Source organism: Neofelis nebulosa, chromosome 1, assembly GCF_028018385.1.
Source record: "Neofelis nebulosa isolate mNeoNeb1 chromosome 1, mNeoNeb1.pri, whole genome shotgun sequence".
Lineage (NCBI taxonomy): Eukaryota > Metazoa > Chordata > Mammalia > Carnivora > Felidae > Neofelis > Neofelis nebulosa.
In genome coordinates this window covers 102,548,020-102,692,198 of record NC_080782.1, presented here as the reverse complement: position 1 = coordinate 102,692,198, position 144,179 = coordinate 102,548,020, and the positions used below count along the sequence as shown (strand labels likewise).

The window sequence follows — 144,179 nt, the reverse complement described above, 5'->3', positions numbered from 1 at the left end:
GGGACAATCATGTGAATCCTCAAACGTTGCCCCAAATCAAGGTTATCCATCTTAACTCTTGGGTAGGACACCAGTGGTCCAGCCCATCTAGTGCTGCTTCTTGCTGATCTACACCCACATCATAGACTTCCCTTGGCCTTCAGGTGAAAGAAGGTCCAGGCCTGCGTGACCTTCCTGGTGGTTCCCAGTCTTGAATGGACACTGCTTGGATAAAAATACACATAACTTCACCAAGGCATCATTTCTAGGCAAAGGACAGTACAAGTTCACATTTAGGAATGTTTTCATTATCTTGCAAATATACTACATTTACATTATTAAACAGAACATTTAGTAAGTTACTCTGAAGGTTTTGCATTTGGGGTTATTACACTACTTTCTGGGCTTCCCTAAGAAAAAATGGATAGGTATTTGCCTTACAAATACATTACTAAAAGGATTCATTCAACTGGTCCATTCTCAAACAAAGGGAAGTCTCACCCCAAAGACAAATGTTTACCTGTCAGATGTCTCATTTCCTCAGAGTTCTGCTCTCAACCCGATTATCTGTTAGGTATACTTTGCTTTATATAAGTGTATTCCATCGTTCAGAATGGAAATAGCCCAGAGCACTTTACAAGCAATAAAGAAATGTCTTATTAAAAGGCATTTTAGTGTTCTATGACTATTGAACATAATAATACCTCTTGGCCAGACACTCTTTTAGGGATATTAGACCTATAAGGTAAAGTCCCTATCTAGAAACCAAGGAGAACGACTTTAAATAGTCAAGAATCCTTTGGCATTTGAACATGTACACAAAAAGATTTTTATTAATATTACTCAAGCAATCATTTAAAAGTTAGTGACTCTAGGGGCGCCTGGGTGGCTCAGTTGGTTAAGTGTCTGACTTCAGCTCAGGTCATGATCTTGTGGTTCGTGGGTTCGAGCCCTGCATCAGGCTCTGCACTGATGGCTCAGAGCCTGGAGCCTGCTTGGGATTCTGTGTCTCCCTCTCTCTTTCTGCCCCTCTCCGACTTGTATTCTGTCTCTCTCTCTCTCAAAAATAAATAAATATTAAAACATAACTTAAAAAATAATAATAAAAGTTAGTGACTCTTACATTCCTAGAATCATAGCACCCAGGGCACAATTCAAACTGTCTTCCATCGTCTGTTCCCTGACATCTCCCCTCTGCTTTACACAGGCAAGTTTAGACAAGCTTAGCCTTTCCCACCAATCTGTCCAGTTTCTGTCTTTCCTTTCTGCAGAAGGGAATTTTAAAAATATTTTTGTTACTATTAAGTGTTACTATTTAACAGAAATTTTAAAAAGAGTGTTTTGCCAGGTATTTCAATGGATTGTTGGAAAAATCAGCTTAAGGAATAGGGTAATGCATAGAACAATTTTTCAGAAACTGTAGACCATGTATAAATAATTATCATTATTGCTGTGTTAAGTTAGGAGGAGGGTAGATAAGTCTTAATTGTACAGATGGCATTTAATACATGGCCTAGAGAGATGAAAGGAAGAGGAGCTAACTCATACCTAGACCAACTTTGTAATCACTTAGTCTTTCTTAATCCTCACAACCAATCTCTGAATTAAATATTTCTATTTTACTATAAAGGAAACTGAGAATAAGAGGGGTTAAGTGATTTGCCACACAACTAGTAAAAGCCTGAGTGGGACTTAAACTCAAAAGGGAAGTCTCACAAAGTGTTAACAGAAAAGTAGCAAGAATGGAATTGTCCAACCTGAGTCTCACTATTGCCAGGTCCAACCTTACCTGATTTCCCTCGTAAGTGAGGAATGTGATGGCCTTCCTTCTCCAGCCTTTCTTGCTTAGCCTCAGCCCCTAAGATCACCCAACCAGTCAACAGTGAGAGGAGGACCAGCACATGGAATTGGCGTGTGGAGTGTCTGGTGGACTTGTTCTCAAACCCGAGCATCCACAAACCCTATATTGCTATAGTTGTCTCCTGCTTCCACCATATTGTCCAGGTTGTAGAACTGAGGTTCTTCCAGACTTTCCTACCTTCCCATTTCCCTGCTGAGGTTAGAATCTCGTCCTGAGTTTCAGTACCCTAACTTCTCACAGGTTGAGAACTTTTCCTTTGGATTCCAAGGCAAGTAGATGGGCCATCTTGAACCCATGCATGGCCCCTTACCAGATTTTTAATACTGCCACCAACCAGAAACTCCTGTTATGCTGCCTTATCCATTACAGCATTTCTCTGGGCAAGGATTCCTGGTTATATCAGTTCTGAATTGTTTGCTTTGGCTTTTTCGATGTTGCATGTTGGCCAACAGCTAACTCCTTGGGGTCCAGGCCAACCCTGCCCTTCCTTTACTCTCTCCCCTGGCTCAAGAAGACTCAATGTGCCTCATGGCTAAGCCATCTGAGTTAGGGAAGGATGAGGCATTGCCTCACCATGAAGTCCCTATAAGGCTTTGCCATAAATGAAAAGTGCCCAAGCTGAAAACAGGTGACCTGCTGAAAACACCCAAGAGTGTCACAATTTGTCCAGACATAGCTTGACTGGAGAGTCACAGATTAAGAACAGACATCTGAAAACAAGTAGGAATGAGGAGTTTGTTCCACTTACAAGCTCTGTGACCTTTAGCCCGTGTCATTAGTGTCACTGTGCCTTGTTTTCTTTATAACATAAGGGCAAGGATACCTGAGTCAGTAGGCTTTTATAAGGATTAATTGAGAAGGGTCCCTGAGTGGCTCTGTCAGTTAAGTGTCTGACTTCGGCTCAGGTCATGATCTTGCAGTCTGTGGGTTTGAGCCCCACATCGGGCTCTGCACTGCTGGTGTTGAGTCTCCTTGCGATTCTCTCTCTCTCTCTCTCTCTCTCTCTCCCCCTCCCCCACTTGTGTGTGTGTGCACTCTCTCTCTCTCTCTTAATAAATAAATAAACTTAAAAAAAAGAATTAATTGAGAAAATGTTTGTCAAGGCAGGAATAGAACCTGGTATACAGTAGACACTCAATAAAGGCCATATGCAGTCGACTCTAAAATGCACATTCATTTTCACATTTTAACAGTCTGAAACTGGAATGAACCTTATATTGTGTCACAGTTTAATCAACAGGGGCTTTTGTCTTCTTTTTTAATGGTACATAAAATAACAGTACGTCTTGCAGTCAATGACATCTTAAGTTCTATGAAATGCAGTACAGATGGTTCCCAACTTACAATGGTTCAGCTTACAATTTTTTGACTTCATAATGGTGTGAAAGCAATACGCATTCAGTAGAAACTGTACTTTGAATTCTGAGTTTTGATCTGTCCCCTGGCTGGCAACAGGCAGGGAAACTCTCCCGTGATGCTAGGTGGCCGCAGCTCTGTCAGCCCGAGAGCACAGTGACAGCCACTCTGTTTCTCACTTTCAGTGCAGTATTCAGTGAATTACATGAGATACTCAATACTTGATTATAAAATAGGCCTTGTGTTAGATGATTTGCCTAACTGTAGGCTAACGTAAGTGCTCTGCCTGTTAGTAAGGCAGGCCAAGCTAAGCTATGATGTTCCGTAGGTTAGATGTAGTAAGCGCATTTTCAACTTACCTTGGGTTTATCAGGATGGAACCCCATCACACGCTAAGGAAGATCTGCAATATCTCTCTTACCACAGTATCCACAACCACATTTTACTCCTTCCCAGACCTGACAAGTCACATAGCAAAAATAAAAGCAGTGCTATGATGGATGGTGCCTTATAACCATTGAGAGCAATTTTTTCCCCATTTCACCTGGCAATTCCACTGTGAAAAGAGCAACTGAAATTTTTGTGAAATAACAGGATCTTTAAAGAGGGCTCTTCATTTTTGCATTTTTCACAGACAGGCTTTGGTTTTCCAAAAGTTTTAATTGCTACCTCTGGATAATGTAACTCTATGAGACGAAATATGCTCTCCTTGTTTAAAAATGTCACACTTAGACTGTCCTGGTCGGTTCTGTCAAATCATCAAACATTTCTAAACAGATCGAATTGTTTTTGTCCAAGTTCTGGTTTTAAAACTGATTCGGCCATGAGCAAATGAGCCCCGCAAATGCACCCACTCTCTCACTGGTTACCGATCCCTTTCTTCTTGGGAAGCCCTTTCTCCTTGCCTCCCCTTCTGCTGAATTCATACTCAGAGCCAACTAATGAAATAAGAAACCACAGAACTTTAGAGTTGAACTGAAGCATTCGCAGCTATCCCCAACTCAAAGCCAACTGTTCTTCTACTGGGTTTCCTAAACACTTCAGCCTTATTTCCACACCACTACTTATCTGCCACAATTATATTTTTAGGAAGTCTGTGTCTCTTTTCATTTCTCCTCATTGGCTTTGAAAGTCTTCAAGGGCAGGGGCGCCTGGGTGGCTTAGTCAGCTAAGCATCCAACTTCGGCTCAGGTCATTATCTCACGGTTCGTGGGTTCAAGCCCCAGAAGCAGAGCCTGTTTTGAGTTCTGTGCTTCCCTCTTTCTCTTCCCCTCCCCCACTTACACTCTGTCTCTCTTTCTCTCTCAAAAATAAATAAACATTAAAAAAATTTTTTTCTCCACATCCTCACCAGCATCTGTAGTCTCCTGATTTGTTCATTTTAGCCACTCTGACTGGCTTGAGGTGGTATCTCAGTGTGGTTTTGATTTGTATTTCCCTGATGAAGAGTGATGTTGAGCATCTTTTCATGTGTCTGTTGGCCATCTGGATGTCTTCTTTAGAAAAGTGTCGATTCATGTCTTCTGCCCACTTCTTTGCTGGATTATTTGTTTTTCGGGTGTGGAGTTTGGTGAGTTCTTTATAGATTTTAGATACTAGCCCTTTATCTGATATGTCATTTTCAAACATCTTTTCCCATTCCATCGGTTGCCTTTTAGTTTTGTTGATTGTTTCCTTTGCAGGGCAGAAGCTTTTTATCTTCATGAGGTCCCAATGGTTCATTTTTGCTTTTAATTTTCTTGCCTTTGGGGATGTGTCGAGTAAGAAATTGCTGCAGCTGAAGTCAAAGAGGTTTTTTCCTGTTTTCTCCTCTAGGGTTTTGATGGTTTCCTATCTCACATTCAGGTCCTTTATCCATTTTGAGTTTATTTTTGTGAATGGTGTAAGAAAATGGTCTAGTTTCATTCTTCTACATGTTGCTGTCCAGTTCTCCCAGCACCATTGTTAAAGAGACTGTCTTTTTTCCATTGGATACTCTTTCCTGCCTTATCAAAGATTAGTTGGCCATACATTTGTGGGCCCAATTCTGGGGTCTCTATTCTATTCTATTGGTCTATGTGTCTGTTTTTATGCCAGTACCATACTGTCTTGATGATTACAGCCTTGTACTAGAGGCTAAAGTCTGGATTGTGATGCCTTCCGCTTTGGTTTTCTTCTTCAATATTACTCTGGCTATTCGGGGTGTTGTTTGGTTCCATACAAATTTTAGGATTGCTTTTCTAGCTTCGAGAACAATGCTGGTGCAATTTTGATTGCGATTGCATTGAATGTGTAGATTGCTTTGGGTAGTATTAACATTTTAACAATATTCTTCCAATCCACGAGCATGGAATGTTTTTCCATTTCTTTGTATCTTCTTCAATTTCCTTCATAAGCTTTCTATAGTTTTTAGCACACAGATCTTTTACATCTTTGGTTAGATTTATTCCTAGGTATTCTATGGTTGTTGGTGCAATTGTAAATGGGATCAATTGCTTTATTTCTCTTTCTGTTGTTTCATTATTGGTGTATAAAAATGCAACCTATTTCTGTACATTAATTTTGTACCCTGTGACTTTGCTGAATTCTTGTATCAGTTCTAGCAGACTTTTGGTGGAGTCTGCCGGGTTTTCCATGTAGAGTATCATGTCATCTGCAAAACCCCTCTTGCACTGCTGGTGGGAATGCAAACTGGTGCAGCTGCTCTGGAAAACAGTGTGGTGGTTCCTCAATAAATTAAAAACAGATCTACCCTATGACCCAGCAGTAGCACTGCTAGGAATTTACCCAAGGGATACAGGAGTGCTGATGCATAGGGACACATGTACCCCAATGTTTACAGCAGCACTTTCAACAATAGCCAAATTATGGAAAGAGCCTAAATGTCCATCAACTGACAAATGGATAAAGAAGATGTGGTTTATATATACAATGAAATACTACTTGGCAATGAGAAAGAATGAAATCTGGCCATTTGCAGCAATGTGGATGGAACTGGAGGGTATTATGCTAAGTGAAACAAGTCAGGCAGAGAAAGATACCATATGTTTTCACCCATATGTGGATCTTGAGAAACTTAACAGAAGACCATGGGGGAGGGTAAGGGGGAAGAAAAAGTTACAGAGAGGGAGGGAGGCAAACCATAAGAGACTCTTAAGGACTGAGAACAAACTGAGGGTTGATGGGGGTCAGGGGAGAGGGGAAAGTGGGTGATGGGCATGGAGGAGGGCACTTGTAGGGATGAGCACTGGGTGTTGTATGGAAACCAATTAGACAATAAATTATATTTTTTAATTTTAAAAATTAAAAATTTTGGCATACTCTTAAAAAAGTTTTTTAAGTTAAAAAAAAAGAAAGTCTTGAAGGGCAGGGCATATCGATTGCATGTCTGTATCCCCACAGTAACTTATAAAGTATCTTAAATATATTAGTTGATCTATTTTGGCTGAAATGTATTGAATTGAAATGGACTATGTACAAGTGCTTTTCACCAAATACAATGGACTTTTGTCAGTATCCTTATAATATGAATAATATCAGGGAGCTCACATGATCACAAACGACTGTGTATCCTGATTAAGGAACTGGCCCTTCCTTGAAACTTGGTTGGTCTTACCTGCAAGACTATTCCCAGAAAACCCGAGACCCTCCATAAATATTGAATGAAGGAACATCTACTCTGCCTTGCTTCTCACTGTCATCCTATTTTTCCAAATATTCTTCCAGGTAGTTAAAGCATTTTCCTTTGTCTACTCAAGCGAGAGCAGACTTTCTTTAATCTCCACATCATAACCACTGTTGCTATGACTGTCTGAGCCCAACACCTGTCTGCAGTCCTCCTTTTTCCTTCTCACCCCCAGGTTCTACAGCTTCAGGTTGTCACAGCTACTTAAAAATTTTCCTAATGACCTTGACCAAGCTATACATAGGTAGATGACAGATGATGATAGATGATAGATAAATGATAGGTAGATAGATAAATAGATAGATAGATAGATAAGATACATATCTTTTAAAACACTATAACTAGGAAAAACTGGAATAATAAACCCCAAACTAACATTTTTTAAAAATGATCTATGGGAGGGGCACCAGGGTGGCTCAGTTAAACATCCAACTCTGGATTTCGGCTCAGGTCATGATCTCACAGGTTCATGAGATCAAGCCCCATGTCAGGTTCTTCACTGACAGTGCTGAGCCTGCTTGGGATTTTCTCTCTCCCTCTCTCTGCCCTTCTCCCACTCACACTCGCATGCACTCTCCCTCTGCCTCTCTCTCAAAATAAATAAATAAACATTTTTTTAAAAAATTATCTATGGGAGAGGGAGAAAATAGAGACAGAAGCAAAAGTTACACTAATCCAAATATATTTTATTTTGTATATTAGAATTTGAGGCCCTGTATTTTCTGTAATTATAAAACAGTATTAAATTTAAAAACTCCTAAAAACAAAGACAAAATTTAAAACTTAATCAAAAATTATTTCAAGTGAGGGGCACCTGGGTGGCTCAGTGGGTTAAACATCCAAGTTCGGCTCAGGTCATGACCTCATGGTTTGTGGGTTCGAGTCCCACATGGGGCTCTGTGCTGACAGCTGAGAGCCTGGAGCCTGCTTCAGATTCTGTGTCTCCCTTGGTCTCTACCCCTCCCCCACTCACACTATCTCTCTTAAAAAATGAATCAACATTTAAAAAAATTTTTTTTAATTATTTCAAGTGATTTTACAACAAATAGTTTGATTGTGCAACCCTAGTAGGATAAAGCCTAGAGACGAAAAAGACCTATACAAACAATTGTAAAATTGTTTACAGTAAACATATTTTTGGTATAGTGGTGATACCGTTATTGTGTTAAGTATGTTTTGTGGGACAGAACGGATGGGTAATGATGTTGGTATCACTGGGAACCAATCAATTGTGGCATGGGAGAAAGGAGATAGAGGTGATGTGAGATTGACAGTGTTAAATAAAAACTCTGTAATCCTGAGTTTGCATTGTAAGTATCAGCATGAAGTCACCATGTATGTTATCTTAAAAAAAGTTTTTTCCTAGTTCTGTCCACTGAAAAAGACGAGAAACCTGATTGTAGTTCAGGAATACCATTTTCACTTAAAAGCACAGAGCTTCAGGGCGCCTGGGTGGCGCAGTCGGTTAAGCGTCCGACTTCAGCCAGGTCACAATCTCACGGTCCGTGAGTTCGAGCCCCACGTCAGGCTCTGGGCCGACGGCTCAGAGCCTGGAGCCTGTTTCCGATTCTGGGTCTCCCTCTCTCTCTGCCCCTCCCCCGTTCATGCTCTGTCTCTGTCTGTCCCAAAAATAAATAAAAAACGTTGAAAAAAAAAATTAAAAAAAAAAAAAAGCACAGAGCTTCTTGTAGAAATGGCTGATTCCTGGTGTAGGGCAGAAAATGTGCCAAATGAAGCTGGACTATCACATCGTACCACAAGCAAGGAAGTCATAAGAGAGTAATAGGGTCCTGTCAAAAGGACTCAGAGCCAACCCGAAGATGCTCCCACTGGCCAAAGATGGGACATTTCAGCATCATCGGCAAGGATGGAAACACATCAAATAAGTTTGAATCCAGAAATTCAAAATGATGCTTTACTCACTGGTCACTTTGGAAGGATGCTGGCTAAACAATTTATTATTTTGAAAACTGCAAAATACAGGGAAAGAATCAAGCACAAATTTTCTATTTTACACATATCGTATCTCAGACTACGAGAATCATCTTTTATATAGAGAAATAAGTAAAGAATGATATAATGTAAATGTAACCATTTTATAACCCCTCATGAAATAATGGGCCTGAAAAAATGTTATTAATGACTGTTAACATCATGCAAAAAAGAGACATTACTGTGCCCATTTGGAAGTACCCAAAACCACTTACGAAGCAGCCACATACCAAATAATCAAACCTAAATGTCTCAAACCTCTATACTCAAATACCAGATTACAAGAATACAAGGAACAGCAGAACATGTTAAACAACACCTAGGGAAGCAACTACCAAAATCCAGACCACAGATATTTCTACAAGACAAAAAGATCCAACTTCTTCAATAGATCAGTTGCAAAGGACAAAAGGGGAAGTGGGGCGATTCTATATTAAGAGGCTTACGAGGCTTACCAGCCAGTGAGTAGTACATGGACCTTGTTTGGATCGAGATTCGAATAAATTCTGAAAAAAATTTGAGGTAGAGAAATTGAAATAACTATTTTATAATGTTAAGAATTGTGGCTAGATTTTTAGGTGAAAGAAGGGTACCCAAACTTTTAACCATACGTATTGAAATATTTGCAGATAAAATGATATAATGTCTGGGATTTGTTTCAAAAGAATCTAGGACTGAGGAACGTGGGTGGAGGTACAGATAAAAGTCGGTAGTGAAATTATTGAAGCTGAGTAATAGTTACATAAGGAGAGGTTCATTATACTATTCTCTCCACTTTTGTATAGATTGGAAATTTTCCGTAAGAAAGCATGCTTCTAACCTACCCCTGGAAAAAGTGCTACAACTTATTTCACACCTAAGGTGCATGAATCGTGTAGAGGCTTCAAGAAGTACTCGAGATGGCATGCCTGCATATCAGTAAACGCCTGTTTCTTCAAGGAGGTCAGATATTTCTAGATAAAGGACACCACAGCCTGAAGGAAGTACACATTTAGGTCAACATAAACTCATTCAGCTCGACTTTTTATTCAAAAATGCACCTTTGGATACATGTGGCTCCAAACACACCAGTTCTCGTGCATGATCACTTCCAGAAGATTATCGGTCATCTCGAACACCAATTATGTCATTGCAACATCTTGGAAACAATCATGGGTCTCCTGGCACTACTAAGGTTTTTCATCAGCGTCTGTAGCCTCAAATGTGAGGCTGCAAACATTTCTTAGGTAATCTCATAAAGAAGATAAATATCTCTGGACCCTCTTCTCTAGTATTTTGCTCATCTTTTCAAGGCCTTAGGCACACAAAATTATTTTCTTCACCCAACCGAGTCGGCTTGGCCGGCACACGGTACCGAACTGGCAGCAGTGATGGTCGCTGCACAGAAGCAGTGGCAACAGCAGCAACGGCTGCAGCCGCCGGAGGCAGGAGGGGCTCTCGAGGCCGGTACCGTGGGGACCCAGGGTGGGAGGCTGGCTTGCCCATCAGTCCCGGGAGCCTGGCTGTGGCGTCTGTACAAATATTAACTCTGGCCAGACGACAACCGACCGGACAGGAACTGCTGGAATGCGGGCGGTAAACTTAGTCAGTAAATTATTACAAAATAAAAGTTTCCACATCGACACTGCAAGAAAACATGTCACGCGTTCGTAATCCTTTGAAGACTTTAGGATCTCAGGTTTTAAAACTGCTTCAACGTTGCAAAGCACATATCCACAGACTTAGAATCGGAAAATAAATTTAAAGACAGAAATTTAAAGAAAGAGAAAATAAATTTAAAAACATTTGCCAGTAAACCGTGCTCCATTCATCTTACCAATTACTAATGTGTAATAATAATTTTACATTATTTTTTCCTTGTGGCTGAAAATTCATTGATAGAATGCATAAACCAGGGTTTTGAATTCTATACAAATCATGAAGGTACGTTTGATTTCTTGTATAACCTCCATAAGTTACAGGAAATGTCGGAGGAAACATTAAAATACCATTGCATAAATTTACATTTAAAATTAAATTTTAACTTACACAAAACTGATTTGTATGAAGAATTAAATATTTTTAGAAAAGTTGTTCCGTGAGAATTATCAGCTCTACATGTACTAAAATTTTTATTTCAAAATAATTTATCAGACATGTATCCCGAATGTTGTCACAGCCTGTGAAATACTCTTAACAGCTTTGATAACAATTGCATCAGCAGAAAGATCCTTGTCAAAATTTAAAATTATCAAAAATTATTTGCAATCTTTCATGTTTCAGGAGCAACTAATGTCTTTTTCAATTGCATCAACTAAAAATAAAATTGCTAAAAGTATATATTTTAATGATCTAGTACATAAATTTGAAGAAAAGCAAGCCAAAGAATAGTGATTAATCAAGATATCACATTAATAGTCTTATTCACTTACTATATTATACAGAATTATGACACCAAAAATATTTTTCACACTTTGTACGTTGTATTGTTACTCATAAATCACTATTACCTCTGTTGTATTTTATAAGTAAAATAGTTTAAAAGGAAAAGCTTTATTTCTAATACTCTTAATGGCACTGTTTTCCTGCTTTTTCAGCAAGGACCCTGCATTTTCATTTTGACTGGGCTGCTCAAGTTATGTAGCTTGCCCTGTGCATAAAAAATGGTGATTTTATATGTTTCATTTGGTTGGTGGGGGGCAGCTATATTTATAAATGTAAACATGGCCTTTAAGGCAGTTTCTAAGCACTATTACGTGGGAGAAGGGAAAGGTTATAACTGTTACAAAATGTTCAACCAATTCTTGCTGAGCGCAGTATTACAGAAGGTGGGCAGGGTGGGGAGACCTTAAATATCAACAATTCCATCATATCTAGCAAAACTGAGGCACCAAACTGTGATTGTTTTGAAGTCACAAGTGATTTAGAAGCAGAGTTGGAGGGGACCCTCGGTGGCTCAGTCGGTTGAGTGTCTGATTCTTGGTTTCAGCTCAGGTCCTGATCTCATGGTTCGTGGGTTTGAGCCTCACTCTCAGCACGGAGCCTGCTTGGGATTCTCTCTCTCAGCCCTTCCCCTGCCCTGCTTGTGTGCACGCTCTCTCTCTCTCTCTCAAAATAAATAAACTTTAAAAAGCAGACTTGGAACTAAATCTCAAATCTCTCAAGTCTACATGGTACCGTTTGTACCACCAGTTCTTTCTGATTGTATCATTAAGGCTTCAGGAAATCAGAAAGCACTCTAGGTATTTCAAATAGAATAATATGAGTGGTGACCACCAAGAAGTATGGCGTGTTCAAAGGGGCCAGAACAACAAAAGGAAATACAGTTGTTTCCAGAGCCACCACCAGCAGAAAGGAGAGAGGTACTCTGCCTTCTCCCTTCCTCTCTCCCTGCCGTTCATCTTTCCCTACACATTCCCATTAGTGGAACTGAACTGGAAGCCTGCAGACAGAAGAGCCTGGAAAACTCAGTCTGTAGGAGTCAGCCTCCCGTGATTGAGCAGTGAAGGGCAAGGGTGAGAAGCGGATTTGAAAGCCAACAAGCAAATGACTGACACTCTGAATAAGCCAGGGGGAGTAACTTCTTCAGGTCTGAATGCCACCTGAAAATCTGAAAAGTGTTGGTAGCCAAATGTCCCTGGCAGGTCTCAACGCTGACGATAATGTACATAAAGCCCTTAGCACAGTGCATGGTACATGGTGAGTGGGGGTTAAACTTGTCATTGTTGTTGTCATCATCATCATTGCTGTCACTATTAGGACTATTAAATGGGAAGAAGCTTAAAAAATGATAAAAAGAATCAGGAAAGTTTGTCAAACAGTGATGAGACCACCATTCAATGTCTGAAATAAAAAGTTGCAAAGCTTGATTTATTGATTACTATAGCAAGGGGAGCTGTGCTAGTCAGGCACAGTCTTTCCAAGCAGAGCAAACTATGACCTTATAAAAGGTCTTCTTTGTGTGGGGAAAGTATGGAGTGCCAGGAATTGACAGACTTTCAGAGGTGTAAGTGGATTGACATCATCTGTAGCCCATGGTTACTCAGGTGAGACTGTGGTTGATTAGTCGGCCCTCAGAGAGGCGTTTATTGGAGCGAATCTGCCCCTGATTGGCTAACTTACACGAGGGGCTTACTGAGGCAGTAATCTTGATCAATTGAAAGGGTTTAAAATTGGTTCTCATGGCTATTTGTTGCCTTTGCTACAGCAAAAATCAGGCTTTTTCTAAGTTCATGGGAACTTCTTTATTTCCATTTTTTTCTTTTGGTCCTTATCCAATCAAAGCTGCAGGAAGGGGGAGCACCCGGGTGGCTCAGTGAGTTAAGTGTCAGACTTCGGCTCAGGTGATGATATCATGGTTTGTGGGTTTGAGCAGCGCGCTGGGGTCTGGTGCTGACAGCTCAGAGCCTGGAGCCTGCCTCGGATTCTGTGTCTCCCTTGCTTTCTGTCCCTCTGCTGCTCATGCTCTGTCTCTCAAAAATGAGTAAGAGTTAAAAAAAAAAAAATCTTTTTTTTTTTTAAAGCTGCAGGAGAGACCTTCAAGGGTTGTACAGATCTTTACCACTGTTGATTTTCCTTGAAGGGAGGTTTCATCGAGTTTACAAGTCTATTGGCCTGATTCTTTCTGGGCTTGTTTTTTGTGTGCTTATGTCTGTTTTGTTTTGTTTCTATCTTTAAATCATTGTTGACTCATCCATCAGGTAAGTGGCTGCACAAAAGCACTTAAGACTGGGAAGCATGCATTGAACAACAGTAAGATAAGTAAGTATAATGCAAGGAAGTAGAAAATATTTTAGAACCCTGACCCCAAACCTCCCAGACCTGGTAATGAAACAAGTCTCAAAGGTTCTGTGAGTCTCTTTTTATAGCTAAGTCGCCTTTTCTTTTAGCTTACATATAGATTATCCCAATTCACTTGTAATGTGTAGGTATAATACATAGTGTTAGCAATGGTTCAGAATCCTCCGATTGGCAAAAATAAAAATAAATAAATAAATAAATAAATCCAAGGCCATTTTATCTATAACTACTTGGCTTAAGGAATTATAACTGATCTGTTGTACACCAGCGTTTAAGCTGCATTGTTTACAGTGTCAACCAAAGCAATGGTACAGATTTTTGATGAATGCCTCTCCTAGTTTAACTACTATGGGTAGGATCGTTATCCAGAAGGGTTCTCTTTCCCATAAAAGGTGTATAATTTTGTGCTCTCTGAAAGGAGATCTAGTCCATTTAGGATGTTAGGGAATTTTATTATCTGTTGTCTGTAAAAAATTATCTCAACCCGGGTAGGTTGAAAACAAGAATACTGAGTATCTCACATGGGTTCTGAGGGACAAGAATCTGGGAGCAGCTTAGCCAGGTGGCTCTGGTTCAGTATTTCTCTTGAGGTTGCAGTCATGATGTCAGCCAAGGCTGCAGGTCTCTGAAGTCTTGAATGGGGGGGGGGGGGGTAGCATCTGCTCCCCAGAGGGCTCATTCACACAGTTGTTGACTGGACGCTTCAGTCTCTCACTGGCTGTTGGCAGGATGTCCGAGTTCCTTGCCACGTGGACCTCTCCATAGGGTTGCACACAACATAGCAGCTAACTTCCCCTAGAGTGAACGATATGAGGGTAAGGCAGAAAGCACAGTGTCTTTTTTAACCTAAACTTGGAAATGACATACCCTATTACTACATTCTATTGGCCACACAGATCTATGCTGATAAAATGTGGAGAGATGCTGTGCCAAAGGGCATGAATACCAAAAGGCAAGAATCATTAGAATCTATCTTGGAGACTACTCATAATTCAACAGAATAATTCACCTTGGTCCCAGATTGGCATTGAAAAGCCTGATTCCTTTACAGGAAAAGAGCAAAAAGCTGTACATGAGACACTTCAGTTTTGATGGAGCTGCAAATATATGGTCTCTAACTATTGTGTGATAAACCATTATTATTTGCATTTTGTAATTTCCCTGGTGCAAGGACATTTTCTTTCAGTTATGTATTATATGCAAAGAGTATCATTACTGGTAAAGTTTTTGCCAGGTCTTATTTTCACGGATCCCATAACAGATCATTCCTAGTGTTCCTTTTAAGAATTTCAGGATCCAGGGGCACCTGGCTGGCTCAGTCAGTTAAGATTCGGACTTCAGCTCAGGTCATGATCTCACAGACCATGAGTTCAAGCTCTGCATCAGGCTCTGTGCTGACAGCTCAGAGCCTGGAGCCTGCTTTGGATTCTGTGTCCCCGCCTGTCTCTGCCCCTTCCCCATTCATGCTCTGTCTCGCTCTCTCAAAAATAAATGTTAAAAGAATTTCAGGATCCAGGTTTTGTGTATCCATCATGGAATTCTTGAACTTTCCCAAAGCACAATAGTGTGCTATTTTGCTAAAATATTTCAGTAGTATTTTTAAAGATCTATGGCATGCTGTACTAGCTTCTAGAGTACTTCTTTTACTGTGAGTCTCGACTTTTATCACAGCAGTTATTTCAGATATCAAGAAGCCATCTCGTAATTAATGTATTTATTATTTGTTTTTTTAAAAAAAGTACCTAAGATCTTAAAATCTCTTGTTTATAGCAACTTTTTTCATTTTTTAAAATTTATTTTATTTTTAAATGTTTTATTTTATTTCTGAGAGAAAGAGAGAGAGCATGAGCAGGGGAGGGGCAGAGAGAGGGAGACACAGAATCCGAAGCAGGCTCCAGGCTCTGAGCTGTCAGCACAGAGCCTGACATGGGGCTCGAACTCACAGACAGCAATATCATGACCTAAGCCAAAGTCGGATGCTTAACCGACTGAGCCACCCAGTTGCACCAAAAAGAATACCAGCTATTAATTTATATACTAATTACTTTATTTTAGTCATTTGACATGCCTTAGAAAAGACCACACTTTAGTCATTTGCACAATTTGAACAATTGGTAAGGAATGGGATTTTATAAGACAGCATGATCTACTTATTCTTTGTGGTAACAAATGCATAACCTAGACTTTATCATCTTAACCATTTTTAAATATATAGTTCAGTGGTGTTAAGTACATCCACATTGTTGTGAAACAGATCTTTAGAACTTTCTCGTGTTGCAAATCTGAAACTCTGTCCCATTGAACAATTCCCCACACCCCTCTCCCCACAGCCTCTAGTAAACACCATGCTACTTTCTGTATAAATTTGAATCATACGTGAAATCATACAGTATTTGTCTTTTTGTGACTGGCCTATGTCATTTAGTGTAGATCTGCAAAGCTCATCCATGTTGTAGCGTGTGGTAGCATGCTGAATAATATTCCATTGTATGTACTTCTTTTTTAAGGCCGAATAATATTCCATTGTATGTACACACTGCATTTTGTTTATTCGTTCATCCCTCAGCGGACCCCTGGGTTGCTTCTACTTTTTGGCTATTGTGAATACTGCTGCTATGGAAATGAAGATACAACTATCTCTGTGAGATCCTGCCTGCAATTCTTTTGGATATATACCCAGGAGTGAAACTACGGGATCATATGGTAATTCTATTTTTAATTTTTTGGGAAATCTTTATATTATTTTCCTTAGCACTTGTACCATTTTACAGTCCACCAACAATACGCAAGTTTCAATTTCTCCACCTTCTCACCAACACTTGTCATTACATATTTATATAAATTATATATATTTGGTATCATATATATTATCATAATGGATGTAAGGTAATATCATGTTGTGGTTTTGATTTGCATTTCTCTGTGCTGATTGTAAAATTATTTCATGTGCTTGTTGGCCATTTGTGTATCATCTTTGGAGAAATGTCTGAGTCCTTTCCAATTTTTTTAAGTTTATTAATGTATTTTGAGAGAAGGGGGGAGGGGCAGAGGGAGAGGGAGAGAGAGAGTCCCAAGCAGACCCCACGCTCAGTGTGGAGCCCGACCCAGGGATCATTCCCACAACTGTGAGATCATGACCTGAGCTGAAATTAAGAGTCAAACACTTAACCAACTGCCCATCTTTTCACAAGGTTATTTGATTTTTTGTTGTTGAATTGGAGTTCTTTGCATATTCTGGATATTAGCTCCTTATCAGATATACAACTTGCAAAACTTTTCTACCTTTTTACTCTGTGCTCTTTGATTCATAGAAGTTTCTAGGTTTTTTGTTACTCATTTGTCTATTTTTTCTTTCGTTGCCTGTGCTTTTTTTTTTTTTTTGCATCATATCTGAGAAACTATTGCCAAATCCAATGTCATAAGGTTTCTTCCCTGTGTTTTCTTCTAAGAGTTTTATGGTTTTAGCTCTTACAGTAAAATCATCAACTCATTTTGTGTTAATCTCTGTATGTGGCATTAGGCTTCATTCTTTTGCAATATGGGTAGTCAGTTTTCCCAACACCATTTGCTGAAGAGGCTGTACTTCCCCTATTAAGTAGTGTTAGCAACGTAGCTGAGTATCGTTTGACCATATACCTGAAAGTTTGTTTCTGAGGTGTCCGTTCTAGTCCATTGGTCTGTTTGCTGGCTTTCTTTTTTAGACCCATCAACAAACAATAGTGTCAGCATTTACTATTAGAGCAACGAAGAATACTAAGTCAGCAGTTAGTAGTGGAGGGTTCAAATATTCTATTCTAAGCATGAAATTAATTATCCTCTATTGGATAAAGGTAATAGAGGTGCTGAAATAAGAGTATTCCACTGGTGGCTGATAATAAGAGAAGAAGCATTCACATCTTATAATTAGTGAATTGACTAGCATAAAAATGCTGAGTGTTTTTCATTAGTGATAAGGACTTACTATATATAGTATGAGATATCCAGGTTATCACGGTACAAGATCTGAAGATGTTTTAAGTATTTAGTTAAGGCCCATAATTGTTCTGAGGCAACTAAGCTAAGCTATGGCTACTGAATTAAGGGATCAGCTTTCATAGGCAATAGGTCTTCACCGTGTGCCACGTGGGTGAGTTAAGACCTTTAGATCATGGCCTAACTTTCTCATGTTTGTACAAAAAAATGACGAGTTTATATAATCCGGGAAGACTTTTAAGGACTCTGTTCTAATTACTCTGCCTGTGTTCATGGAATCTTTTGTCCCTTGGCATTCTGGACCATAGTTATTTCTTCAGTGATTTCTTGAATCATACATAATATAGATCTATTATTAGCCACGTAAGCTATAATTTTATTGGATGTGAGAAAATTTCCGAGATTTGAAAAACGTTATCTTTTCGAGTACATTTTACGTAGGCAGTTCCACTTACAAAGTGAATCCCTAGCCATGAAATTTGCAGGAATTGTTTCACAGGGAGGAAAGGAATGTCCCGATAATGATTTCAAAGTGTCCGCTACACGTTGGGACCTGGGAAATGACTTTGGATTTTTAGAAATTTCCATTATTTTAGTGCTTCCATGAAATCGAGGCAAAAAAAGTCTTGTTTTTCCGGAAACCTTCCTCGATGTACCATATACCTTCAAATTTGCCTTTTGTTATCTTCTTCTACCATCTGGCACGACCGGTCATTTTTACTGTAAGATGAAATTTCGCTCTTTCTTCTTACTGAAAGTCTTTCTCAGTTTTTAAACACCTTTAAAATTTTGCTCTGAGGGATCTGATGTTCTATAGTAAAGAGATTAATAGTAGAGTTAGTGACTCCCATAGCAACAAGGAAGCCACATTTGCTCCCCCGAAAGTTGAGAAGGAGAAAAGGGGGGTGTCGGAGCTTAATGTCACACTCATAGCAGCATTAAGGGACACGCGCGGATAATTGTTCTCCTGTTTCTTAGCCAGCATGGAACATCAATTCTTTCAATTATCATTCTATTTAAATATCCACAGGTATCCTTATCCATAGGCTCCCAATTTTTAGAGGACAGAATTTTTTAGTTACTTTTTTTAACTAGAGAGACAAACAGTCTTTTGAGTTTCAGCTTCTGTACCTCCAAAGGCTCTGGAAATATCCAGCCACACACTGAATATATTCTAACTTGACAATTTTACATTTCAATTTCTTTTTTATCATCAAATTTTCTTTTTCAGATTTGATCCCATTTACAAGAGAAGACACATCTCCACTTTAGCTGTGGTTTTACTCCAGCTTCTAGAATATTTACTAAAGTCTATTTTTCATCCTTGTTTTATTTACAATTTGAACCTTTTCACAATCTTTCTCTTAAAATAATTGTCTCTGAAATTGTCTTATCTTGCCTTAAGTCAAGTTTTTAAGACGTTACGTAACTGAGTGCTTTAAATCTTTTCTTTCCTTTCTTTCTGCTTAAATCCTTAAATTTAAATCCTTAAATTTAAATCCCCTTAAGGATTTTTCCTATCTGAGAGGCTAAGTGTTAGCTGAACAGATCTGCAGTACAGGAAATTAAGTATACAACAAAATATTAAAATCTGTAACAAAATTCTGCCTGTATTGTGAAGGTTTAGGAAAATCCTTAAGTATGTCCCCTAACTTGGCTCTAGACAAGAATTCAAATTCAACCTTCTGGTCTAGAAATTTTACAATATCATTGTTCCCCAAATAAAACCCTGAAAAAAGAATCGCTCATTTAGAAGTTCAAGTAAAGCTGAGTAAAAAACAAAATGCAAAGTGAACAGTTTTCAAAAGATTAAAAAAGTCTTTGAGAGAAACTGTCTTGAGTTAGAATTTTTGGAGGGCCCTTGCATATCAGTTAAAGAAACTGACTACTGATTATTTGGTATTTTGTCTCCTATTATTTTTAGTGTTTCTCTTAAAGATAGTAATGTAGAGATTTGGACACTTCCTCAGAAAAGTACAAGCGTTAGAATTGCAACACTTCTTTTTTTTTTTTAATTAAAAAAATTTTTTTTAATCTTTCTTTATTTTTGAGAGAGAGACAGAATGCAAGCAGGGGTGGAACAGAGAGAGAGGGAGACGCAGAATCCGAAGCAGGCTCCAGGCTCCGAACTGTCAACACAGAGCCCGACATGAGCCTCAAAGTCACGAACTGTGAGATCATGACCTGAGCTGAAGTTGGCCCCTTAACAGACGGAGCCACCCAGGTGCCCCAGAGTTGTAGCACTTCTTTTTTTTTTTTTTTTTTTTAATTTTTTTTTTCAACGTTTTTTATTTATTTTTTTTGGGACAGAGAGAGACAGAGCATGAACGGGGGAGGGGCAGAGAGAGAGGGAGGCACAGAAGCGGAAACAGGCTCCAGGCTCTGAGCCATCAGCCCAGAGCCTGACGCGGGGCTCGAACTCACGGACCGCGAGATCGTGACCTGGCTGAAGTCGGACGCTTAACCGACTGCGCCACCCAGGCGCCCCTGGAGTTGTAGCACTTCTTAAAGGGGATAGAATGCGTTAGCGCTTTGGGGCTTTTGAAGGGCTCTGGGTTCCCCAAGCAGGCAGAAACTAGAAAGGGACTATCCGCTCAATAACCTGACAATCCCTGAGGCTTGAGTATGGACAAAACAAAGTGAGCTTCTTTCACAAATTAATGAGAAAGCGGGCACCCTCATGAAGGTTTGGTGGAGGACCCTACACAATGGTTGACAAACCTTTTTGCGCAAATGGATTTCTGATCTATCAGACCTCCAGTCATCAGCCTTCAACACTGGCCTGCCTTGAGCCAGAAACTTTTCAGGCTTATGTTTCAATCTGTTGCCTTATACATTCAAAAGAAAGAAATCAAGCCAGGACAAAACAAAAACACATGAAAGAATAATCTGTACATATAGACGAGCAGCAGCAAAAACAAGGTAAGCAGCGGAATACACAGGTTAATGGCAAAAACATTCCTCAAATGGCATACCTCCAAAACAAAGGCCTAAGGATCTTGTACAAAGAGGTAGGTCTAATCAGTCACCGAATAGTTTACCTATAAACCAAATGGTGTGATTGCTCAGCACAAAGATCTAGGCCAACACAAAGAGCTATTTGGTTACAAATCCTAGACTAACAAAAAACGTTTAGGAATATGAACTCAATAAAACTAGCCAGAGATCATATTGTTATTGAGACTGACTCACTTGAAAACACATCTGAAGAGTAAGGAGAATTTTGGCACAAGATGCCAGTGAGTGCACCTGGAATGCTGGAATCCAGGCTTCCCCAGAATGCCACCAAATGAGGGTCTTTAAAACAATCTTGGTGAAACCTCCAAAAATGTCCAATGAGACCATCACTCAATACATGAAATGAAAAGGCTAAACTATTTGCTTCTTATGGTAAGAGATGCCAGTTAGTCTATTCAAGCGGAACAGATTGCCGGTCTTAGGTAAGAGGGTCAGGAATGGGTAGACTCTCAGAGGTGTAAGTGAGTTGCCATCATCTGTAGAAACATGCCTATTCCGGGGAGGCTTTTGTTGGTTGGGTACCCCTCAGAGGTGTGCTGTTGGAGTGAGTCTGTCCTTGACTGGCTGAGTTTCAGGAGTGAGAGACTGACAGAGTGGTTGGCTTATGAAAGTGTGTTTACCAAAGTGACTTGTTTGATGCAACAGGTTTAAAAGCAGTGTGATGGAGACTTGTTACATGACTTCAGGATCATCAGCCTTTCCTACATTTGTAAGAACTTTCTTAGTCTCAAGTTAAAAAATGAGATAAAAGAAGGAAGAGAAAGTAAGAGAAATACTGGAATCTACTCGTGATATCAAAAATGGTCCAGTTTACCACTGTTGAACAGGTGCCAGACTTGGAGTTAGACAGCGAAGTCTTTGGTATGAGCAATACTGCTGTGTTTGGGTACTTTATGTGGTTGAGCTAGTAGAAGGGAAAAAAGGGGGTGCTTCTGGAAAAAGAGTTGCGATTTAAATTGGTACATATTTACATAATTTCAAAATTCGATTCCCTACTGTCATCAATGCTTATTGTACATAATATTCCTTTTTGTGAAATGTATTTGTAAAAAAAATACACAAATTTTTAGAAAAGAGGAAGAAAAGACAGCATCACTATGATTAACATCTTGATCTTTGGTTTCAGACAGATCTGGGTTTAAGTCCTGGCTCTTCCATTTATGAATTGGGTAACCTGGGGCAAGTTACTCAACTTCCGCAAGCTTCTGTGTTCTCATCTGTAAAATGGCGATAATAAATAACACCGACTTTGCGTGGCTATTGAGAGGATTAAAAGCAGTAAATTATGTAGAGAGCTTCGCATAGTTCCTGGCACAGAGTAGACATCTAACAAATGGGATCTATTATTTTTGTAATTAATAGGAAAAAATATGAAGAACCGCACTAAAATAATTTATGTGTTTTTCTTCTCTTGTTTCAATTTTGTTACTGTGTAAATAAAAATTACTTTTACTACTTTGAAATTTTTTTCCTAACATTTATAACACAAAACCCTACTTAGATCTTCATAGCCCTTTAAGGTAAGAAATATGTTGATAACTATGTTAATATATTAATAGTAAGAGAGTGCTTTACTTGGGTAAGGTAACAAGGGTGCGAATAGGAGGTCAAAGAAATGTATGAATTCATTAAATGTAGCTTAAGTATCCAGGGAAGATGGTAATTTATACTCCTGAAGGACTTTCACTCCAGCCACACTTAGTCCCTCTAATGACATAATATGTGGAGGCATGGGCTTCTGCAGCAGAAAATAGCAGAGTGGCCAATTAGGACTTGGCCTCCTGATCCTTATGAATGGCTCTAAGATATAGGGACAGTGAGAAGGTTTGCAAAAGGACAAGTAATACTTTTGTGAAGTTGGTGGCTCATTCCATTGCCCCCTGGGAGAACAAAACTTCTGCACAGCTCTGGTTGAATAATTATCGATTGAATGAATATACTGTAATGTGTTTAATCATTTTCCTTGTGGAATAGGTAATTTTCCCCCAACTTTTTTATATTATACATGATAATGCTACAAGCATCTTTGTGTATAGAACTTTTTTCTTCCATTGAAGCATCATGTTGCCCTGATGATGAGTCCAAACCCTGGAGCTTCAAATCTCAACTCTGCCATTAGCCAGCCATGTGATCCTAAGCAAATTTTTTTTAACCTGGGGCATCCTTCAGTTTCCTCATCTCTAAAATGACGAATAATCAAAGTATGTACTTTATATGGTTACTGTGAAGACTAAATGAGTTAATACATATGAAACACTTAGAAACGTCCCTGGCACAAAATAACATTCTAGGTGGTAATAACTACCAATGGTGACATTTTGTCTTGGGATGAATCTGAAGTTGTAAAGGCATTTATATTTTTATGCTCTTAATATTTCATGCTAAGTCACTTTTTAAGAATTCCTGTTATTCCATCGATTTAGGCCGACATAACTTCTTTTTATTTTTCTACAGCCTTTTCATAGGTTTATGATTTTCCTTATACTTTTAAGTTCATTAAATGTGAGATAGTACCTTATTGTTGTTGTTTTTTAATTTAAAAAAAAATTTCTTGGTGTTTATTTTTGAGAGACAGAGAGAGACAGAGCACAAGTAGGAAAGGAGCAGAGAGAGAGGGAGACAGAATCCGAAGCAGGCTCCGGGCTCTGAGCTGTCAGCACAGAGCCTGATGCAGGGCTCGAACTCACGAACCACGAGATCATGACCTGAGCCGAAGTTGGTGCTTAACCGACTGAGCCACCCAGGCGCCCCATTACTGAAGGTATTTTTTAAGTTTTCCCTTGTTTGAATGCTCCTAGTGTCCTTTTTGCTCTTAGGGATTTGGTGTTATACTTTAGCTTTGACTAAAGACTGACATATTTAAAATGTTATTAGCTTATCTGTCATATTTAGCACAACTCTCTTAGTTTGTTTTCCTCTTTAGCTTCCTTTATTAATTTTCATCTTATAGAGATTTGAAATGTTTCTATAGTCATATAGATCTATCTTCTATTTTTTTCATTTCTATTTCCTCTCCTATTTTTCTTATTTTCTTACACTTTGACTTGTTAGTATTTAACTTCCTGGAGTTTTCTCCTAACAGGTAGAGACTCACTTAGTTATCATTGTATCTATATGCCTAGCCCAGGCCCAGCACAGGGTGAACAACTGAAAAATACTTGTGGAATGTATGAATAAGTGAAGGGGCAAGTTCACAGACCACACAAAACTAGGATTGCTTAATAAGATCACATTTCCTTCCTCTTGGAGTCCAGAGGGTCCAACCATCTGATGACCAGGTTCTCCAGAATGCCATTGTCCCCAACCAGTGTCTCTCCCAGGACTGGCACTGATTTCTCCTTCAATTCACCAAGGCACAGTTAAGACAAGAGTAAAACAGTTATCAAAAATGTACTGTAGATTCAGGGACGCAGTAACAGCAACAATACGGTATAGGTTACAACCACTTCTAGGATGTATTACTTTCAGAACACCCAGTACGGCAGTGGCCAGCTTACCTCCACCCACAACAGAAAATCTCCAGGCATTTCCACGCACTGGAATACTGGCCCTAACAACCCATATAGCGGCAATGGGAGTGTGACTGAGTACGTGTTCATTGTTGTATGCATGTGGGTGGGTGTGTACTTGCATATACAGGAAAAAGAGAGACAGAGCCAGAGATATTCACAGAGAGGTGTCTCCTCTCAAAATCCATGCCCTGCTTCATATGATGCTTGTGAAGATTCAGTGAGTAAAATAAATTATACAATTGACAGTGGAAACACCCATTCATTCAGAGTGTAATCTGGTTCCCATGGCTCACACAAGGCAGTGATAAAGGTCAGCAGTGTGTTTCCCAGATCGGAGTTTTTCCATCTTAAATAACACTATGTGAAAGGCACCAATGGTCCAACCCAAGTGTTACCGTACCAAGTTCAATCTTGCTGATTCCCTTTCACACTTTTTATCTCTAGTATAAAAAGATCAGGCCTACCCAAAGGTCCAGTATCACAGTCTCCTATAAGCAATCAGTTAGCCAAAACACACACACACACACACACACACACACACACACACACACATGCATGCAAACTAGCTATCTAGCTATCAAAAAAAAAAAAGTACTTGCAAGGACAGGTCAGCCTAAATCCACATTCTAAGGTGCTATTGTTTGAATATTTGCATTCCTCCCCACCAAAATTCATATGTTGAAGTCCTAACACCCAATGTGATGGTATGGAGCAGGTGGGACCTTTGGGAAAGTACATAAATTAAAAGGTGGAGCCCTCATTGAGGTGCCTGGGTGGCTTAGTCAGTTAAGCGTCCGACTTCAGCTCAGGTCATGATCTCACAGTCTGTGGGTTCAAGCCCCACATCGGGCTCTGTGCTGACAGCTCAGAGCCTGGAGCCTGTTTCGGATTCTGTGTCTCCCTCTCTCTCTCCTTCCCTGCCACCACCCCCCACCCCCACGCCCATGCTCTGTCTCTGTCTCTCAGAAGTGAAGTAAAAAAAACATTAGATAAAAATTAAAAAAAAAAAAAAAAGGTGGAGCCCTCATGAATGGGATTAGTACCTTATAAAAGAGGCTCCAGAGATACTCCTGGGCCTTTCCACCATGTGAATATACAATGGGAAGTCTGCCACCAGGAAGAGGGCCCTCATCAGACAGGCTGACACCCTGATCTTGGACTTCCAACCTCCAAAACTGTAAGAAATAAATTTGTCTTGTTTATAGCTATCTGGTCTGGTGTTTGGTTATAGCAACGTGAACAGCCTAAGACACAGGGACATATTTTTCCCCCTTGGTTTCAAAAGGACATACACCAGTCAATACAAACAATTTATGCTTCAAAATTAAACTTTTCAGCTTACTGGAGACTTCCGTCTTCTCCAAAAACAACAATTATGTCCTTGTTCTACATTTATGTAATTAAAAGGGTTTATTCTGATGCTTTTCTCAAAACTAAGAAAGTCTTCCCCAAAAGTGAATAGATGACTCCATCTCTACAAGAAAAAAACTGGAAACTTTTCAATAATGCCAGCTTTCAAAAATGGTAAAATCCTGATAGGCAGCCTCTTGAGGAAGGGATAAAAATGCAGTTTGAGGTGAAGGCCTAAGTTGATTTTTCTTCGTATTAATATGTATTATTCTTATGAGTTCTTAAATCATCTCTTTTCTCCATCATTTGAGAAGACTGGGTTTATGTATTAAGCATATATATAAGCTAGGTTTTCTATTCCTTTTGGTTACCCTTCATTTCATTTATGAACTCTTATCGTATCATTTCCATTCATTTCCTTTAAAATTCTAATATCTACCAAATATTGTTCCTCCTCATTGTTCTTTTTTTTATATAGAGAGAAGGTAATATAGTTGACCTTTGACCAATGTAGGGATTAGGGGCATTGAACCCCTGCACAGTTGAAAATCCACATGTCATTTTGGCTTCCCAGAAACTTAACTACTAGTAGTCTACTGTTGACTGGAAGCCTTACCCATAACATAAACACTCAATTAACATGTATTTTGTATGTTGTATGTATTATATACTGTATTGTCACAATAAAGTAAGCTAGAGAAAAGAAAATGTTAAGAAAATCATAAGGAAGAGAAAATACAGTTATAGCACTGTACTGCACTTAATTTTTTTAAGTTTTTACTTAAATTCCACTTAGTTAACATACAGTGTAATATTAGTTTTAGGGGTACAATATATGTACTGTATTGATTTTTAAAAATCCATGTGTAAGTGGACCCACCCAGTTCAAACCTGTGTTGTTCAAGGGTCAACTATATTTGATAATTCTGTTCATTTGTTTTGCCAAAGCAGTTCTGGAGTCATTTTATTGAACTCTCTAAAATATTCTTTAGTTTTTAATGGGAATATGTTAAATTTATATATTTATTTGGGAAGTGCCACCTCTACTATCCACAGTCATGGTATGTCTCTGTATTCATTTGGTTTTTTGAATTCTTTTATTAAAGTTTTTTTTATAATTTATTTTATGTGTCTTACATTTTCCACATTAATATCCATATATTTTATAATTTACTGACATTGTCAATAAGATCTTTTTAGTTATCTTTTCTGGTTGGTTTTTACTGATTTTTAGGAAAGATATGTGTGTTTATAGATTTATCTTGTGTTTTCCCATCTCATTAAATGCGTTAGACATTTCAAACAGTTCTGAGGAGGGTGAGAATGGCTTAATTTGGGTCTTTTATTTCTTCAAATAACATTTCTGTCTATTTCTCCTCCCCCACCCGACCTATATTTAGTTTTCATTTCTTTTGGAGATCCTTCCATAATAAAAATAATTTTGGGGTACCTGGGTAGTTAGTTGGTTAAGCATCTGACTTTGACTCTGCTCATGATCTCATGGTTCGTGAGTTCAAGCCCCACATCAGGCTCTGCACTGACAGTGCGGTGCCTGCCTGGGATTTTCTCTCTCTCTCCCTCTGTCTCTGCCACTCCCCCACTCACCCTCTCTCTGTCTCTCTCTCTCAAAACAAATAAATAAACTTAAAAAAAAAAAACTTTGAGGGGCTCCTGGCTGGCTCAGTTGGGAGAGCAGATGACTCTTGATCTTTGGGTCATGAGTTTGAGTCCCACATTTGGCACAGACATTATCATATATATCATATATATATCTATATATATCTATATATCTATATATGATATATATAGATATACAGATATATAGATATATAGATATATATAGATATATATATGATATATATAGATATAGATAGATAGATATAGATAGATATATCTATATAAGATATAGATAGATATATAAGATATATATATATCTGATATATATCATATATATCTATCTATATCTTATATATATATATGATATATATATATGATATATATGATAAAATAAATTTTTTAACATTATATTGGCAAATACTGAAGACAATTTCTTAAAGGAAAATATTGCTAAATTTGCTCTATATTATAAAATTGACTCAATATTAAATTCTTTTTTTAATGTTTATTTATTTTGAGTGAGAGAGAGAGCATGAGCAGGAGAGGGACAGAGAGAGAGGGAGAGAGAGAGAATCCCAAGCAGGCTCCATGCTGTCAGTGAAAACCGGATGTGGTACTCAGTCTCACAAACCATGAGATCATGACCTGAGCCAAAATCAAGAGTCAGCTGCTTAACCGACTGAGCCACCCAAGGGCCCCAATATAAAATTCTTAATTTTTCCTTTTTTATGTCAAGAAAGAGCAAGCCTACATCTCACTTTTAAGGTGTTTAAGTCTGAATATTGAATTTTATCAAATATCATTTGGGGCTTTTATTGCTGTGACTGTATGGTTTTAATATTGAAATTATTGATATGTGGCTTTTATTTTGATAATTTCCCTTTGATTGAATCATTCATTAATTCAGAGAGAATGTCTTTGATTCCCCAGTCTTCAGTAGCCTCCCACCTCTCTGTCACATTTCTCACTGTATTCTCTTCATGGCAGTTACTGCTATCTGGAATTATCTTGTTTATATGTTTATGCATTTATTGTCTGTCCCCTACATGTAGAGCCCTAATTGGCACTGCTGCTTTGAAATCCTGACTGGTCAGACCATCGTGGCCACATTACATTGTCACATACCATGATCTAGCATTACAGTGCCATCTTGGAGCTAATGAAATCCAAAACTACTTCCTAAATCCTGGCTTTTCCTGCAGACCTATTTGCAAGGCATCTCTGTGCAGAAGTGGCCTTTGACTCAGGAGACAGCACTATGTAGAACTGACAGTTTTCAATTTCTGAGCTAAAGTTCTAAGCTGCTGTTAAGTCTTGCTGCCACTGGACACAGAAAGATCCAGAATTTATATATACACTTTTATTCAGAGATTGTACAAATAAGAAGACATCATCCTTAAATATTTTTAGCAAAATAAAAACCATTTCTAAGCAAATAATAAGATCAAGATATCCGCGCTGGATAAGAAGTAACATTTGGATTCCCGCCCAGATATTTTCATTTATTTACCATGTGACCTTGGTCAAGTTATTTATCCTCTTAGATTTCTCCTCTGTAGAATGAGGGAACTGCATTAGATTTATCAATGCCTTCCAGCTGCAATTCGAAATGAATAATTCATTAGAGAAAATTTATAAAATTAATATTAATAAACTACTCTTTTTAAATCTAAGAAGTTAAAATAAACCTTGGTAAACCTTCAGGTACTGCCATCTTACCAGAATATGATGGTAGCTTTGTGGGATTTTTATGCCCAAACATCAAATCATCTCTTCAAATTAAATCACATGAATCAAACGATTTAGAGATATATTTCTGCAGTGGAGAACTCTGTGGTCATCGCCTGGGCCCTAATGCTTATTCTAGAAACTGCTCCTCCCTCTTTTGTCCCCCCTCGCACCGCAGTGCAGTCACAGCAGGGCAGTCCTATTGCAACATGACTCTTCCTTCTGGCCACAGTTAATCACCTGTGGTCCAAGTAGGACACCTCATTCCTAAAGGCCAGGAAGTCCCATTCGCAGGAATTTGGGTCTTAGGGAGGAAAGAAAATGGAGACTTGGTCCCTAATGCTTGAAACCATAAATGTACACCTTGGGGATACCAGGCAGGCATGTTCTCCATGGGAAAGATGGTTTGCAGAAACAGGAGGCAAGCAGAGGATCTAATATTTCTGGTCCATAGACAAACTGTATTACTATCCCTAGAGTAGACTGTTTAACTCTTCTTTGAGAAATACCCCAGTCTACTTTCAGTAAGTTATTTTTGCCTTAGCTGGTGAAAATCTGCTTTGTTGCCCCCTACCCTCACCAAAAATCTAAAGTAATACAACTTCTATCCAAATAGATCAGAATCTCTTGTCTTCAGATAATCTCCCTGTCAGGGATGACTACTTCTCTCATAGCCTTGTTCATCTCTGTGACTTCTCTAATACTGCCTTGAGTTATCTGTTCATGCCACTTCTTTTAAATTAAAGGATTCCCATTAGCTTAACTAGCAAAAGATGTACTTTCTGAAGTACAACTAAAATTGACCTGTATGATTTCGAGATATCTTCACCTTGTTTCTTTCACTACTGAGTCCTTCTCCTTCAGATTATGTTGCGTAGAGCACTATGGTTTCCTTAAAAGAAAATTCTATAGACGCAGATCAATAGATGGTATTTATATCTGCTATCTATATATTTCTGTTGCACTTGTGAGAAGGGCCTTAACTTCATTTACTTAGATCTTGAGGTGAAAGAAAAAAATAGAAGATGTGTAAGAAATCATTATTGAGGGATGCCTGGGTGGTTCAGTCAGTTAAGACTTTAGCTCAGGTCATGATCTCACCACTCATGGGTTCAAGCCCAGTGTCGGGTTCTGTGCTGACAGCTTAGAGCCTGGAGCCTGCTTCAGATTCTGTATCTCCCTCTCTTTCTCTGCCCCTCCCCCACCCATGCTTACGCACACTCTCTCAAAAATAAATAAACATTAAAAAATTAATAATTATTTGAAGCAAAACAATTCAAGATATACTAAAATCATGGTAAATCAGCACAATAGCACTGTGGTGGCATCCTGCCTCCTCAGCAATCCAAATTCCAGTAATACATCCATTTTTAACAGTGTAATTATACACTCCATCTATTGGAACATTCTTCTGAGGAGGGAACACAATTATTTGAGCAGAAATATTACTAACAGGCAGAGAAAAAAAGGTTAATGAGGAAATGGGAAAAGTGTTAAGGGATATAAATTAAGGGCTTATCCACAACTATTATTGAAATTTTCCTTTGTTTTGATTTTTTAGACGTATTATCAGCTTACATGGTCTTCATAATAATTCCCTAATGGTTTTCTTTCTAATTGATGTGAATATGCATCCCCTCAGAAAAATCCGATTCCAAGATTAGAAAGCTTTCCTTCTGTTTAGTCCTTAGAGACCATGAGATATGTTTTCCCCCATAGGCAACACACGTCCTGTGAAATGGAAGCAGAGCTTTTATGCCTTAAAATTCATTTATCTAAATGTACAATCATGACCAGCGTAGGCAAAGCAAATCCAAATTACCACTTCCACTTTAAGCCAACAAAACAAGAGATAGCCCTCATTTTAGAATTCTCTAAATGTTCCCCGTCAGGGGCACTAGGAAGCATAACACACGAAATCACAAATGGGTCTTCTGACAAGCTGCCAATCTAGTGACTCTTATAGGAAGAACAACAGTGAACGCCAAGGACGAGACAAAAGTAACAGCTGAGAGACACGGCTGAAAATTGAACTAAACAGCCAGAGAAAGGTTGAGGTGGGAAGAAGCCAGTCCAGCATAGATGTAAGTTTAGAGCACCAAGGGAAAATTTTATAAGGAAATCTTATATTGCTTTAAAATTTATGAATAAAAAGAGCAGAAAGTCTGTGTGGTTTGGTGGAATGCTTAGATATTATAACCCCTGAATTGCTGGTGCAGAAATTAAAGGTTAGAAAACGATTTTCCTATGTTCTGTCTCCACGGAAATGATTTATTCGAACAGATGTGCATATGTATTTAATTTGTAAGTTTTGCTATGACCGTCTATGTTTAAAAACATAAATCTGTCTGTGGCCCCCCCGGGTGGCTCAGTCAGTTAAGCACCCGACTCTTGATTTCAGTTCAGGTCACGATCTCATGGTTCATGGGACGGACTCCCAGGTCAGGCTCTGTGCTGACGGCACAGAGCCTGTTTGGGATTCACTCCCTCTCCCTGACCCTCCACTGCTTGCTCACTCTCTCAAAATAAACAAATAAACATTTTTTAAAAAACATAAATTTGTCTGGATACAATATCTTCCTTGTATGAAAGGTGAGGATTCACTTGTAAATTAATTTTGAGAAGAATTTTCATGACATACAAAACATGAAAAATTCATTTGGATTGATTTAATGTAATCCCTGATGGGCTATAATACAATCATAACACTGACTCCTAAGATATCAGTGGAATTAAGCCTAAATTTTATTTTCTTAATATTTAATTCTCAGTTGCTAACCTAGCCTGACTCAAATTACATACACTGAAATACTTCCTTACTCAAAATATTTAAAAAAAATTTTTTTTAACATTTACTCCTTTTTGAGAGTGAGAGAGACAGAGCATGAGCAAGGGAGGGGCAGAGAGAGAGGGAGACACAGAACTGGAAACAGGCTGCAGGCTCTGAGCTGTCTGCACAGAGCCGGACGCGGGGCTCGAACTCCCGGAGTGCAAGATCATGACCTGAGCCGAAGTTGGACGCTCAACCAACTGATCCACCTAGGCACCCCAACCTTACTCAAAATTTAAAATGAAACCATGTCCAGTATCTCATTTAACATTTACTTTTTAAAAGTAGGATCAGATGGGGCACCTGGGTGGCTCAGTTGGTTGAGCATCCGACTTCAGCTCAGGTCATGATCTCACAGTATGAGTTCGAGTCCCGTGTCGTGTAGGGTTGTGTGCTGACAGCTCAGAGCCTGGACCCTGCTTCAGAGTCTCTGTCTCCCTCTCTCTCTGCCCTTTCCCCACTTGCCCTCTGTCTCTCAAAAATAAAAAATAAAAAAAAAAATTTTTTAAATAAAATAAAAGTAGGATCAAACATTCTGAATTAACCTGTTAGACATATTTTTCTCCCTCTTAGGAAATCCCCTAAAAATGGCAGCAAGGGAAACTTTCTAAAAGGTCTATTAAATCCACTGGCACAAAGAGAGCTGGAAAGCCACTACCGCAGGCAAGGAACATTAACAAATGTGTGAAGATGGAAAGCAGATGAAGAAGTGGAAACCGGCTTAGAAGAACAGAGAAACCTCAAATCTAAGTGCCGAAATACCAAACTGAAGCATGCTGACTCTCCCTAGAGCCAAGGAAGAGCTCAAGAATTGGAGGTAGTGAAACAGGCAGAGATGCAGAGTCTGAATGACAACAGGAAAGCCCATTGAAAAGAACTCTGGAATCCTCTCCTGTGAAGCCAGATGACAACTCCTGTCTTACCTTAGAAAAAGGGGGAGGTTTATTCTCTCTAGTAATTGAACTAGAGAGGTCCTAGATTGGGGGATTCTTTTTATTTATTTGTTTGTTTGTTTATTTATTTAACTGTTTATTTTGAGAAACAGCGAGCACGAGTGGGGGAGGAGCAGAGGACACAGAATCCAAAGCAGGCTCCAGGCTCTGAGCTGTCAGCACAGAGCCCAGCACGGGGCTCTAAACCCACAAACTGCAAGATCATGATCTGAGCCAAAGTTGGAATCTTAACCGACTGAGCCACCCAGGCACCGGTAGACTTGAGGATTCTAGACACAGTAGAGGGCAGGGATGAGGCACCAAAATGAGAATAGATTTCTGAGTTAGGCTTAATGAACAATGCAAGCTCCCACGTCCATCCCTGCAACCCTTCCCAGGGCCTGGAACACCAGAAACCATGCTTATTCTTCCCAGTCAAGACATGAAAAACGTTGTCAACGTACAAGTTGTCTCAGAGCCCCACCACACAATGAAGATGCCCACTTGTCCACAATTTCTCCAGCACAACAAGCTTCCAATTTGCCTTTCAGTGCCTTAGTCTTAAACATGCCTGAATGGTGAGCAAAGTCTCACCAGACATTTGAGGAAAGCTCTGAAGTGAAAAGCTGAAAGGCGGAGAGAAAAATAAACAAAAGGAATCAGGGCGGGTGGGGGTTGGGGGGGGGAATGCAGGCAGTAGAAGATGATTTCATTTTTAAATTTTGATTAATATCCCTCAAGAGATAAGAGAAGACTAACCCAGAATTTTTCCTACCATGCCCTCCATAAAAGAGCTGGGTTTGAGATCCCTTTAGGTACCACTCTCACTAATTCTGCCACTATTTGCCACTATTTCTGCCTTGTTGGGACTCGACGATCTGCCCAACTCATCTTTATCTTTACTAGAGTAGAACACAATTACTCAAAACATTTATCAAAACAGAGACATTTAAAAAAAAAGTTTGCATCCCTCTATTATATGGTTAATAATATTAGTAGAATTAGCATTATTTTCAGTTCACTCGGCAAAGATCATTACCCATTCCAAGCAGTAATAATGATGATGATGGTGATGATGGTGATAGCTGGCATGTAGTGAGTGCTTACTTGTGCCAGGCACTGTGACAGACTGTGTACAAGGACAGTCTCTTTTCATCTTCTCCACAGCCCTAGCAGGTGGTTACCTACTATTATTCTCATCATACAGATACAGAAACCAAGGCTTCCAAAGGTCACTCGACATCTTCAAGATGACAAAGGATTTGAAACCACCTATTCCGGGCACTAAGGCTTTGCCTTTAACCTCTATGTGCACTACTTTTTAAAGAAGAAAAAGAAAATCAAAGTTATATCGTGAGGGAAAAAAATGGGGGGGTTAAATGGTAAACTGGTGATATATCTCATGTATTCCTCAAAATTTTTACAAGTTGAAGATAAACATAAACCTAGAAATGTTACAGAGGAAGCAGAGCTGTTCTCCTAGGCAAGGCCTCACACGGGCCTCTTCCTTGATATGGTGTTGATAGGTCCAATGTTGGCGGTCCTGACTGCTGTTCTAAGAAAAGGTGTCCAGCAAAATCAGGGGTCACCTGGCAAGACTCTAAACCCAAAGAGAGATCTGCCTCTTGGGAGCAAACTCCCATTAACCAAATGCAGGGAAACCTATGCATTATGAACCAGAATGTCAGTCAATGTCCAAACCTGCCTAGAATGTTTCTTTCTTCATTAATCAAATTTGTGTGGAAAGCTAGGTTATAATCAGAAAGTTGCTTAGTGAGCATGGAAAAAAAAAGCCAAAGAGTTAGATTCTTTTAATACCTAGTTTCACCAAGTGTTAGAAGGTGGAGATGGGGACAGTAAAGTATCCTCCAGACTGAGAAGGCACTTTGAGCCGAAGAAATGAAGCAAGCCATTCCATACCATTTACAAGGAGTTTTACTCAAGGTAACTTACTGATGAAGTAGGGGAGGGGTTTGGGTGGACAACAATCTAGCAGCTACACAGCTATTCTCTGGAAAATTTGGACCTTAATCCACATATTTATAGAGCAAAGTGATGTAGTTATCTAAGATGGCATCATCCACGTGCCAGAGGAGAAGGAGGGGAAGCTACCTCTATGAGCCATCTAAACTTTACACAAGATCAGAACAAGCCTTCCTGTATTCTGGTCAAGGCATACATTAACCTCCAAGGAGCTTGGAACAGTATAGCCCAGAGGGAGGTCATTGAAAGCACATGAACAAGATGGAGGGCCAAAGTTGGAGACAGCATTGTCAGCACTCCTACACCAACCTAGTCATCCACTCATCCATTAGTCCACTCAATTACGATTTACTGAGTACTTAATTTATGTGAGGACATGATTGTTCTTAATGCTGAGGATGTGATTGTTGATAAGAGACAGAAGTTCCCATTCTAATGAAGTCCACAATTTAGTGAAAGAGATGGACAGTCTCAAACAAGTAGAGAATGCAATTTTAGATACTGATAAGTGCAATGCCTAGAATTTCATGGTAAGAAGATAGAGGTTTAATATGTTGGTCAAGAAATATCTAATGGGATATTTGGCATCTGAAGAGGTAAGAGAGATTAATTGTCTTAAGTCCTGGGGGACAGCAATCCGGCAGAGAAATCTTCAAGTGTAGAGAGTTGAAGGTAGAGGTGAGCTCAGTATGTTTAAGGGACAGTGTAACTGCAGGCAGGTGAGCAAGTAATGGACAGGTGGGAACTGAGGTCAGAAAGTAGGCAAAGGCTAGCTCATGTAGGGTTTCATAATTATCATAAGAATTTTATTCTGGGAGTTATTGGAGGCCATTGGGGAGGTTTTCAGAAAAATGACAGAATGCAATTTCTGAGAGATAAGCCTTGGACTGGAGTAAGAGATAAACTTGTACTTTCCTTTGGCAGTGGAGTTAGGCCTAGATGCCAAGCTAGGTATGTGACATGTGACAAGTGACAAAGTTTTAGCTGATAACAAAGGAAAGTGGTATGTGCAATTTTTTAAAGGGTGGGTCATGCACCTCTCCTTATTTTTTCTCCTTCCCAGTGGCTGGGATGTGGTTGTAAATCGCTAAGCTGAAACCTAGGAATTCACACTGAACCGTGAGGAGGGAGCTTATTACTAAGGATGGAAAAGCAGCAAGACGGAAGAGCCTACACCCCTGATCAGATTATTTTGAACCTTCTAGACCAGCTGTGAACTGCCTATATTTACAAGAGAGATAAATTACTATCTTGTTACGAGTTTTCTGTCACTTGCAGCAGAATCTAATCCTAGCATGCTTTGTTCTTAGCTTGCTTGAGAGTGCATAATGACTAGAAACTTAGGGCCAAGACACTTACTGGAATCTTCCCAGCAACGCTGATGGAACATACTGAGCCCTATTTCTAGTTTATAATAAAGAGGCCATAACTTGGCAGAGTGCTCATTGGGACACCCAAACTCCACTTAGTAAGTGGCCCTGATCTATTCTATTCTGGTGAACCACTTGAAAGACTGTTGTGTCTGTTTGACACAAGATTTGCAAATACAATCTCTCTCCAACCCTAGAAAGACTTTTGAATTTGATAGAATCTCGCTCTCTTTCTTAATGTAGGACTCCACAACTCTTAAAATATTAAAATATATCCAGTTTAAATTTGGAAACATTTTAGGGGCGACTCGGTGGCTCAGTCGGTTGAGCGTCTGGTCATGATCTCACAGCTTGTTAGTTCAAGCCCCGCGTCAGGCTCTGTGCTGACAGCTTGGAGCCTGGAGCCTGCTTCAGATTCTGTGCCTTTCTCTCTCTCTCTGCCCCAACCCACTCGCATTCTGTCTCTGTCTGTCTCAAAAATAAATAAACATTAAAAAACTTTTTTTTAATTTGGAAACATTTTGGATCCAATGAAGAAAGATAGGTTGAAGATAAAGGAGAGAGAAGCCTAGAAGGAGATCAAGCAGAGGGGAGTGGTCTTTGCTAGAAGAAACATCAGGTTGTCTTTTCTCACCATTCTGTGGAAATTCTTCCACGTTGTTGTGTGTATTAGTAGTTTGTTTCTTTTTATTGCTGAGTAGTATTCTATGGTAACCATTCATCCACTAAAGAACGTATGGGTTGTTTCTAATTTGGGGCTGTTACAAATAAAGCTACTATCAACATACAGGTTTTGTGTGAAAATAAGTTTTCATTTCTCTGGGATAAACGCTCAAGAGTGCAATTGCTGGATTATATGGTAATTGCATGTTTAGTTTTTTTGTTTGTTTATTTTATTTTATTTATTTATTTATTTATTTTTTTAATTTACATCCAAATTAGTTAGCATGTAGTGCAACAATGATTTCAGGAGTAGATTCCTTAGTGCCCCTTACCCATTTAGCGCATCCCCCCTCCCACAACCTCTCCAGCAACTCTCAGTTTGTTCTCCATATTTATGAATCTCTTCTATTTTGTCCCCCTCCCTGTTTTTATATTATTTTTGCTTCTCTTCCCTTATGTTAATATGTTCTGTATTTTAAAGTCCTCATATGAGTGAGGACTTTGTCCTCATATATTTGTCTTTCTCTGACTAATTTCACTTAGCATAATACCCTCCAGTTCCATCCACATAGTTGCAAATGGCAAGATTTCATTCTTTCTAATTGCCGAGTAATACTTCATTGTATATATATACCACCTCTTCTTTATCCATTCATCCGTCGATGGACATTTGTGCTCTTTCCTTACATTGGGGTGCATATGCCCCTTCGAAACAGCATACCTGTATCCCTTGGATAAATGCCTAGTAGTGCAATTGCTGGGTCGTAGGGTAGTTCTATTTTTAGTTTTTTGAGGAACCTCCATACTGTTTTCCAAAGTGGCTGCACCAGCTTGCATTCCCACTAGGAATGCAAAAGAGATCCTCTTTCTCCGCATCCTTGACATCTGTTGTTGCCTGAGTTGTTCATGTTAGCCATTCTGACAGGTGTAAGGTGGTATCTCATTGTGGTTTTGATTTGTATTCCCCTGATGATGAGTGATGTGGAGCATTTTTTCATGTGTCGGTTGGCCATCTGGATGTCTTCTTTGGAGAAGCGTCTATTCACGTCTTTTGCCCATTTCTTCACTGGATTATTTGTTTTTTGGGTGTTGAGTTTGATAAGTTCTTTATAGATTTTGGATACTAAGCCTTTATCTGATATGTCATTTGCAAATATCTTCTCCTATTCTGTCAGTTGCCTTTTAATTTTGCTGATTGTTTCCTTTGCTGTGCAGAAGCTTTTTATTTTGATGAGGTCCCAATAGTTCAATTTTGCTTTTGTTTCCCTTGCCTCCAGAGACGTGTTGAGTAAGAAGTTGCTGCGGCCAAGATCAAAGAGGTTTTTGTCTGCTTTCTCCTCCAGGCTTTTGATGGCTTCCTGTCTTACATTTAGGTCTTTCATCCATTTTGAGTTTATTTTTGTGTATGGTGTAAGAAAGTGGTCCAGGTAAATTCTTCTGTATGTCGCTGTCCAGTTTTCCCAGCACTACTTTCTAAAGAGACTGTCTTTATTCCATTGGATATTCTTTCCTGCTTTGTCAAAGATTAGTTGGCCATACGCTTGTAGGTCCATTTCTGGGTTATGTATTCTGTGCCATTGATCTGAGTGTCTGTTCTTGTGCCAGTATGCATGTTAAGTTTTTTAAGAAAGTGCCATACTGTTTTCCAGGGTGGCTGTAGTGTTTTATATTCCCAACAGCAACGTGTGAGTGTTTCAGTTTCTTTGAATCCTCACCAGATTTTAGCGTTGTTGCTTTTTTTTTTCTTTTTTCACCAGCCATTCAGATAGGTGGATAGTGATATCTCATCTCTTGTGGCTTAATTTGCATTTGTCTGATGGTTAATGATATTGACTAGTTTTTGAATATTGAATCAGCCTTGCATCCCTGGAATAAACCACACCTGGTCATGGTATACTATTCTTTTCATATGTTTCTTAATTTTATTTGCTAATACTTTGCTAAGAAATTTTGAGGCTATGTTGAGCCTATGTTTGCATCTGTAAGAGATACCGGTTTATAGTTTTCTTTCTTATGCTGTCTGTCTAGTTTTGGTATCAGGGTAACAGTTGCTACATAAAATGAATTGGCATGTGTTCCCATGTCTTTTGTTTTTCTTGAAGAAGTTGTGTATAATTTGTATTAATTCCTTAAATGGTTGGTAGAATTCTCCAGTGAAACCATCTGTGCCTGGAGATTTCTTTTTGCAGACTTTTTAAATTATAAATTCAATGTCCTTAATAGTTATAGGTCTACTAAAATTATCTATTTCATGTTGGGTGAGTTATGGTAATTTGTACTTTTTAAGGAATTTGTGTATTTCATATAAGTTCTCAAATTTATGTGTGCAAAGCTGTTCATAACATCCCCTTGTCATTCTTTTGATATCTGCAGGGTCTGTAGTGATATCCTCTGTTTCATTCCTGAGTTTGATAATTTGTGTCTTTTTTCTTTTTCAATCTTGCTAGAGGTTTATCAATTTTATTGATTTTTTCCCCCCAAGAAGCTTTTTGTTTCATTGATTTTTCTCTAATGTTTTTCTGTTTTCAATTTCAGTGATTTCTGCTCTTATTTTTGTTATTTCCATTTACTTTTAACTTGCTTTTATCATTATATTTGAAGTGAGTTTCTCATAGACAACATACACTTGAGTCGTGTCTTTTGATCCACTTTGCCAGTCAAAATACAATGCTTTAGACCATTTATATTTAATGTAATTATTGATATGTAAAGGCTTTAAGTCTGTCACTGTACTTTTTATTTTTTGTTGTTTTTTATTTTATTTTATTATTTTTGTTTTTCCTGACTTTCTATGGGTTACTTGCATATTGTTTTGAATTCCATATTGATTTATCTATATAATGTTTTTGAGTGTATCTCTACATAACTTTTTGACTTGTTGCTCTAGGTCTTTAGTTATAGTTATAGTTGTTATAGTTAGTTATATAAATGTAATATACATGTTGCATATATAATATACTTTATGAATGTATAACTTATCCCAGCATACTGGTAGTGTCATTTTACCAGTTCAAGTGAATTGTAGAACCCTTATCCCCCTTTATGTCTCTTTACCTTCTCCATTTAAATACTATAATTGTCTTAAATATTTTTTCTTCATACATTTAGAATCACATTGGACAATGTTATAATTTTTGTTTCCACCATCAAACGTAATTTAGAAAACTCAAGAGGAGAAGTGAAGCCTATTATATTTACCCATATTTTTGCTTAGCTTATTCTTCCTTCCTTCCCAATGTTCCTACACACTTTCTTTTATAATTTCCTTTATGTTTAGCCATCCTTTTATGAAAAGTCTGCTAGTGATAAAAATCTTTTAGTTTTCCTTCATCTGAAAATGTTATGATTTCCCTTTCATTCCTAAGGATATTTTTTCCAGGTACAGGATTCTGGGTTGATAGTTCCTTCCTTTCAATACTTGTAAAACATAGTGTTATTTCCCTTTGGACTTCGTGATTTCTTATGTGAAATCATTGTCATTCAAATTGCTTTTCCCTTATAGGTAAAATGTCATTTTTTGCTCCCTGTTTTCAAGGTTTATTTCCTTTGTTTTTAGTTTTCAGGAATTGAACAGTGTGTCTTGGCATGGATTTCTTTGGGTTAATCTTTTTCTCAGTTTCATTTGTTTATTTATTTTTTTAATGTTTATTTATTTCTGAGACAGAGAGAGACAGAGCATGAGTGGGGGAGGGGCAGAGAGAGAGGGGGACACAGAATCCGAAGCAGGCTCCATGTTCTGAGCTATCAGCACAGAGCCCGACGCGGGGCTGGAACTCACAGACTGTGAGATCATGACCTGAGCCGAAGCCGGACACTCAACCAACTGAGCCACCCAGGCGCCCCTGTTTATTTTTTATTTTTTATTTTTATTTTTTTTTATTTTATTTTATTTTTTTTTTAATTTTTTTTTTCAACGTTTTTTATTTATTTTTGGGACAGAGAGAGACATAGCATGAACGGGGGAGGGGCAGAGAGAGAGGGAGACACAGAACCGGAAACAGGCTCCAGGCTCCGAGCCATCAGCCCAGAGCCTGACGCGGGGCTCGAACTCACGGACCGCGAGATCGTGACCTGGCTGAAGTCGGACGCTTAACCGACTGCGCCACCCAGGCGCCCCAACCCCTGTTTATTTTTTAAAATAACAGTTATATTGATATATAATTCATGTAGTATACAATTTGCCCTTTTAAAATGTACCATAAAGTGGTTTCTAGTATATTCACAGGATTGTACAATCTCTACTATCTAATTTTAAACCGCTTTTGTCACCCCCAAGAGAAACCCTGTATCTACTGGTAGTCACTCTCTATTTTCTCTCCTCTAATCCTTGGAAACCACGAATCTACTTTCTGTCTCTGTCTTTGCCTATTCTGGAGATAGATGGAGATTTATGTACATCTGTATAGATATATCTATGGAGATATATATTTTACATATGAAAGTTATATACCCATATATTTTTGTATATCTCTCTATATATATTTTATATATATCTCTATGGAAATATAGACAGATATATAGTGGTGTCACATAAATATAGTCCTACAGTATGTAGTCTTTTGTAACTGGATCTTTTCACTTGGAATGATGTTTTTGAGGTAGCATGTATTAGCACTTTATTCCTTTTTAATATCAATTAATATTCTGTTATATGGATATAGTATATTTTGTTTATTCATCCATCAGTTAATGGACATTTGAGTTATTTCCACTTTTTGGCTCCCACAAATAATGCTGCTGTGAACATTTGTGCACAAGTTTTGTGTGGACACATGCTTTCATTTCCATTAGGAGTGGAATTGCTGGGTCATATGGTAACACTATGTTTAACTGTTTGAAGAATTGCCAAACTCTTTTCCAAAGCAGCTGCAGCATTTACATCCCCACCAGCAATGCATGAGAGTTCCGATTGCTCCCCATTTTTGTCAATACTTGTTATTATCTGTCCTTCTTACTATAGCTATCTTAGTGGGTATAAAGTGGTATCTCGTTATTTTGATTTGCATTTCCCTAAAGGCTAATTATGTTGAACATCTTTTCTTATGCTTATCAGCCATTTGTACATCTTCTTTAGAGAAATACAGATCCCTTGCCCATTTTTTAATTTGGTTATTCATCTTTTTTATCATTGAGACGTAAGAATTCTTTATTCCAGACACAGGTCTCTTCTCTGATAAGTTCTTTGCAAATATTTTTTTCTTAGTCCATGGATGGTCTTTTTACTTTCTTCCTTGATAGTATCCTTTGAAGCACAAACATTTTAAATTTTGATGAAGTCCAACTTATCTACTTTTTTCTTTTGTTGTGTGAGCTTTTGGTGTCATATCTAACAAGTCCTTTCCTACTGAAGGTCATAAAGATTTATTTCCATGTTTCCTTTTAAGAATTTTCTAATTTTAGCACTTACATTTTGAGTTAATTTTTGTATATGATATGAGGTAGAGGTCCAGATTTATTCTTCTGCATTTGGATACTCAGTTGTCCCAGCTCTATTTGTTGAAAACCGTCTTCCCCAATTTAATTGTTTTGGCACCTTTGTTGAAACTTTGCTCAACTTCTTAAGTCTGTGGGTTTATGCCTTTTGTCAAATTTCCGAAGTTTTCAGCTATTATTTCTTTGAGTATTTTTTAATTTCACTCTCTTTCTTTTCTCCTTCCAGGACTCTGAGGACATGAATTTTAAACCATTTGTTAATTCCATGAGACTCCATCCATTCATTTTTTCAATTTACTTTCTCTCTGTTGTTAAAATGGGTAATTTCTATTGCTCTGTCTACAATTTCACTGATTCTTTCCTCTGTCTCCTCTACTGAGAGAGTTGTTGAACTCATCCACTTAGTTTTTTATTTTGATTATTGTATGTTTTAGTTCCGAAATTTCTTTTGGTCCTTCTTTATGTCTTCTATTTCTTTGCTGAGACTTTCTATTTTTTCCCTGTGTTTCTTTTTTTTTTTTTTTTAATTTTTTTTTTCAACGTTTTTTATTTATTTTTGGGACAGAGAGAGACAGAGCATGAACGGGGGAGGGGCAGAGAGAGAGGGAGACACAGAATCGGAAACAGGCTCCAGGCTCCGAGCCATCAGCCCAGAGCCTGACGCGGGGCTCGAACCCACGGACCGCGAGATCGTGACCTGGCTGAAGTCCGACGCTTAACCAACTGCGCCACCCAGGCGCCCCTTTTTCCCTGTGTTTCAAGTGTTTTTGTAGTTGGTCAAAAGTGTTTTATGTCTGCTTTAAAATCTTTGTCAGACAATTCTAACATCTCTGTCATCTTGGTTTTGAAATCTATTAGTTGTCTTTTGTTTTTTTAAGTTTATTTATTGAGAGACAGAGAGAGAGAGAGAGAGAGAGAGAGAGAGAGGCAGAGAGAGATGGAGAGCGAGGATACTAAACAGGCTCTGTGCTGTCAGCGTGGAGCCAGACCCTGGGCTTGATCTCACGAACCATGAGATCATGATCTGAGCCAAAATCAAGAGTCAGGTACCTAACCGACTGAGCCACCCAGGCACCCCAATTAGTTGTCTTTTTTAATACAGTTTGAGATCTTTCTAGTTCTTGATATGATGAGCAATTTTCAACTGAGACCTAAACATTTGGGGTATCATGTTATAAGACTTTGGATCTTATTTAAATATTGTTTTAGCTGGCTTTTTCTGACAAAGCACCGGAAGAGGAAGTAGGGGTGGGCAGCAGGTTCCACCTCAATACTGCCAGGTTGGAGAGTAGTCTAAGTTCCTCCATTGGCCTCCACTGACACCCAAGAAGAAAGTCTCTGTCTCTGTCTCACATTACTGGCCAGCAGGGATGAAAGTCTGGGCTGCCTACTTAGCTTCTCTGACAGCAGAGGATGGGAGGTAGGGTTGGGGCACCTTGTTATATAGTCTGGTGAGGGTGGGAGTCTGGGCTTTCCACTAGGTCTTTGCTGACTTGAGTTGGGGAACGAGGGGAAGGGGGATCCATGATTTTTTTCTGTAGTTTCCACTTTTCCTTAGTTTTAGCAGTTACTGTCTAAATGTTTTTGTTTTTGTTTTATCTCTCATACTCTTTCCTGGTTCTTCAGCTAAAGAGAGCAGTATTTTGTGGGGGATTTTTTTGGTGTGTCTGAACCATTGGCATTTCCAGGTTACCAGCTCCTTCAGTTTCAAGTCTGGGATATATGAGGCAAAAACAAAACCCCGAGGAACTAACTAGCGTGTTGTTCCTTCAGTCCTGAGGGCACCGGCTGGCCTGCCTTCTCTCCATCTTTCAAAGTCTCCTTATGTTTGTTTTATATGTAATGTTTAGAGTTTTTAGTTGTACCTACTGGGAGGAATAGGGCGAAAGTAGGTCTACTCCATCTTCCCAGAAGTAGAAGTCTAAGTAGACCTTTTCATAAATAGAATCATATTTTAATCATTAGGGGATATTAATAGTTAAAGGAACTTTGAAGTTAATCCTTTTAACTCCCTAATAACTCTCTAATTTATCTTTTTTGTACATTCAAAATATATAGGGGGTTTGCTTCAAAGGAAAATGCCTATAGATTATTTACACATTTCTAACTATTGACTATCACTGTCCTCTTTTGAAATTTGAATTACATTCTTCTAAATATCACTTAAAAAAATTTTTTTTCCCTTGATGTCAGTCTGAAGATGTTTCAATGGAAGGCAATTCCTTAAACTGTCTACTATTAAAGAATATAATGAGAATTCTCACATCTTTCAGAAGTGTAAGGTGGGAACATTACTCAGAAACATTCTGTTTTTTAAGATCACCTGTATCTAAAAGATTATTTTACTTCTTTTACTGTGTTTCTATATGCTCACCAACAATGGCCTATTAAAATATTTAACAATTTTTGGACTTTCAAACTTGTAATTTTTATTCAATCACCGTTCCTCCTTCTCAAACATCTGTTCTTTCATATGTATTAACATCTATTAATAGTATCTTTTATCGCCTTCTAACTATCTGCCAGGCACTCTGCTAATGAGCTCTTAATATACTTTATTTTATTTAATCCTGTTTAAGACAAGGAAGTGAAGCTCAGAAAGACTGAATTGGAAGCATTCAGAAGTGGTGAAGCCAGTATCCGCATACAAGCCCTGTGCCTCCCAGTTTCATGCTTGTTTGACAATGCTACATCTGACAGAGTGAGCATCTTTTCCTTCCGAGGGGAAAGCTTATAGGTAGGTTTCTCAATGTATTTTGTAATTTCTACCATTCTTTGATTTTTATCCTCACCAATTTGTTCACGTAAAAAAAGAATTAGTGCAGAAAATTTAAATATAAGGTATCTGTAGTAGGGTTGGGGGTTAAAATCTAAGGCATTTACTGTGTTTAATTTAAGTGTACGTCCTTAAAAAATACGGACAAAGTTTTACTACATGAGCTTTGCTGCTTTGTATTCGGGTCTAAAGAGAAAACACTGCTGGGTAGCTGCTATTTCATGTGCACACTGTGCAAAGGATTAACAGGTAACAGGAAAAGTAAAATAAAATAAGCCATGTTAATAAGCCCTTCTTAATGGTAAGAAGATTTACTGTTTAAAACATGTATTTTTAATCTAACCTAGAACGTAGAGACAAAAAGGCTATACGTGCAAGCAGCTCTTCATTCAGTACAGAGCTATTCATACTAAATTTTAATGCACTTTCATTTAAGTTTCATAAAAGTGTGGATATTTAATTTTCTTAGGCTCAATTTCACAACATTTGATGATCAGTATTTTTTTATTTCAAAAGATTTTGGTCAATAAATCCTCTTACATACACTAAATAATACTTCACCTTTTAAAATTAATTTCATTTTCTTCCAAGGTATTATTCAGGTGAATTCCTGACTAATTGCTTTGTCAGTAGTTCTTTGCATCTGTCATGATTTGCTAAACCTTTACATTTAAAAAGTATTGCTGTTGTTTTTCCTTAGCAAAGTAAATTGCAGAAACCACACATCCCCTGATTTGCAAGGATCAAGGCTCCCTTGATGTCCCAAAAAAGTCCCATGATGGGACTTTTCAAATGCAGAAATAAGCTCTTTTTGTTATTTGGATAAATATATGTATTCTGGGTAAATTTTCCTGCAGATACACTAAACTACATTTCGGAAGGTTTACATTAAGTTGTTTTCTTAGTAATATACTCCTATCTGGAGGCCTCTTTTGGTGCGTGCTCCTGTATCCAACTGCTATCAAATTAACATTAGAAAATGTTGGAATCCTAATTATGAGTGTCTTAGTTATGTAAAATATTTTTGCTTCGTATGTTCCATTTCCTAATGATAAAAAATAGTCCTTCTAGATTCAAAATTTAAGTGAAATAAATTGTTTTGTAAAATGACTTGTTGCAAATGAAAACTATTAGCAAGTTTGTTACTTGCTTTATCAATGTAAATCAAATAAGCTTTATCAATGTAAATAAAAAAAACTTTCTAGTATTGGTACTATAATTTTACCTCCAATAAGCCTGGAAGGCAACAACTGCTACACATTTTCAAAACATAATATATACAGCATTTACAAACAGGACAGTAAAAACTGCTGGCATTTTACACACGTTGATCTTATGAGGAAGGATATTATCAGCAGCATCATCACCATGGGTTATAATGATCATCTAGGTATGCAAATTTAAAATAATAATACATAGGAAATTTATATATAAGAATAATGTGGGGAAAGGAACTGTTATTTATCAGTTCATTACCATTATTATAATTGAGTATAAAAACATCTATGTCTCCCATTTTGGATTACGCTCTGTTTAGAAAACAGAAGGCATTTTAATTTCTCATGATGGCTGCTTACAAAGAGGAGAGCTTCTTATTTCTAAAAGGAAGACACTGGTTTTAACATACACCTGGACATGTAAAACTTAATTTTATAAATCCTTTAATTTTGCATAGAAAGCAGTTGACATGCTAGATACAGCATACCTCAAAAGTCAATCATGCAACATTCACAGGCAGCCCTCTGCCCATATCCATCTACTGAAGTCGTTCCTGTTTTTTACCAGCAACGTTGGAACTGTATTATTGGGGGATATGCGGCATGTTCCGTGTTAAATAGGCTCCCGGGGCAGGGCTGTCACTTTGGAGATTATCCGGAAGTATGGAAGTTCGTCTGGGGTAGGGTCGTCACGCTTAGGAGGCCCTGGACAGCCCCTAAGCGTCCACACTTGCAGGGCCATTTTTGGTCCAGGCCTCACGGCGCAGAGCAGCCGGCTGCAGCGCGGCTTGAGCCACCGCTGGCGCGCGCCGCCGACCGCAGGTCAGCGGACTTAGCAGGCCCAGGCCGCGGTTTTCCCCGCCGCGCCGCCGTTGCCTAGGCGACCGCCGCCGAACGTTCCCGCGGCGGGCCCCGCCCCCCGGCCAATCGGACCAGCGCTCGTCCGAGCCCAGATTCTCTTTGTTCCGCAGCCATTTCAGGCCCCGGACGGGAGGCAGCGCCGCTTCGGCAGAGGGCCCGAGCGCCGGAGGCCTCTGGGATGGTGTGGGACCGGGTAGGTGGCGTGAGGGTGCGCGGCCCCTGACTGGAGGGCGGGAGCGGAGGCAGGCTGTTCCGAAGCTGCCTGAGGGGCCGCGGGGAGAGGCGCCCGACCCGCCGCCCTCCCGGCCGTTTGGAGCCCGGCGGCGGCGGCGGCGCGGTTCTAAGCCCAACAGCTGTCCGGCGGGACGCCGGCGGCGGTCGGGCAGCGCCTCCTCAGGTGTCCGAGGTCGGCCTGGGGGCCAGTAAGAGCGGCGAGGAGGGGAGCGTCTTCTCGCCGGGGAGCTGTTATACCGCGGCGTTTGAGGGCCTTGGCGCCGCAGTCGCTGGGCCAGGACAGCTGCTTCTGCCCGTTCTCGGCGCTTTGGGGCACTGCCTGCCTCTGCCCGGGATGGCCCGTGTTTGTCCCCCGCCCGTTCCCCTTTGCCCGGGTGTCCCAGGCCCGCACACGCCTTCCTCTCCACACTGAGCTCGGGCGGATCGCTTTCTCTGGGCGGTTCTTGCCCCTTGTGGCCTCTTGGCCTCACGACATATTTACATAACTTTAATGTTAGTAACTGCACGGGCTTTGCGTGGGCTTGTGTTTTTTTCACTTCCACCCTTTTGTACTTCTCCCACGCGAACACGCGACAGGGAACAGCTGCCGAGGAGCAGACCAGCTACCGCAATTAAGAAAAGGCTTTCTTCCTTTAAAAATGATCGCCTATTTGTCTACTGATGTAAAAACCAGCTGGATGTGGCAAGGACTGCTTGCTACCTAAATCTAAGTCCGTTTTCTTAATCACTAATTAGTTTGGTCCATCAACAGATTTGGATGTAGAAATTTAAACTTGGCGGGATTCACAAATTGGTTTTGACAGTTGTTTTAAGAAGCTTCATAACAATCCTACCTTGAAACAGTGATGACTTCATTGATGAGTTTATAAATGGTAATTTTTTTAGCCTAAGAAAAGATGTCTATAAAAAAACAAGTTGTATTGTCTAATCGGTATTTGGAAATACAAGGTTGTAAAATGGCTATCCTTGAAAGGCTTATTTTCATTTAGGGTAACAAAAGTTCCTTTTAGATTTTAACTTTCCCTTTTGTATCAAAGCTTTCACACTAGAATGGCAAGTAAGTTCCACTTACTGAAGCAGGGAAGTATTCAGTCTTGGGGGAGAAACGATTTTGTTTTCCACTTGTACCCTGCCCTGCACACCTTTCTTCTTGAACAATGACTCCACCAACTTGAAAACTTGCAGCCGCAAAAGGGGAATGTTAGTTTGAAGGTGCAGATTTCTCTTTTACTCCCCAGCATATGCATTCATAAATGCCTAACAGTTTACCAGTCCAGTTTTTACATCACCTTAGTTAATGTTAGCCTAATGAACTACTAGTGCTCCATTTTGTTTTTCCTAAAAGGGCCCCACCTGGGTCACCCTTGAGGTTACATTTTTGTCCCAGGCATTCAGGGAATTATTAAATTCCTCCCACAGAAATACCTATAAAAATGTTTTAAAGTAATCAAGCTTATTACCAAAATATATTATGAGCAGGGTAAGATTTTGGAAAAAAATACACATGATTCTCGTTGTAAATATTTCCATTATCAACACTTGATACTGTATTCATTGTTTTTATGACTAGTTTTTCTTTTTTATATAACGTTAAATCCATCACATGAGCTCAAGTTTTCTAAATATTGTAAATGAACTTCACTGAAATGTAAATGTACTGTATTTAGAAGAATTGCTTGCTTTTATCCATGTCAGAATCTGCAAATACTGTTTTTAAAAGAAATTTGACTAATAAAGGAAGGCAAAACAAGTAACAAGTCATGAAATAAATTTATCAAATGTAAACCGCAGAGAGGAACACAGCAGTAAGTGGGAGTTACGTTTATTGCCTGGAGTATAAATTGTGACTTTTTTCCTGGAGTTGATACTTGAATTTATACTGGTGCCAAAAAGGTCTTTCTCCCAGAAAAACAGTTTGGTCTACCAGCAAACGGGTGAGAAAGCTGAAAGAATGAAAGTGATTGATTAACTGATGATTGTTTTCAAAAACAGTGGAGAATAATGCCATCTTCAAAAATCGGGATCAGAGACAAAAAATTCCCCAAATGTTGGGAGTCTTTCTTAATCGGTCCCGTTCAGCCAGTGTCGCAGCAGATATCTAGTGAGTGTTGGCAGGTGAAAGGAGTCTCCTGGGTTGCAGGGTGAACTTTATGATGGAGGACAGGTATAGTGGTAACTGTATAGATTTGTAGTTCTATGGTTGGGTGTTGGTGTAGGAGAGTTTCTAGAAGCCTCTGTTCATTTGGTTGCCTCAGGACCTCCTTACTAGAATTCTTTGAAGTACTGAAAGTGGGTGTAATAACTAAGAATGGTTAAATGAGTCTCAGTGATTAAATGAGATATTGGAACAGGAAGGAAATAGGGATGCAGATTTGTCTTGGAATTTTCTGGAGTGGATAGAACCCATACAGGAATGGTAGGTACATCTTGTTCCAAAATGGCACCTGATGGCAGAGCAAATAGTTGAACTCAGAACTAAAAGAATGCCTAGAGCTAAAACAAAGCTGCTAACTGAAGGACCACAAGATTGGAGTTGACATTTGCCTTTTTAATAGTTAAAAGCAAAGCAAATCTTCAAATGTAGCGGTTAGGAACAGGAGCTCTAGAGCCAGACTTCTTGGATTCAAATGTTGGCACCTTCTGAAATTATGTGTGGACCTGGGCAAGTTACTTCATTTCACTGTGCCTCAGTTTTTTCATCTCACAATGCTGTGAGGATTAACTGAATTAATTTGGTAAACTCTTAGAACGGGGCCTGATGTGGTAAACACTCCATAAATAATAACTGCTATTATCATCATGATCATTGATATTTTAGAAAATAACCCATCAAATTATAATCACTAATATCTAGACTTTGAGATAATTACTGTAAACCCATTGATATATTTCCTTTCAATATTTTTTGTCAGTTTATTTGATTTTTACATAGTTGAGACTTTACTATATGAATAGCTTTTTAAAAAAATTTTTTTTAATGTTTATTTATTTTTGAGACAGAGCATGAACAGGGGAGGGTCAGAGAGAGAGGGAGACACAGAATCTGAAACAGGCTCCAGGCTCTGAGCCGTCAGCACAGAGTCCGACGCGGGGCTCAAACTCACGGACTGTGAGATCGTGACCTGAGCTGAAGTCGGACGCTTAACCGACTGAGCCACCCAGGCGCCCCAATGTTTATTTATTTTTGAGAGAGACAGAGGATGAGTGGGAGGGGCAGGGAGAGAGGGAGACACAGAATCTGAAACAGGCTCCAGGCTATGAGCCGTCAGCACAGAGCCCGACGCGGGGCTCGAACTCACAGAGTGTGAGATCATGACCTAAGCTGAAGTCGGACGCTTAACCGACTGAGCCACCCAGGCGACCCATGAATAGCTTTGCATTCTGCTTTTTCACTTAGCAACATTAGCATTTTCTCCTGTTAATTTGTTAGCACTTAAAATTTTTTTTTTATTTAAAATTTTCTTTTTATAAGTTTATTTATTTATTTTGAGATAGGAGTGCACATGAGCATTGGAGGGACAGAGGAGGAGAGAGAGAATCCCAAGCTGGCTCCTCACTGTCAGTACAGAGTCCCACACGGGGCTCAAACTCATGACCATGAGATCATGACCTGAGCCAAAATCAAGAGCTGAACACACTCAGCCAATTGAGCCACCTAGGTGCCCCTGTGAGCATTTTTTAAAAATGACCTCATAATGTGATTTTCTCATAATTAAACAATGTCCTAGTGGACAGTTAGCAAGTTTCTAATTTTTTTTTTTTTTGGCAGTCTAAGAAACGTTACAATGAACATCCTTGTACATCAGACAGCTTCTGTGTTTTAGCTTATTTCATTAAGATAGATTCTCCAAAGGGAAAATACTGGGTTGGAGTATATGAATATCCAAAGCTCCCATATTATTTTTACTTAAGAAAATTTAATAATGGACTTAAAACTGAGGAGCACAGCATTTATTGCCCTTATTGCTTGAGATGGGAAGGAAGAGGGAGTGAAATAACATTTTTTCCATATACTATACCAGGCATTATTTGTAGGTATTTATCATAGTTTTTTACTTTTATATACATGCTGCTCGGTATCATAGTTCTTTGTTACACTTGGGAGTTACCTGTAGATAAGCAAGTACTTTGCCCATGGACTCAGAATGTTCAAGGCTGAATCTGAATCTAGATCTACCTGATTGCAAAGCTCATATCCTTTAATTGTAAAATTTCATGTAATACACATATTCAGAATCTTATGAATATGTACACATTGAATAAATACAGAACCTTGTGATGAATCTTATTATTCACTATAACTTAGTGGATCTACACATTATGAAGATAGTAAACTTGAGCTGGAGGTAATGAATGGGTAAATTACAAAGTTAAACCAGAGAGGCCTTAACTATCTGCATATATTTTACAAAAGGAAAAAATATCCTTACCTGAAAGAAATGTAATGAGGTGTACCTGAATGGTTTCTAAAATGAATGCAGAAAGTATTTGTGGTGAAACACTCTTTGTAATGACCTCAACACAGATAGGGGAAGAAAAAACAAATCCGTCAAATTTGGGAGATCTGTATAAAAAGTGACAATGGCCTGGGTGACTCAGTCAGTTGAGCGTCTGACTTTGGCTCAGGTCATAATCTCACGGCTTCTGAGTTTGAGCCTCATGTTGGGCTCTGGGCTGACAGCTCAGAGCCTGGAGCCCGCTTCACATTCTGTGTCTCCCTCTCTCTCTCTCTCTGTCTCTGCCCTGCTCACACACACTTTCTCTCTCAAAATAAATAAAACATGAAAAAAAAAAAAAGTGACAATGGCCTATTAAACCAAATTGAAAAATAAACTTAGTAAAACCCCTGCCAAACTAAAGTCTTAGTAGAGAAATAACAAAAAAAATAGCAATAATAAAAGATAGTCCAGTTAAGGAGAATAAGACTACAAGCTGTAGGGAATTAATTATATGCTGAAAAGTGAAGGGAAAAAGTTAACTGCATTTTATAGTTGACCGTGAAGGACTCTGAAGCCTTTAATAAAATAATATTCAGCAGAGCCTCTTAATCCTCAGGTGTAGAAGTGGCTGTCATAGATAAAATGGTCCATCCCAGAAAGGCCAAGTTTCCATTGCTTTTGTCTTTACTAAGGAAGGGATTAGAGCAGAGAAATACTTCACCAAATCGTGACCGTACTCAATAAATAAACAATTAGGAATAGGTGGTATCCACCAAAACTATAAAGAAACACTTAGAAAATTGATCACTATGCTGTCATTAAAAATAGTATTTTTGAAAAATAATGACATAAAAGTAAAAATAGTTACTTTTAGCTGGAGCATAGGAAAACAGGAAAATGATGAGAAAGATGGCAAATTATGAAGGATTGATTTTGTGTGCCATTTATTCATTTACTAAATTTTTTAGTGCTGGGACTGTCCCTTGTCATTTAGGGATTTACATACTACTTGAGAGAGAGATGTGAAGAAAAAAGTGTAACAAAGTGTAGTTACAGCTTTACAAATCTGTGGCCGTATCTAGCAGGGCTAGTAATAGAGTTCATGCAGGGAATAGGAGCAGCGCTTCAGACACTGTCAGCAACGATAAGGACCTACCGTGTTCTTGAAACTGCAAGCAGTTCAGGGGCCCTAAAAGATACAGAGCAGGAGCCCTTGAACTTTTTCTGTAAAGGACTAGACAGTAAATATTTTCTGCTCTGTGGGCCAAACCACTTCAAACGTAGTGCAAAAACAGTCATAGTATGGAAACTAATGGGTTTGACCAGTAAGACTGGTGGGCCTTAAATGTCTCTAGTAGATAGTAGAGGGATTTGAGGAAGAGATAACCTACTGGGCCTAGCATGAGCCATAGGAAGATTTGAAACAAGGAATTTGTAACATTTGTGTGAATCATTAAGAGCGGAATGAATTAGAAAAAGTTTCTTTCTAAGCACTATAAACCATTAAGAAAAGAGAAGAAGGGGCACCTGGGTGGCTCAGTTGGTTGAGTGTCCGACTTTGGCTCAGGTCATGATCTCGTGATTTGTGAATTCGAACCCCGTGTTGGGTTCTGTGCTGACAGCACGGAACCTGCTTTGGATTCTGTGTCTCCCTCTCTCTCTGCCCCTCCCCCAGTCACTCTCTCTGTCCCTCTCAAAAATAAACAAACATTAAAAAAAAAAAGAGAAGACAACTCCGTTTCTTAACAGCCAAATTCACAAAAGAGGGGCGCCTGGGTGGCTCAGTCTTGGTTAAGCGTCCAACTTCAGCTCAGGTCATGATCTCGCGGTTTGTGAGTTCGAGCCCCGCGTCAGGCTCTGTTCTGACAGCTCAGAGCCTGGAGCCTGCTTCGGATTCTGTGTCTCCCTCTGTCTCTCCTCCCTCGCTCATGATCTCTCTCTCTCTCAAAAATGAATACACATTAAAAAGATTTTTTTTTTTATTTTCACAAAAGAGAATCTCAATACAGCTAATGCTCTGCCCCACCAGTAGAGAAGTGCAAAGTAAAACGGCGATATTTTGTTTGCCGTCATACTGGCAAAAGTGAAAAAGTTTTGCTAGTGTGTAGTGACAAGGTTGTAGTGGAAACTCCTACGTTGAGTAAGTCAGTAGAACCATTTTAATTTTAAAGCAAAAACATTTTGACACAGCAATTTCCATTTCTTAGAGAAGCATGGGAATGAGTGTATCAGGGGTCCTGTGTGTTCAAGAATATCGGTAGCCACAGAACCTCCAGACTTCCAGCCCACCTTTAATTGCCTGCACTCCAGTTCATAAAAGGGTCTATATATGTCTTTTTAAAAAACAAAACAAAACAAAACACTAAAAATCCCTCCTAACTCTTTATACCCTTCTACTGTGCCCACTGGAATTTACAGTCCTTCATCTGCAGAGTCCGGTCTCAACCTGTTCTTAAACATTTCCTTCACTTCCTTGCTCTTCTGGAAAGCTGACTTTTTGCACTGTGCAGTTGTGGGTCTTGTTTTCTATAGCCCTTCTAATCAGTGTTTCTAGAGGTGGGAAAGATGTCTGCCGTGCAACTCCTTGCTGCTTTCAGACTCTTCTCCCTTCCTCCTCCTCCCTAAAAATCCTCAGATTATATAATCCATTACCCCTCATGGTGGTTATTAACTGTTGATAGTATAATTGCTATCCGTGACCTCCAGATCATTCCTCTTCATTCTTCAATTATTTTAGCTCCAGGTTCATTGCCCCTCTCTTCAGTACTGCCTCAGTCTTTATATTGAAATTGAAAAAAATGTACATAACTGATCTTTCCAATATCCTGGCCTCTCATTCCTAGACCTTTCCTCCAGTGCTCGTCTATCCTATCTCAGTCACTCACTCCCGTAGTGACACCCTTCTGCCTTGTCAGTAACTGCAGTCCTTACGTAGTTACAATTTTATGTGTTCTATTTTGTGACCCCACTTTCTGTTTTTGTAGCTCACTCCTTCTGGTTAATATCTCAGCCCCAACCATTTTTTGACCCCAGCGTAATCTCCATTGTATCGATCCTGTTATTGTTTCCCTGCCACTCGTGCTCTTGATATTTTCACTCCCCTTCTTAACCCGGCTGAAATTTCATGGTTAATCTTTTTTAATTTTTTTTTTTTAATTTAGTTTTGAGAGAGTGAGCGCATGCACGTGAGCAGGGGAGGGGCAGAGAGAGAGGAAGACAGAAGAGAGCCTGATGCAGGACTCAAACTCACAGAACTGTAAGATCATGACCTGAGCCGAAGTCAGACGTTCAACCAACTGAGCCACCCAGGCACCCACAGTTTATCATTTTAATCACTCCTTTGGATCCACTTCCTTGCTCTTTGCTTGTTTGGTAGAAACACAGGCCTATGTAAAACCAATTCTCTGCTTTGTACCTGCCATTATGCAACTTAGTATAGCTGGAAGAAAACACACAACGATACCTGACCACTTTACTCAAGGGGACCCTTGATGCTGCCTGTTGGTTGCACTGTGTTTTCTTAGTCTGTTCACTCTCCTATTCCCGTATGACTATTTCATATCTTCTCTTTTTCAAACCTTCTAATCTCTTTTCCCATCCTCACTTTTAGCTCATACGTGACCTTGCTTCCTGCTTTGCTAACAAAATAGAAGCAATCAGAAAACTTACACAGACTTCCAGCACCCTGTGTTCCTACCAACATCTGTGTCAGTACATGCTGTCTTCCTGCTTATTACTTAGGTTAACTGTTCATGTTCTTGTGTCTGCTTTTGTACTAGATCCCATCCTTGCCCATGTGCTCAAGGACATTAATTCAGCTTCTCTCCTTCCACATCATGTTTTTCCTTTATTGAATTATGTCTATCAGCAAACAGACATGCTATTATTTCTCCCAGTATTTAAAAACAAAAATCTTGATCCACTCCTCACCACCTGTTTCCCCATTTTTGGGGTTTCCTTTGCAGCATTATTCCTTGAAAGAGTTGTCCGTACTTGGTAATGCCAAATTCTTCCCTTTCGTATACTACACCAAACCCACTCCGATCAGGCTTTTGCCTGCCCCATTCCTGCTGAATGGCTCATGTTCTCCAGTAACTTCCATGTTATCAAATGCCATATGCCATTGATTCTGTTCATCTTACTTGGTCTATCAGCAGCATTTGACAGGGCTGTTTGTTCCCTTATCCTTGAAACACTTTCTTCTTTGCTTTCCAGTATACCACACACCCCCTGCTTATCTTCTACCTCCTTCCTGGCCCCTTGTAATTCTCCTTTCAGACCTCGTTTGTTGAAGAACCCAGGGCTCAGTCCTTGCTTTTTGTTGTCTTGTTTTTCCTATCACTTCATTCGTAATTTTACTCAGTCTCATGGCTTTAAATACCATGTAAATGCCAGCAACAACCAAACTAATTCTAGTCTCCTGTGTACAGCTGCCTCTTCAACATCTCTACCTAAATGTCTAATGATATACATCAAACTCAGCATTTCCAAACTAAACTCCTAAACATCTCCCCAGTACCTACTCTACACATAGACTTGCCCCATTTCTATCTGTCAGTAGCCACTCCTCCTCCCAGTAGCTCAGGCTGAAATCTTCGAGTTATCCTGGACTTTGCTTTTTCTGTGACTCTTCACATCCATAGTTTCAGGACAACCTGTTTTTTCTATATCATCAAAATATATCCAGAATTTTACAGTGCCTCGTCCTCTCCACTACTATCACCTTGATGCAAGCTACTACTGTCATAAATACTGTTTAAATAGGTTACTCAGGTGTCCCCATTCTACCTTAGTCCTTCCCGATAGTCTTAATACAGTAGCGAGAGCTAGTCTTTTGCAAATTAAGACAGTCCCAGTCACTTCCTTATTCAGAGCACTGCAGTGGCTCTTCTTTTGATTCAGAGAAAATCTAGTCCTTACAGTAGCCCACAAAACTTTTTATAATCTGCCCAAACCACTCCCCTTTGTCCCTTACCTTCTTGACCTTATTTCCTATTACCAGTTTGCCTCTTTGCACACTGGTCTCCTTGCTCTATCAAAAACATATCAGTCATGTTCCTACTTTGGGACTTTTGCTTTAGCTACTGGTTCAGCTATCTGGAATCTGCTTTTCCCAAATATCTACTTGGCTCACTGGCTTTACTGTCTGGTCTTTGCTCAGATGTTACCTCCTTTGAACACCTTCTTTTTCTTCTTCTTCTTCTTTTTTTTTTTTTTTTTTTTTTTTAATTTTTGAGAGAGAGAACGAGCATGAGCAGGGGAGGGGCAGAGAGAGAGAGGGATAGTGAGAGAACACCGAGCAGGCTCTGTGCTGTTAGCATGGAGCCAGATGTGGGGTTCGAACTCAGGAACGGTGAGATTATGACCTGAGTTGAAACCAAGAGTCAGACACTTAACCAATAGAATCCCCCAGACACCGTTTTTAATATGGTATCCTACCTTCTCCCACCCCTGCCCCTTATCCTGGATTCTTTTATTTTTTGCAAAGCTCATACTACCTTTTACACTGCTATATCAGGGGTCGGCAAGTTAGAGCCCCACTACCCTCTGGCTTGTTTTTGTACAGCCTGTGAGCTAAGAGCAGTTTTTACATTTTAAAGTGTTGTAAAACAAACATAAAGAATCTACAACAGACATGTGCTCTGCAAAACCTAGAATATTTACTATCAGGCCCTTTGCAGGCAAAGTTTAATGGTATATTCTGTTTATTTTCTTTCTCTTCCCATGCAATTGTAAGCTCCAAGAGGGCAAAGGTCTTTGTTTTGTTTATTGCTGTATTTACAGCAGCTAGAACAGTGCCTAGAATACAGTAGGCATTCAGTAAATATAAGTTAAATGAATGAATTGCTTGTAGTGGTACAAAATGATAAATAGGTTAAGTATTCAAGAACTCGGGGGCGCCTGGGTGGCGCAGTCGGTTGGGCGTCCGACTTCAGCCAGGTCACGATCTCGCGGTCCGTGAGTTCGAGCCCCGCGTCAGGCTCTGGGCTGATGGCTCGGAGCCTGGAGCCTGTTTCCGATTCTGTGTCTCCCTCTCTCTCTGCCCCTCCCCCGTTCATGCTCTGTCTCTCTCTGTCCCAAAAATAAAAAATGTTGAAAAAAAAAAAATTTAAAAAAAAGAACTCATACTGCAATTAGTAATGAAGTAGAGTTATATATAATGAGTAGGAAAGCAAAGGCATATTTTAAAAGAATTTTTTAAATTAATTATTTATTTAAGTAATCTCTGTACCCAAAGCAGGGATCATATGCTCTACCAACAGCCAACCAGGCACCCCTGAGTTTTATAAAACAGAAAACATTACTTCTATAAAAACATACGTATTTAGATGCACAAAATAACTGCTCTATAAGCTTATGCATCAGGTGAATATTAGAATACCTCTGGGGAGGAGATCAAGGTTAGGAGAGATACTTGAAGGGAGCTAGAATTTCATTCATATTGTTTCCTTTTTTTGTATACAGTGAGAAGCAGTGACATGTCTATTTTTCATTTAAAGATTTTTTTTTTTTTTTGGAGAGAAAGGGAAAAAGAAAGAAATAGGTACTAACTAAACCAGTAAGAGGAAATAGTAATGCAGTGGAAAGGGAAGAAAATGTTGCCTTTCTTAAATACTGTATTTTGCCAACAATCTGAATTAGAAGGAATGAGCATTATGAATACTGAGGAAAACATGCAAAAGTAAAGACTCTTGGGTAGGGATAAGCATAAACATCAGGGAACTGCCAGAAAATCAACATGGAACATAGTGAAAAAGGATCAGAGACTACTAGGAGATTAGTTCAGAGAGAGGCAGAAGCCCAGATTAGTTACAACTATGCAGCTGTGGTAAGGATATGAGGTTTTATTTTAAGTGTGATGAGAAACCACTGGAAAGTTTTGATGGTCAGAAGATGTGATTTAATTGCAGCTTTAACATGGTCATTTTTGCTGCTTTGTCTCAGAGAATGGGCAGTAAGGGAACAAAACAGAAAGGTAGGGAAACCTATTGTAGTAGACCATTCTCTTGTAGAACATGGTGGTTCCCAGACTAGGGACGTGAGAAGTGGTCAGACTCAGAGTATATTTTAGAATATATTCTGATAGCCCTGGCTGATGATTTGGATGTGGGATGTAAAGGAAATCAAGGATGGTCTCTTAGTATTTTGGCCTAAACAACTGGATGAACACTTACTATAGGCAAGTGGAGGAGAACTAGGTTTGAGCAGGATGAGGAAAAGAATCAAGAGTTGTGTTTTAGCCAGTGAAGTTTAAGATGCCCATTTCACAAACAAATGAGTATGTCCTATAAAATATTGGATGTTTGAGTCTGGAGTTCAGAGTGCTATTTAATGGCACAGACTGGATGAGGTTATGTATAGGTAGAGAAAAGAAAGGGATATTTAGGGGTAGGAGAGCCAGCAAAGGAGACTGACAAAGAGTAGCCAGTGATACAAGAAGAAAACCTGGGAGATGTGAGACTGGGAAGGGAAAGAGTGGTTGCCTGTGTTCAGCACTGTGAAGGGATTGTGATAAGGCCAATAAATTGTTGGGTTTGGCAAAAAGGAAATCTCCGTCTCATTGGAGTGGAGTAAAGATGGGGAGATGGTGACTGTACACAACTTTCAAGATGTTTCTGTGAATGGAAGGAAGTGTATCAATGGAGTAGTAGTGGAGGATGAATGGAGTCAAAGCTGCTTTTTTAAGACCTTATTTTAAAATAATTTTAAACTTAGAGGAAAGTTGTGAGAATAATTTAGACAGTTCCCATGTACATACAGCTTACCTGGATTGACCGGTTGTTTACATTTTGCCACATGCTTTCCTCCCACTCCTACACACACATACACAATTATTTTTTTGATCATTTCAGAGTAGGCTTTACACATCTTGCACTTTTACCCCTTAAGTACTTTGATTTGTGGGTCTTAAGAGCTGGGATATTCTCTTCTAAAACCACATAATAGTTATCAAATTCTGGAAATTTAGGGTTTTTACAGTCTATATTACAGTTTTGTTGCTTGTCCCTATAACATTCTTTATAACATTTTTTCCTCCAGTACAGGATCCAGCCCGTGGTTTTATGTTACATATAATTGTCTTTTTTAAACAGAGTTTTGGGTTTGTTTTTTTTTTTAATGGAACTCGACCGTTTTATCCTCTTAACTACCCCTTGGTTAATTATTCTTTCTATGACTAATAAGTGGCAAGACAGGAGCTCAAAGTCAAGCAGAGGAACTCCAGGGTTTGCACTCTTAAGCTCTGTCTTAAAATGCCTCTCAAGTGATGCACAGAAAAATGTGAAATTCCCTGTTTGAAGTGGACAAATAAGTTAAAGATACAGATCAGAGGCAATGATCCTTATATTGAAAGCGTGATTGTAACTTTCTAGATCTGGATTATACTGTTTTAATGGTGGATCAAAGTTTAATCTATCACCCCGATGAACATTAGGACAGAGAGAAAAGCAAGAAAAGTGAAGATATTTAAACTTTGTATGTGAAAGTTATCAGACTTTGGTATAAATTATATGTTTTCAGAGTTCTTGGTGCTAATTGTTCAGAAAGGTAAAATAAAATGCTTGGATTAATTATTTTGTGATAGAGTTCAGTTGCCACTGTCTGGTTGTAAACAGTTCTGATCTGTGTTTCAGAAAGTTTGTCTAAGCTCATAAAATGCTACCTGTCAACCTTTATTAGAAAATATTATGAGATGTAATTTAGGGAAAGAGCATTAAACAGTGAATCATTGAAACCACAGGTGCTTCAGAACAGGAACTAGAATGCTCCATTGGCTTTTTAGTTGAATAATGCTTTTACATAGTTTCTGTTACAGTTTTAAGGAGATAATGGGTAAAAACTTGTGTGGGATAGAAACCCAAGTTATGGTGAAAATTTTTCTTTGGCATTTTCAATTAAAGATTGTTCTTACTATTGAATGTGATTTCTGTAAGAAGTGACCTAAGCCTGACATGGGAACCCAAGTATTTGCTGAAAGAATCAAATGACATGTAACTTAGTAATCCTGCAACTACATTTGAACAGTTGAGTTCAATACAAGTTTCCCTGAAGGCTTGGAGAATTTCAGTAGCAAGTATAAAGGAAAGAAGAAAGTCTGGCTTTTGTATGTGGAATATGACCAGACTGATTGTTTATAATCAACTAAATGTTTCCCTTCTAGAAGCTGAAAGGACCACAGTCTTTAGTTGCTTTATAGGTGAGGAAATGAACGAAATGAGTAGAAGTGATTTGTATAGGGTCGTCCAGCCAGCTCTTCTTTCTGCAGAGAAGAACTGAGACAAACATGTCAGATCTCTACCTCTCCTTTTTTTCCCTGATATTATTTTGGCTCTTCATGGCACAGAAGAGTTACAAGACCCATGGTCAGGGGCACCTAGGTGGCTCAGTCAGTTAAGCGTCTGACTTCAGCTGAGGTCATGATCTCACAGTTTGTGGGTTCAAGCCCTGCATCGGGCTCTGTGCTGACAGCTTAAAGCCTGGAGCCTGCTTTGGATTCTGTGTCTCCCTCTCTCTTTACCCCTTTCCTGTTCATGTTCTGTCTCTCTCAAAAATAAATTTTAAAAACGTTAAACAAACAAACAAACAAAAACCATGGTCAGAGACAGTTTGTCCCCAAACACTGGAGTTAACAGTGGTTTTTTGTTAGCTCCAGAAAGGCTTTGGCTGTGATTCAAGTGTCTATCGCCCATCCTTCTCCTGACCTGACACTTTATCCTTCCATAGGTCAAGGATGAAATAGTGGAGAAACTGTAAAGGTTAGGAGGTTTTTCTGGACTCTTACTTCAGCGTAAATAGTAAGCTCAGATTCAAGAGTGTGGTATAGTCGTTTAAGGTCTGAGGTAGGAATTTGATGGGGAAGCTTAAAAGCCAGTAGAGAAATAAAATGCTAAAGCATAAAAAGGAAAAGACTGTAATAAAAATCCTAGCTTTACTTGCCCCTTACATCCTAGTGGGCTAGAGGCTTTTGTGTTGGTGTCAGTATTTGCTGATCAGGGACACAGGAGGCAATTTTTATTTATAAAACAGATTTGGTACAGTCATACTCCCATGAGATTCTAGTAGAGTTTGATTTGCTCAGCAGGCAGGACAAAATTGTGATCTCAGGTAAAAGTATCATTTTCTGAATTGTGAAAATACAAACTCCTGGCCATCTCAAATGTTTTGGGTCATGTTCCTCAAATGCCCCACCACACATTGAATTATTGAACTTAATAACATAAAGAAACCTTAGGAATTTTGTTTTTGTAGTTTCCAGCTATAAAACCCTGCATATATCAGTGGTTAGTAAATGTTGGTTTATTGATTTCATTTCTGGAGTTCCTTTCTTCTAGAATATGCATATTACTCCTGTAAGAATACATAATGAAGAGTTGACTGGAGATTGTGTATTTTATTAACTGTAAATAATAATATGGATTATTTGCTGTATGAAATTTTTTTAATTGTAATATCATTTCATGTGACTTAAAGATTTGGTTTCTGTGTACCTAACCCTACTCCAAGGAAATTATGTAGGAAAAGGTTTTTTTATAATAAATAAATAATTTTTTTTTAAGAATCACTTTGGTGTAGGGGTGCCTGGGTGGGTCAGTCAGTTAAGCGCTTAGTCTGACTCTTGATTTATGAATTCATTTTAATGTTTATTTATTTATTTTGAGAGAGGACATGCACATAGGAAAGGGGGAGAGAAAGAGAATCCCAAGAAGGCTCCACGCTGTCAGCCCAGAACCAGACACTCAGCTCAATCTCACAGACTGAGGTAATGACCTGAGCCAAAATCAAGAGTCAAATGTTTAACTGACTGAGCCACCCAGGCATCCCATGAATTATTTTCTTAAAGAGTAAAATAGTATATGACACAAATGATTGAATAGCAAAGTAAAAAGTACTAGAACTCTAACCTTTATCAGTTTAGTATATGCTCAGTGACAAATTTATTTGTAGAATGTACTTATTTCTGCAGTTAGAATTTTCTTTTTTTTTAATTAAAAAAATTTTTTTTAACGTTTATTTATTTTTCAGAGAGAGTGAGACAAAATGCGAGTGGGTTAGGGGCAGAGAGAGAGGGAGACTCAGAATCCAAAGCAGGCTCCAGATACTGAGCTGACAGCACAGAGCCTGACGCCGGGCTCAAACTCACAAGCTGTGAGATCATGACCTGAGCCGAAGTCGGACGCTCAACCAACTGAGTCAGTCACCCAGGAGCCCCTGCAATTGGAATTTTCCTATCATACATTAGTAAATTTTGCTTGTAATATTTGTAGTTATGATTAGTGAGGGAATCTATAGAACTTACTGCCACAGAATTTTTAAGAATCATTGTAGAAGAATTATAGACCCTCTTTTCTGAGCTATATTTTAATTTGCTTTTGGCTTTTACATTTTCATGAGATTTTTTTCCTTCTAGTTCAGTATAAGGTTTAATCAAGCTATTCATTGATTTTTTTTTTTAAGTGGTATTTCTGGAATTATGTGCCAGTGTTTTGAAAAATTATCAAGTTGATGAGAGGTGATTGGAATTTTTTTTAAGGAGTTTCTAGGTCCAATGTGGGGCTTGAACTCACAACCCTGAGATCAAGTGTTGCATTCTCTACAGAGTAAGCCAGCCAGGCACCCTGAAACTTTTTTTATATTAAGCAAAATTTTGGTATTCTTGTTTTAAATTTTGTAGTAGTCTTACTTTTCTGTATATCTTTTCTTAGTATTTAAACAGTTAAAAAAGTCCTAATATTAATTTATCATAACATAAAAAATTTTCCACACATATAAGATATTTAAACTGTAATCAAATTAATTACAAATGTAGAAATCATAATAATTTCCATTATCTAGATAAAAGTAAAATTTCCATTTTTTCTCTGAAGCTAGGTGTCTGGGGTTATAAAACATCTTTGTTGGTATAATTCTTTTGCTTTGCAGAAGTTGAGTTTTTTTCCATTGATAATAAAGATTTTTTTCTTAATTTCCAATATCCTCTTTATATCATTGTGTCTACTCATTTTAAATTTTTTTTTTTTTTCAACATTTTTTATTTATTTTTGGGACAGAGAGAGACAGAGCATGAACGGGGGAGGGGCAGAGAGAGAGGGAGACACAGAATCGGAAACAGGCTCCAGGCTCCGAGCCATCAGCCCAGAGCCTGACGCGGGGCTCGAACTCACGGACCGCGAGATCGTGACCTGGCTGAAGTCGGACGCTTAACCGACTGCGCCACCCAGGCGCCCCAATGTCTACTCATTTTAAAGGCATAATCTGGGGGAAAGTTCTGCAAGTACATAAATTTTCTGTAACTAAAATTTAACCCTTTAAGTGCCACAACCTTTAAGCATTTTCACATAAAACTTTCTAAATTATATTTCACACGTTTTTGCCTTTTTAACAAGTAAAAAAGGTGTAATTTAAGCTCTTTGATGATTCTTTTTTTATTATGAATAGCAAGCACTGTATCATAATATGGTAACATTCCCTGGGATCTTTTGCCCTGTCCTATTTATGACTTCCAACACTTACACTTTTGGAGATCATTATTATTTATTTTCATTTTAAAGGTACTTTAACCACAGTAGTGAAATTTTTTTGAATAGAAAGGAAAAAAGGCTTATAATCTTAACCCTCTAATCTGCTGCTAGCTTTTCATTGTTTCCTTCTGGTCTTTTTCATTTAACAATTCTGACTTTATCTTATACATATGTTTTACTTATTTGTTACTGTTCTCTACATACAACTTTTGATTAGTTTCTTTACTTCCTAACCATAAACATTTTCCATGTCATTACAGAAATTAACTTTTTTTTTTAATGTTTATTTATTTTTGAAAGGGAGAGTGTGAGCAGGGGAGGGGCTGAGAGAGAGAGGGACAGAGGTTCCGAAGCAGTGCTCTGTGCTGACAGCAGTGAGCCTGATGTGAGGCGCGAATTCACTAATCGCGAGATCGTGACCTGAGCTGTATAGTTGCATGCTCAACTGACTTGAGCCACCCAGGTACCCCCTGGGATTACTTCTAATTCAACAATAAATATATGGGTAAACATTCAACTGTTCGGTTATTATGCAGTTATTAAAAACATGACTGGGGCACCTGGGTGACTCAGTCAGTTGAGCGTCTAACTTCAGCTCAGGTCATCATCTTGCTGTTAGGGAGTTCGAGCCACATATCAGGGTCACTGCTGTCAGCACCGCTTTGGATCCTCTATCCCCCTCTTTCTCTGTGCCTCCCTTGCTCACACATGCTCTCTTTCTCAAACATAAATAAACATTAAAAAATAAAAGAATCCCAGGATTAAATCTTTGGGAAACACTTTTTTTTCCTTTATTTAAGATTCTTAGGATATAGTCTAAGAAGTATAATCATGAGGTCAAAGGTTATTAAAATGCACATGGCTCTTGATACAGGTTGCTGAGTTGATTTCCAATAGGTTATATTAGTTTACCTTCAATCTGTTGGAGGTGATTCATATCTTCAGCACCATAGGGTGTTATTGTTATAAAATTATCTTTGTTAATTAGTCTAAAATTTTTACTGCATTACATTTATTGATTATTAATAAGATTCAGTATTTTCCAGGGTTTGTTTATTACATTTTGTGAATTTTCTTTCATATATTATCTGTTTCTTCTAAAACAGTTTTCCAGATAAATAATTAATATATTACTGTCTTGTTGCATCATCTCACTTTGTATTTCTCTAACATGGGAGGAGCTCCCTTTATATTTGCTCATATAAGACATGTGTGTATCTTCCATACTTGTAAATAGTGGTGCCTCTGGAAATGTTTAAGAGATATTGTAAGTTCTTTGACATGTGGACTGTCTTAGTCTTGGGAAGCCAGTGTTACCTGAAAGCTAACATCATAGTGAGGGTAAATTGCCACTATTCCTACATCTCTCACAGGTAGAAATATGAATGAAACAAATATGAAGCATTTTTTCCCTTGATGACAGCAGAAGCAGTGATTGCCATTGTTCAGAACCAAAATAGTATAATTTGGAATAGGCAAATTATAGGCAAGGGAAGGGTAGAAGTAGATGAATAAGGAATTCTGTGTCTGGAAAGAGGATGTACACCTGAACTGGCAGCTGGCTTTATTGGTTTTCTCTGTTTTCCTACTCAGTTTATTCTCCACCCATTTTGATATATTCATTATACTCAGTATCTCCCAGAGACTTCATGTCAGCTCTCAAATTTACTCTCGTTGTTCAATCTAAGGAAATTGATTTCCACGATAGTCATCAGCTTCACTATACCAACCCTACAGTTCCTAGAGAACTCCTTAAAAAGTTCAGTTCCTTCCACTTAAATACATTTTGGGAATAGTTTGTTATAATATAACATTTAATATATAATCATGTGATTACATCTGTAATATTTAATATTTCTATTATAATTAAGCTCTTTTGGTTCCAAGGAAGAGAAACTCATTCGGATTGTCTTAAGAGAAAGGGAAAGGTTTATTTTAAGTCATTTGTGGAAGTCGAAAACCATCAGAAAACACGACAGCTCCCAGGAGCAGTTACTTCTCACTCTGGTGGACCATGCAATCTTGCTCAGTGCGTCCCTCCTCCTCTGTGTGCTGTCCGTTCTCCTTTCTGCTCACTTAGAATTTCTGCCCCTTTATAATTTTGTCTTGGCATATGGAATCTAATCATGGCCACATCACTGACATTTTAGCTTCTTTGAGCACTGGTAAATGATCCTAGTGCTTTCTGTTCATATTTCTGAGAAAGGAAATCCACTTGATTGAGCTCACCTTTTTATGCCAGGATTCATCATATGGAAGGTCACGTACCCAATCTTGGTTTAATCAGTTGCATTTAGGAAATGCAAAGTGTCAACCTTGCCATTAGACCCAACACTTAGGCTTGGCCATGGACTATCCAGTTCCCTTTAGAGAAAGGGTTTGAGTTTACTGGTAGATACCTATCAGAAAATCGGTGTAGTATGCAAAAATGAAGGAGGAAAAGAACTTCATAATATAGAACTGAATGTTCTGTGTTTTTATTTATTTTATACTTTTTTTTTTTTTTTGAGAAAGAGGGAGCAAGTAATGAGGGGCAGAGAGAGAATCTTATGTGAGAGAGATAGCGGGAGAGAAGCAGGGCTCACCCAAAGTGAGTCTCAAGCTCACCCTATGTGGGACTCAGACTCACGATCTCTGAGATCCTGACTCACGCCAAAGTCAGATGCTTAATGACTGAGCCACCTAGGTGCCCCTGTAACTATGTTTTTGAAAGTTGAAGTTAGGGGCGCCTGGGTGGCTCAGTCGGTTAAGCATCTGAATTCATCTCAGGTCATGATCTCATGGTCCGTGAGTTCGAGCCCCGTGTCAGGCTCTGTGCTGACAGCTCAGAGCCTGGAGCCTGTTTCAGATTCTGTGTCTCCCTCTTTCTCTCTCCTCCCCCACTCATGCTCTGTCTCTCTCTTCTCAAAAATAAATAAACGTTAAAAAAAATTTTTGTTGAAGTTAAATATTTTCCCTTAATTGAGGTGTAATGTTTCTAGGTCTTGATTTCCCCATTTTTGTAAATAAAAGGATTGGATATAATGTTTGCATTCTGAAAATGTTATGATTGCTATTCCCTAAGGACAGTTAAAGTTGATGAATTCCAATTTCATGGGATGAGGGGGATAGATGGTGATTAGGACATGATACTCAGTTGGCCAATAACTCAGTATCTCTGTTTGCAAGAGGACAATAAGCTTTTTAACACAAGATTCACTTTTAAGGGTATATTCTTATAAACCAAACACTTTCTTAGTATGTATAGTAGATTAGCATTATTCTTTGTGTGTCCAGTATGATCTCAGATTCCCTTAGCTTCGCACATTTCATTCTAGATTTCTATATTCATTAATTTGTTTATGTCTCAATCTTGGTTGAGTCTCGCTATCACAGTAAGAGAAAAACAGACTTGAACACACAGAATATGTGCGACTGTTTTTTGTGCTAAATTAGTCATATAGTACTATTTGTCATACAACATTTCTTGCTATTTTTTTCCATTTGTGAACTATCTCTATAGAATTTGTTTTGTGATATTCTTTTCCTCTCTCTTTTCATACTGCGAAGACTACCTTCAGTCAACTACTTAATTTTTGCCCTTATAAAATTTTTACAGATTGATTACATTCATGTCTGATTTAATATTCAACATTTGAGGGGCGCTGGGGTGGCTTAGTCAGTTAAGCGACCGGCTCTTGATACCAGCTTAAGTCATGATCTCACAGTTTGTGAGTTCGAGCCCTGCATCGGGCTCTGCACTCACAATGCAGATCCTGCTTGGGATTCTTCTTCCCTCTCTCCCCCTCCCCTGCTTGCACTCTCTCTGTCTCTCAAAATAAATAAGTAAATAAACTAGAAAAATATATATTTAGCACTTGATTTCTGATACTTTTATTTCTCCTTCAATATTTCTATTTTGATCTTTACTTCTTTAGACTCTCATTTAAGTGATTCAAGCAGCCCATTTTGTTGCATATTCTTTGATAATACAAAAATAATTTCATCTTTGGCATGCCTGGCTGCCTCAATTGGTGAAGGATGCAACTCTTGACGTCAGGGTCATAAGTTCAAGCCCCACGTTGGGTGTAGAGATTACTTAGAAATAAAATCTTAAAAAAATGTCATCTTCATCTTAATGGGTATTTGGTGGTACAAACTGCTGTCAGTAAATCTGTTTTACTGATAATTTTGGTGGGAGGTAAAGTGAGAAGGGAATGAACATTACCTACTATTGCAGCAGTTTCCATTCTCATTTAATCTTCTCTTCAACCCATTTCACAGAAAACTCAACTGTGGCTAATAAAGTTAAGCTACTTTCCTAAAAAAGACAATGGGGAGGATTGGGATTTCAACCCCTGTGTGTAGGACTCTGGAACCCATGCTTCCTGAACTCTATCTTCCTGCTTACCAACAATAAATAGTGCAGAACAATATTCAGCATAGGAATAAAAATTGTAAAAATTTATCTCCTCTCATAAATTGTTTCTCCTGTCTCTGACTTCTCACACTTGAAATCTGAATGATATGTGCCCCTGTTACATGTGAGAAAGCTTTCAATCTTTCAAGCTAATAATAATCAGCCTACCAACCACTTTTCTATTTTATTGGCTAAAGGACTCTGACTTTTTTCCACTTCAGCCCTTGCCAGTGAGCATACTGCTATGTTCCTTTTTCTGTTTACACTAGAAAATGTGAAATATTCAATCCACTCATTACCCCATAACGATCAGGGATCGTTCTAGACGTGACTGAGAAATTCCTAGGGCCCTGTCACTTGAGAACTTTAGGAGCAATCTAACCACAATGAAACAATATACTTGTAGTTACCATAATGATCTGTAATGGTTGTCCTAATGTGCTCGCTCTAATTTTTCTAAAATTTATCAGCTTAGATTTCTATCAACTGTACAGTCAGTGTCTCACTTTATAAACACATAAAATAGGGGCACTTGGGTGGCTCAGTCATTTGAGCATCTGACTCTTTGACTTTGAGTAGGGGAGGGGGTGAAGGGAGAAAGAGAATCTTAAGCAGGCTCCCACTCTGCTTGGAGCCTAACCCAGGGCTCATTCCCACGACCCTGGAATCATGACTCGAGCCAAAATCAAGAGTAAGACGGTCAACTGACTAAGCCACCCAGGCACCCCGAGCAATGTTATTATTTTTATTTACTTATTTATTTTTTAATTTACATCTAAGTTAGCATATGGTGCAACAGTGATTTCAGGAGTAGATTCTTTAATGCCCCTTACCCATTTAGCCCATCCCTCCTCCCAAAACCCCTTCAGTAACCCTCTGTTCTTCATATTTAAGAGTCTCTTAACCAAGCAATGTTATTTTTTTTTTTAATTTTTTTTTTCAACGTTTTTTATTTATTTTTGAGACAGAGAGAGACAGAGCATGAACGGGGGAGGGGCAGAGAGAGAGGGAGACACAGAATCGGAAACAGGCTCCGGGCTCCGAGCCATCAGCCCAGAGCCTGACACGGGGCTCGAACTCACAGACCGTGAGATCGTGACCTGGCTGAAGTCGGACGCCCAACCGACTGCGCCACCCAGGCGCCCCAACCAAGCAATGTTATTTTAAAACAAGCTACTCTAGGGGCGCCTGGGTGGCTCAGTCGGTTAAGCGGCCGACTTCGGCTCAGGTCATGATCTCACGGTCTGTGAGTTTGAGCCCCGCATCGGGCTCTGTGCTGATGGCTCAGAGCCCGGAGCCTGTTTCCGATTCTGTGTCTCCCTCTCTCTCTGCCCCTCCCCTGTTCATGCTCTGTCTCTCTCTGTCTCAAAAATAAATAAACGTTAAAAAAAAACTTTTTTTTAAATAATAAAATAAGACAAGCTACTCTTTTAATTATACTTACATATTTGTGAACCATGAATTAAAGAAACAGTTTAGAGTGGAAGAAACATTGAAATAAGAATAGGAAGGCCTACGTTCCAAACCAAAGTTGTTTTTGGGGGTGGGGGAACAGTGGTAAAACTTATTTCTTACTCTTATTTCTTATTCACTTATTTATTTAAAAAAACTTTTTTTAGGGGCATCTGGGTATCTTAGTCATTTATGTGTCTGACTCTTGGTTTTGGCTCAGGTCATAATCTCACAGTTGTGAGATTGAGCCCCATATCAGGTTCTGCTCTGTGCTGTTAGCACAGATCCTGCTTGGAATTTTCTCTCCCTCTCTGTCTCTCCCCTTTTCACACACTCACTCACTCTCTCTCTCTCAAAATAAATAAACTTAAAAAACATTTTTTTAGCTTTATTGAGATAAAATTGCCATATGACATTGCAGAAATTTAAGATGTACACATGATGATGTATGTATGTAAGATGAAATGATTACCACAGTAAGGTTAGTTAACATATCCATTATCTCATATGGTTGCAATTTATTTTTGTTATTATTATTATTTTGGTGAGAGCTTTTAAGATTTACTCTCTTAATAACTTTCAAATATAATAATACAGTATCGTTAACTGTAATCATTATGGTATACATTACGTCCTGGAACTTGATCAGCTTAGAAGTGGAAGTTTGTATCCTTTGACTATCTTCACTCATTTCCCCTCCCCCCTTTTACTTCTGGTAACCACCAGTTTGCTCTCTGTTTCTGTGAGTTTGGTGGATTTTTTTATTTCTCAATATGTGATACTATTTTTATATATACATATCTATATAGATATATATAGATATATACACACACATTTTATGTATGTATATATATATACATATACACACACATTTTATGTGTGTGTATATGTATATATATATATATACATATACACACACACACACAGACACACACACACACACACACACACACACACACACATAATGTGTATATACAGTTGACCTTTGAGTAGCATGGAGGTTAGTGGTGCTGACCACTGTGCATTCGCAAATCCACATATAATTTTCGACTCCCTCAAAACTTAGTTATCAATTGCCTGCTGTTGACCAGAAGCCTTACAGATAACATAAAAAGTTGATTCACATATATTTTATATGTTAACATGTACTTTATTCTTACAATAAAGTAAGCTAGAGGAAAGAAAATGTTATTAAGAAAATACACTTACACAGTACTTGTATCAAACAAATTTTTGCATCTAAGTGGACCCATATAGTTCAAACCCAACATGTTGTTCAAGGGTCCAGTATATATCACATTTCCTTTATCCATTTATCTGTTGATGGACACAAATTTATTTCCATGTCTTGACTATTGTAAATAATGCTGCAGTGAATATGAAGGCACAGATAACTCTTTGACATAGTGATTTTATTTCCTTCTGATAAATACCCAGAAGTGGAATTGCTAGATTATATGATAGTTCTATTTTTAAGTTTTTGAGGAGCCTCCATCCTGTTTTTCCATTCCCATCAATATGAGTTCCCTTTTCTCCACATCCTTGCCAGCTCTTGTTATCTCTATTCTTTTTTTTTTTTTTAATTTTTTTTAACGTTTATTTATTTTTGAGATAGAGAGAGACAGAGCATGAACGGGGGAGGGGCAGAGAGAGAGGGAGACACAGAATCCGAAGCAGGCTCCAGGCTCTGAGCCATCAGCCCAGAGCCTGACGCGGGGCTCAAACCCACGGACCGCGAGATCGTGACCTGAGCTGAAGTCGGACGCTTAACCGACAGAGCCACCCAGGCGCCCCTCTATTCTTTTTGATAATTGCTATCCTAACAGGTTTGAGGTGTTAATGTTATCGTGGTTTTGGTTTGCATTTGTCTGATGATTAGTGATGTTGGGCATTTTTCAAGTACCTGTTGGCCATCTGAATATCTTCTTTGGAAAACTGTTTATTCAGGTTCTTTGCCCCCTTTTTTTTTTTCCAAATTATTTGGGCTCTTTGCTATTGAGATGTAGGAATTTCTTGTATATTTTGGATATTAGCTCCTTATCAGATACATGGTTTGCAAAACTTTCTCCCATTCTGTAGGTTGCCTTTTCATTTTGATGATGGTCTCCTTTGCTGTGCAGAAGCTGTTCAGTTTGATGTACTCCCACTGTTTATTTTTGCTTTTGGTGCTTGAGCTTTTGGTGTCATACCCATGAAATCATTGCCAAGACTAATGCCAAGGGGATTTTTCCCTGTTTTTTTTTTTAGGAGTTTTTTTTGTTTCAGGTCTTAATGTTCAAGTCTATGTTTAATCCTTTTCGAGTTAATTTTTGAGTGGTATAAGGTAGGGGTCCACTTTCATTCTTTTGCATGTAAATATCCAGTTTTCCCAACACAAGAGAAGAGACTGTCTTTGCCCCATTGAGTATTCTTGACCACCTTGTCAAATATTACTTGACTGTACATGCATGAGTTTGTTTCTGGGCTCTCTATTCTGTTCCATAAGTCTGTGTGTCCATTTTTATGCCAGTTCCATACTGTTTTGATTGCTGTAGCTTTTTAGTATACTTCAAAATCAGGAAATATGGTAATTTTAGCTTTGTTCTTTCTTAGGATTGCTTTGGCTATTCAAAGTCTTCCGTGATTCCATGTAAATTTTAGGATTCATTTTTCTTTTTCTGTAAAAAAAAAAATGCCATTAGAATCTTGATAGGGATTACATTATCTCTGGATAACTTTGGGTAGTATAACATTTAAATAATATTAATCCTTCCTACCCATGAACATAGGATATCTTTCCATTTGTTTGTATCTTCTTTAATTTCTTTCATCAGTGTCTTACAGTTTTCTGGTGTACAGATCTTTCACCTCCTTGTTTGAGTTTATTTCCAATTATTTTATTCTTTTTGATGTTGTATATGGGATTATTTCTTCTTTCACATAATTTAGTGTTACTGTATAGAAATGCAACTGGTTTTTGTATGTTCATTTTGTAGCCTGCAACTTTACTAAATTAGTTTTTTTATAGAGTCTGTAGGATTTTCTATGTATAAGGTCATGTCATCTGTGAATAGAGACATGTCTGTTTTACTTCTTCCACTCTGATTTGGAGGCCTTTTCTTTTTTGTTGCCTGATTGCTTTGGCTAGGACTTCCAGTACTTCGTTGAATAGGAATGGTGAGAATGGGCACCATTATTTTGTTCCCATTTTAGAGGGAAGGTTGTCAGCCTTTCACCACTGAGTGTGATATTACCTATGGGTTTGTCATACTTGGTCTTTAGTATGTTGAGGTATGTTCCTTATATACTAAATATGTTGAGAATTATCATGAATGGAAATAGAAGTTTGTTAAATGTTTTCTCCACATCTCTTGAAATCATATTATTTGTATCTTTCATTCTATTAATATGATATATCACATTGATTGATTTGTGTATGTTGAATTGTTCTTGCATCCCAGAGACTAAACCCACTTGATCAAGGTGTATGATTTTTTTAATATGCTGTTGAATTCATTGTGCCAGTGATTTATTGAGAATGTTGCATTTATATTAATGGCCTGTAGTTTTCTTCTAGTGTCCTTATGTGACTTCACTATCAGAGAAATGCCTTATTAAATGAGTTTGGACGTGTTCCCCTCTCTTCAGTTTTTTGTAAGAGTTTGAGAAGAATTGATGTTAATTTTTCTTCAAATGTTTGGTAGAATTCACTAGTGAAACCATCTGGTCCTAAGCTTTTCTTTATTGGGATTTAACTTGATTCGGGCTCCTTATTATTATTGATCTCTTCAGATTTTCTTTCTTCATGATTCAATTTTGGTAGGTTTTATGTTTCTAAGAATTTATCCATTTCTTCTAGGTTGTCCAATTTGTTGGCGTATAATTGTTCATAGTAGTCTTTTATGATCTGTTGTATTTCTGTAGTATCAGTTGTAATAGCTCCTCTTTGATTTATAATTTATTTGGTTCCTGTCTTTTTTTTCTTGGTCTAGTTAAGGGTTTGTCAATTTTATCTTTCCATAGAATCAACTCTTAGTTTGGTTGATCTTTTCTATTGTTTTCTTAATCTGTATTCCATTTATTTCTATGCTACTCTTTATTATTCTTTCCTTCCTTTTTCTAACTTTGGTCTACTTTGTTCTTCTCTTTGTAGTTCCTTCAAGTGTAAAGTTACATTGTTTGGTATATTTCTTTTCTTGAGATATATATGTGCCTATGTCTAAACTTTCCTTTTAGAACTGCTTTTGCTGCATTTTCTAATGTTTGGTATGTTGGATTTCCCTTTTCATTTGTCTTAAGATATTTTTTATTTCTCTTTTGCTTCTTTGATCCATTGGTTGTTCAGAAGTGTGTTGTTTAATTTCCATGTACTTGTGAATTTTCCATCTTTCTTCCTGTTACTGATTTCTAATTTCACCATTGTGATCAGAAAAGATACCTGATATAATTTCTATTTCAAATTTATTGAAACTGTTTCATTGTCTAACATATGATCTACTGTAGAAAGTGTTATATGTGCTTTTGAGAAGAATATGTATTCTGCCTCTGTTGGATGGAATGTTTGTTAGGTCCATTTGCTTTATAGTGTTGTTCAAGTCCACTGCTTCCTTATTGATTTTCTGTCTGGATGATCTATCCATTGTTGAGAGTGGGATATTACAATCCCCAACTATTATTGTATTGCTGTTTACTTCTCCTTTTAGTTCTGTTAATATTTACATTATATAGGTGCTTTGATAGTGGATGCATAAATATTTACAATTAATGTATAAACTCTTGATTGACTTTTTTATATTACCATAATGAAGTTATTTGTTTAGAGCATTTTTAGTTTAAAATCTGTTGTGTTGGGGTGCCTAGGTGGCTCATTCGGTTAAGCATCCAACTCTTGGTTTTGGCTCAGGTCATGATCCCACGGTTCCAGGAGTTTGAGCCCTGTATCGGGCTCTGCTGATGCCTGCTTGGGATTCTCATTCTCTGCCTCCCTCCCTCTCTTTTTCTCTCTCTCTCAAAATAAAGAAATAAACCTTAAAAAAATAAAAATTAAGAAATAAAATCTATTGTGTCTAAGTACTGCTGCCCTGCTTTATTTTGGTTACCATTTGCTTGAAACACCTTTTTCTATCTCTTCAGTCTCTGTATGTGTGTGTTCTTAAAGCTAAAATAAATCTGTTGTATGCAGCATACTGTTGGATCTTGTTTTTTTAATACATTCTCCCATTTTTTTTGTCTTTTGATTAGAGAATGTAATCCATTTAAAGTAATTACTGATAGGTAAGGACATATTGCTGTCATTTTGATAATTGTTTTTTGACTGGTTTGTAGAGTCTTTGTTTCTTCCTATCTTCTTATGTGAGATGATGACTTTTTGTAGTAGTATGCTTTAATTCCTTTTTCATAATCTCAGATTTTTCCTCTGTGGTGACCATGAGGCTTACATACAATATCTTATATTTATAACATCCTATTTTAAGCTGATGAAAATGATGTGACCAGAAGTTAAGCATATGGGAAATATTACTGCTATCAGTCTTTTATTTGATTAAAAATAAAAAGTTTAGGGGCACCTGGGTGGCTTAGTCAGTTAAACGTCTAACTTTGGCTCAGGTCATGATCTCACAGTTTTTGAGTTCAAGCCCGTGTTGGGCTCTGCACCGACAGCTCAGAGCCTCGAGGCAGCTTCGGATTCTGTGTCTCCCTCTCTCTCTCTGCCCCTCCCCTGCTTGTGCGCTCTCTCTCTCTCAAAAATAATAAACCTTTTTTTTTTTTAACGTTTATTTATTTTTGAGACAGAGAGACAGAGAGAGACAGAGCATGAATGGGGGAGGGTCAGAGAGAGAGGGAGACACAGAATCGGAAGCAGGCTCCAGGCTCTGAGCTGTCAGCACAGAGCCCGACGCGGGGCTCGAACTCACGGACCATGAGATCATGACCTGAGCCGAAGTCGGACGCTTAACCGACCAAGCCACCCAGGCGCCCCCTTTTTTTTTTTTTTAATAAAAAGTTTAAACCGTCTGGGCCACCTGGCTTGCTCAGTTGGAAGAGTATGCGACTCTTGATCTCAGGATCATGAGCTCGAGCCCCATGTTGGGTGTAGAGATTACTTAATTAAATAAAACTTGAAAGAAAGAAAGAAAAGTTTAAACCCTGAAAAGGAAGGTGCAGTTATCACACTTGCACTGAAGAAAGTAAACACTAATCAAGAGAGTTGTTGAATTTTGGTGATGCTTAAAATAGAGAGGAGAAGAGAAATCTACCCAGGAATTGTGTTAATGGTTAGTCACATACTCATGAAAGTAGCAGAAAGAGAATAATATGACAGACAGCATGGTTCAGTGCACAGGCTCTGGAGTCAGGTACATCTGGGCTTGGGTCCTGCCTTTGTTCATTGTGACCTCTGTGACCTCGAACACTTGATTTAAGCCCGTTCTTCTTCTGTAAAATGGAGATGATAATAGTCCCTATTCATGAAATTAAATGAGATCATGCATTTAAGGCACTTACTAAATAACTGGCATATAGAAGTGCTCCATAAATGATAACAGGGTTGCTGTTATTGCTAGGCACAGTACAGATTTTGAAAATACACAGATTTGGTTTTGAGTGCCTATATCTGCCACATATTGGCCAGGCAAGTACTTAACCTCTCCCAACCTCGGTTAATATAAAATGGAGTTAGTATCTACCTCATAGTGCTGCTGTGCATATTAAATGAGCAGAAGTATATAGGAAGTACCTAGTTGTAGATTGGATTGGGTTTTGGGATCAAGTTTTCCTTATTACCACCTGCTTACTGTGATACTAGACTTTTTTTTTTTAATATTTGTAAACTTTAGCATTTGAGTCAGATGTCTAGTCGTCTTTAAAGGTCTTCTTGAGGGGCGCCTGGGTGGCTCAGTTGTTTGAGCATTCAACTTTGGCTCAGGTCATGATCTCACGGTTCATGGGTTTGAGCCCCATGTAGGGCTCTGTGCTGACAGCTCAGAGCCTGGAGCCTGCTTCAGAATCTGTGCCTCCCTCCCTCTCTCTCTCTTTGCCCCTCCCCTGCTTGCATGCTCGCTTGCTCATGCGCATGTGCGCTCTCTCTCTCTCTCTCTCTCTCTCTCAAATGTAAATTAACATTTAAAAAAATGAATAAAGGTCTTGAAAGGGCACTCTAAGAATATATTTAAGTTTTCCTTAGTGCCCATTTTCCATTGTCCTTTGTTATTTCTTATTAATCTTTCCAGTTTTTAGATGACAATACTTTGTGCTTGAGGATTATAATTTTAACTTGTTTTTTTTAAAGATTTTTTTTCTGGTTTATTTTTAAGAGAGAGAGAGAGAGAGAACACAACCAGGGGAGGGGCAGAGAGAGAGACAGAATCTGAAGCAGGCTCCAGGCTCTGAGCTGTCAGCACACAGCCTGACATGGGGCTCAAACTCACTAACCATGAGATTATGACCTGAGCCGAAGTTGGACACTTAATCGACTGAGCCACCAGGTGCCCCAATATAATTTTCCCTTCTTAGCATAATTCTTCAGAGTGGTAAACTAGATCATTCACCCTAATCAATCAATCAAGGATGATTTAAAACCAGCTCAATGCCTTCCACCTTGTAACAGCAGAGGGTCCATAATCTGGTCCCTACCCTTCCATCTGTTTGAGCTCCTTTCTAGTAGCTTGGGCTGAACAGTTGGGTTTTGCTTTTTCCGCTTTTCTTTCTTGAGACTTAATCTCTGATTACTTTATAAATCTCTTAAAGGACTTTCTAGTTTCACTGATAGCTATAATTTAACAAGCCTGTTGACATTTTGATTCTTTGACATTAAAAGGCTTCATTTTTTAAGTTATTATTAATCGACTGCCTTTAGACTTTGTCTTTTTTCCTTTCATACCTGAGCTTTGATTCAATTTCTCATAAAAGTTTTATTAAGTAACTTTAAAAGAAATGGGAGGATCTTTTTCGCCTTTTGGATTATCTCTGATTTTTTTCTTCCTTGTTCATCCTAGCATCTTTTTGTAAAAAGCCAGTGTAAGAGACATTTTCTTTGGAAGTCTACAAATCTGATTCACATTCAGCAAATAACTTAAGCTGTATTTTGTTTTATTTGTTGGTCAAATGAAGATAATACTTGCCAACTAGTTCCTGTAAAGGGATGTTCTAAAGATTAGATTTAGGATGTTTGGAACTCACGTACTCAGTGCTATTGAAATATCTCATTTTTTGGGGCGCCTGGGTGGCGCAGTCGGTTAAGCGTCCGACTTCAGCCAGGTCACGATCTCGCGGTCCGTGAGTTCGAGCCCCGCGTCAGGCTCTGGGCTGATGGCTCGGAGCCTGGAGCCTGTTTCCGATTCTGTGTCTCCCTCTCTCTCTGCCCCTCCCCCGTTCATGCTCTGTCTCTCTCTGTCCCAAAAATAAATAAAAAACGTTGAAAAAAAAAAAAAAAAAAAAAAGAAATATCTCATTTTTATTATATGTTCGTAATATACATACTGCTATATTTACTGTTTTATTTATTTTACAATAGTGAAATAGGATTTTTAAAATTTGTTTTGAGTGAGAGAGTGTGGGGGAGAGGGAGAGAGGGAGGGAGAAAGAATCCCAAGCAGTTTCCATGCTGTCATTGTGGAGCTCATCATAGGGTTCGATCCCACGAGCTGTGAGATCATGACCTGAGCCAAAACCAAGAGTCAGATGCCTAACAGACTGATTAACCCAGGTGTCCCAGTGAAATGTGATTTAAAATTTTGTCTTTTACCTCACTACAAAGGTATCAAATACTTGTCATTCTTTTAGAATACAAATGGTTCTATTTATGGTTAGTTTCCTAGTTTACAGAAATTGATGGGTTTTTTTAGAAAGACAGTAATATCAGGTGCTTAGAGACTGGACTCTAGAGCTAGATTAGTTGGGTTTGAATGAGGGATTCATTTATTATGTAAGTAACCTTGGGCAAGTAACTTCTGTGTGCCTCAATTTACTGATCTGCAAAATATAGGTAATATTAATACATGATAAAGTTCTGAGGAATAAATTAGTTGGCATATGTAAGTGCTTAGGGCACTGCCTAGTACTCAAAAACATTAGCTGTTGCTATTATTGACAAAATAATAGATGTATTTATGCCTTTACTATTTAGCCAGATTTTTTGGTAGTATTTTTGGTAGTGAAATATGGCAGACTTTCCTCTAACAAACTGGAACTCCATTTTAAATGCAGATTGGACAGTTAGGTCTTCTGTGGCTCCTGCCCCTTCCAGGGATTTCCCACATAGCAGTCTGATGGGTTTTATATATAAGTTATTTTTGGTCTGAAAATATTATGCTTACTGTGAAAATAAACAATCCTGAACAGCAGAAGATTAACCTCTCCTTCCTCATTTCTACTTCCTAGGAAGAGTAATTATTTTCCATATTTTTATTTGGTTTTGCCATCTATTAATTTATAACCCCCCTCACAAGCTCTCTATTAGCTTCAGGACGAATTCCAACTCTTACCTTGGTCTGTGAGGTCCTCCTAGCCCCTGCCCTCCTCTCATTTTTACTTTTTGGTGATTCCTGTTAGATTCTCAGGTAAAAAGTCACTTCTCAAGGAGGTTCAGCTTAATGTCCCCACAGCCCCTGTACTTTCTCTACCATAGTGCTGTCTGGTGGGGCGAGGGGGAGGGGTCCTAGAATTTGGGAGGTGCTTTTGGTATTTAGTGGGTAGGGCAGAGAGATTTTAGATGTTCATCATTAAGAATTGTCTTAAACCCTGAACGACTTTTGAATGCTCCACTACATAGTCACATAGGGAAAAAAAATACCAGCCTAAAACCTCATATAATTTTACATATGCACGTGGACTTTTTTGCAGGATTTTAATTAAATATTGAGGTTTCTGGGAATAAAACTTTTATTACTGAAGGAAGAGTATACCTTGTTTTGTTTGGAATTGTTCACTATTTTGGGAAATCATGTCAATGTTAGCAACATTTACCACATTCATAGTAATTCATCATGTCGGTGGAAACATCTGGCTATTCAGTAAATATTTTTTTGAATGTAATTGAAATTAGGAGGAAAAAAAGCTCTGAACCAAAGGGGGGTAAAGCGCTTTTCTCTTTCCTGGCAGAATATATTTGTGTTCCTCTCTCTTCCTATTGTACTTTATTCATATGCTGCATTCATAGACCACACATCTGTCTCTCTCACTAAATGAGAGCGTGGGGGAGCAAGAACAATATTTTACTTACTTTTGAATCTTCATTGCTCATTGAGCACATGGTAGTTACTCACCTTAATATTCAGTTGAATTAATGGCAACAGCAATAGTATTTGTTCAACAAATATTTATTGACTCAGACTCTTCTGGGCAAAGAGGGCAAAAACACGCTGTCCCTCTTCTCAAGGAACACATGATCTATTGCTAAGACAGCCCTGGAAATAATTATAATATGATCGTTTCTGAAATGGAAATAGCTATAAACTTTGGATCTCTAATGAAAAAAACCACTTAAGTCTTGTTCGGGAGGTCCTAGAATAATATCATGGAAGAGAAATAGTATCCAGTATCAAGCATAGTGCCAAGGAAGACGCTCAGTAGATATTTAGAAATTGAATAGATGAGCATAGCTCTGAAGAATGAGAAGGAGTTTGCCAAATGGCCAAATGTAAAGAGGACGTTCCAGTCAGGAAATCCCTATTCAAAGGCTCAGAGGTATGAGAGGCTCAGTTGGTGTTGGTGGAGCGTAAAGTTTGAGGTTAAGTCATAAGAGATAAAGCTGTCTGTAGAGGTGATGGACCAGATCATGAAACCAGATCCATTCAAAAGAAGTTAGATTTTATCTTGCAGGCAGTAGAACACCTTTGGTGTGACAATTAAAACTGCTATATTTCAAATCATACCATATGCCAGGCAGGTACATACAGTCCTATCACAGAGTTGATATATTCTCATTTTAGAGTTGACAAACTAAAGCTCAGAGAGATTAATTAACTTGTCCAGGTTTTTACAGCTACTAAATGGAAGAACTAGGATTTAAACTTAGGTTGGTTGAGTCCAGACTTCCCATCTGCTTTTTAAACTATAGTTTACAGCCCCTCCAGCAGAGAAGAAACTAGATTTATTATTACTTTTTTCAACCAGTCTCTTTACCTCGCATGATTCTCAACTCTAGCAAATTCAAAATTTTTTTAAAAATTCTTTTATGTTTATTTAGTTTTTGAGAGAGACAGAGCACGAGTGGTGGAGGGGCAGAGAGAGGGGGAGACACAGAATCGGAAACAGGGTCCAGGCTCTGAGCTGTCAGCACAGAGCCCGACACAGGGCTCGAACTCAAAGACAGAAGACCATGACCTGAGCTGATGTCGGATGCTCAACTGACTGAGCCACCCAGGCACCCTGCAAATTCAAAATTTTTATGTACATTTAAGTTCTTAACAGTTTGGGACTCTTTGGTTTTCTGAAGACCCCAAATAGTATCTTACAGTAACTTAGTATTCTTAGTAACTTTGTATTCTGGTCCATCTTCTGTCTAGCTAGTTCAGATAACTGTCTTGGCTAATGAAATGCCTTTGGTTGGGGGTGGGGGGGGCGGTTTCACCATGGAATGTTGTGGACTAATCAGCATGATTTGCATACTCTAAAAGAGAAACATTTGAAGTATTACTTCCCTTTTTTGAAACAGTTATATCCCAGTCTTCAACATGCAAATAGAATAGTAATTACTTCAGGAAAATACAGTGTTCATCTTGATATTGTTTATTACAGATGTAGTTTACTATTTAAATAAATGATTTCTGCCTCAGAATTCTGGTGTCCTTGGTTAGCTTAAAGTACTTTAGACGTTACCTAAATAACCCTGCGATCCCTCTGGCTACCCTAGCAGAAGACTCTTGCTAATTTTAACGTTTATTTATTCTTGAGACAGAGAGAGACAGAGCATGAACGGGGGAGGGTCAGAGAGAGGGAGACACAGAATCTGAAACAGGCTCCAGGCTCTGAGCTGTCAGCACAGAGCCCGACGCGGGGCTCGAACTCTTGGACCGTGAGATCATGACCTGAGCCGAAGTCTCATGGACTGTGAGATCATGACCTGAGCCGAAGTCTGCCGCTCAACCGACTGAGCCACCCAGGCGCCCAGACTCTTGCTAATTTTAATGGCTATTAAAATGTGTAAGTTCTGCAGATACAGGTGGTGATTGTTACACAACAATGAGAATGTACTTATCGCCATTAAACTGTATATTTAAAATGGTTAAAACACCACATTTTATTTTTTTTTATTTTTTTAAATTTTTTTTTTTCAACGTTTTTTATTTATTTTTGGGACAGAGAGAGACAGAGCATGAACGGGGGAGGGGCAGAGAGAGAGGGAGACACAGAATCGGAAACAGGCTCCAGGCTCCGAGCCATCAGCCCAGAGCCTGACGCGGGGCTCGAACTCACGGACCGCGAGATCGTGACCTGGCTGAAGTCGGACGCTTAACCGACTGCGCCACCCAGGCGCCCCAAAACACCACATTTTATGTTACATGTTTATTTTACCACAGTAACAAAAATGTGGTATAGAAGTTCAAAATACTTGTTTCCAATAATTTGATTAAGTTGTGATTAAGTTGTGTTAAAACACCACATTTTATGTTACATGTTTATTTTACCACAGTAACAAAAATGTGGTATAGAAGTTCAAAATACTTGTTTCCAATAATTTGATTACGTTGTGAGGGAACAGTTTCTCTTCATTATACCTATCCCATCCTCATGGGTGGATCAAATTAAATGTTTTAAATACTAAACTGTTTGAGAAGAAAAAGAATTCTACTTATTTGGGTGCAGGAATAAAGATGGAAGCATGATAATGATCTTATGGGGGCTCTTATCCTCAGGATGGATGTAATGAAGATGCCTTTCCAACCTGGCTGCTATTGGCCCTGACTTCACTTTATTCAAAAGGGCAGCTAGGGAGTTAAGTAGGCTATCCAAATGTCACTTCCACTGGTGAGATGTGCATGGTTACAGCTCCCATTTATAACTGAAGTCCAAATTTTTAGATTCCCTCCCTTTAACTTTCCCCTGCCCCCTACCCTAATATTAGTAGCAATTAAGTTTTCACCCATTAGATTCACAAAAATGAAAAGAATGTGCTGGTGGAGATGTGGGAAACATTCGTATTCTTTGTGAGTATGAATTGCATAACTGTTTTTAGAAAGTAATGTGGTAATAACTGTTAGAAATTTTTAAATGCGCATACTTTTGGCCTAATAATCCCACTGGGGTGCCACTACTGTGTAGAGACATTAATACAAGAATGTTTTTTTGTGTGTTCAAAAAAAAAAAAAGGAAAAAAGCATCAGCATCCTGGAAGCCAATCAAGAAGTGGTTGAACAAATTATGATCTATTCATTCTAAATACCTATGTGCATCTATTAAAAAGTGCCTTAAATATATATATATAAAAAAATAGGCCTGGAATGATGGTATATTATGTGTTTAAAAGTTGTAGCATTAATAAAGTGTAGTATGTAGTATGCTTTTAAAACAAAACCAGAATGATGGGAGCGCCTGGGTGGTTCAGTGGGTTAAGCTTCCGACTTCTGCTCACGTCATGATCTCCCAGTCCGTGAGTTCGAGCCCTGCATCCAGCTCTGTGCTGACAGCTCAGAACCTGGAGCCTACTTTGGATTCTGTGTCCCCGTCTCTCTCTGCCCCTCCCCTGCTCTTACTCTTTCTCTCTCAAAAATAAATAAATGTTAAAAAAAATTAAAAACAAAACCAGAACTATATGCATGTTTGAGAATACAGAAAGGTGTAGCAGGATTAATATCATACTTAATACTGATTCTGTCGTGGACATAAGCTTGGAGGTAGGATTGAACTAACTTTATGTGTACAACCATATTGTTTGATTTCTTGTCATTTTTGTAATTGTTAACAAGTTTCTGAAGTAAAAAGAAGAGGGAAGGAGAGATTTGTATGATAGAAATTATAATAGGAATTACTTTGGATGACTTGGGATGGGTACAATGGAAACCTTGGTACTGGTAACGATCATAATGTATTTTGATGTGAGCATTGGTTACACAGGCGTCTTCAGTTTGTAAAACTCCCATTTAGTTGTATGCCTATGATTTGTACAGGTTATGTGTATTTGAAAGTGTATTAAAATTGTGGCACAGCAATACAAGGGAGTACTATCATGTTTTTAAAAAATACTTTCAATAAATATTTAATATATGAAGTTGGGCAAGAAACAGCAATCCCATTATAAAATATAAAGTACATATAAGCACACAGAATAAAGACTGGAATAAAAACATTATAATATTAATAGATATGTTTAGATGATCGTTGTGGAGGGGGGGGAGGTTTGTTTTAAGTAAGAACAGTTTTTTGCATTGGGTCATTTAGGAAGTCCATAGGAGATGGTGAGCAAGCCACATTACAGGATATTAACCAGAAAATAAGGGTGAAGGGGAGAGGAAAGGTTTAAAAAGAAAGGAAAAAAAGGAAGAAGGAAAGAAAAACAGTGCTAACTAGAGACCTACAGTAAGGTCAGGTAATTTTAACCCCTACTAGGGAGGGAGTAATTTCAGTTGTCAACCATCATGTAGTAGTAAAGCCTTATGAAAAATTCAGCATACTCAATTTGATTTTTACAAATAATTTATGCTTGATACTTTTTTGTTTTTGTCTAAGCATTTAGTTTTAATGAAACTGTGTCACTGATATAATAGTTTCAACTGATTGTAGCAAATGCAACTCTTAGTAGCTTAAGAAACCTATACTCTGCCCAGTCTTTGCTAATTAACTGTGGTAATTTTGCTCAGACCTTTTTGATCCCTAATTGGCACATGGGGTCAAATATACGTCCCCAGGTTGGCTAGAGAATCAAATGAGAAAATGTATGTGAGAACACTTTAATAGAATTAAACACCATCCACTTATAAAATTACGTTACTTGTCTTGTTTTTCCTTCATCCCAACCAAAGCCCTTAGTTGTGAAATGTGGTTATTTGAGATGTAATTTATTTCAGTTAAGAGTTCAAAAGTTTAAGTTTATAAAAGAATGCAGTTTTTTCAATCACGTGCAAATGTAAATGCAGTATTTGGTGTTTATCAAGATGTGGGTTGTGATTGCAATACATTTTTAATATTTTAGACTAAATATTAGTGCCAGTTATATCGAGTTGAAATGTAAGCATTTTTATTTTTTCTAAGTATTGTTGAATTGTCGGGGGAATTACCAGGCTTTTCCCTCTATTTCAGTCATTTTCCATTATTCACCATGTTAATTTAAAATAACTAATACCCCATATCAGATCTCTTCAGGTGTTTCTCCGGGGTTTTGATAAGGACTCGACTTCTGATTAGTCCTTAAATCAGTAATAAACTGTACGGAACTCTAGTTAGGTTGGGTTGGAGAAAAATGCGTGGCACTAGGACCCAGGGGGCTCCCGTGAGCGGATCTAGGGGCCAGATTGCAAATTCGCGGTGACTCAGTCTGGTCGGCTCCTTGCGCTCGGCGGCCGCGGCGGCAGCAGCAGCAGCAGCACCAGCAGACGTTGGCGGCCGAGCTGCTAGGATCAGTTCCCCCGGGTTTCGCCGTCCGAGACTTCTTTCGGGGCACCCCAAGCAGGTCCGAGGCGTGTGGGGAGCAGAGGGGTCGTTCTGGCGGGGAAAAGGGGGTTGCTCGGCGCGGGAAGCCCTCGGGCCTGTGCACGGGGAGTAACATTTGCTCCGTCTCTTCCTGTGTCTGGCTTTATTTGCAGCAAACCAAGATGGAGTATGAGTGGAAACCTGACGAGCAAGGGCTTCAGCAAATCCTGCAGCTGCTGAAGGAGTCCCAATCCCCAGACACCACCATCCAGAGAACCGTGCAACAAGTATCCTTTCCGAGGCCTTGCCGACGCCCGCGCAGCTCGCCCCGCGCGGGGCCCGCTCCCGGCGGCCGGGTGGCTCCCGCCGCCCCTCCCCCTCCTCCCGCTCCCCGGATCCCTCCGCCCTCCGTCCGCCTGCCCGCCCGCGGGGAGAGGCCCGTCCGCCGCCGCAGCTCTTGCCCGGCGCCTCGCGCACGCGGCCCCTCGAGCCCGGGTCCGGGGTGTTGCCGCGGCCGCCGGCTTCCGGCCCGCGGGAGGCGGGGGCTCCTGGCCGCCGCCCGCGATCGCTACATGTGCGCCCGCCCGGCCGCCACGTCCCCGCCCGCCCACCGCTGACCTGCCCATGGGGCGGAGAGCGGCGCAGGCGGGCGAGGCCCGGGTGCGTTGCAGACCCCGGCCCCCCGGCTCCACACAATGCGCCCCGCGCCGAGGGGGCAGCGGGTCGGGCGAGAGTCCGGGTGGAGTACTCTGCGTGCCAGACGGGACTCGCCGGCCGAGCGTCCGACCAGAAATGGGGTGGAGCTGGCGCGGGGTTTAAACTGCCGCCGCATTGGGCTTGGGGTTTTTTCAGGGCCCTTGGCCTAAAAGTGCTGGAGACCTACAAGTAGGGTGTCCCAGGCCTCACCCCAGGGCTGCTCGTGCTCACACCTGTTGCAGGCTTCCTGGCTCCCGAGTGAAATAGTCTCTGTGGCTCAAAAGGTTGACTGCTCAGGTACCCAGTGTTAAAGGAGTTTGCTGGAGTAGCGGTCATGTTGCTGTGATTTTAGAGACCGAAAAAGTTAAAAGCAGCAGCAAAACCTCTGTTGTGTTTTCTATGGTGTCCTGAACTGTGGACAAATAAATATCGGATCATTGGATCCGATAAAGGAGACAAATTTACTCACCCAGTCATAAATAACCTTATCCCTGTTGAGACCAAAGAAGTGAATTCTTTAAACAATTTAAGTCTGCTTTTTTGCAGAAAATCTCTTGATTTTTATTGTTACTCAACAGCAAAACTAGAATTTGGTAAGTAAGCCCTTTAGGGCTTAAACATAATACACTTGTAAACATGAAATTACATACAATTCCATGAGAAATTCTGTTAAATAAGTGTCGAAGAAGTACTGCATTGCTGTAACTTAAAACCTTTAATAGAGGAGGAAGCACGTAGCTTCTTGGTTAATATAATACTGCTCATTTAAAACCGAAGGGGATAGTGCCAGTACCAAGGGAAGGGTAGAGTTTTGGGGTGTGTGGGTGCTTGTATCTGAAACCCTGTGGTGGCCCAGTCTTAATTTGTGTTGTTATAGCTGTAGGAATGATAGAAGTTGATATTTATTGAATTAATTACGGATATTGTATGACACAGTTATTTCTTAAGGGAGCCAAAGCCATAACCACCTTGTAATTTTTTTCTGTAGCACTATAGATTCCTGTTTTGGTACTTATTTATTAAATACCTTTTATATACCTGGAACTGTGCTTGGGCTAACCATCAAATTTATAGTTTATTCTGGGTGCCTGGAGCATAGTATGCCTTCTGCAAAAGAAACAAGTTAAATTTCAGTAAGCGAATAGTATTTAAAAATACGTATTGGTTTATATTTTCTAAGTGCCTAATGATGGATGATCTTGTTCCTTTGTGACCTTAGGAAAGCATTTATTTCATTGTTGTTTTTGTATAGGCCTAATTACCTCTTGCAAGACCATTAATAAAATTTGGATAGAAAGCTCAAGTAAATTTGGATAGATAGCTCAAGTAAATTTTAGCAGGAAATATTTATGAAAAATTACCACATCAGTATGCTAGTCTTTGCCATTGACTAAAGAAAAACCATTGGTTTTTTTCTTGGTCTAAGAAAGTAGACTTTGGAAATTTTGTAGAGAATGCTTTTGCTAGTTAATCTGACCACTACCTATTGAGGGTATTCTAGTATGTAGTAAATAGCTAATACGGTGTACCTAGAGTTTGTATCAGGGATTTAATTTAAAAATAAATTTAGGTCTGCTGAATAAAAACATTTGAATATTACTGTCTAAGAAAACAATTAGTGTTAAAAAAAAAATTAGAGGTTAAGAGAGCATGAAGAAAGATAGAGTATCATGTCAGTGTTGACTGCCAACAGAATGAAATACCTGCAAATTTATGTCACTAGAAATGTTAATCTTGGGGAGGGGGCACAATTGTGGAACTGTTGCATTTCAGTAATTTCATACTGACCTTACATAATAAGATTTGATAACAGACTTGTGTGTAAGTGGCATTTTATATTCAGTAGAATGAATCTAGTAAATGAGTCTAGTAAAAGCATTTTTTATTTCTAAGTTGAAAAGCCATTTTATAAAGTTCTGTCAATGATCTTTAAAGACCTGTTTTCATTTCTTTGCGATGCTTTTCATTTTTGTCATTATTTCTATACGTAAATACTTTTCTGGTTAAGGTTTTTAAAGTTCAAATAAAACATTCTCTTTTGAAATTTTTTTTTTTGCTATGTTGAGCATATACGCTGTTCAGAACTTGGCTTATGTTGTATTGAATATAATTGATGTAAAGTATTAAGTTTAATGTTTCAGCCATAAAGCACCAAAGAGATTTAACATAACCATTAGTGCATTCTTGGGATAGTGTATTGATGGTTTTAGTAAGAAAATTTTACTTTCTAAGAAAATGCAATGTTTAAAATATCACAAACGGGATTCCTTATTTTAGATCGAAAATGCTTAATTTCTTCCTTCGATACATTGAGAAGTTTCCTTAACTACTGTTTGTTCTAGAAACTGGAACAACTCAATCAATATCCAGATTTTAACAACTACCTGATTTTTGTTCTTACAAAATTAAAATCTGAAGGTAAGTGAGGTTTGTATTGATAAAACTACTTGGAACTGTCTTCAAGATGTATGAAAATATACTGAGAGTTATTAATTTCAAAGGTTTGCGTTTTATAGTAACCACTGGTTTACAGATGTGGAATGGCGGAGAGATTTAAGAGTCCACTCTAAAGTTTAATTTAAATCCTTAATAAACATTCGATTGTCAATCGGGTGTTTTTATCATAAACTCCTTCATGTTTTGTGAATGAAAAGAGTATTACAGAGTCTACTTTGGTATTTTGCTTGAATCCTTGTACATGAATGTCATAACAGATTGAATGCAGGATTTACTCATTAACTGAATATATGTGGATTCATAGAAAACAATTCAAAGTTCATATAACCAAAATGAAAAATCACTTGTCCTGTCACCCAGAGAGAATTTATTATTATTCTTGATTAATTAATTCTACAGTCTTATATGGCTATTTACTATTTTAAAATTTAATTAAGGGGCGCCTGGGTGGCGCAGTCGGTTAAGCGTCCGACTTCAGCCAGGTCACGATCTCGCGGTCCGTGAGTTCGAGCCCCGCGTCAGGCTCTGGGCTGATGGCTCGGAGCCTGGAGCCTGTTTCCGATTCTGTGTCTCCCTCTCTCTCTGCCCCTCCCCCGTTCATGCTCTGTCTCTCTCTGTCCCAAAAATAAATAAAAAACGTTGAAAAAAATTTAAAAAATAAAAAAAAATAAAAAATAAAATTTAATTAAAATTGGGATCATTCTCTTTATAAACTTGTGTGACTTTTTTAAAACTTCTAACTGTATATATTAAACAATATAATGAAACTTTATTAACTATTCTTTTACAACGATTTTATTTAAAATTTTTTAATGTTTGTTAATTTTTGAGAGAGAGAGTGTGAGCTGGGGAGTGGTAGAGAGGGAGACACAGAATCTGAAGTAGTTTCCAGGCTCTGAGCTGTCAGCACAGAGCCTGACGCGGGTTTCAAACACACCACAAAATCATAACGTAATCTGAAGTTGGACATTTAATTGTGCCACCCAGGCACCCCCAGTCTACAATAATTTTAAACTTAAATTACTTTTGTGGCAATTCAAAGCATGAAAACTAGTTTTATTTTTAAATGATATGGTCATTTTATTGTATATATGTCAGTGTTTCCCACTAGACTTTATTCATTCATTTCTCACTTATTGAGCACCATTTCATTTCCAGGCTCAGGGGCAATGAAAGTGAACAAAAAAATAAGAATTTCCGCCCTCATGGAACTTATATTGTAGTGAGCTGTTTTTTATCGAGTTACCTGAATATTGAAGATTCTCTTCCTGGAACATTGTCAGACACACAAAAGGCGTGAAAATACTTACTATTAAGCAACTGATTGGCCTCTACTTGAAAGCACTATACCCTGTTCAGTGATTAGTGTTTCAGAAGCCATAGTGCAATTATTTAAAAAACAAACAAACGGAAAAAAAACAAAACAGGGCACTTGGACTTGGGAAGTCTTAGACTCTGACACTGATTCTGACACTGATTTTACCTCTCTTACTTTTTCCAGCTATATAATGCCCTGTGTTAGACTGCCAGACTGTCTTGTCTGTAAGGGTTAGGCATCCAAGGCTCTAGTGGGTAAATTGCCTTCATGTGTAGTAAAATCTCCCTAATCTTACAGATTTTAATGCTTTTTTCAGATTTGATATTTTTATACAGTATAGTAATTTTTTTAGATTAATTTTAAATGTTAATTTTAGGGATTTTAATTTGTGGTTGAGGGATGTAATGGCAACTTTAAACTTTCTAAATCTGGGTTTTAAGAAACTGAAAATTCCTTCAGCATATCTTGAAATTAAGCAACTAATATTCCTAGTTTGATAAATGTACTTGATGCTTTGCTTCTTAATATAGAAATTTATTTTTCCCACATACTAATTTGTAATCAAGTCAGTGTTACTCATTTTTTAAAGAACTTTATATTTAGGAAATGAATTTTTCTAAACTAATTGTTTTACTTGAAAATTTTAAATTTATTTTCACCGGTTCATCTATTCTTTGTCCTGTCCATGTGCACATCCTAAGTTCCACATATTAAAGATGTTTAAAATATTCTTTCTGAAAGCTTTTTTGAGATGTTAAGAATAAATAAGTATTCTTAAAAGCAAACAAACAATTCAAATCACGAGCAGTTGGATATAACTGCCTCCAATTTATTAGTCACCATTTTTCACAGGACACGATAGAGGCTTAACATTTGTTTAACAGTTAATATTTCTTGTGCCTTATTTATTTGGGACATGAGCTTGCTATATTCCATTTTCTATTTAAAGAAAAACCTGGCATTGGGATCATCCTATTAGTGAAGGAACGTAAATAACATCTTGAAGTGGAAATGCTTATTTAGTAATCTTTTCATCATTTCTCTTGTGAATTTGCTTACACTGAATCATGGAGGAAAATTTTAGATCTGGAAGAGACCTCAGAGATAAGCTCATCTAATTCCCTCGCTTTACAAATCAACAAATTGAGGCCCAGTAAAGTAAAGCCTTAACTTAAAAAAAAAAAAAAAAAATGGATAATCAGTGGCTCTTAATGCATTTAGGAGAGAGGATATTTTTTATGTTAATGAAGATAAATATTTTAATATAGAATGCTTTATATTTTTAATTTTAAATCACTTCTATATTGTGTTGTGGCCTATTAAAACTCATCTTGTATCATTTATTGTAAGAATGATAGTGTGTATTATAAACAAATACATTATTTGAATTAAAACTATCTGAATTATTAAGGGCTAACAAGACAAAAGGGATTATTGCTTGTAGAAGTTAAATATCTGGCTATTCATTTATTATATGGCAGTTTTAAACTTGCAAGTGAATTTAGAAGTGTTTTTGTTTCATTTTAACTTACTCATTGGAATGGGTTGTAATTGAAACCAGAAAGAAGTTACTAGATGGTGACAAAAGCTTTTAGCCTGTGTTACTGTGATGGCCTGAGTGGGGTTTATGAGCAAAGAAATTTTGCTATCCTTTTGCTTCTCCATATGCTTCACCCTTTAATATTTCAGTGCCAATCAGATGATGGCAGCATGCTACAAACTAGAACAAGCTCGTGGTATTTTACTTATTTTTTTTTTTTAATGTTTATTTATTTACTTTGAGAGAGAAGGAATCCCAAGTAGGCTTCGTGCTGCCAGCACAGACCCGACATGGGGCTTGAACTCAGGAACCCTGAGATCATGACTTGAGCCCAAATCAAAGTCGAACACTTAACCCTAAGCCACCCAGGCGACCCATGGGTATTTTATTTTTTTAAATAACGTATGTAAAACAGTAGTGCTGTAATAGCATATTCTACTCACCACAACTTCATGTCTTCCAGTCCTTTGAGGAGGGTGATACTGCAGAATGCATCAAGTGTAGACTTGAGCCAGACTCGTGAGGTTCATATTTTGACTTCCTCACTTAATAGCCTTGTGTGACTTTGGCAGAGCCCTCAGTTTCTTCATTTGTGCAGTGGGATAATAATTCCTGTCTCATGGGGTTCTGAGGATTAAAAGCACACTATTTGGAATGCACTTAGCAGTGTTTAGTACCAAATAAGCATTCAGAAGATACTAACTATTGCTAATGTTGGTGGTGATGTCAGTTGGTAAAGCATCAATTACATTCTACTAGTGTTAAATTTCTTCTTAAAAATTTGTTAACACCCAGCTTTGGACTAAACGTTTTAATGTAAATTGTATTTAACTTCTGGAAATTTTAAAATTGTTTTACCCTTTTTTTTTTTTTTTTTTTTAGCTCAGAGTCAAGTGAAAAACATGATATAAATGAACGTCACTTATTTGTATGTGAAGGTGATCCCATATTTTTTGTCGACTTAATTTTTTTAATAGATATTTTTAGTCACTAATACTTTGAGATCTGTAATTTGATGTTTATATCAGGTCCCAATAAAACTTGTGTGCAGTGGCCCTATGTAAACTAAATTAACTTTTTAAGTCAGTGGTTCTCAACCAGGTGCAATTTGGTCCTCCCTTGCCACCCACCCCACCCCTGCAACATTCCAGACATTATCTGGAAACATTTTTGTTACAACTTGGAAAGGTAATACTGGCATCTATGGTCAGGGGTACTGCTCAACGTCATAGGATGCACAGGATAGCACCCGATAAAGAATTATCTCAGCCACAATGTCCATGCCAAGGTTGAGAAACCCTGAACTACAAATCATGGAGCTAGTCTTTTGATAATTATTTATGATACTTTTTTCCTGGTTATAGCAAAATTATTGGAACGTTGCAATCAATTTTTGAGTAGGAGTATTTTAAAAGTTAGCGTCCTTGATACATTTTGAAATGAAAACTACTTTGAAACTCAATAATATTTTATTACAGATGAACCCACAAGATCATTGAGTGGTCTCATTTTGAAGAATAACGTGAAAGCACATTTTCAGAACTTTCCAAATGGTGTAACAGACTTTATTAAGAGTGAATGTTTAAACAATATTGGTGACTCCTCTCCTCTGATCAGAGCCACTGTAGGTAAGTTATACTGTTACAGTATTGCTTATTCTGTTTGTAACTGGGTTGTTTTTTGAGATGATAGGCTGGTTTTTTTCAGCTTTATTTTTTATTTTTTTAAATTTTCTTTTTAAATGTTTATTTTTGAGAGAGTGAGAGAGCGCGTGAGCAGGGGAGGGGCAGGGAGAGAGGGAGACACTGAATCTGCAGCAGACTCCAGGCTCCGAGCTGTCAGCACAGAGCCTGACACGGGACCCGAACCCACGAACCAAGAGATCATGACCTGAGCTGAAGTCGGACACTCAACTGACTGAGCCACCCGGGTGCCCCGAGATGATAGACTATTTCTGTAGGAATTTTTGTTACCCATTTCATGTTGAATTGTGAGGGAGGGGGGGAGTTTTTCATTGCCACTTCTAAATGCTTTGGAAGTAATATTATTTATTATAGTAAAATCCCTTATTTAGTGAGACCATACTCACTGGTGGTTGGTTTAATCAAAGTGGGTTAAAATGGGGCATTAACAAATGGTGTTAATGTAGGATTACTGCCTTTTGTTTGCGTTCCTTGTTACCTGGCTTCCTTGTGTAATGCATGGAAGCTTTCTTTACACAGAAAGGAAATTTTATTAAAACAACGTAAGAATGGGACCTTAAATCTTATTATGTTCTACTCTTGTTTTTAATATTTGCTTTGTTTAATTACAGCAGTTTTTTTAGTCTTTTCAGTGTTCAGCTTGAGTGAAAGAACGACTATCCGTTTATTGAATTAAGATGTTTAATTTTTTAATTATAGCTGGTGTAAATAGGTTTGGGAGTGAACACAACTGACTATTGGTAACATCAATTCGTGGAAGCAGAACTAGGCAGGTGGACTCTAGAGGGGCCTAGTAATGGGCAGTGTTCAGTATGCTATGGGGCTTAAGCAGCTCAATTTTACAAGGACCTAGAAATAGAAAGCTTCTGTTAATCTAGCAGGTTGGTTGAATGGAAGTTGGTTACTGAGAACTTCCATAATAATTCAGTCATTTTCATTAAAAGTTCTCTACTTTTGTATTTTTTGTCTCATGGGTTTGAAAAGTGCCCAGTTCATCTTTTACTTAAAATAGCCAAAGGCTCTGTGGCTTCTCTCAAAATATTAACGTCTTAATTATGCACATTATGCACACTGATTTTACATGGGATGGGTAGAGGTCATTTCTGTTTTGAGAAAAGGGAATCCCTAGTTTATTCTGATGGACCCTCCTATGCTTTTCCAGTGCTCTGCCAGCTCTTGACACTGGTAAAAAGAATGGTGAGTGTATGCCAGACTTTAAAAATTTTTTAAATCTTCACAGTACATATTAGGAATCTTGCCAAGGAAGTTTATTTGAAAAGACTACATTGCACTGACTGTGATAATTCTTTAAGCAAATATAAAATTATTTCTCTTGTTTAAGAACATATGGTTGGTTTATAATTTTATTATTTTAGTGACTGTCATTTGTGTTTAAACAATGTGGGAACGTTTCTGTAGAATGAATTCATAGAAGTGGCATTACTGGGTCAAAGTGTGGTGTTTAAGCATTTAAAATTTTAATAGGTATTGCTAAGTATACAAATTTTCACTCCCACCTTTGCTATATACACTGAGAATTACAATTTTTCACTTTTTGCTGGGATGCTAGGCATTACAAGATTTTTTGGGAGTGGTTGAAATTATATGGGCCAGTTAAATTTGAATTTGTTCGTCTTTGACCATTTAATGCTTTTCTAGCAGAAGTAACGAATGTCAGCAATCTGTTAGTGCCAAATTGTAGGCTGGCATTTAATTTTTATTACTGCTTGTTTTAAGACATGGTTGGCTTTATTGAGGCAGATCCAGAGCTTTCTCTCTCCCTCACTTCTTACATATTTTAACTTCAGGAAAGAACAAATGGCGAGAAGGAACAGCTCTACTATTGGCCTTGCTCCTTCTTGATTTTACTAGAATATTTTATTTTTTTTTTTTTTAATTTTTTTTTCAACGTTTTTTATTTATTTTTGGGACAGAGAGAGACAGAGCATGAACGGGGGAGGGGCAGAGAGAGAGGGAGACACAGAATCGGAAACAGGCTCCAGGCTCCGAGCCATCAGCCCAGAGCCTGACGCGGGGCTCGAACTCACGGACCGCGAGATCGTGACCTGGCTGAAGTCGGACGCTTAACCGACTGCGCCACCCAGGCGCCCCAATTTTACTAGAATATTTTAAAGGTTATGTCTGAAAATGGTATCAATACATTGATGACCTTACCATATAATTTAGAATTTTTTTAGTGCAGAGTACATATTGACCAACAACTTTACATTTTTTAGCTCTTTGCCATTGAGAGCAACATTCTCAAAACTAACAGTGGAAAATTGAAAGACTGTTTATACGCCCAAACTGTAGAATTTGCTACGGTAATGATCATTGAGTACTTCCTGTATTTATTATGTGCCAGGCATTTTGTTTGCATATCTCACTTCTCAAAGTAACAAGAGAACACTTTTTTTTTCTTCACTTTTACAAATTAGTACTTTGAAGTTTGGAGTACTTGTAATTCACCTACTGTCAGTGTTTATACAGATCTTATGGTACTAAAAGATCTAAATCATCAAACATCCTGTATTATCTTATGTTAAATTTTCTAGGGCAGAGGAAAACACTAAAACAAAACTTACTGCATTATTACCGTGTATAACAAAACTTTTGTGTTATGTATTTGTATATTTGCAAGTTCATTAACTATCACAACTGATCTATACAACACAGTTGAAACAGTCTAGTCAGGGTGACATGATCAGTCAGCATGTGCCCCTCAGCCTTCAAGATGCAAGATCACTTTGACAGTGATTCAGTTCCGTAAGTGGGAACTGTTGGAGAAGTGTGTGGGTCTTCCACACCAGAGGGATTATTGGGCACAGGATTGTTTTCACTTGATGGCTCATCTGCTTTCACTCTCCCTACCATGGTCTGTGGCTGAGATCCTAGCTTAAGTCAGAGAGCAGATTGTAACTTTCTTAATGTATTTTTGTTTGAAACTAACAGACTCCTACTCATCACCCAGTGATTAAGCACATTGTGGTGTATTTCTTTCTACTCTTCTGTAAAAGAGGAACACTTTTGACCCTTGAAGAACACAGATTTGAACTGCATGCGTCTGCTTTTAGGCTAAATTTCTTTTTTCAATAAATTAAATAGAGTATTCTAAATGTGTTTTCATTATGATTTTCATAGCATTTTTTTTTTCGCTTACTTGTAAAAACAGTACAATACATGTAATACACAAAATATGTATTAGTCAACTGTTTATGTTATCACTGAGGATTCCGGTTAGCAGTAGGCTATTAGTTAAGTTTTGGGGAATCAGCAGTTATATGTGGATTTTCGACTGAGGGGATCCAGTGCCCCTAACCCCCCGCATTGTTTAAGGGTTAACTATAATTTTTTTTTTTAAGGAAGAAGCAAAATTGTTTTTATTCAAAAAACACTATTAACTACATAGAAAGTCCTAAGGAATCTAGGAAAAAAAATCTAAAACCAATATGTGAATTTAACTAGATTACAGATTCCAAAAATCAATAATCAGTTGTATTTCTGTATATGTACTGGCAAAAAAAAAAAAAAAAAAAATCAAGCCTTGCTTTCTCATCTCTTAATGGTATTATATCATGGGCAGAGATTCTTAATTTTAATGTAGCCCAGTTCACCAATCTTTGTGGGTTAACTTTAATTTTAATGAGGGGAACTACTGGTATTGTTAGAAAAGGGCAGCAGTAGTTGCCCTTTTTGTAGTACAAAAAGAGTAGTCTTTTTGTGCAGATAATTGTTAAAATACAAAAGAGGGCAAAGTGTTGGAAAATAAGATTAGAAACATCTGATTTGTGCTGTGGTTTTTCTACAGGTATGCTGTTGTGGAAAGGGGGGTCCTGGGTGAACGTTATTATTTACATGGTGTGGAGGTCCTGGGCTGATTTGAGGCGTTTAAGTGAAAGTGTGTGCATGTGTGCATTCACATGGCGGTATCTGACATAATGCAGTCAGATTTCCTAAATGTGTATGTTTTCTTTCAAGGTATTTTGATTACAACCATAGCCTCCAAGGGAGAATTGCAGAATTGGCCTGACCTCTTACCAAAACTCTGTAGCCTGTTGGATTCTGAAGATTACAACACTTGTGAGGTAAAGAAATTTGCTTCTTACATACTTTTTCTTCTCTGTTTTTCTCATCTAGTTGTGTATTTGTAACCTTTGAGAAAAATAATTCTATGAAACACAGAACTTCAAAACTTAGAAGCTTCAAGTTACCCTTTTGCTTTACATTAGTGACCATTTATCTTACTGTTTTCTATAACGACTATTAAGTTATAAAGGTTCTTTACTATAATTCCTACAAGAAAGTGCAATTGTTTAATCTGTGTAGTAGTTTTCAAAGATAGATTTAAATTTACCAAATTTACCAACCATGATTACTTTCTTGCTTTCTCTAGATTGTTTCTGTGCCTCTTATGACATGTCCACAGTATATGTAATCTAGTTTTTATCATGTAGTAATTAAAATCTCGTTTGCCACTCACTGATCAAATTAACAGCAACCTTTCCATATGGGAAAGGGAGTCTGTGTGGATTTCTCATTTTATGTATCTCTTTTATTAGCCGGCTTCCCATTTGTGTAGAAATCTGTTTTGAATGGGAACCATTTTAGGTGTTTTGCTTCTTCAAAGGCAGGGACTCCTCTCCCTCTCAAGAAAGCAAGCCTTGCTCGTAGACAGGACAAGCACTGAAATAACCTAACAAAATCAGGTGGCCTTTTGACTTGGCAGTTTGTCGCCTGATCTGAAAGAGGAAAAGGAGGGACTGGAGAGAGAGGGAGTAAGCAGAGGGGTCTTTAAAGTCACACTTTTCCCTCCCTAAAAACAAAAAAGACGTACTTTCCCATATGTACATTTTCCAGTAATGCCTTGGAAATACACTGGTAAGATTACAGAAGAACTGAAATAGTAATTGTATTCAGCCATTAAGTAAGAGTTGATTAAAATTTAAATCATGGTTTGGTATAGTGGTAACAACACGAAAGGGGATCAAAATTTTAGAAAGCACTTACCAAGAATAAAAAAATTAAAACTACAGTAATCATGAAATTATGGAGCTTCTATAGAAGTCGTATTTTAAATATTTGAGAGAGGGGGAGAGGACGTGAGCAGGGGAAGGGGCAGAGAGGAGATCCTGAGCTGGCTCTCCGCTGATAGTGCGGGGCTTGAACCCACAAACTTGAGATCACAACCTGAGCAGAAACCAGGAGTTGGACACTTAACCGACTGAGCCACCTAGGCACTCCCATAAGTCACATTTTAAAGAGAAAGTATTCTTCTATTAATTGTACGAGGAAAGTAAGTACCAGGTTTCTGCTCCTGATGGAATTACAAGCAATAAATGAGATGTTCGAGGTGGTTAGTAGGTTGCATGTTATCTACTGGCAGGAGCTCTAGGTTAACCCCTTTGGTATAAAATGGATGTAGGGAAATAGTTGCTAATTTGAATTTTTTGCCCGTTTACCAAGTTTTGTCACCATTACCCAATGAATGATTTTACATATAAGTAATTTTTAAAAGATATTAAGACTTCTTTTTGACTTAAAATTGAAAAGAATATTTCAGGAGAAGTGAGCTTTTTCAGTTAGATAATATTTATTATAGTCCCTCCCAACCAAAATATCCTTTAATTTTAAGTCATTAAATGCTAGGATAAAAATGTACTATTATGTTTAAGCTAAGATTTTAGATACTTCAATGGTAAAATGATTTCTGTATTAAAATTGATGACTAAATTTATGGGTTTTATGAGAGCTGAAAACATTCATACAAATTAGTCTATATTCCTCAGTTTGCTTTTAAAATGGCTTCATTTATGGGGCACCTGGGTGGCTCAGTTGGTTAAGCGTTCGACTTCGGCTTAAGTCATCATCTTACGGTCTTTGGGTTCAAGCCCTCTGTCAGGCTCTGTGCTGACAGCTCAGAGCCTAGAGCCTGCTTCGAATTCTGTGTCTCCCTCTTTCTCTGCCCCGCACTCCCTCCCTCCACTTGTGCTCTGTCTCTATATCAAAAATAAACATTAAAAATAAAATGGCGTCACTTTTAATTAATTGTAATAATTTAAATATCTTTCACAGGGAGCATTTGGCGCCCTTCAGAAGATCTGTGAAGATTCTGCTGAGATTTTAGATAGTGATGTTTTAGATCGTCCTCTCAACATCATGATCCCCAAGTTTTTGCAGTTCTTCAAGCACAGTAGTCCAAAAATAAGGTATCTGTGTAGCCAGTATCAAATTAATTTGTAAACTCTAAGCCTGACCACTCTCATTTTCCATTACCTAATATTTTTGTGATTGGCAGAAGATGCTGATATTCCACAAAGGTGAACTTCAGTAGTTGAAATGTACTCCTTTCATAGCAAAACACATGAAATGTGAACTTTATCTGATGAAATTTTCATCCAATACGATAGTTCTCTACCTTCTAGATGGTATGCTTCAAAGATCCTTTGTGTAAGGCTGAAAGTCATTGTGTTTTGGGGATGTTGTCATGTTGTTTTTGTTTTAACTTATGAATCTTGCCAAGTCATTTGCAGCTTTGTGGTAAAAATTGCTCCAATACGACATCTGAATTATTTAGTAATTTCAGTTTAAGCGTTTTACATTTAATTTAAAACACTTTGAGCGTGAAGGTAGAAGAATTTTTGAGTACACTCAGATCAGTAGGGCCAATTGGCCACAAGTTAACCTTGGCCTGCTTTGTTTTCCTGTTATATCCCTAGTTCCTTGAGCAGTGCCTAGCATATAGTTGTTGAAATATTATTTTGGAATATTAGCCTTTGAGTAACTTGATTATCATCACTTGTCCTGTTGAGCTATAATTATCATGATGCTTTCACACTTTTGAGGTGTGTGAGACTCCTGTAACTTCACCAAAAGTTCCCCAGGCTGCTCTACTTGTTTTTTTGTGTTTTTTGTATTTTGCTTTTTGCTTTCTGCAATTACTTCTCCTTTTGTCTTTTGCTTATCATTAGTATGGAAAAGTCAGTGCTTTTCTGATTGTCAGTTGCTCTGATTTTTATTGTTTCCCATTGTCAGTGCTTCATGCTTTTAGGTAGAATGATCAAACACCATATTACTATTTAAAGTAGAAATTGTGCAGGATCCCAGAGGCAAGGATATCCAGCTGCATGAACTTTATGCATAGGCTGTAACTGTTTAGATGTTCATTGGAGTTTATTCCAAGATTCCAAGCTGTATTCTGAAGGATTCTCATTTCAACAATGTGACCAGAGGGTAATCAGGAATCTTTTTCTTGCTTAAATTCTTTATTACTTTTTCCTTTATCTCGATCTAATTTTAATTACTTTTCATCTTAAGTCGTACTTAATACAGTGTTCTCACAGTGGAAACTTAATAGATAATTTATGGTAGTGTCATGCAAACAAATGATGACATTTTACTCTTCCTGACATAGTTAACTAGAGTTCATGTTCCCTAGGAAGTCTTCTCCTCTTAATCTTTCAACTAAGGTGATGAAAAAAGGTATAGTTATTTGCATATTTTCTTTACTCCTAAGAAAGTCACTTTTTTTTGTGACCCAATTCTTAACAAGTGAAAGAAAAACAGAAAAATCCAAAAAGCATATTCCTGGCAATTGGCATACCATTACTAGATATAACAGTGTTTTGTAATGTTAATACATTTTTGTGGGTGGACATTTGTTTAAAACTTGACTAGGTGGACTTCAGGAATATAGAAATGTTTCTGTTTAGTGACTCTTCATTACTACCCATTTGAGATTCTGTTGTACATACCATTAAATTTTTTTCTTCATTTTAACATGTATTTGGGTAAACGTATTTGCTATGTATTTTAGCAATGCGTTAAGCTTCATCTTTATATTTTATTCTATATTATTGTTTAACACCTTATTTATACAGTTTAACTGATATTTTTTATGTACTATTAAAAGTGGTTTTCCATCTCAAAATAACTGCTGAACTTTGAGAATATAGAATGAGGCAAAGGATTATAGTTTTATCCATTACAGCATTAAGCAATTGAAAAATCAGAGCCACTTGATTTTTATAAATCCTACCAGAAATACACAAAGTTGGGTTATCATTCTTAGCTCATGACCTTCTCATCTTCGCCCACTTGCATTTATTTAGTCTTTAGTTACATATTAGTTATTTTTAATAATAAGCATTCAAACCTACCACCCAGAATGAAAGCTAAGGTCTTGACAGCAACCTCATCTAATCCTGACTTGACCCTTCCCTTGGATTGTTAAAAAACAATTATTGAAAATATATATGATATGTAAAAAAATGTATATATATATCTGTATGTGTTTTTAACTTTATAAATAGTATTTTACTGAACTTAATCTTTGGTGACTTTTTAAATTTAATATTTTGCTAGGATTCGTCCATATTTTGTCATTATAGCTCATTTGTTTTGACAACTATATAGTACCTCATACGAGGTTTACACAATTTATTCATGATCTTCCCCTTGAACTCCCCCTTAGCCTTTGGGTGGCTTCCAGGTACTTGCTAGTGTGGATAGTGCTGTTGAAAACATTTGCTTGTCTCCTTTTGTCTATTTGCAAGAGTTTCTAGGAAGATGTAAAGTCTTTGGGGAGGAATTTCTAAGACACTGGGTACATAACAAGGAAAGAACCCCAAACTGTTTTCCAGGGCGTTTGCATCAATTCATACTTTCTATTAACAAAGGAAAAGTTTCTCTGGGTGCATATATTCTCCATTTAGTATTGTCATGTATTTTAATTTTTGCCAAATAGAAAATTGTGTTTCATTATGAGCTTGATGGTTATTTCTGTGTCATTGGTTATGTTGAATATCTTGTCATAGGTTTATTGGGTATCTGGTACCTTCTTCTGTCGCCTTTTTCTCTTGGGTTATCAGAAGAAGAGGCAGACAGAAAAAAAACTATAGTTTCATGATAAGTACTGTGGAAAAATGAGAGTAAGGGCTTAGAGGTATTTTACATAGAAGTTTCACTGTACAGGTGACATTTGTGTAGAGACTCTGAACAAAGTAAAGTAACGCATCTTTGAAAGGTCAAGGGGAAAGACATTTAAGACAGGGAACAAGTATAAAGGTTTTAGAGTTAGGAACAAGCCTTTTACTCTGACCAAAAAAGAAAACTTTGCATCATACTAGGAAACGTAGGGAGTAACCACACTGTAGTGGAATGTCTAGGCCAATAGTCAGCAAACTGTGACCCATGGGGCCAAATTCGGGCCATAACATATGAATTAAGAATGATTTTATACTTAAAAAGGTTATGTTTGGGGGTGGGGGTGAATGTGCCACAGAGGTTTTATGTGACCCACAAATCTTAAAATATTACCATTTGATCTTTGGTAGAAAATATAGACTGTGTTTTATTGGAGAAATCTGAACAAGGGTATAATGTGATCTTATTGGAGTAATCCTCATAGGAAATCATGGCTTGGACTAGGGAAGAAGTGAAGGTGGTTAAGAAGTGATTGGATTATGGGTATATTTTTACAGGTAGTGCCATTAGGAGTTGCTATGGCATTGAGTTGACTACGTCTTTAGTTTTAAAGGAATGTGTACCCATTATATATATCCATTATGCCTCTGCCCACCATCCCACTGTTCAGAGGTATCCACTATTAAAAATATGCACATGTCCTTTTTGAGTCTCACCACTTTCAGAGAAGTACTAATGTAATGTTCTGCACCCTGCGTTTTTCACTTAAGATTCATACTCGTGTGTGCCATATATATATAAATACATACATTTATGGCTCTACATACACCATAATTTTTTTTACGGAGGAGTATTTAAGTTCTTGTCTATCTTCTGTAAATAGAAAATGCTGCAGTGAGCATGTGTTAAATGTTAAATTTTGTTTCTAGGTCTCACGCTGTTGCATGTGTCAATCAGTTTATCATCAGTAGGACTCAAGCTCTGATGTTGCACATTGATTCTTTTATTGAGGTAAGATTGTCTCTCTCCCCTTCCCCCCACCCCCATTTGCTTTTGGGGAAGTTAGAAAATGTTAAATTATTTGATAGTATTAAACTTGGATACAGTGTAGACTTTGTGATTTTTGTTAACTAAAAATAAAAGCACTTTTCCTCTATTACTGATTTTTTTTTTTAATGATACAAACATTGATTATGGAATTTGGGTGTTTAATATCTTGAGTATTTTGTCAAATTTTATCACATTTTTTGTTTGAATATACTATTCAAATTCCAAATGTAAATTAAGTCTCCCAGCTATTTTGCAGTATTTGAAACATGAAACATTGGTGAGTTTGAATCATCTTAACTTGATAAAGAATCTGAAGGCATAGACTAAAAGGACGGTGCTTCATTTTCCATTGGTTTCCATTGTAAAATTAGAGGTGTCATGGAAAAAATTGACTCTTAAATCTCGTCAAGTATTTCTAAAGGCCCTTTTACCTTTTCGATAAAAGCAGAAAGGCAACAACAGCATTATTTTCTGGCCATGAACCCTAAGCAACAGGATTTTTTCAGAACTGCTACCACTTGATCACCACAGTTGTAAACAAGTTGTTAAAGTTCCTTAAGCATTTCACTTTTATTTTCATTAAATCAGAGTTTAATAGTTCATTCGTTTCCAGCTATTAAAAATTTTAGAGGCCATCCTGCTAGAATTTTTGTTGGGAAATTATAAGAAAGGAGGGGAAAATGGTGTCATCTTTTCCCTCATCACTTAAATTGACAAGCTTTTTTCTGAACATATCTTACCAGTAGACTATGAGTAGTAGCCATAAGGATCCTCTAGCCATTTAAAAGTTGAAACTAAAACACGAGTCTTAAGTGGATATTGCCGAGTCCTGTGAATTAGGCATTGTGCTTGGTGCTAGGGATACATAAATAAATGTTATGCCTCAAGGTGTTTTCAGTCTGGTTTGGTGTAGAAGGTAGTGGATTATCTCAAAGTCTGGCGTCAGCCTGCCTGGGTTCAAATCTCAGCTCCACAGCTGCTAACTTTGGGCACATTATTTAACATGTTTTCCATTACCTTCTCTGTAAAATGAGGCTAATAATTTACCTTGTTGGATTGTTAAAAAGATACTTGCTATAACTAAATTGGAACAGAGCCTGCTATTCCAGAGCTATTTCATAGCTTAAAACAGGAACAGGGATAGATACACCAATATCTTATACAGAAATATAATTTAGAATAAAAGATACTAAATTCCCTCAGAAAACAAAGATTCCACAGGACCATACTCAGCAAGTGGAGCAAGAACATCCCAATATTTTAAAATCTTTTCCATTAGTGTTCCATTACCATTTTAACAGTTCTTTCCTACTTGATAATCCTACAAGATTCAACTAGTTCTCCATCCTACGAGAGCAGTCAACATCCATAGGAAGCACCTGACACATAGTAGGCCCTCGATAACCATTTGCTAAATGAAGAAATAGATCTATTATTTCTTGAATTATTGTTTTTATCAGGGGCAGGTGTTAGTCTGCTGAGTCCGACAATATTGACTGAAAAGTGTATTGGTTACTATTATGTGGCTAAGACGTATCTTGGCAAAGCTAAATTCTCATACTTAAGACAACATTAAATTTAACGAAGAATGTGTATTGAACCTATAAGCAATGCTGTCAGAGTATTCTCTGTGTAAAATATATATCTATCTGATGAAAAGAGGAACTGTAGAGGTTTCAAAGCATCCGATGCAGAGGCAGGACTTGGGGAAATCGAAGATCGAAGTTTTTAAAATTCTACATCAGTAGTTCACATACTGTCACATTTGATATTTGAACTTCTCCATTGTTTTATCTGTTGTAATAAGATTTCAAGTTCATCTGTTTGGAGATGTTTCTCTGGTTTTTGGTTTTGGTTTTGGTTTTGTTTCTTTTTTGTTTTTTGGCTTTTTGTTTTTAAAGATTGTGGGACATCGAAGTTTTCTTAATGTTTATTTATTTTGAGTGGGGGGGTGGTGGCACAGCACGAGTGGAGGAGGGGCAGAGAGAGAGAATTCCAGACAGGTTCCACACCACCAGCGCAGAGCCCGATGTGGGGCTCAAACTCAGAAAACCATGAGATGATGGCCTGAGTCAAGATCAAGAGTGGGATGCTTGAATCGACTAAGCCATCCAGGCGCCCCCACATTAAATTTTTTTAAATAATCTTTTTATTATAATTCATGTGTATGTGTAGATAAAGTAAAATTCAGGAACGAGATGGGGGAGGGTTACTGTTTCTACTTCTTATATCTCCACTTTGCAACCTCTACAAAACACAGCTTATTAGTATAAGGAAATGAATCTGGACTTAAAATTCCATGAAAACCAAATTCAGATGCCCCCTGGGTAGCAAGTTATGTAACTTCTAAACTTCTTTATCTGTAAAATTGTATAACAACATCTTAGAGAAGACTAAATGAAATAGTCTGTTGTTTACTCAGGCTTTTTGCCCCCTCACCTTGGTGACAAACCTGTTTGGGAAAACATAATCTTGATTGCTACTTTTACTATTTTTTCAGTAGTTGGCTTGGAGAACAATAAGTAGTTTGGGGTTAAGTTGTTGGAAACTCAGCATACATTTCCCAGTTATTGATACTTTTAGAGAATTTGTACCTGTTACTACCCTAAGAATTGGGATTGGTAGAAATAATCTCTTGACAGACCGTAATTTTGAAGGAAAATAAATTGTATTTTGAAGATTATCTTCTTCTGGGTGAGGGAGATGAATGCCCCATGTCCTAATGACATGGTTTTATTCCACAAATTAAAATTACCTTAAAACATACCCAATCAGTGGTACCTGGGTGGCTCAGTCAGTTGAGTGGCCAACTTTGGTTCAGGTCATGACCTCATGGTTCATGGGTTTGAGTGTGGGCCCGTGTCATGCTTAGCGCTGACAGCGAGGAACCTGCTTCAAATTCTGTCGCCCCCTCTCTCTGCCCCTCCCCTGCTCATGTTCATTCTCTCTCTCTCTCTCTTTCTCTTTCTCTCTCAAAGATAAACATAAAAAAAACAAAACCCACAACCAATCATACTGTCTCCAAAAGAATGGCTTTAGGTCATTTACCAAAGTCATGGGTTTTGACAATTATCATCCTACATTTAATTAATTGTCTTATAACCTAATATTTCAGGCCAATTAATTCCATCTTTATTTGTACCTTCTTAGAGTTTCTTTAAATGTTACCAACTTACAGATGACTGGTTATTATGTATAAACCTTTCTAATACATTGAAATGCTTAACAAGAGAAAAATTTCTCATGCAATAGAACCTCTTTGCATTGGCTGGTGATGAAGAACCAGAGGTACGGAAAAATGTGTGCCGGGCACTTGTGATGTTGCTTGAAGTTCGAATGGATCGCCTGCTTCCTCACATGCATAATATAGTTGAGGTAATACAAACAACTTAAAGACACTCTCCTCATTTTTCCCCCAAGAAAATCCTTGAGATAAAAATGCATAATGTCAAATATATTTAACAATTTATTTAACACATTTGTTGGGGATGAATAATGAAACCAGTTATGGCCTTAAAATTATAAGTTATCTTTATGGTGACTTTTCTCTCATGAGATTTAAGATGTGTATAGAGAGGGAAAAGTATTTAAAGGAATAGATGGCTTTTAACCAGAATAACTAACAAATGTTTAAATTATTTGTGTTTATCAGATATGGGTTAGACTAAGTGATCACTAAAACTGTGGTACATTAAGTAGCACATTCTTATGTCATTGGAGTTTGGAATTACAGTGTTTGTTTTCCACCCATTACTGGTAAAATTATTCTGATCCACTTGTGATTTATGGTAACAGTGAAATTTCTGAGAAGACATAATCGCTATAGTTTTTTTTTTTAAGACTTTCAATCCCTATGCAATTAAAATAATTTTACTAGGAAATTCTGAGTATGTTGATCATAAATTAGCCATATTTAAAGGAAGTAGTACATAGCACCAAGGTAAAATTATTATTAGAACAAAATAACTTGTTTGGGCAGTACTCAGTACTGCTAGTGTCAAACTCTAGCACCTAGTTTTCATATTATTGGATATAGTTGTGTGTGAGTAGTATATAGCTTGGCAAGTGTGTGAGAATGTTATTTAGATCCTTTGTATGGTAGAGAGAGAGAAAATCTTTTTTTTAAAGGGTGGGGTCTAAGACCTGTTAGGAAAAGGCTAGCATTGATAGTGCACAGCCAGTCCTTTTCTGAAGCGTATGGAAGGGTCGTTGTAGAAATAAAGGTATGTAGCAGCACTAAATGGGAATAAGGTACATTTTCTCTGATGAACTTATTCTCTCTGAAGTGCTTAGAAGAATCAGGTGGAGTTAGTTGAAAGTTTAGTGAAAGCTGGAGCTAACCAGAAAGTTAAAGACCTTTATTTTATCATTTGCTAGAGCCATGTCATAGCTGGGAAGCCAGCGTAGAACCGTAGAGTTCTACGATTCTTCAGCGATACTGAGCTTGGTAGTAGGACATAGTATAGAATGTAGTAGGTGTTGGCCTATCACATCTTTTGCGTTGCCATGTTTAGCCCTGTGAGATGTTGCAGTCAGGGAGAGAGTGTGTATAAAAGCTTCATCCATCATTTGACGCCATTTCCATGCCCATATACATTGGGAAATGCATATTTATTTTGTTTTTGCATATTTTAAAAGATTTTTTAAAAGAGGGGTAGACACAAAATTTGGATACATTTTATGATCAGATGTTCCTACAATTAAGAATGAATTTGGCTTGGCATGTTCAAAGGACATGATAAACCTATTCTCTCGGAAACTATAAATTATAGTAGCACTAAGAAATGTCACTAGTTCTTTCCAAATTAAAAAAAAATAACTTTTGTAATTGTATAATATGTATATGTCACTTTATATTCGTGAAAATACAAAAGACAGCTTGAGTTGTTACGTTATAAAAAGATTCTTCCTTTTAAAGAAAGGTATAATGGACTTTCTTATTTTGATGTTTCTAAGAAAACAGTGTTTGTTAAATACATTTCATAAACCAAAATACACCTGTACAGAAGCAGATAGGCCAGACATGCTTAGGACACTTTTCATTAAGCAACATTCTATACCAGTGGTTCTTCAGTTTGGCTGCATTTTAGAATTGACTCAGAAACTTTTAAAAACCCAAAGCCTAGGTTGAGAATCACTAGTTCAAGGCCACAGCAGAGGATGACCATTAGCTTGCTGGAAAAAGGTTTATTTTAATTGTGTGATTTAAACTGATTAATACTAATGCTTTGTTTGTAGTACATGCTCCAGAGGACGCAAGATCAGGATGAAAATGTGGCTTTGGAAGCCTGTGAATTCTGGCTCACTTTGGCTGAGCAACCGATATGCAAGGATGTACTCGTAAGGCATCTTCCTAAGTAAGTGTTCATTCTGCTGAATGCTACCTTGTTCTTATATTTAACAGTGAGTCCTCGTTTTTGCATTTTTAGATTGCATTCTTCTGCCGTTAGGGAATGAAATTCTAAATGAGTTAGACTTAATTTTACTTGGTATAACTGCCGATTATAACTAAAGAGATTTTTCAAGAAGCGGTTTTTGGGGTTGTTTTTTTGTTTTAATTACATGTGAGTGGTTTATTCTAAATCATAATCTTAATTGTGGATAATTTGTGGCACGTTTCTTTCTTTCCTTTTTTTCTTTTTTTTTTCCCTTTAATCCTGTTAATTTGACTGGACTTGGGTGGGGTTTTCTCCTCAAAAGTAATTTTCCGGCAGTTGTGATGTTATCAGGTTTTTGGTTAGCCTATTATTAAGCCTATTTCTAACTCTGAATGCTGTTATATCAGGTTGTTTTTTTAATCTTTTTTCCAATTTTTATTGAGACATAATTGACCTAAAACATTGTATTAATTTTGCTACATAATGATTTCATACATGTGTTAAGGTCAATTACTTTTAAATTTTTTTTTTTTTTCAACGTTTTTAATTTATTTTTGGGACAGAGAGAGACAGAGCATGAACGGGGGAGGGGCAGAGAGAGAGGGAGACACAGAATCGGAAACAGGCTCCAGGCTCCGAGCCATCAGCCCAGAGCCTGACGCGGGGCTCGAACTCACGGACCGCGAGATCGTGACCTGGCTGAAGTCGGACGCTTAACCGACTGCGCCACCCAGGTGCCCCGAGGTCAATTACTTTTAAAAGTAATGCTTGGGGCGCCTGGGTGGCTCAGTCATTTGAGCGGCTGACTTCAGCTCAGGTCATGATCTCACGGTTTGAGGTTTGAGTCCTGCGTCAGGCTCTGTGCTGAAAGCTCAGAGCCTGGAGCCTGCTTCAGATTCTGTCTCTCCCTCTCTCTGACCCTTATCCACTCATGCTGTTTCTCTTCAAAAATAAATTTAGAAAACATTGAAAAAAAAATTTTTTTTTGAATAAAAATAAAAGTAGTGTTTAACTTTCTTTTGAAAAATTTTTTGTGTATGTTAGTGCCATATGCCAAATAACATTTATTCAGAATGTTTGGGGAGAATTAAATTTGATACTATGTAAAAGCACTTCACATGGCATCTAGCTCTCTTCAGTACTTAAAATTTTGATTATACTGTTTTGTGGTTTGCTGTTTTCAGTTGTGTATTGTGCAGTTTCCTCTTCTCAGTTTTTAAGCTTTGAATACTATTCCATCATGGTGTGCATACTGTTTTATATTCGACCCTTCTATTGTTGAATATTTACATTTGCCTTTTTTTTAAATGTTTTATTTATTTGTTTTGAGAGAGAGTACAAGCAAGAGAGGGGCAGAAAGGGAGAGAGAGAAAGCATCTCCTGCAGGCTTCATGCTGTCAGCTCTAACTCCAGAACCATGAGATCATGACCTGAGCCGAGATCAAGAGTTAGATGCTTAACCAACTGAGCCACCGAGGCACCCCTGCCCTTTTTTAAAAATTACAAGTAATCCTGGAGTCAGCATCTTTTCTTTGTCCATAAGTGGTTATCTCTTTCAGGTAGAATTCTTACAAGTGATGTTTACCAAAGTCAAAGGATCGTAAATACTCCACAAATTATTCTGTAGTGAAGTTACACCAATTTATAAGCCACCACCAGCATCCCATCCTGTCAACCTTCTGCTGGCCATTACCATTTCTGTAATCTTAGTCATCTGGATGAGCAAAACAAAACCACTTTTTTTAGAATGTTATGGTATCGGTGGGTTAATTTTTTTTTTTTCCAGATATTTATGTTACTTGGATGTTCTCATTTTCATATCTGTCGCATTCTTTTTCCACCAAGAAAGCAGCAGTTGTACCTATGTTTTATTCTAGTCAGTCTGGAGTTTATTAGGGAGTAAAGTGCGAGGTGGTGTGCTAAATGGATTTTCCTCCTTTAGGAAATCCAGATAATTAACTTTTCTTTCTCCTTAACTTGTGATGCCACTTTTATGATGTGCTTAGTTCTTACTGTAGGACCATATAATTCAAAAAGTCATGTAAACGGGTGCCTCAGTCAGTTAAGCATCTGATTGTTGATTTCAGCTCAGGTCATCATCTCACAGTTGGTGGGTTGAAGCCCCACATCAGGCTACCTGCTGACAGTACAGAGCCTGCTTGGAATTCTCTCTCTGTCCATCCCCAGCTCTCTCTCTCCCTCAAAAATAAATAAAACTTTTTTTTTGTGTGTTATATAAGCAGACATTAATTCATACAAAGACTGAAGAAATTCTATCATGAAAACCCAAGCTATAACATTAGGAAGTATTGTTAATAAGCAATTATAACTTCATGCTCCAACTTGGTTATTACACTAATAAAACCTAAACATCCTTAAAGCAAGGAAGAACTTGGTATCAGGCTAAAGGAGCAGAACTTAATCTTTTTTTCTATGCTGATTGTTGCAGACCTTAAATAACCTAAGGCAGCCATAACTGGGTTTGATACATATATCTTCCGAACCATTGGTTTGGGAACCATATTTATATAAAACAAGGCTACTTTTATTTTTCATCGTAAAAATGCATTTTGAGGACTGGAGAATAACCACACTGATCTGATGCTGAAATAGGAAACATAATAAAAGCACTAGTTTTTCCTAGCACTGTTCATCAGCCCCATGTTTATTATGAGCAAAAAATGTTTGCTTAGGAGTAAAAATTGTATATGTAATGAGAACTGTGTTGTTATGAACTCGTATAGAAAGCACCAGAGTGTCAAGGGATGACAGTAAATTCTTTTATGTGTTTCTGGGCTTTGTAAAATCTGTTCCTTTTTTTTTTTTTCTTTTGTTTTAACCAATATTACTCTCTTTTGATTACTGAATATTTGATGATATATTTTCTTATCTGGCAGAGCAATTCTTCATTTTTTTTTTAATGTTTATTTATTTTGAGAGTGAGTGGGTGCATGTGTGAGTGAGCCGGCGGAGGGGGGGGTGGTGGTTGGCGCACAGAGAGACAAGGAGAGAGAATCCCAAGCAGGCTCCACACTGTCAGTGCAGAGCCCAACATAGGGCTTGAACTCAAATTGTGAGATCATGACCTGAGCTGAAATCACCAGTGGAATGCTTAACTGACTGAGGCATCCAGGTGCCCCTCATTTCATTTTTTATTCCCAGTTATTTTGGCTTTTCCCATCTTTATTCTTCTACATTAATATTAGTACCTCCTGGCACTGTTTGGATTAATCTATGTAAAGCAAGTAATGCTAAGTACGTATTTAAGGACTCAGTAAACATTCATTGTTGGTATTGACGTCGTTGCCTTTCCGTGATACTGCATTAAAAATTCTCTCTTGGGGCACCTGTGTGGCTCAGTTGGTTAAGCGTCCAACTTCAGCTCAGGTCATGATCTCACAGTCCGTGAGTTCGGGCCCTGCATCGGGCTCTGTGCTGACAGCTCAGAGCCTGGAGCCTGCTTCAGATTCTGTGTCTCCCTCTCTCCCTGCCCCTCCCCTGCTCTGTCTCTCTCTGTCTCAAAAATAAATAAAAACATTAAAAAGAAAAAATTTCTTTACTGGGGTGCCTGGCTGTCTCAGTCAGTAGAACATGGGACTCTTGATTCAGGATCATGAGTTCAATCCCCATGTTGGGCATAGTGCTTAATTTTTTTTCTAAAAAAGAAAAATACTCTTTTTTCGGGCTACATGAGGCTTCAGGAGAAGGCTCCTTAATAATTAGATCTAAAAATAGTGGTCTCCTTGAAAGATGGGAATTCTTCAGACAAACGCCATATTGCTACATGGTCACAGTTAATGTCCATATCTCACTTTCCAATTTGATTTGCTTATCCAGCTTTATCAGTCCCTTATTGCCTGCATATCTTTTCATTCTGTCTTTCTCTGGCACAGACATCATGATTCACAAATCAACTATATTGACCATAAACTTCTAGCTACCCTGCATCTCCCCTGCTTTGGATTAATAAACTGTCTTTGCTTCCTGTCAAATGCTTTTGGGAAGTCACACCACCAGGATTGATGGTTGTAGAAATGCATGGTTTTCGATGTCAAGTGGCCTCTTCACACTGCCAATTTTTCTTATTCCAGGTCACTTTTTATCTTCCATTCAGTAGAGCAGCCATTCAAACCTTTATCACTCTTCTGAATTCTCTTCATTCATTCTGAGCACTTCTGCTTTATAGGGAAAACAAGTGACCCTTCATCTTGCCCCAAAACTTAAAGATATATTTTCACGTGAGTGGTCTTGGACAGCATAATTTTTTCTTCAGGTACCTCGTTCCACCGAATATATACTTTTCTCTGCTTGAACTTTCTTTCTCTTCTTTCTCCATAACTTGAATTTTTTCCGTCTTAAAAATGATTCAGAAGAACAGATGAGGCTCACTGTCCTTACTTCTTTACCTCACCTCATGTTATTTCACAGTCTGCCATCTGTCTCCCCACTTCCCCCAAATTATTGACAGAGATGACTTAATTGTTGGTGATCCAAATGGATCTGTCTCTGCAAAATGCCTGTAGCTTATAAAATAGGGTTTTATTTGTTATAAATTTTATATAGCTGTGTTATATTAGCTGTAATGTTAAATTGATATTAATCTGTATTTTAGAATTTGAAAGGATTTAAACATGAAAGTGTGGCTGGCCCATATTTTTTCTACCTGTCTAGGAAATTTTGAATCTTACTGCTTTCTTTTCCCTATTATTATTCCTTTAGTTAATGAGGGCTTACAAAATTATCTCATTGATGGTAGAGTTGTACCCAAAATTAGTTGTGCACATGTTTATTTAATTGGTGTCAGATGATGTAACTCTTTGAAGTAAGGCCTCTACAGAGGCCTAAGACATTATTGTAGAGAGTGAGAATTTCTTAGATCTGTTGTAGGGAAACAAAATTATTTTTGGAGTCACGCCAAACTGGTTTTGAATTCTGACTCTCCCATTACTTAAAATTAATGACCTTGTGGAAATAATGTAACATCTCTGAGCCTTAGCTGACTCATCTGTAAAAAGGAGATCATAATATCTTTTTCACTAGATTATAAGGAAAGTGCTTACTAATAAGTCCCACAGCTGGTAGTCATGAGTATGAGTTTCTTTTGGCTATTCACACTTCCCAAGCCACCCAGAACTATTAAAGGTAGAATTCAGAAGCAGAGAACTGTGGACTTTTTTAATGTTTCCAAAGTGTTCTCATAACCTTTTATCCTCAGTAGACTCTTAAGTGTGTAATGGGCCACTGAGAAAGGAAATCATCAAAGCTTAAGAAACCTATCAAAGCTTAAAATTCTCATAGCTACAAAGGAACTGTAGTGTTTTGACCTTTTTATGACGTTTTTTGATAATTTTTTAACTATTCTTACATACCTGGGATCCCATATTTACAAACATCTTGGTTCTGATTTAATAAGTACATTAATACTTTAGATTGGATATGATATCCTGATTAAACTATTTTCGTATTGGAAATTTGGGTTAATTTCTTAAAATTTCCTAACTTTTTTATCAAAGGCTATGATCTTCTTGGTAGAGCTCTTTTTTTTTTAAGTTTATTTATTTTTAATGTTTACTTTTGAGAGAGACAGAGAGTGAGAGCAGGGGGTGGGGGCAGAGAGAGAGGGATACACAGAATCCAAAGCAGGCTCCAGGATCTGAGCTGCCAGCACAGAGCCCAACCGCGGGGCTTTTGAACTCATGAACCATGAGATCGTGACCCGAGCCGAAGTTGAACACAACCGGCTGAGCCACACAAGTGCCCCTAAGTTTTTTTTTACTTTGAGAGAGACCATATGTGCACAAATGGGGGAGGGCTGGGGTAAAGGGAGGGGAGGGGGAAGAATGCCAAGCAGGCTCTGTGCTGTCAATGCAGAGCCCCATTCAGGGCTCCAAGTCATGAACCATGAGATCATGACCTGAGCCGAAACCAACAGTCAGACACTTATCGCACTGAGCCTACCTCATGTCTTTTTTTCTTTTTTTTGCATTATTTCTTTTGGATAACTTATTTTAGACTTAGTATGTTCAACATTCTGAACATTATCCTCTCTTTTATTAAAAGAAGTACAAATAATGTAGGCTCATTGTGAAAATGTCACACTATTTAGAAATAAATGATTAATTTTATCCCTTTTTAGTCTGTTCAGCTTCTTCTCCAAAGATACCATTTTCTTGTATATCTTTCCTAGATAGTCTCTTTATACAAGTAATTACATAGTTAATCTCATTACTTTTAACTTAAATGGCAACTCAAATGCTATATGTGTTCTTACACGTTTTTGTTTCATTTTAACTATACTATAATTTATTTTGGTGTCTCGTTCTTTTTCTAACCACTATTGATAAGCTACCTTATCCTAAGATTCCATCCAGCAGATCCCATGCATGAGTATGTAAAAGGCCTGGGATATAAATGAGGAATACTTGTCATTTGAAAAGGGCAGACATCACAGAATATGCCCTAAGACAGTACTGGCAGGGATGGTTGGCTCTTCGGTATTACTAGTATACAAAAGGTCATTAAGGTTGCTTAAAAATTCTTAGGAAATCTTTAGTTCTTTGTTTCATGAATTTCTCTCTTTATAGATTGATTCCTGTGTTAGTGAATGGCATGAAGTACTCAGATATAGATATTATCCTTCTTAAGGTAAGGAAACTTTTCTGATAAATAGGGAAGCTTTTTTCTTTTGACTTAGAGAATCTTTGAAGTTGACTGATAGAACATTTATTTAAAATAGACCCCGTGTAAATCTGTTTCCTGTTATGTATAATGTGCTGCAAAGTGCAGAGAAGCAAACGATGAGTTTGAGTGATAACATAGGCTAACTTCATTGGAACCAGATGGTGACACTAGTAGAGAAATTTCCTCTTGATTCAAATTATTTGTAGTTTATTTTAAGCTATATTGAATATGATCTCAGTCTTATTCAGGTACTCTAGATTATACCAGTTGATGGGAGGCAATACTATAATGAGATTAAAAGTGCCTGATACCGGACATGTGTTACATGATAGTTCCTTCTCCCCTTAACACAGAACTGTTTTCTGCACAGGGGAGAGTGGTTCTTAACAAAGAGGTGTACTTTAAAACCATGTGCATGACACCATCTCTCCTTATTCTGATTCTTTTATGCATGTACATGTTATTAGCTTATAATGCTGTTTGAGTATTATCAAAATTTTTCTTAAAACAGGGTGATGTTGAAGAAGATGAAACAATTCCTGATAGTGAACAAGATATAAGGCCACGTTTTCATCGATCAAGGACAGTGGCTCAGCAGCACGATGAAGATGGAATTGAAGAGGAAGACGATGATGACGATGAAATTGATGATGACGATACAATTTCTGACTGGAATCTAAGTAAGTCAGAGGGAAGAATACAGTTGCCTGCTTTGATAGCAACTTCATTGAGAAATCATACACATAATTGTACAGTGCCCTCATTAAAGGGTACAATTCAGTCGTTTTCGTATATTCAGAGTTATGGAACCATCATCCCAGTAAATTTTGGAATGATTTTGTCACCCTAAAAATAACCCCGTTCTTATTAGAGGTCGCTCCCCATATTTCTTCCAGTCCCCCAGCCCAAAGCAACTACCAGTCTCTATTCTGTCTCTTTGGAATTGCCTATTTTGGACATTTCCTATAAATGGAATCATACAATATGTGGTCCTTCATGACTGCCTGCTTTCACTTAGGATGTTTTCAATATTCGTGTTATGGTGTGTATCAGTATTTCATTTCTTTTTAATTTTTTTTTTTAATGTTTATTTTTGAGAGAGGGAGAGACAGAATACGAGTGGGGGAGGGGCATCGAGAGAGATGGAGACACAGAATCTGAAGCAGACTTCAGGCTCTGAGCTGTCAGCACAGAGCCCGACACGGGGCTTGAACTCACAAACCGTGAGATCATGACCCAAGCCGAAGTCGGATGCTCAACGGACTGAGCCACCCATGCGCCCCACTTCATTTCTTTTTAATGTGGAAAAATAATTCATTGTGTGGATATGCCACATGTTATTTATCCATTCATCACTTGGTGGACATTTTGTTCTCCCTTTTGGCTATTGTGAGTAATGATGCTAAGAATGTTAATGTAAAGTTTGTGTGTGGACATATGTTTTCACTTGTGGATATAGACAGAAGTGTGATTACTGGGTCATATGGTATATCTTTGTGTTTAAGCTTTTGAGGAACTACCAGGCTGTTTTCCACAGTGGCGCCATCATTTACTTTCTTACCAGCATTATCTTACGGTTGTGGTTTCTACATATGCTTGCCAGCATTTGTTGTCACTTATTTTATAGCCATCCTAGTAGATGTGATTATACTTCTTAGAGACTTCTTACCTCAAACTGCCATTTTTCAAAAGGCCGTACATTTTGTTTGACATTGTAAAATAGGAACATTGGCCGCAAGATTTTCCTGTTTTCTTGATATAAACTTATTTTTCATGATAATTTGCCTGTTGATTATCAAGGATAATGCTAAAATAATATAAATTGTTTTCTCATTTTCAAAGTAACAAATGAAGTTTTTAAAACTCTTGTTTATTTTCAAACTTAATTGCAAATCGAAATCATCTATTGAGCCAGCATTCTGCCCCACACACTAATGAAATGAGGAATCTAGACACCTGTGTTTTGTTTTTGTTTCTGTGCTGGTCCTTAAAGTTTCATGCTCTAGTTCAAGGTTTCTCAACCTCCACATTGTTGACATTTTGCCACATGGTTCTTTGTTGTGGTGGCTGTTGTGTACATTATAGAACGTGGAGCAGCACCCACCCCCCCCCCCCCCCCACACACACACAGTTGTCGTGACCACCAGTGTCTCCAGACATTGCCCATTGTCCCCTGGGAAACAAAATTATGCCTAGTTAAGAACCACGGCTATAATTCAGAGTGTTGGGATTTCTAATAACTGATGAAACAGTTAAAGCCATGAATTATCAGACTGAACTGTGTAATTCATTTGGTTAAATAATGCTAATTCGTCTGTTGCCCATTTAGTTTTCTGTTCCTTAGAGTGCCCAATGTGCCCAGCACTAGGCCAAGGACTTGGCATGTGTATCCTATTTAATCTTTACAACAGCCTTAGGTTGGTAAGGAAACTGCAAAAAGAGAAACTTGCCCACAGTTGGTTAACATAGCTAGTACTAATGGCATATTTAATCTTGGACTCCAAATCTCCCACAAGAGAACACGAGGTCTTCACTGCTGCCACAAATTATAGTAGCCCCCTGTAATCCACGAGGGGATATGTGCCAAGACCCCAGTGGGTGCCTGAAACTCACAGATAGTACCAGACCCTCTAAGTACTATTTTATGTGTGTGTGTGTATGTGTGTGTGTGTGTGTGTGTGTGTGTGTGTGTGCATGTACATACATACATACCTATGATAAAGTTGAATGTATAAATCAGGCATCATAAGAGATTAACAATCATAATAGTAAAATAGAACAGTTATATTGGGTGCCTGGGTGGCTCAGTCGTTGAAGCTTGTGACTTCAGCTCAGGTCATGACCTTGTGATTTGTGAATTTGAGCCCCATGTCGGGCTCTGTGCTGACCAGGTTAGAGACTAAAGCCTGCTTCAGATTCTGTGTCTCCCTCTCTCTCTGCAGCCCCCTGCTTGGCGTCTGTCTCTCTCAAAAGTAAATAAACATTAAAAAATTTTTTTAAAAAGAGGATCATCTGCTTTTAGACTGCACTTAACCAAGGGTAACAAATCATGAAGTACAAAAAACTGCACAGTGAGGTGCTACTCTACCTCCTCCCAATATATCCCTGTAGGCTGGGAGCAGGATGGATTCAGATTATAATGTAGATAACATTACAAAAGTAATAATGTTCATTGAGTTGGGGGAAAGGAACTACTTCCCCTTCACATCCCACCCATTTTTATATCTTTCCAGAAGTTTTTCTGTGTACCTGTGGAAAAAACATGTATACCTTTTCCTGGAGAAGAGGTTGACTTTATAGCAGTGAAATGAAATTGATTTTGTGTACTCTCTTGGTTCTTTTCCATTTATTGTATAACTCATTCTATATCAGTATATAAAGATTTCATTCTCTTTCATGGTAATTTAATACTCATTGGTATGGTTCTGCCATACAGTATAACTAAGACTCTTACTGTTATGTAAGGTGTTACTTGTAGCCAGTTTAACAGCCTTTTTTAAAAAAGGATTTTACTATTGTTTAACAGTTTGTGATCAACTATTTAGTATGCCTAATCACATTGGAAAAAAAATTTTATACTTAATTTTTGTTACCATTTTGTTTTCTTAATTATTGCATTAAATGAAATCTGAATTGATACATAGTTCCTTGGCTAATAGTTCTTTGTCTGGAGAGAGTGCTTTCCAGCATATTTTATGCTTCATGCGCTGGTGATTTGTTCAGATTTATTTGCTTAACCTCCCACTAAGTCATTATGTATTTGATTCTGAATGATCTAGCCCTAAGAATGTTAAGTAGAAGTAATAAATGTACACATTTTGCTGCAGGTTAGTTTGCTCATTCTTGGTCATAAAAAAGTATTTCTTGTTTATAGAGATAGACTGTGTCCTATTTAATTAAATTCTTTGAAATGGTAGATGTATGAATAAAGTGTCATGCATGTAACCAACAGTCATGATAATAAGAGTTAATGATAATAGAGTTTAGTATAAATTTTTGAATTAAATATTTCTTTAGGAAAATGTTCTGCTGCTGCCCTAGATGTTCTTGCAAATGTGTATCGTGATGAGCTTTTGCCACATATTTTGCCCCTTTTGAAAGAATTACTTTTTCATCATGAATGGGTTGTTAAAGAATCCGGCATCTTGGTTTTAGGAGCAATTGCTGAAGGTAAGTCTAAGTCAGAACTGAACTGTGAAGTCCTTACAGGCACTAATGCAGATGGCCCACTTTAAAGAGTGTTACCCTATAAGCAGACTCTTCAGTCTGGAATTCACATACTCTCTTGTGTTGCTGATGTGAAATAGACAATACTATGATCTACATTAACTTAAAAAAGATATTTGAATTCAGAAGCCATCTTAGGATAAGTTTTACCTTTAACAGTGAACTATTCTTTAGCAGCCATCGGCTTATCTCTAACCCCACCCAGATAGTTCACAAATGCTTCTGTTACAGTAAAGGGAACAGAATGAAAGGACTAATGTCAGAAGCATCCCCATTGCTAGAAAAATCATGTTCTCCGTAGGTAAGTGTAAGAAACATGGTAGGAGAGTCTCCTCATTCTCTACAAAGCGTTATTATGTCCTAGCTGTAAGCCTGTATATACAAGAAATTGAAGTATTTTACAGGCACTTCTGAAAGCTGTAATTTGTGTAGCAGAAGTAAAATGAACTTTTCCTAACCCTACTAGAAGATACTTAGGAGCAGTTAGCTCTCATTCCTTTTTTTTTTTTTTTTTTTTCCTTAATTTTGAACAGATTATTATAGTATATTTATTGTAATGGAGATAATCTGAGTGTTTTTGATGGATGCTTGTATGATTTTAGTATTCAATTGAAATAATTGTAACCGAATGTTAGCATTTTCTGCAAGATTTGTTACTTTTTATTCCAGGTTGCATGCAAGGCATGATTCCATACTTGCCTGAGCTCATTCCTCACCTTATTCAGTGCCTCTCTGATAAAAAGGCTCTTGTGCGTTCAATAACGTGCTGGACTCTTAGCCGCTATGCACATTGGGTAGTCAGTCAGCCCCCCGATACGTACCTGAAGCCATTAATGACAGAATTGCTAAAGCGAATCCTGGACAGCAACAAGAGAGTACAAGAAGCTGCCTGCAGGTGGGACAAATCCATAACAGTGTTCATTGTGGGGTATTCGAGTGGGTATTTCAGTGAGAAATTAATTTTCAACTCCATGATGGAATGTTAGTATTAAACCATTAGTGGAGCTTTTGTCATCTATAGGTTTTACCTGGTGGTTTTGCAAATTCAAATGTAAAGCAACTAGACGTCATTCTTTGCTGGTTCTTCAACTCATTCTTTTTTTCTCAGTGGCTTTGATAACAGTAGAATTCTCTTTTACCCTGATTCTCACAGACACCTGGAGTGGTGACGTTGGAGTCTTGCTTTTGAAGGAATAACAAAAGTTTGGGTAGATTCACATCATTACTTTAAAGGTCAACAACTCCATAGAAAGTCCCACAGTGCAGTCACGTATCATCTGTCACTTAGTGAATCTGCCCCAGTAGCTACTCTGTTGGTCATGTTTGGAGCTGTGTTTTTATATCACATGAGCAGTTAGTTTCATTACTATAAATATTCCAGTTTTCTGGGACAAACCTTTGTGTTCTAAAAAGGCCTGACATATTTATAGGTCTTTTTAATTAGAATTTCTTTACTGTTGACTTTGTTTATAAGAAGAAACAGTTGTTGAAAAAGTGTGAATTTAAGTAGAGTTGGACTTTACCAGATGTGAAGCAGAAATACCTGGGAGATACCTCTAATTCGTAATAAGATGAAAGAAAGTTGAACCAAAGGGAGTTGGGTGATGAATAGCACTCTTTTTCTTTTTCTTTTTTTTGAAGTGAGGGGAGGATACAAATTGTATTTGCTTTCCTACAGACATAATCTGTATTTTTTTAAACTTTCTACTAGTTGTTAAGCATATATTAAATGCTGGGTTTACATTCCCTGCCATCTTTAAACTTACAGGCTAGTACAGAATACTAAATAAGTATATAATCATAATTCCTGGCAAGTGCTGTAAAGGAAATACATAAACAGTTTATAATTTAAGATGGGGCTTTCACTAACAAATGGTTTAAGCCTGTCATTTTAGGAAATCCCTGAGTGCGTAGAATAGAAGCTAATACAAACTTTAATTTTAGAAGTGAAGAGCCAGGTATACTTTAAGAGTCCAGACAAATTTAGGTCTAAATTGAGGTAACTACTCAGACTCTGGAGTTTTTTCCTTTCTTGTACATTTGTGTTAATAGATAAGCCATACATAAGGTAAATTTGTAGTAATAAACGCACTATGCATTCTGACGTATAATGTAGAACTTAGACCAACATTTTTAAGAATTGTGGAGGAAAAGTTGGCAAAAATAACCCACATATTTAAAATGTACAGTGGTATGACTTGATAAAAATATACATTATGGAACAGTAACCAAGATCAAGATAATTAGCACATCTCTCACCTCACGTAGTTGACAAAGACTTTGTCTTTTTCTGTGTGGTGAGAAGGGTTAAGATCTATGCTCAGCAACTTTCAAGTGTACAACACTGTAGTATTAATTATAGTCACCATGCTATATATTAGGTGCTCAGAATTTATTCTTGTAATTGCAAATTTGTGCCCTTTGACCACCTGCATCATCCCATTTCCCCTCTCCTGCTAAGGGAAACATTTAAGAGGTCATGACGCTCTGTTCCGATACATCTCAAACTAACTGTTAAAAATGTCATTTTGTGACTCAGTATGTAATCTGAAGGGTAAGGTGCAAGTTCGTTTAACATTTTTAATTCTGATTTCATTCATCTGGACCGGTCACTAGAATTTAAGCTCCCTGAAAATGGGGACATTGTTTTCTTCATTGTTCATTGCTGCATTCCCAGCACTAAGTGACTAAATAGTAAATACCAGATAAATTTGTTGAATGTCTGAATATAAGAACCAACAATAGTTTTAGATTTTACCATTGTAGTGAAGCAGATGCACATAGGTGACAGCCTCTTTGAAGGAAAGGATAAGAAATGGGGGAGAAACAATAAAAATAAGCCTCTGTTTTGGTGAGATAAGGAGATAGGCATTTAAAGTGTAAATAGATACTGTATAAACTATAGAGGTAGCTTCCTATCTCTATTATAACCTATTCCTTTTCTACAACAGCAGTAATCTCTCTCTCTTTTTTTAACCGTAGTGCCTTTGCTACCCTAGAAGAGGAGGCTTGTACGGAACTTGTTCCTTACCTTGCTTATATACTTGATACCTTGGTCTTCGCGTTTAGTAAATACCAGCATAAGAACTTGCTCATTCTTTATGATGCCATAGGAACTTTAGCAGATTCAGTAGGACATCATTTAAACAAACCAGTGAGTATCTGTTCTTAACTGTTAAGAAAAAAAATTCTAACATAGTTAAAATCAGTAGGTTAACATGTATGTGGAAATGAAAATGTTTGGGGAGATGTGAACACTTAGTTACTTTAAGAATGTATATCTTTAAAAGGCAGCAAGTATTTTTACTTTTTAGATGGTATTAATAAATATGTTCTTGGTGTGGAAGTTATATCAGTATATCACATGAATGCACCAACACGTTTTAGAAAAGGGATGGGATGCCTGGGTGGCTCAGTCGGTTAAGCGCCTGACTCTGGCTCAAGTCCTGATCTCACAGGTCATGAGTTCAAGCCTTACATCAGGCTCCGTGCTGACAGCGCAGAGCCTGCTTGGAATTCTCTCTCTGCCCTTCACCTGCTCTCTTTCTCGGTCTCTCAAAAAATGAAAATTTTTTTATAAAATAGAAAAGGGATAAAGGATTTCAACTTTTAATTCCAAGTATTTTTCTATCCACCACTTCATAAACATTGTAGCTTTAGAGTACCATATCTAAATGTCTGTGTTTTCTTGCTGGAACTTACAGGTATGGGGAATATATACTAAGGTAAAACAAGGAGAAATTGGATAAGTTAAAAGTGCTAAATAGCAGTATAGAAGAGGAGGTATGTTTGGCTAAGAGTCCAAACTCTTGTTTCTAGTAGTGTTAAGAAGAAGGTGATGGAATTGGATTTGTTTAAATAGGATTAAAATAATAGAATTTAATTATAGCTCAAAATTCCCAGCAGAAGAATAGATTACATCTTTATGATTGCTATATAAGAAGTCTTGAGAAATTGTCTGTGTTTATAAGTTATACTTAAAACGGTGCAAGACACTTGGTTCATGGGTTTGCTTTGATGTTGGCTTTGCTTTGTGTGCTGGGGCGTGGGGAGTGTTTCTCTGAATGTCTTAGAGCCTTTAGAATCTGTGCCTCTTGTTTACATGATTACTGTTGTTTATTTAGTATTTAGCTGTTTATGGATTCTAATGTTTAAAAGACACGTAAATGACTGTCGATCTTTTTCTACAAATGCCTCTGTAAGTTTACCTATCATTTATAACATGCTGTACAACAAGAGCCATATTACATGTTGCAAGTTCCAGAACTAAAAAAATTCAGAATAAAATTTACAGGAATTATCCCTTATTTTGATCAAAGGATTTTTCTGTAGTGGTGTGTTTGTATGCATTTTATTTCAAGAAGGATAGAAGATGACTTAAGAATAGGGTAAGATTATATAAATTAAAAGATAAGGCCAAAAGTAAAAATTTTAAAGGTGCTAAGAGGAACAGACTCAATCTTACAAGGCATTCTGTAATGATTTTACACAATTACTCTAAGTGGATTTTAATTTTCATAGACCCAAATTGGACTTATTTACATATGATAGTGGAGCTTTATGTGTTTTTCATCATTATAAATAGGAATATATTCAGATGCTAATGCCTCCACTGATCCAGAAATGGAACATGTTAAAGGATGAAGATAAAGATCTCTTCCCTTTACTAGAGGTATGCTAAGCTGGCAACCATTACTCTAATAGTAGTGTTTCAGCAAAAACAACATGTCTAAATATGAAGTGTTGAGTGTACATGATAAGTAAAATGTTAATACGTTTGCATTCTGAACCATTTCTGTTAAAATGCTGAGTAAGTATGTAACTGCTCTTACTTTAATTATGTTACAACCATACTAAGAAATACTGTTAAATAGAAAAGGCGTAATGGATCCTACTACATCAGCATATATATATATATACGTATATATATATATATATATATACGTATATATATATATATGTCATGTGAATTTAGCTACATTTCTTTGTATGGATATAGAGCTATACCATGATAATTAATATAGTTCAAATTATTTGTTAATGTATATACACACATACTCAGACTTATGTGAAGTAGCATTGGGACTTGGTGCTAATAGGAGGGACTTTACTTCATACCCTTTCTGACCAGCTTGAGGTTTGATATTTATTTATTGATTGGTTGATGGGTGGGGAGGGGGGCTTACCCTTACCAGCAGCAAACTTAAAGCCATGGCTGGCATCCAAAGGAGAGGTTTGAAAAGATAACCTGCTATTATAGAATAGTGGAGCAGGCTAATAAATGGCCAGAATTATACCGAGTACACTCCTAAAGCATTTATTATAATTTTATGGTACCCAGAAATTTACTTCTGTACTTTATTCTTTCTAGTGCCTATCTTCAGTTGCCACAGCCCTGCAGTCTGGTTTCCTTCCATACTGTGAACCTGTGTACCAGCGTTGTGTGAACCTCGTACAGAAGACTCTTGCACAAGCCATGGTATTTTTAAAAAATACTTATATCTGCCCTCCGGGCATCATAAACATTTTTCTATGGATAGGCATAATGCATATACATTTTTTTCATGTAATTGATTCAAAGTAAGTCTTTTAAAACTTTGTCTAATTTCAGCTGAACAATGCTCAACCAGATCAGTATGAGGCTCCAGATAAAGATTTTATGATAGTGGCTCTTGATTTACTCAGTGGCCTGGCTGAAGGACTTGGAGGCAACATTGAACAGCTGGTAGCCCGAAGTAACATTCTAACACTAATGTATCAGTGCATGCAGGTGAGACTTGTTAAATTAAAATTAATTAAGACATGATTCTCTGTGTTACATTGGGGTTAATACCTTCTTATTCCTTGTAGGATAAAATGCCAGAAGTTCGACAGAGTTCCTTCGCCCTCTTAGGTGACCTGACGAAAGCTTGCTTTCAGCATGTTAAGCCTTGTATAGGTATGAATATTTTCTACTGCTGTGATGTGATTTTTAACAATAGTTTTACATAAGCTATGTTTTTGTATTAAACTGAAATGTCATGGAATCCCAACATTTATAGACATGCATTTTACTGGTAAAAGGTGCTCTGAGTGAGGCAGGTGGGATGGGAACCCCCTTGCTCCTTTGAATTCATCATCAACTACAGCAGCTCATTAGGCACTTGTGTGACTGGAGAAAAGCTGGAAAAATATTTAGTATAAAGGACATGCCACCTGTGAAGCCTTGGGACTGTATGCCAGTTTATGGATAATTTTTGAATAGCCTCTTTTTGGATTAGAGGTAACCAAAAATAATAACAATCAGGTTTTCTCATGATAAAACAGTGTACTTTCTCGGATATCCTAGGGAACTTTTCAAACAGTTTACATCAAAAGTAAATAATGATTTGTTTTTATTTTAGTAGGATAGCATTTGTTTTAGCCTTTTGTGATGATAATAAAGGATTCCTTAAATAACATCAACTATGATTTGACTATCAAAATCATGGATTAAATGGGTTTTGGGTTTTCTTTTATATCTGTATCCCAATGTTTTGAATAATACTTATTTATGATACACTTTTTTGGGGTTTTTTGGCATTTCCCCCCCCCCAGTTTTATTGAGATATAATTGACATATAACATTGTATAACTTCCAGGTGTACGACATAATGATTTGAAATAGGTATATATTGCAAAATCACAGTAAGTTTAGTTAACATCCATCGCCTTAATATAGTTAAAGATTTTTTTTTCTTACTGAGAACTCTTAAGATCTGCTATCTTACAATTGGAAGTTTGTAGCCTTTAACCAGCTTCGTCCAATTCCCAATTGTGCTTTTGAATAACAACTGTATTTCTGAACTTTGAATAATATTCTGTATTAAACCCTCAAGTTTAAGCCTAATTACTCTAAATGAAAGTGTAATCAATTCTTGTTTTATGGAAAGCTTGTTCTATAGATATTTACCACCGATTTAGTTTTTATGAATTTAAACTTGTATGAAGGGTTTCATTTCTTTTTTTTTTTTTAAGAGTATATAGATGTGTATCTTCTTCAGGAGGTACACCATGTCTAGTTATCTTTCTTTCTCTCTCTCCCTCTCTCTGTGTTATCAGCTATGAATGTTTTCTAGGTTAGGGTTTCTCAAGCAGGGGCAATTTTGACACCCCCGACCCTCCCAAACATTTGGTAGTGTCTGGAGACATTTTGTTTACCACTGAGGGTGTGTTACTGATATCTAGTAGGTAGAGGCAAATGATGTTGATAAACATCATACAATGCATGATACAGTGCCCTGCCCCTCACCAGCCCCTCACCCCTGCCACGACCCCTCCCACCCCTTGCCCCACAGCAGAATGATCTGGACCAAATGATTGGTATTACTGAGATTTAGAAACCCTGTCTCAAATCCACGAATTTATTGGGGGTTTAAAAAAAGGATGATACTCTAATTCTTCATTTAATAGTGAGAATACGTACATAGAGTCCTTTTTCATACCGGTATATTTATTACCGAGAGATACAAACTTTATAGGGGAGGCAGGATAATTACTTGATTCTTTCTCTTTGTTTACCAGTTTTCAAAATAATGAATTGATTCCCAGCATCTTCCACAGGTATCTATATTGTGTTTCAGAGTTTAGTTTTTGTTTGTGTTTGGTTCTTTTTTGAGTATCAGTATGAATTCATGATGCTCAAATTGTCCTACCACTGGCAGTGGGAGCTTAATCAGATGGGCTCCTTAGTCCTTCCTGGTATGACAAAATAGTCCAGGCTTGTTTTGTACATTTCCTGCCTTTACCCTGCAATGAGATGTTTCTCTGATAGCCTTTATTCCTTTCAGTGGAAAATGATATTTAGAGACTATAATCTGAGCACTAAGGTAAAAGTTACTTTAAAAGCCAAAACCATTGATGTAAAAAAAAAAAAAAAAAATTTGTGTGTGTGAAAAAATGAGCTTTGAAGAAAGCTGTATCAAGTTTTCCTCATTTTTAATTTGAATTTTCTGTCTCATGGTGAGAGATTTCTTGACCAACTCTTTTAATAATATCTCAAATAGACCAAAACTTCTGTTTCCTCTTCTACTTCATAGAAAGTTCAATGCCCCTTTCACTTTCTTAAAATAAATACTCTCCGTACCTTTTAGAAATTATTTCTTGCCTAGATTTCAGTTTCCACCTAGTAGATTTCCTTTAAAGCACAGTACACTACTGTTGAGAAGTTTACTACATAGTTGTTAAAAAATTTTTTTTCTAGCTGATTTCATGCCTATATTGGGAACCAACCTAAATCCAGAGTTCATTTCAGTCTGCAATAATGCCACATGGGCAATTGGAGAAATCTCCATTCAAATGGGTAAGATCTTTTTCCCCTTTAAAAGCACTGTATAAATTGTTAGATGCCTTAGTATATTTAGAATTGCTTTTTCTTTATAATTTAAATGAATTTTATATACATATATTTATTATTAACTTGTGTCACAGTGAATAGAGGGAGCAAAGTATTTTCCATTGATATTTTAACATTCAAATTTTTCTTTTTTGTTTTCTCTTTTGGGGATGATTTAGGTATAGAGATGCAGCCTTATATTCCTATGGTGTTGCACCAGCTTGTAGAAATCATTAACAGACCCAACACACCAAAGACGTTGTTAGAGAATACAGGTACCATATGACTGAACTGTTATGGTGAAGAGAAAATTATTTGCCTTTAAGGTTAAGATGCGTAGAGAAACCAAAGCAAAGCTAGCTTTAGAAACCCAGCTTATTAGTAAGAACTATTTTAGATTCTCCGTAATGATATGTACTGTTTTAACTGTATTCCATAACCAGTTTTCAGAGACTTTGAAAAACACTTCTTTCCTATTCTGTGTGTTTAATACTCCCTAAAATGGACCCCAGCTAAAATAACTACTGAACAGTATGAATTTTAATTTTACATTAATTCAGAGAGTAACTGGCAGCTGGGAAGTAATTTTTCTTTTTAATCTATAAAAATGTGGCCAAAAATATCCTTCACTGTAGTAGTGGCTAACTGGTTAACAATGGCATGTGTATTTTGTATTTTATTGTATACTTTCCTTCAAATTGAGAACTTAGGCAGTACCTTGTAGGATTTTTATTCAGGAGGCTTGTTTCTCTTTTGCATTGATAGAGAGCATGTTGATACTAAAGAGTACCTTCCATACTATAGAACACATTTCTGGGTGATTTTTTTTTCCCACCCTCCCTAATTTTTGCTAATAGTGATAAAAGGTGTAAATTTTATTTTCAATCAGGCACATCCTTTTCTTTTATATACCTAAGATAATTTGAATAAATATAGCCAGTGAGGGTTTTACCGAAATACTGGACAAAGATTAAAATAAGGTTTTCTAAATAAGGAAATTTGTTTTCAAAGGCATTTTAACTTTATATGTTTTAATTATAGAAAGCTTATATTTTAATGTGATGAAAATTGATATGTTTATTGGTATGGAAGGAAATCTTTCAATTATGAAACAGTTATATAGCTGTTTGGCTGTATGGGTACTGTTTATTTTATAAAGCGAATTAGATTTTTCTTGCTGTAAAGTACAAAAATGTTTGTATTAGGATGGTTATGAAATCTTGTCGGGTTTTTATCTTTAGAATGCAGTACCTATACATGACATTCAGATTTGGAACACTTACCATGATAAAATTACTGTTGAACCTGAAGAAACTTCCTATTTATTTTTAAATGTGAATGCATAACAGCAAATAAATGTTGAATGTAATGTATATTAAAGTTTCTTGTGGGATATCAGCTTGTGAATTTGTTACAGCTCCATTTACAAATTGGCTTTATTATAAGTTTATGTTCTAAGTATGATTTTACTCTAAGTAAACCAAAAAGTAGTTGATTATGCTCATCAAGTTGATAGCTTAAATTGATAAGAGATTCAGTGGATTCATTTTATCACAAATGGCTGCAGAAAATGTTTCCATTATTCCTTATCCAAAGGGCAGGGGCTAATTATTAAAACCACTGTCAATGACTGAGGTCAATAGATTTTAGCAACTTAATTACCATTTTCTTAATATTTCATAAAGCCAATTCCTTAGTGTATGCCGTTATTTGCTCTTTTTCCAATTAGTATATCCTACACTGAACTTTCTCAATGGACCATCATCTGCTTTATCGCATGTTTCATTGGATCGTTCATACTTGCCTGTTTAATGAGAATGTTGCATAGTTTGTGTCTTTTGAACATAGGTTTTCTTTCTCTTGCTTCATTATGAATCTGCTGGATTTTAGTATTATCTGTGTAGTTTGCTTCAAGTAATCCTTAAACATTTTTCTTTACCCCCCCCCACCCTTTTTTTATGAAAGGTTAACCTGTAAGTTTTTGAGAGAACACCATTAAAGCACCTTATGGTTTGTTTTCTGTTTGTATTTTTTTTCCCGTTGTGTATAAATGTATTTATATGTATGTACCTTTGAATTGCAGAATGCAGTTCTGAGTTGCACTTCTTTTAGCTCTTTGTAAGTTTAAGGACTTCCTGAATTTTGATGGTGAATATGTTTGAATAATTCCCACTTCGAAATTTTTTTTTTAAGTAAAATATTAGCATGTAATCAGTATGTCTTATCTATTTTGTGCTATTGCCTTTTATAGCAAAGACAGATTATTTGTTTATTCCTTTTGTCCACATATCACCTCATTACAGTGGACTATAAATTTCCTTCCTGTCAAATATGGTTTGAAAATAGTGGGCTATTATCTGAGCTGTTACCATTATCACCATCAGAGGTTTATTGGAATGGGATTTGACACAACACAGCAGTTTTCCAATTCCTTCATTTAGTGCATTACTGCAAAACCTAAAATTCGACCATTGATTTGAAATTAGGCAATATGGCAATTTGCTATCAGTCCACTGGTTTTAGAAATCTTAACAGACAAAAAAATCTACCTAAATTGGAATTAAGTTCCTCAATTTTCAAAGATTGGAAATCACTTATTTAAAAAGACATAGAGAAGTAAAGAAATTTTAACTGTTTTAACTTCTGAGAACTGTGTTTGAGTGAACAATTCAGAAATGTAATCTTTCACATTTACTAATATTTCTTGGGGGAAGAACATAGATTTCATTATTAAATTCTGAAATTTCAACTGGCCTTGAATGGAGAATCTCTAAATCCATCTATTTAATCGCTCATCTTTTTATTAACAGAATGTCTTCACACTTGATTGAGCGAGAAAAGCAATTCATCCTGGTTTTTGGTGTTCTCTCAATCTTTAAAGTTTTTTTTAATTCCTTTCGTTTTCCTTTTTCCAAGAGTATGCCATATATGTTGCTGCCCCTTATTTTAGGGGGTGGTAATAAACAGCACTGGTGAAATCTTATGTTTATTATCATACACAAATTCTGTTGGTTTCTGTTTCTGAGTTATTTGTTGTTTTTTCTTTATTTTTTCTCCTTCCCCCTCATTTGCTCATGTCTTGGTTGGCGTTTGGTGGTGTATAACCGTGATTGCGTTACCTTAGCAATAACAATTGGTCGTCTTGGTTACGTTTGTCCTCAAGAGGTGGCCCCCATGCTACAGCAGTTTATAAGACCCTGGTGTGTATTATTCAATCTTTTTTTTTTAATTCATTTTTCTTCACTCTTTCTTTCTCTTTCTATCTCACTTTTAGATATATTTTCAGTTGGTTACAAAAATCACAATCCTTAATCATTGCCAACCATGTGACTAATCTTGTCCTATCAGGTTTGTGAGGTTTTTCAGTAGCATCGTCATGTATATTTATTTTTATGTTGTGGCTAACGACTAATTGATGCATGGGATAAGATTGTCACATGCTTGCTGTGTTAAAAAGCTTGATTATACATGAAAAGCATTTAAATATCCACCAGTAAAATAAAGATGCATGCAAATTCTATAAATTTAGGTTTTTGCATTGTTTCTTTTTTAGAATTAATTTGAAAACTTGGATTGCATTAAGAAATACATGTTTAAATTACGTTATGTATAAAAACCTTATTTGCTTGTTAATGTTAAAGATAAACATCTACACCATAAGTTGTATAATAATAGTTTATATTGTGGCAGTATATCCTATGTTTTGCTTCTTTCGATTGATAATCTTTCAATTCAAGTCATTTTTAGTAGTGTTTAATGGAATACAAGTCATAATACAGTTTTTAAAATTAATAATTTACTCTTGGCTCACCCTCCTTAATAGTTAAACGGGAGATTAAAAACCAACTGTCCATTTTATAGATGCAATCTATTAATAAGAAAATGTGAATTTCGAGGTTTCCACTATACTGAGATTAGATGGGCCCAACATGCAGGAAGTATGAGAAACTTAAACTTTATGAAAATTCTTTGAATATAAACATTATACTGTGCTGCTTATTCCATTAAATACTGTCCATTAGTATTGTGATTGAACCTGCTTTTTACTTAAATGCTAAACTCAATTCTATAATTTAATAGGTGCACTTCTCTGAGAAACATAAGGGACAATGAGGAAAAGGATTCAGCATTTCGTGGGATTTGTACCATGATCAGTGTGAATCCCAGTGGAGTAATCCAAGTAAGATGTTCATAAAGATTTTTTAACTTTTAATATTCTGAGTAATGAAACTTTTTAAAGGGTCACCTGTTTTAAAGCTTTAAATCATGAAAACATACCATATATTGCATATATTTTCAAAGGTACTAAAAACTATGTTTTTAAAAAGATGTGTTATTTCTTAATATCTTGAAATGGTAATGCTTGTTTGTGATTTCCTAAATCTTTTTTTATGAAATAAATAGATTGAGGTAATAAAGTCAGATTCTTGTCTCAAATTAAGCCAAAGCATCTTTCATCTACGTCCACTTTGTACGTGCCTCCTATCATTGAATATCAGTTTGTTGAGTTTGCAGATACCTACCCTTAACAGTGACCCAAATAGCTTAGGTTACTCTTTGTTAAGAGTAGGTTACTCTTTCTGTTATTTAGAATTAAACTTAGAAATTCAGTAGTGAACAAAAGAGAATAGTGAATTAGCCATTAAAACTGCTTTAACTTGGAGAGCTTATGATTTATTCATCGTTATTTTGTTTCTTATCTTAGTTTTATATAATATCTAGATATTTTTAGCATTTAAAAAAATTATTTGGCAAAAGTATAAGATATGAGTCTGATAACCTCTGGACCCAAGTGTCAATTTGCAAGACACAAAACAGGAATGTGTTGATTGACACCACGTGTATGAAATTAACAAAATGCAGGCTGTAGAATTCTAGGTTAAGTATCCCAGGTTCCTCAACAGATGAATTGTAAGGAAAAGTATGGGAGGGGTTTTCAAGAAAATACCCTTTCATTTCCAAGAGATAACATGCTTTGAACATCTTTTAATTAACACTTTTTGATATTTCCTGTCTTGTGTTAATGACTGTTGTTTGTTAGTTCAAGTTTAGAAACATTATGTGAATTACAAGTTTATAAGATTCAAATTGATATAGGTAATCAGCAGTGAAAAGTTAGAAATGGAAAAAATCTTTTGACTAATTTCTCATTCATAAAACAATAACCTAGTATTAAAATAAGCCTGTACTATTTTTGGAAATGGTCCCTACTTACAAAATAACCTCCTGGCATTAAGTTTCTGGTTGTTTTTTTGTTTTTTGGGGTTTTTCCTCTCAATACCAAAGAACTTTATGTCATCTTTAATGTGTTTAGAGTTATATGATGTATACTACATTACAAAGAAACATTTTCCCATCAGAATTTTGTTGTTTTTGTTTGGTTTTGAATTCACATTTTAAGACCTTAAAACTAACACATATGTATGTGGTCATGAAATCACTGCCAGTTTAAGAGCTGGTAGAAATCTCTGCTTTTTACATTCTTCACTTATATGTGGTTAAAAGAAAATATCTTAAGGTCTGTTTTTTATGTTTAAATTTTTAACAACAGAGTGATATTTGGAAGACAAGGAATCATAATTCTAATAAACCAGATCCTCAGGCACATGGAATTTTATTTGCTTAAATATGTGTTTTATGTACATATTTCAGTCGGTAAATTTTGAAATTTAAGAAAGTGCCCTGAATTAAATAGCAGAATTTTAAATAGTTGACATCAGAACATAAGCAATATCTTATAAATGCTATATATTGAACTGCTGTTGAAGTCTGCTAGTCAAGATTGACAAATACTTAAATGAAACATTTAAAGCCTATTGTCACCTTGTTTTCATAGTGAGAATAACCCAATTATCTTTCAAATAATAGAGCATTGGATATTCTTTTTTGCTTGGGTTGGGTTAGGTTGGATTGGGTATTATAACTTGATATATAATTAGTTTTTCTTCTAACTTTTGGTCATTTTGTTTTAAGTTTCGACCTGAAGTTTAGATCTGTTAATTCCTATACTCCCAAGCTTATTTGGCTTCTACTTAGCTAGCTTTAAATTATTTCTAGGCCAGTCAGAACTGTAAGATTATCGAATTTATGTATTTCCCTTTTTTTTTTTCCTCCAGTTTATTTATTTATTTATTTTGAGAGAGAGAGAGAGAGAGAGAGAGAGAGAGAGAGAATCCTAAGCAGGCTGCACACTGTCCATGCAGAGCCTAGTGTAGGACTCAATCACATGAACCGTGAGGTTATGACCTGAACCTAAATCGAGTCGGATGCTTAACTGACTGAGCCACCCAGGCACCCCAATTGATATATTTAATTCATTGAATGAAGGTTTTTAAAACTGGTGTTCATTTAATATTTTCAGTCCATTGTTGATGCTCATTAGACTGGGGTTTTGGAATAGGAAATCTAATACAAAGGGGCATTACATTCCAATATAAACTGAATGAGTAGAGGTTTCTCAATGGTGGAATAATAGGGATACCCATTAAGTAATCCTTTATAATTCCTTATCATAAAAAAACTTGAGGTAGGATTTGGTTGTGATAGGTACGTTTTGCTGTGTTTGACAAATAGCAATCTAAGATGTGTTTCCTGCTTGTTACAGGATTTTATATTTTTTTGTGATGCTGTTGCATCGTGGATTAACCCAAAAGATGATCTGAGAGACATGTTCTGTAAGGTAAGGTAACTAAAAAGTTTTTATGGTAGATATCTTGGGACTGTTACAATCCTGGTTGGAAAGTTTAAATTACTTTTATATTTCATATGAAACTTGGACTCTTTGAATCCGTATTGATTGGTAGACCATATAACCTTTGGTCTTGGCAAAACAGTTGGCTTGATCTTTTCTTAAGGTATAGCAGTGACTCAATAGAGTACACACTTCAAAAATATTTTCTGAAGCAATACCACTGATTTCATGTGGTCCCACTATCCCACCTGTACAAAACAGCATATATGTTCAAAGATGACTGAGATTTGAAGCATAAACTGTTGAACAAAGTAATTTTAAGTGTTTTACACAGGGATTAAATCTGTATAGTTGTTCTGGTAGTGTCCCTCTGGATTAACTCCAGTCAGTACTCAACCATTAACAAAATAAGAAATACAGTGTTACACATTTGAATCACCTATTACTGAAATTAGTGAACTGTGGTTGCAGATGTGAACCCAAAAATTTATATATTTTCAATTTGAAAAAACTTAATGTGCCATAGGAATTTTATCCCTTGATTGAGTTCTGTACTTTCTTGTATTAGGTCAGAGTTTATTTAGTATATATCTCTTACTAGGTCACTTGCTGAATTCTATCTAAACTTTCCAAAGCCAAGTTTAGCACATATTATGTGGTGCTTTTATTTTTTATTATTTTTTTAATGTTTATTTGAGAGACAGAGACAGCGGGAATGGGGAAGGGGCAGAGAGAGAGAGAGAGAGAGAGAGAGAGAGAGAGAGACACAATCTGAAGCAGGCTCCAGGCTGTGAGCTGTCAGCACAGAGCCCAACACGGGGCTCAAACTCAGAAACTGTCAGATCATGACCTGAACTGAAGTTGGGTGCTTAACCTACTGAGCCACCCAGGTGCCCCTTTTATGAGGCGCTTTTAGACAGGATACACCAACAAAGTTTGAGAATCACTGCTTTAAAATGGATAAAATTTTTAAAAAAGATTGGAGTTTTTCTCTTGTTAGTGATAAATTAATGATTTTTTTTCACTTTTTGCAGATCCTTCATGGATTTAAAAATCAAGTTGGGGATGAAAATTGGAGGCGTTTCTCTGACCAGTTTCCGCTTCCCTTAAAAGAGCGTCTTGCAGCTTTTTATGGTGTTTAATCTCATACACTTAAGCTGCAGTCCCATAATTAGGGGTAAGTTGTAAGAAGTTTTGAGTTTTTCAGGGTGAAGAAACTTAGGTCTGCAATCTAAACCTACTGAGTGAAATTAAAGCTATATGTTTTTCTACAGAGATTGAGTAAAACATTCTTAAGCTATATTAGACTTGAAATTTAAAATCCTTAAGGCTAGAGAATTTTTTTTTTAACTGACAAGCAGGGGTTAACAAAATGCATAATTTTACTTTCAGTCCTAAGTAGAAGGAAATCTAAGTTGGTATGCTAGTTAGAGTACTCGACATAGTAATCCTTCTTAAATTTTTTGCCCTGTAAGAATTCTCCCCACATTCACTTTGGCACAGGGTAGAAATGATTTTGAAGTATGAATTTATCGTCTGTGATATATGAAGGACTTCTGTGGTTGTGAGCTTCAGGGAAAAGCCCACTAGAATTGGAACTAGTATAGGGCTCAGTAGATAGGAATATTTAATATTCATTTTTCAAGGTTGTATTTTACGGAGCACCTGCCATGTGACCAGCACTGTTTTAAAATGGACAATGGAAGAGTGTATTTCGCTTTGGGGTGGTAGAGGGGTAAGTCCATTTGGACTCTTGTTCCTCGAGTTTTTCTTTACTTATGTAGAACTAATAATCCTGATCTCTTAGCTTCAGTTCCATCATTGAGTTATTTTGAAGATTAAATAGTAAACTATATGTGATGCCAGAACTTAGTGTATATTGCTTAACACACTAAGTTGGCTCAGTAAATGTTAGGAATATGGACCAGTACAGGGAACGAGAATACCTTTCTTTAGGTGTTGAACATGAACTGAGACATATTTGACTGGAGGGCCAAGGAGTATACTCACTAGTGTCCAGAAGATGTCCACCAACTTCAGTCACCTTTTCTGTTGGGAGTTTTTGTCGACTTGCTTGTTTACTTTGAACTAGATTTTAAACCTGGAAAGATTTCAGCTTCCAAGTTGTCAAAGCTGCAGGGCAGTAGAAATGGACTTGTAGTCTCTGGAATATCTCAGAGCCCCGTATGCATCTTATCCCCCTGTAGTTTTGAGTCCTTGGGGCTATTTTGTGGCTTTAGCATTTTGGAAAAGTGCGTAATTCACTTTATGTTAAATCGTGAAAATGTAATCGATGAGAATGTTTCTTAACATCAAGGGTTGAAAAATAGAACAGTGAGCTGAATCTTTAGCAAAGACTTTTCAGATTTAATATCTTCTGTGATCTCTGTCCTGTCACCAATTAGGAATTAACTGAGTTGATTTACTCTAAGACAATATATGACGAAAGTATTCATTTTCTAATTAGAGATAAAAATGGATCAGTATCTTTATTCCTGCCTTTTTTATAATGTTCCCTTTTTTCAGAGGCAGAGAAAAGGTGTTGCATGTACTTCTCCACAGATGGGCTAATCACACCCTGAATTTACATCAGTCTTCATAATAAATGTCCAGTGTTTGGTACGAGTGGTTAGTAGATTTTTGTTGTGAAGACCACTGTCAGGCACTGGTTACAATCTCCTAGGAATCTGTTTTATTTCTCAATGTGCTTATCGTTAAAACTGCTAGTGTCTTTAATAGGAAAATCAAGAGGTCTGAGAACATAGGAAATGACTGAGCAGGATAGGGCCCGAAGAATTATTAATAAGGAACATCAAGGAGGCAGGTGTTAAAACTTACTTTTTGGTATTTGCTGAATGTAGTACCCTTAGTACAGTTCAAACACCATTAGGGCCTCCTAAGCTAAAACATCAGACAACCAAAAATAACTAGTTCAAACACCATTAGGGCCTCCTAAGCCAAAACATCAGACAACCAAAAATAAGTAATTCTTCTTTATTTTTTCCTGGATTGGATTTTCATGTGCATAACATTGGGCATAGTGGCCCCAAAAAAAGATCGTGTATTCATTCTCACTGAGGAAAGAATTATTTTAAAGCAAGTGTTATTTGACTTTGAAGAAGGTAAGGCAACTTGTTACATGTGGAATAACCGATTCCCATTGGGGCCCATTGTGCAAAGGGTGTTAAAGAATTAGATTGATAGCATCCTACAAGATGTCCATCTAAATTTCATCTGTATGAGGTGTTCCACACCTCTCTGCATGTCTTCAGCTTGGTGTCACTCCTCATACCTGATGCAGATGACAGTTGAAAGCCATAGGAGAAGGCAGCGACATGGGTTATCATGGACTACTGGCATGATCTTAGACAATTTATCCTGTTTGTCATTTTCTGTAGTTAGAAGTAGCGCTCTCACTTGATTAGTTATGTCTTTCACTGGCTTTAAGAGAAACAGTTGCTAAAATATAAAATTGTTTTCTTTTCTTATAGGTCCTTCAGTCTTGGAGACTATGAGGGAGCCTCTGCACCCAGGGAAAATGTTACCCTTTACAGGGGGGAAGGGTAAACCAGTAGGGAATACAGTACAATCCCAACCCTACTGGGAGGGGCGGGAGGGAGGTGTTGCCGTCACTGTATTAAGTCGATGTTGGGAAATGTTTTAACATCTGGAGCCTTTGTGGGTGGAAATCTGTCTCCAATTACAACTCCGCACTGGATGTGAAGAAGCAAAAACAAAAAACAAAACAAAAAAACAAAACAAAACCTATTCAGTCTACTCACAAAACAGTACATCCTGGAATATTATGGGGAATTGTACCAAAACAAGAACCACATAAATGATGCATAGGGATAAGAAAGAGGAAAAATTCTATAGCGCACAATAAAGGAAACCTAAGAATGGGGTTACAAACAGTAAAGAAGCTTTTTTTTTTTTCTTAATTTAAAGATTTTTATAAATTTTCCCACATGATGGGGCCTTGTTTTTGCATGCTGATGAAGAACTACACAAATGAAGCTAATAGAATTAAAATCAGCTTGCCTACCCATAGTAGAAGCAGGTTCTTGGAAGTTACAATTTAAGGTACCCCAGAAAAGTTGGAAATAAAACCAAGCAAATTTAAACAATGAAGCACCCTGTGAAATGCCAAATGAGTCACTCCTTTTACCTTTGTGGGATGGGCAGGGAGGGAGGAATAAATGGGGTTGGGCATATCAAACTAAAGATTGACATCTTGATTTTGCATTAAAACATTAATGTAGTGGATATAATTTGATGGTTGTACTTCATTAGATTTAATTTCTAGGCCAAGACGTTCTTTTTAAAGTGCAGTTTAAGGTTCAGGCATGCATTCTGGCTCATAGTGATTGAAAGTACTTTAAATTAGTGGGGAAGTAGCATGCTTGCATCACATAGAGTGAGATTGGTATTCATTTACCTCTGGTGCGCCAGTGTGTGTTGCAGTTTACCAATTCAATATAGCCCTGCATTTAAAATTCCTTTTTAAGATTTGTGGATTTTTTATTTTTATTAAGAATATAGATATAAAGTACTGTAGTTTACAGCTAGGCCTTGAAATATCTTTTTAGGATCTCGTTAGGAGTAAGATTGATATTGTATTGTGTGTAACCTGCACAATGTGGAAAGCTGATATACCTGTGCAAAATCTTTGCCTCCGTGCTGTCAGTGTGATGTGCTTTCTGCATGGTTATATACTACTAGTGATTTTATCAAAACTTCTAAAACATAAAATACATGGTAAAAGATCTGTAAGAGGCTGCATAAATGTTAGTTGGCACATAAAGACAATTGTAGAAGTTGAAGACATGATTGCTATATCTCAATGTTTATTCCCACTCAACATATTGCCTTCTAAGCTTTCTTTTTTTGTTCAAAGCATGATCTTAAAGATGTTTAAGTTAATGGATGTAATGCAGGGTTCCTACACTGTATTGGCGCATGTTGGTGGCCCTCTGTGCCCTAGACAGATGCACACAGGGTGCAAGTAAAAAGCTACAGAGTGAAAGTTGGTTTGGATCCTCTTCATTTCATTTGTTTAGCTTTTCTGTTATTTTTCTCTACTTACATGTATTCCTGTGAATAAATCCTTGTTAAGTTAACCCTTTACTTTTCCTTCCATGTGTATTTTCTTATATACTGTGAATGTGAAAACCTAACTGGTACACTTGATCTTGTGTCCATATGAAAGTGCAAGTCTTTATTAATTTGGATTGCCTGAACAGTGTATCCCATGATGATGAAGGAAAATGGAGAGATTTTTCTTTTTAACTCTGCTGGTCAGAGATGAAGCCACACCTTTCCATTTTTCAATGCTGCATATTTAATCTGCAACAAAAATGTTAAGCCATAACAACCTTTTTATATTTTAGTTTGTCACCTTTGCATTGCAGAATAAATCCTGAATAACCATTTTTATAAGCAGTTGCTCCTCTTTGCATGGTTCTGTTCTTCTAAAGGTGTTGAATGATACAGCCATTGCACTGAAGTTTGAGCTGTATGCGTGTGAATTTAAAAATACCGTTTCAAACAACTTCAAATGCATGGTAGCATGCAGAAAGGTTTTTGTTTGTGTGTGTGTGTGCGTGTGTGTGTGCGTGTGTGTGTGTGTGTATATGTGTGTATTTTTTTAAACATGTTCTTTCACCTTTTTCCCTCTACTTTGGCTTTGCAAATTTCAGTCTGTAGAGCCCAAAATTAAGTCCTATTTTACAAATGTCCAGTTTGTTTTTTTGGTTTTTTTTAATTATAAAGTTGGATCCAAAGGGTATGTAGCATTTTGCTTTCTAGTACCTTGCTTCATTGGGAGCTCCAATTTTGCTTCAGTCTTCAAAACCTGATTAGTATAGCCATTTTATCCTTAAATCCTAGTGACACTCTGTAGTTTGTCAAATACTTCTTAGAACTTAGTGTTGGAGATATTTTAGTATTCTGGAAGAAGTAAAATATAGATTGAAAGAAATGGCAAAATTCTTCCCTAAACACTTTAAAACAAACCTATAAAAACAACCCTCAGTAAAATTATCTGGACCTGTGATTGACAATTCCACACTGACTGAAAAGCGATTTGTTACCTCTTTGATTAAAAATTGGTTTTTAATTAAGCAGATATGTAAGATGGAGTGTGCCCATTTTTGTAGTCACTTAACCTGTTTTAAATTTAAAGGAAATTTAATATAAAAATAGTCAAATTAAGGAAATACGATTGGCAACCTGAGATTGGGTTGGGTTTTTTGTGCTTTTCTGCCCTTGAGGTTATTGTTTCTCCCTAATTTATATTTCAGATACGTAGTATAGCCTAGGAATTTGCAGAAGCCATTTAAGTTCTCTTTTGAGGTAAGCTCTGATTTAGCATTTATTATTCTGATAAAACTTAATACATCATGGGATATATATAAAGCAACTTAATTCTTGTGGTGTAGTCTTAATAGTTTTGAATGTTGACTGAATGTCTATGAAATCGTGTTTGTCTTTGTTACATTCCAGTGTTTCTGCCTCTTGGCATGCTTAAAGCACGGCTTACTTCATCTGCTCCTTCCACACTAAAGTGCTGTTAGTGTGCTCAACTACAGAAATAGCCGCTGCTAAGTGATGTAGATTTTCTACTTGAATATTTTTATGTTGTAGGAACCTCAGGAGGTCAGTGTTTACTGTTTTATATATGCCTTCTTTTTCCTGTTCGAGCTTCTCTCTTTGAAGGATTCTAACAGAACAAAAGCTGCTGATCAACCTAAGTTGGAAACAGAAAGTGTATTTAATATAATTTAAATGCATGTTTGGCAGTTCAGTGTTGTAGTCGGTTCATTAGCAAGTGAACTTAGTGCCACAGAATTCATTTATTCAGGAAAGAATTTTGCTTTTTGTATTGTCTAATCTCTTTAATAACTTCATACCGTGTAAAAAAAAATCACTTTTTTATATTTTTTAGTTGGTTATTTCCCAAATAATCAACATGTAAATAATCTTTAAGAGCCAGTTCTGATGCTTTACATTATTGCTACTTGATTTGTGACGCAAGTTAGGTTTCAGAAGAATAGATTTTAAGACACTTAACCAAGCCATTACATCTTAAAAACGAAAGAAGTAGCATACATTTTGTAATTAACATATTGATAAACACTGTGATTTTTTTTGTTAAGACTTTTTCATTGATCTGAATTGCTTAAATTGCATATATTGTAAAATAGGATCAGATGTATATTTTAAAATAATTTGAACTGACTTTTCCTCTCTTGAAATGCTTTGTCTACTCAGTTATGAAATATTCAGATACAAGTTTTATCTCAGGTGAATACTCTTGTATCCTTTTTGCTTTGGTGACATATGCTATAAAGGTTCATCGTACTTAGTTTGTTTTTTAGTATATTTCATGAAGAATCTTCGCATTTAGTCAGATTTTCCAATCCTTACTCTAGCAGACTAGGGTGGTATAGATCCCTCCTGGCAAGCCTTTTGCATGCAGGTTTACCTTGAAAGTGAGTTCAATTTGGTCCTCCTTTTCTCCAAACCCTCAAGATAGGAAAAGGGGTTTTTCTGTCCTGTACTGAATTACCCTGCATAGCTGAGATGCCAGAATTAAACTAATTATATCTTAAGGTCTTTAGTCTAAATTTAACTTTAAATCCTTTGCCATAAAGAAAAAAGTGGTTTTTTTGCTTCATATAATTAATCTATATTATTCATATTGAATGTATTAACAGATAACGGTGCAAAAGACATTCTTCCCAAGAGAAGAGTGTACCATGCGTAACTGCAATTTAAATCCTTCTTTAGTAGTACTTTAAAATACAGCTTTGCTTATTGAGTTATTTTTGCAAATATTACAAGGGGGAAAACACTAACTGTTGCTACTAGTACTGTTACTGAAGTGTAGGCATTGAAATCTTAAAAACTAGGGTCTTCAGATTAAGGGATAATCTAGGTGAAAAATCAGATCGATAAAGAGCTGTGTAACAATATCATCTAGTAATAATACCATGCAAGAGCATTGTATACTTACTTAGTAGACTTCATACTGTATTAAATACGGAGATATTTCTAATGCCTCTTAAAATTAAATTTTGCATAGAAGTTTTCATTCACTTGTACACTTTCCAGGTGACTTGTGACGAATTTTTTCAGTCTTAATTTAGACCTTTCCCCCATTGGTATTACTTATATGTAGAGGATACTTTACCTTTATTCCTAATTCTTATACATGTTAATTTTAAGGTAAACATTTAAATTAATAGCAACTGTTTATTGTGATTTGTATCCCAGAATGTATTGTGTTTTTAAAAAAACTGTATGCATGATTTTAAGGGAAGTTAAAATGGTGATTTTTTTTTTTCTCACCTCTTGTACATTTTAAAACCAAACCAAATCTTTTTGCCAAGCACTGTATCACTAATTAGGAAAATAGTATTTTCCCTTTTGTTGAAATTTTTGTTTATGTACCATAGAATCCTCTTTTAGTATGGCTTGGTATTATGCAGAATTAGCTATTTTGCAAGTCTAATTATCTTCCTCAAAGCCTACTATAACATGGTTAGCCTGTAAGGCAGTGTTTGTCCCCTCCTAATACCAGCCTCATAAAGGGGTTTCGCTGTACTTTCCCCATATTACCTTACTGATGTTTTCCTGTGTGGATATATAACCAAATTAAGATTGGATGATTTCTATGGAGATAATAATTAGACAATACTGTATAATTAATTTTACTTAGTAGATGATCATCTGTGAGAAGAGATGTTTAAACGTGGTTAATGACTTCATATTATAAAGCAGTTTTACAATTAATATTCATGTTAACATTGGGTGCAATAATTTAGTAGTTTTAGCGTTAGTTATAAATAACTGGATCTTTCTGCTGACAACTTAGGTTGTATGAGTTATGCTTAAAAGCTTTAAATCTGATGTTTCCTGTACCTGCCACACTATGTTAGAATGTGTCCTTCAAATAGATCCTCCTGCAACTTCTCAAACTGTACTAAATTGATATTTCTTGAAGTCTAACTCTGTGCTAACAGATCTTCATTTTAAATAGAATATGGTTTTAATTTTTGATAAGCTGCTGAATTTTAAAGAGAGTTTTTTGGGGCCACCAAATATTTTGGATCATGCAGAGAATATATATTGTACTGTAGTAATTTTGTATTTACATTTGTATGATGTGACATAATAGATGTGAATGTTAATCACTGCTTGACTATGTTAATAAAGTTGTTTAACTATAGATGTTTCACTCTGATTTTTAATGAAAGGAAATGAGCTTTCTTTCCCTCCCTACCCCCCATTTTGGGTCCAGATCAGTCTTGTTGTGTTGTTTTCTGTTGTTTGGGGATTTTTGTTTGTTTCAGGTTTTTTTCTTAGCTTACATATAGTGCACTCTTGTTTGGCAACCATTTTTAAATTGAAGTATTTTTTATTTTTATAGTTCAGTAAAAATATTTGTCCCACTTTAATTTAACTGCTATTGTTGGTGTATTTTCTAAACAGATTCTAGGTTCAGCTTTTTGTGGACGAGGAGGGAAAAATAGTGCTCTGCAAAAGGAATTGAAAAGATGAAGTCCTGAATAAAACATCGTGAGGATAGATTGCATGAATGTGTATGGATGTGTGTCCTATTAAGGCAAGATTCCAGGGTTTAGGACTTAGACTGTGGGAGACAATACTCAAAGGCAGCCTA

The 144,179-nt window shown here is 37.3% G+C and overlaps 1 protein-coding gene across 3 annotated transcripts; it reads left to right on the top strand.

Annotated features, from left to right (window-relative positions):
- The first annotated feature begins 44,650 nt into the window (after nt 1–44,650).
- Nucleotides 44,651–143,726, top strand: TNPO1 (transportin 1). 3 transcript variants are annotated; one of them, XM_058729930.1, is made up of 25 exons: nt 44,651–44,776; nt 85,652–85,765; nt 88,517–88,592; nt 92,968–93,117; nt 97,171–97,277; nt 99,265–99,398; nt 103,044–103,125; nt 106,417–106,539; nt 108,403–108,521; nt 115,127–115,187; nt 115,735–115,903; nt 119,241–119,393; nt 120,120–120,345; nt 122,433–122,604; nt 124,036–124,122; nt 124,822–124,929; nt 125,062–125,220; nt 125,301–125,388; nt 127,672–127,770; nt 127,983–128,078; nt 130,928–131,003; nt 131,884–131,983; nt 134,408–134,482; nt 135,529–135,671; nt 137,986–143,726. In XM_058729930.1, exons 2-24 carry the CDS (start codon nt 85,661–85,663, stop codon nt 135,634–135,636), a joined length of 2,673 nt encoding a protein of 890 aa, XP_058585913.1. In that variant the 5' UTR covers nt 44,651–44,776; nt 85,652–85,660; the 3' UTR covers nt 135,637–135,671; nt 137,986–143,726. The 3 variants fall into 3 exon arrangements, 2 of the variants coding, with proteins under 2 accessions (XP_058585913.1, XP_058585905.1); XM_058729922.1 differs by lacking the exon at nt 44,651–44,776 and adding an exon at nt 46,969–47,086; XR_009261782.1 differs by lacking the exons at nt 44,651–44,776; nt 130,928–131,003; nt 135,529–135,671; nt 137,986–143,726 and adding an exon at nt 46,967–47,086.
- Nucleotides 143,727–144,179: the final 453 nt, after the last annotated feature.

Excerpts from the sequence above, each read along its gene's own strand:
- TNPO1 (XM_058729922.1), top strand. Across the intron at positions 97,278-99,264 it reads AAGATTACAACACTTGTGAG|GGAGCATTTGGCGCCCTTCA; the intron begins GTAAAGAAATTT and ends TATCTTTCACAG. Across the intron at positions 115,904-119,240 it reads AATTTCTGACTGGAATCTAA|GAAAATGTTCTGCTGCTGCC; the intron begins GTAAGTCAGAGG and ends ATATTTCTTTAG.